Source organism: Oncorhynchus clarkii, chromosome 30 (assembly GCF_045791955.1).
Source record: "Oncorhynchus clarkii lewisi isolate Uvic-CL-2024 chromosome 30, UVic_Ocla_1.0, whole genome shotgun sequence".
Taxonomy (NCBI): Eukaryota; Metazoa; Chordata; class Actinopteri; order Salmoniformes; family Salmonidae; genus Oncorhynchus; species Oncorhynchus clarkii.
The window spans coordinates 34,965,919-35,110,097 of record NC_092176.1 but is presented as its reverse complement, the minus strand read 5'-3'; the positions used below and the strand labels follow the sequence as shown (position 1 = coordinate 35,110,097).

The window sequence follows — 144,179 nt, the reverse complement described above, 5'->3', positions numbered from 1 at the left end:
ATTATATATGTGTTATAAATGACCAAGGTGTGTGACCTTATAAGTAAATCCTCAGCAGTTTGCGTACAATACCATATAATGACAAAGTGAAAACAGGTTTTTGGAAATGTTAGTACATTTATTTAAATATATATATATATATTTTTTAAGTATTCAGACCCTTTGCCAGCATACCGGAGTCGCCTCTTCACTGTTGATGTTGAGACTGGTGTTTTGCAGGTACTATTTAATGAAGCTTCCAGTTGAGGACTTGTGAGGTGCCTATTTCTCAAACTAGACACTCTAATGTACTTGTCCTCTTGCTCAGTTGTCCACCGGGGCCTCCCACTCCTCTTTCTATTCTGGTTAGTGACAGTTTGCACTGTTCTGTGAAGGGAGTAGTACACAGCGTTATACGAGATCTCCATGTCTCCATGTCTGGTTCATTCTTGGGAGCAATTTCTTAACGCCTGAAGGTACCACGTTCATCTGCACAAAAAATAGTACGCAAGTATAAACACCAGGGGACCGCGCAGCCGTCATACCACTCAGGAAGGAGACGCTTTTGAGAGTCTCTTAGAGATGAACGTACTTTGGTGCGAAAAGCGCAAATCGTTCCCAGAACAGCAGCAAAGGACCTTGTGAAGATGCTAGAGGAAACAGGTACAAAGGTATCTATATCCACAGTAAAACGAGTCCTATATCGACATAACCTGAAAGGACACTCGGCAAGAAAGAAGCCACTGCTCCAAAACCGCCATAAAAGACAGACTACGGTTTGCAACTGCACATGGGGACAAAGATCGTCCTTTTTGGAGAAATATCCTCTGGTCTGATGGAACAAAAATAGAACTGTTTGGCCATAATGACCATCATTATGTTTTGGAGGAAAAAGGGGGAGGTTTGCAAGCCCAAGAACACCATCCAAACTGTGAAGCACGGGGGTGGCAGCATCATGTTGTGATGTGCTTTGCTGCAGGAGGGATTGGTGCACTTCACAAAATAGATGGCATCTATTCTTGACGCATCAGATGGCGTCAAGAATTGTGAAAAGCTATTTGGCTAAGGTGTATGTAAACTTTCGACTTCAACTGTATATATAGCGCAACATGTCATCCTTTATGAAGCATACGTTTATATCATGTTTGTCATAGTGGGTTATGTCACATTTGACATTGGTGGTTATGTCACACAGTTGTGCCACATTTATGGACCCTTTATAAAGCATGACATATGGTTATAGATGCTTTGTAACACATTTCTGTATCTCTCATGAATGCATCATGAAGGCATTATGAAGCTATTGTAAGCTGAGCGTAAAGCGGGACCCCAATGAGTCGCAAACAGGGTGCATGTTTCGGAATATTTTTTTTATTCTTTACAGGCTTACTGCTTTTCACTCAGTCACTTAGGTTAGCATTGTGAAGTAACCACTATGTTTTTGATCCATGCTCAGTTTTCTCCTATCCTCACCATTGAACTCTGTAACTGTTTTTTTATTTCACCTTTATTTAACCAGGTAGGCCAGTTGAACACAAGTTCTCATTTACAACTGCGACCTGGCCAAGACAAAGCAAATCAGTGCGACAAAAACAACACAGAGTTAAACATGGGATAAACAATTGTAGAGTCAATAACACAGTAGAAAAATCTGTATACAGTGTGTGCAAATGAAGTAAGGCGGTAAGGCAATAAATAGGCCAATAGTGGCGAGTAATTACAATTTAGCCATTTACACTGGAGTGATATATGTCCAGATGAGGATGTACATGTAGAAATACTGGTGTGCAAAAGAGCAGAAAGACAAAAACAAATATGGGGATGAGGTAAGTATTTGGTTGGTTGGATGGGCTATTTACAGATGGGCTGTGTACAGCTGCAGTGATCAGTAAGCTGCTCTGACAGCTGACGCTTAAAGTTAGTGAGGGAGATATAAGTCTCCAACTTCAGTGATTTTTGCAATTTGTTCCAGTCATTGACAGCAGAGAACTGGAAGGAAAGGCGGCCAAAAGAGGTTTTGGCTTTGGGGATGACCAGTGAAATATACCTGCTGGAGCGCGTGCTATGGGTGGGTGTTGCTATGGTGACCAGTGAGCTGAGATAAGGCGGAGCTTTACCTAGCAAAGACTTATGGATGACCTGGAGCCAGTTGGTTTGGCGACAGATATGTAGCGAGGACCAGCCAACGAGAGCATACAGGTCGCAGTGGTGGGTGGGGCTTTGGTGACAAAACGGAAGTTACCATTTTAAAGTCACCATTGGCGTCATGATGATTTCCCAGAGCAGTTTCCCTTCTTCTACGGAAACTGAGTTAGGAAGGATGCCTGTATCTTTGTAGTGACTGGGTGTGTCCCATTCAAAGTGTAATTAATAACTTCATCATGCTCAAAGGGATATTCAATGTAAGATTCAGATTTTTTTTTTACACATCTACTAAAAGTTGACCTTCTTTGTGAAGTATTGGAAGACCTCTGTGTTTGAAATTCACTGCTCAATTGAGGGACCTTACAGATAATTAATTGTATGTTTGTGGTACAGAGATGAGGTAGTTATTAAAAACATGTTAAACAATGACTGAATCCAAGCAACTTATATTGTGATTTGTTAAGCAAATGTTTACTCCTGAACTTAATTAGGCTTGCCATAACAAAGGGGTAGAAATACTTATTCACTCAAGACATTTCAGCTTTTCCTTTTTATTTCAGTTGTAAAAATGTCAAAAAACACAATTCCACTTTGACATTATGGGGTATTGTGTGCAGGCCGTGACACAAAATCTAAATTGAATCCATGTTGAATTCAGACTGAAACTCAACAAAAAGGTGTGAGAATACATAATAAGTTATATGAACTCACTCTGTGTGAAATAATAGGGTTTACATACATACAACATATGTAATGTCCCTCAGTCAAGTGTTGCATTTCAGGCACCGATTCAACTACAAAGACCGGGGAACTTTTTGAAAGCCTCATAAAGAAGGGCAGTGATTGACATTGAATATACACTTTAGGAACACCTGCTCTTTCAATGACATCGACTGATCAGGTGGATCCAGGTGAAAGATATGATCCTTTATTGATGTCATAAATCCACTTCAAATCACTGTAAATGAAGTGGAGAAAGGTTAAAGAAGTATTTTAATGCTTTTAAGCAATTGAGACATGAATTGTGTTTGTGTGCCATTCAGAGGGTGAAAAGGCACACTGCCTTTGGGCAGGTATGGTAGTACGTATCAGGTACACCGGTTTGTGTCAAGAACTGCAATGCTGCTCTGTTTTTCACGCTCAACAGTTTCCCGTGTGTATCAAGAATGGTCCACCACCCAAAGGACATCCAGCCAACTTGACACAAATGTGGGTAGCATTCTAGTCAACACGGCCCAGCATTGCTATGCAGCGCATTCGACACCTTGTAGAGTCCGTGCCCCGACGACTTGAGGCTGTTCTGACGGCAAAAGGGGATGCAACTCATTATTAGGAAGGTGTTCCTAATGTTCTGTCCACTCAGTGTATCTTTAAGCATGGTCAAGTTAATGCATTAAACCAGAGAGAAAAATGAGAAAAAAAATATTTGCAGGAGTAACAAGATACAAACAGGCCAATAATTATGTTTTAACAAGATTGAGAGTGATCATGGCCTTTTATAAATGTGTGGAAGCAATGCAGTCAATGATGGTAATTTAGCACACTGTGCGCTGTGTATTCTGCCAGTCACCCAGGCCCCTATGTAGTGCAGTCAGACCCTTATTTAGCAGACCAACGCCTTGCGCAAGACAGCGCCCTTGCCTGAGGGCCAGGCGAACAGGGAGAGAGGGAGGGAGGGAAAGAGAGAGCGATAGAGAGCATCTAGAGAGAAAGCTGGAAAGGTAGAAAGGACAAGGAAGAGGTGGAAGAATATGGGGAAAGGGAGAGGTGGTAATTCAGAGAGAAGCGAGAGAAGGTTCTCTCTCTCTGCTGTCAGTTAAATGCTTTTTTTTACAGATGAGTTTGTGGACGCTGGAATTTTGAATACCACAGCGTCCTTCCTCCTCCACGTCCTCCTCTTCCTCCCCCTCCCCCAACCTCTCTCCTCTCCTGTTCCTGGTGGCAATATACTTCCTTTATGATCTTTGATATTTGCAGGGCCACCTTCAACTAATGATCCTCTTCCTCTAGTAATTATCTCTCGGACCCTTACTACTGCCAATCAAACTAATTGGATCCATAGGGAGAGCTTTTATTGGGAGGAAAAACCATATACTGGTCCCATGAAATGTACAGGTATAGGATCTTAATATGACCAATATTGTTACAGGAAAATAATCCTGCAGCAACCGGATTTGAACGTTTAGACCAAAATGTTGCTTGATTAGTTAGGCTGTTAGCTGGCCAAAAGAAGGCTCCATGGAAAGATAAATATTGTTAATTTAACCGTGCATTAATGTGAGTTTTTAGGGAATGTAAGTAAATCACGAAGCTAGTCTGCATTTCTTGTGGTGCAGAAATGTCTTGTCAACAAAAGAGTGATCAAATTAATATTCTACATCTGCAAGCTAACTTGACACCATATCTATTACCGGTAAACAATAACCCTTGCTCTGATCACCCTCACATAGTTTACATTCCAAGAGCTGTTAGCAACACACCTCTGGATCATGGTGATATATAATAAATAACTGAAGTGGTACAGTATCTGTGTATATGTGACACATGCAGGGAGCATCACGCTACTAAATCATTTCCCAACATGCAAGGGATTGTTCTGAGAGTTTTTTTTAGAGGAAATGTGAGCATTCCCCAGCCCCAACCCCCTGGAGCTCTCTGCTCAGCTAAAATTACCCAGCTTGCTCTTAATTCCACAATATCCTCTCCTGTTATTGTATCCTGTGTGTCTCTGAATCTAGGTCATGTGGAAGCTGTTGATGTGGTATCTAGTGAAAGTTAGGTTTCCATTGCCACAGCCACCTAGCCCTGCTGTGAAAAACCCTGACACATACAATTGTTTGCCTTGTCTTTACTGTCCTACATGGATATGGCAGTTTAATAAAGGGGTTTTAACTTCAACTTTCTGGGAAGAGTGGCATTGGTATTGTGAAAAGCCTGGAAAACCAAAGAGCACCCATATTCTTCTGCTTTTACACAAACTGGTTCAGTGGTTCACACACAACCAACCAGAGAGGGGATTTGAAATCACACCTTCCTCCCTGTATTAGAGCCCTACTTGTTTGGGCTGTTAGCTAGCAGTTAACAGTAATACACCCACCACATCCACACTCTTAGCCAAAGCTAAAGGACACAGTGCTAAGGGGACCCAGATCCAGTTGTTGATACAACACTGGTGGTGTCAAAGGGTGACATGAAACCAACATCTTAGGTACCACTGACGGTACATCCCCCAAAACAACGTCACGGTCTTATAGTGACAAAGTGACACTTGACAGACAAGGGCCTAATGTGCACTGCTACTGGATTCTCTCTCTGTATAGTACTGGGAATTTCCAATGTATGACAACAAAGAATTTGCCAATTTTCATTCCAAGGAGATAATTAAATAGTGTACTTAAGATGTTAACAGTGTTGGAATCTCACCCTTTGTCAACTTCAATTGGAGCATTGGATGTCATGGCCAGGTTGTTCTACAGTACAGTAAATGGATATCAGCCGAAAGATGAGAGGAGAGGATAGGATTCGGCAAAGTAATTTATTAAGGAAGTAGAACAAAATGTTCCCCACCTTGCTATTTCTCTGTACACGGTTTCACTTTGAGAACAGTGTGGACTGTAGTGACTCTACATGAAGAACCTCATTAGAGTCATCAGGATGTCCACTCTCCTCGATCTCCAGTTGACAAAATATCAAAACCTGCCCGTTTGACTTACTTCCATGTATTAGACCTGACTCACACAATACGGAGGGAGGATGAATGTACCGAGATTAACTTTCCCAGAGATCCTCATCAGCATGTACATTTTGTGTGTGTGTGTGCATGTAAATAGTTCACCATGGGGGCGGAAGGTAGCCTAGTGGTTAGAGCATTGGGCCAGTAACCAAAAGGTTGCTGGATCGTATCGCTGAGCTGACAAGTTAAACATCTGTGTTTATTCCCCTGAACAAGGCAGTTATTCCACTGTTCCCCAGAAGCCTGTCGTTGTAAATAAGAATTTGTTCTGACTTGCCTAGTTAAATAAATAATAAATAAATAAATAAATAATTGTAAGCTGTGTTAGGGAAGATCTGCTAACCCACAGAGAAACATGGAAAATAAAAATGTCATTGAAATGATTGATCCAGCTGTGTACTGATCCATCAGTTCTGGGGATCCCATGTCATCCCATACAAGCCCCCTACAATGTGTCATTAATAATGGGTTTCTTTGCAATAGTTGCCCTTGCAGCTAATTGGCTATTTAGACCCATTAAAGTCACAGTGCCTCGAGGCCAATCACCCATGTCTACCAGTGAAACCTGATCTGTGGTGTGTGTGTGTTCATGATCGGATTACAGGAGAGGATGGTGGATTGAGAGGTTAAATGGGTACGCTGCCTGAGCCTGTCTGAGCTACATGGGTGCTTTTAATGACAAAGATAAGAGCTGTCATTGGAGGTCAAGCCCAGTGTTCCAGGTGAAATGTAATGGTGGGTAAAGTGTTAGTGTGTCTTGCAGAGGTCTAAGTAGGTCATGATGAGACGGCCCTCTAGTCTTGATTTGAAGGAGGAAAATAAATCATATACCTATGGGTAAATAATCCAACGTAAAGTCAAATAACGTACGGGTAAATTACATTCGAGAAAATATCATTGAATCATTAACCAAACGCTAATTGCCCTTTGGCCTAATGGGTTTTAGCTCCACTTAAATCATATTATTTGGCCACAAATGATTTTCTCTGTGCATACAGTATGTGTTAAAATATCCAGAAAGTTAGAAAATATGTTATACAATAAATGCACTATGAAGCTACTACAGCATGTGCTGTGGTAATGATGGTCCACTGATAACTGCTGATTCAGCCCATCTGCTGTTGGACTGTGTTGGAAATATACAGTACATTTGGCATATACAATTTTAGTGAGAATAAATTGTTTTTCTCTTTTTTCTCTCTCAACAACAATCAGTAATATGGAACTGCTGTACTTCGGATGCTACACAGACAGTTCTATGCCCATCTTTTCCCTCCCACTCTCTGGATTAAGAAGCACAGTTCTCTCCCAGACATCCAGCCCACCAACTCGGCCTGGACAGACCCGGCAGTCAGAAGAAAGGAGATTGTGACTTCACAAGGATACAAAGCCTAATGAACCTTGTAAAATGGTTGTTATGAAGAGTTGTAATGATTTATCTACAGAGTGAATGATGACCCTTACCTTCACCAGGTCTCCCTAGATGACGGATTACACATCCACTTTAATCTGACTGTTAAATAACTAGCTCCGTGAAGTGTGTGTGTGTATGTGTTTGTGTGTGTGTGCATGCGTTTGTGTATGTGTTTGTGTGTGGATGTGTGTTTGTGCTCTTATATGTGTGTACGTTCGTGCACGCGTATTTGTTATTAGTGCTTTTTGAGATTGCTTCGGTTTTGGTTCGATTATTAAAATATTATCATGGTTTTCGATTTTGGTTTCAATAATTTAAAAAATCCATTAAATGCGCTATGCATTATGTGGGTTGAATGCTGTAAAAAAACAATATAACAATTAATACAAGTCCCATGATGGTAGTGACTGCCCATTACTGCTTATGACTTATTAACCATCATTAATTCATATTACTTTAATGAAATATTTTGGTTGTTGTGAATATTATAATATTTGTTTTATTTGATTACTTTATTATTTCACTCCAAGTCATATCATCTCTATAGAGCTGCTGCCTATAACTGTCTGACAAAAATCACTATTTTGTAGTTCTTCAAAGTAAATAAGGCACCTCGTGAAGCAACTGCTCTCCTCTCCATTGTGCAAAAACAGACTGGACAAGTTTGCACACAATGGATTATGGTCATTAGCTAGGTTTCCATCCAATTGGAGACAATTATGTGCATTTCCCACCAGAGATGAGCTTCCACTAGATTGACATGTTTCGGATAAAAGGCTTTGCACCATGACATAGACTCACACCATAATCTGTTTCACCTGTCCTTGTGATTGTCTCCACCTCCCTCCAGGTGTCACCCATCTTCCCCATTATCCCTTGTGTATTAATACAAACTGGCCATGACTGACCCAGCAGACCTGGGCCAGCTGCGAAATGCCATCTCCACCCAGGGAGCGACCATCGGTAGGCACAAGCAATTGCTTCATGGACTTGTGGAAGGGGTCCAAACTTTGGCTGAATGCAATGACCGGGCATTGGACAGTTTGCCTGTATCAATTCCACGGGTTATCTGGGAGGCCGCCTACCACGGTGGTTACCCTACAGCTCCTCAGCGACTCAGCTGCTAGCCGCGCCGTCTCATCGGTCACTCCATCGGTCACTTCTCGGGAGCCCCACTTACCTCCTCCAGAACGCTTCAATGGAGAGCCGAGCAGGTGTCGGGAGTTCCCAGCTCACTATGCCCCCGTCTTTGAGCTTCAGCCCTCCTCCTTCCCCTTGGATCGCTCCAAGATAGCCTAACTCATCACGCTCATGTCCGGGAGGGCTCTCACCTGGGCTACTGCCATGTGGGAACAACAGCTGGCCATATGCACTAGTCTGGAGGGGTTCGTGGGAGAACTGAGGAAGGTTGTTGATTCCCCATTCTATGGGCGAGAGGCTGCCCGGAAGCTAATCCAGCTTCAGCAGGAATCACGCAGTGTAGCTGATTAAATCAAATCAAATCAAATCAAATCAAATTTTATTTGTCACATACACATGGTTAGCAGATGTTAATGCGAGTGTAGCGAAATGCTTGTGCTTCTAGTTCCGACAATGCAGTAATAACAAGTAATCTAACTAACAATTCCAAAACTACTGTCTTGTACACAGTGTAAGGGGATAAAGAATATGTACATAAGGATATATGAATGAGTGATGGTACAGAGCAGCATAGGCAAGATACAGTAGATGGTATCGAGTACAGTATGTACAAATGAGATGAGTATGTAAACAAGTGGCATAGTTTAAAGTGGCTAGTGATACATGTATTACATAAGGATACAGTCGATGATATAGAGTACAGTATATACGTATGCATATGAGATGAATAATGTAGGGTAAGTAACATTATATAAGGTAGCATTGTTTAAAGTGGCTAGTGATATATTTACATCATTTCCCATCAATTCCCATTATTAAAGTGGCTGGAGTTGAGTCAGTGTCAGTGTGTTGGCAGCAGCCACTCAGTGTTAGTGGTGGCTGTTTAACAGTCTGATGGCCTTGAGATAGAAGCTGTTTTTCAGTCTCTCTGTCCCAGCTTTGATGCACCTGTACTGACCTCGCCTTCTGGATGATAGCGGGGTGAACAGGCAGTGGCTCGGGTGGTTGATGTCCTTGATGATCTTTATGGCCTTCCTGTGACATCGGGTGGTGTAGGTGTCCTGGAGGGCAGGTAGTTTGCCCCCGGTGATGCGTTGTGCAGACCTCACTACCCTCTGGAGAGCCTTACGGTTGAGGGCGGTGCAGTTGCCATACCAGGCGGTGATACAGCCCGCCAGGATGTTCTCGATTGTGCATCTGTAGAAGTTTGTGAGTGCTTTTGGTGACAAGCCAAATTTCTTCAGCCTCCTGCAGTGAATTTCCGCATGTTGGCAGTGGAGAGTGCTTGGAATCAAGAGGCACTGTACGATATGTTTCTGCACAGAGTCTCGGAGGAGGTCAAGGATAAGCTTGCAGCCCGGGAGTTACCTACGGAGTTCGATTCCCTCATCACGTTGACCATCCGTATCGATGGCCGATTACTGAAACGGCAGAGGAAATTGGATTTCGCTCGCACGCCCAGGGATCTCACCTTACCTCCGAGTCATCCCGAAAGCTCCCAACGGTCTCGTTACCGAGAGAACCCAAGGCTTCCCAACCTCCCGAAGACGGCCGAAGACGGCCGAAGACGGCCGAGTCACCACTTCCTGAGCTTATGCCACTAGGCAGAGCTGGGCTGTCGCCAGTGGAATGGCAATACAGGATCGACATGAAGAGTTGTCTGTATTGCGGGACTCTTGGTCATTTCGTGTCCTCTTGTCCTTTAAAAAAAACAGGCTCACCGGTTGGAGCGAGTACTCTGGTGGGCCATATGGAGAACGTTCCTGCTTCCCTTGCTCACACCCCTTTTCATGCCATTCTGCTGTGGGGAGTCCAGTCCAAATCTCTCCGGGTTCTCATTGACTCTGGGGCCGACGAGAGCCTTTTGGACGCTGCCCTGGCATCTGAGCTGAACATTCCCACTCAGCCCCTCTCCATTCCCATGGACGTTAGAGCGCTGGACGTGCGCTCTATAGGCCGAGTCACCCACAACACCACTCCCATCAACCTACGTGTGTCTAGGAACCTCAGTGAGGTTATCCATTTCCTGCTCATCAAGTCCCCTCTGATTCTCATGGTATTCTTCTGGCTCCAGCGTCACAATCCCCTCATTAACTGGTCTACTGGTGCCATCATGGGCTGAAGCCAGTTCTGCCATGCCTGTTGCCTGAAGTCAGCACAACCTGCCCCGGGACGTCTTGCTGGGGGCTTGGAAGGTGCCCCGGGCCTCTCCACCATTCCTGCGAAGTACCAGGACCTCCGGGAGGTGTTCAGCAATGCCCGGGCCACTTCGCTGCCCCCGCACCGACCTTATGACTGTCGGATTGACCTTTTCTTTATCCCGACTCTGCCACAGGGACGACTGTGCTCTCTGTCGGGACGAGAGACCAAGGCAATGGAGACCTACAATCGGGACTCCCATGCTGCAGGATTCATCCGTCTTTCTTCTTTGTGGAGAAGAAGGACAAGACCCTATGCCCGTGCATCAACTACCTGGATCTCAATGACATAACGGTGAAGAACCACTACCCGCTACCACTCATCTGCTCGGCCTTTGAGACGCTCCAGGGGGCCACCGGAAGACCACCTTCAACATGGCCAGCGTTCACTACGAGTATCTGGTCTTGCCATTTGGCCTTACCAATGCTCCTGCTGTGTTCCAATCTCTGGTCAATGATGTTCTCCATGACATTTTGAACCATTTCGTCTTTGTCTACCTAGATGACATCCTCATCTTCTCATCTGCAACGCTTCCTGGTGTTCACCAACTTCTGTCGTCGCTTTATCCGGGGTTACAGCACTCTTGCTCTCCCCCCTGTCTGCAATCACCTCACCCAAGTTTCTGTTCACGTGTTCTCCAGCTGCTGACCGGGCGTTCCAGGACCTCAAACATTGCTTCACCACAGCTCCCATCTTGGTTCCCATCAGTTCATGGTGGAGGCCAATGCTTCTGATGTCGGAGTGGGGGCGGTCCTGTCCCAGCATTCTGCCCTGGACCTCAAGCTACATCCCTGTGCCACCTTCTCCCACCACCTCAATGCCACGTAAAATAAATACGATGTGGGGAATCATGAGCTTCTCGCGGTGAAGATGTCGTTGAAGGAAAGGAGGCACTAGCTGGAGGGGGTGGAACACCCATTCATCGTGTGGACCGACCACAAGAACCTGGAGTATCTCCACACCGCCAATTCTTCCAGGCTTGCCTGCCACCCGGGCTCCCGTTGGACCCTGGCATTTGTGCGGCAATACTTATGGTGGCCTATGATGGTTCCGGATGTCACCGCATTTGTGCTCAGAATAAGACTCTTCGGCAAGCTTCTGCAACCACTGCCTGTCCTTCACCGTCTCTGGTCCCACATATCCCTGGATTTCGTCACGGGTCTCCCACCGTTTGAGGCAAGTCGGCTCTCCTCAAGACCACCTCCAGGTATCGACGACAAGCGGATCGCCATCGGACCCCAGCTCCCCGGAATAGTCTCTGGCAGAAGGTATGGCTATCCACCTGGGATCTGCCACTCGGCATGGAATCCCGCAAACTCGCCCCCTGGTTTATCATCCCATTTCCTATCTCCAAGATTATTAGCCCCTGCTGTTTATCTTCTGTTGCCCCGTACCTTTCGTATACATCCCACCTTTCATGTGTCCAGAGTCAAACCCATGTCTCACAGTCCTTTGTCTCCTGTTTTACAGCTCGCAGTAGATAGCTTACAGTGCAGGTACAGTGAGGGGAAAAAAGTATTTGATCCCCTGCTGATTTTGTACTGACAAAGCAATGATCAATCTATAATTTTAATGGTAGGTTTATTTGAACAGTGAGAGACAGAATAACAACAAAAAAATAATGAAAAACGCATGTCAAAAATGTTGATTTGCATTGATTTGCATTTTAATGAGGGACATAAGTATTTGACCCCTCTGCAAAACATTTGCAAATAATTGCACCAACTGTTGTCACCTTCTCACCAAGCTGCTTGGCGATGGTCTTGCAGCCCATTCCAGCCTTGTGTAGGTCTACAATCTTGTCCCTGACATCCTTGGAGAGCTCTTTGGTCTTGGCCATGGTGTAGAGTTTGGAATCTGATTGATTGCTTCTGTGGACAGGTGTCTTTTATACAGGTAACAAACTGAGATTAGGAGCACTCCCTTTAAGAGTGTACTCCTAATCTCAGCTCGTTATCTTTATAAATGACACCTGGGTCCAGAAATCTTTCTGATTGAGAGGGGGTCAAATACTTATTTCCCTCGTTAAAATGCAAATCAATTTATAACATTTTTGACATGCGTTTTTCAGCATTTTGTTGTTGTTATTCTGTCTCTCACTGTTCAAATAAACCTACCATTAAAATTATAGACGGATCATTTCTTTGTCAGTGGGCAAACATACAAAATCAGCAGGGGATCAAATACTTTTTCCCTCACTGTAGATCTATAGCCTATATGATGAGATTATTATGGACAAAAGAGATTATTTATATTTTTCAAACGGCAGCCAAGCATTGATCGTCATGTCATCAGAATAAGACCCTCAATAGACCACCATTTCATCTGTAGTCTAATAAACTGCATGCTTTCCCAAGTCGTAGTTGGAGAATCACACGTCATCGCATGACTCCAAGTTTACTTTGATATGATGGTTATTATATCAATATTTGCACATGAAAGCGTTTCCACCGTCATTTTTCACGTAAAATCACATATTTTCTATTTGGTTTTGTTGACATTTGGAATGTGCATTGAGCTCACAGAAATAAAACAGAACAAAATGGAATACAAATAATTGAACCATCATTGGTCAATTAGTTGACATTTCGGTTAATCGCTCAGAACTGGTATTTGTCTAAGACGGGCCGCATTGAGTTCTCTACAATAATGCTTTAACCTAAACCCCAGATTACAGTATTTGCAGTCTGAGCAGAGATGACAAATCTCTGGAGTACACATTCTGTACATGGAAAACCTTGAAATTGCAACACCAGAAATCCATATAACACAATAGAACTGTTGGTTATAAGGGTGTGGATTTATATAGCCCTTTTCACTCAGTCTCAGATCACTTTCCAACTGTATCGGGACACACGTACCATACATTGTATTGTATAGCATTTTGCACATGGAATATATAATCACCTTAACACTAGTTTAATACAGAATTACCATCAATAAGAAGATATTACGATACAAAGCTGAACCAACGTCAGTTCAGAATCTAATAAGTTGGTGATAAAGATTTACACAAGATCGGGTGACTGGACAAGTTGAAAGTTCACTCTTATTACATGCCGTCTTTGCAATCTTCCGTATCCATATAGACCTTCAGCTCTCTGTGTTATTCCATATCCTGTGTGTCTGTTAACGGACAGAAAGGTCTGTAACTCTAACATACGGATGGGTCTCAGGCTGATACTGTGGCCATGACAGGGAGATGGGGGGCTTCATCAGCACTTATCCTTGTCTAAGCAGAACCTGAGCCCCTGGAACCCTGTGAACCCTGCATAGCCCTGCTCAGAGGAAAGTGACAACAGATCGATAACTGTGATTAATTAGCTTCCAATGAGTTCATCTGAACATCCAGTGGCTCAGAAAACTGGACACATCCCATGTTCTCACTCTGACCTTCCCGGCCCACACCCACACTCCCCCGTACTTACCACCACAACTCCCTGACTCCCATTGTCAGATATACAGTCCCTTCGGAAAGTATTCAGACCCCTTGACATTTTCCACATTTTGTTACGTTATAGCCTTATTCTAAAATGGATTTAAAAAAAAATCCTCAGCAATCTACACACAATACCTCATAATGACAAAGCGAATATAGGTTTAGAGACATTTTTGCACATAAAATAGGGAAACACCTGATTTACATAAGTATTCAGACCCTTGCTATGAGACTCGAAATTGAACATAGGTGCATCCTGTTTCCATTGATCATCCTTGAGATGTTTCTACAACTTGACTGGAGTCCACCTATGGTAAATTCAGTTAATTGGACATGATTTTTAAATGCACACACCTGGCTATATAAAGTACCACAGTTGACAGTGCATGTCAGAGCAAAAACCACGTCATGAGGTTGAAGGAATTGTCCGTAGTGCTCAGAGACAGGATTGTGTCGAGGCACAGATCTGGGGAAGGGTACCAAACAATGTCTGCAGCATTGAAGGTCCCCAAGAACACATCATTCTTAATTGGAAGAAGTTAGTTTCTATGATTTCTCTTTCTCTCTGCTCTGATAGACATGAGCCTGCAACTCTCATCTCTCCAGCATTGCACTTCATTTATTTTCTTATGGAATCATAGCCGAGCAAAGGGTTCTGAAGGAAGCAGCACCCCTGATCAATTGAAAGATATTTAACAAAGTTATAGAATTACTGCTGTCTGTTCAGAAATGAATTAAATCATTCAGAATAGCCTACTACACCATCAGAAGGACTATAATTTAGCCACAGAGGATCAATAGATATATATTTTTAAATAGCCTAGCTGTGGATTGTAGCCCAATAACAAGGAATAGCCTACAGTCAGGAACGTGTGGCAAATTTGTCAGTGAAAAAACAGCATGCAGACAACACAGGCCTTTTACAATATTTCAAATTCAATGGAAGGAAAACATAGGTTTGAACGCAAATGGCTGCTGATGAAAAGAGAAGACTATTATGTCTGCTGTAGGCTACCAAAAATATTTGATCAACTTCTAAATATTGTTTTACAAAGTAAAACAAGACAGATAGGCTTTCGGCACAAGCGCATCAGCCATTGCCAGCGAATGAGCTGTGCATCACTGGGTGAGTCGGTGAAACTGGAAAGCATTTTTAGGACTGTACTGTAATTTCCTCCTAATATTGTAGCTAACAATATGTGTCTCCACACACCTGGCCTAGGCTATTGATGGATTCAAGACAAGGTAGTGTTTATTGATCTCAGATTCTCAGTTTGTCAGTGTCAAAGTAGCCTGTCATTTAGATAATTTGTGCAGCATTAAAAAAAATTCTGCCAATGTCTCCAGTCACGTAAAATGAGGTAGAATTGCATGAAATGAGTTCATAAAAAGGCCACATTTTCCCAGACCTTACGTTATGAAAAACGTTTCCCATGTGAGCAACTACTGTAAGTGCTTCCACTCTACCGCTATATGTCACAATGCAAATGTGATTATATGCATGCAATGCTCATCCATTCCATTACCTTTTTCTTCCAGCACCTCCCGATTTACAAATGAAGTACTGCCCACTACATCAAGTTAACCTGACAACCATAACCCACTGCATCAAGTTAACCTGACAACCATAACCCACTGCATCAAGTTAACCTGACAATCATAACGCACTGCATCAAGTTAACCTGACACCATAACCCACTGCATCAAGTTAACCTGACACCATAACCCACTGCATCAAGTTAACCTGACAACCATAACCCACTGCATCAAGTTAACCTGACAACCATAACCTGACAACCATAACCCACTGCATCAAGTTAACCTGACAACCATAACCCACTGCATCAAGTTAACCTGACACCATAACCCACTGCATCAAGTTAACCTGACACCATAACCCACTGCATCAAGTTAACCTGACACCATAACCCACTGCATCAAGTTAACCTGACAACCATAACCCACTGCATCAAGTTAACCTGACAACCATAACCCACTGCATCAAGTTAACCTGACAACCATAACCCACTGCAAGTTAAGCTGACAAGTGAAGTACCTTTTACAAACATGTTCATCTATTGTTTTCTTCCTTTTTTGATACATTATTAAAGGACAACTCTGCGGTCCGTGTGAGCAGACATTTGTTATTCTTTTTTGGTAATATAATTTAGTTCAAAAGAGAATGGGTGCAGTGGGGATCAATAGCAGGTCAGTCTGTGATGGATGGTGGAGAGATTTCACCCCAAGACAAATTACTGTCTCTGCACCACACCACGCAGGCCCTTAAAAAGCCTGAAGAATACGGAGAGAAACAATTAAAAATGGCAGCCCAAGTTCCAATCGTGTTCCCCTATTCACACATCATTCATCTCCATTGCTTCTGCACTCCTATCGTTCACTCTCACTCTGTGAGGAAGAGTAATGAAGGCTGGGGTAGTCAGTAATCACTTGAGAGGAGGATACTCCTATTTCAAACACAGTGCACCATTTCAACAACTGCAGTAGGCTTGCTTACCTCCTACGGTCTGTCAGTGTAAAGATCAGATCAGTACTTTTAGTAATGTTAGGCTGGATTACGCTTCCGTTACACAGTCAGTAACAAAGAGAGAAGCCACACAGCTCTTCACAGACTTTATTGGTATAGATTATGCTCAGTGACCATGGAGCAATACCTCAACATACAGCATAGGTCCCATGTGGTTCAGTTGGTAGAGCATTCAGGTTGTTCTGGAGGCAAAGGTGGGTCTGACCTGGTACTAGATGGGTGTACCCAATAAACTGGCCACTGAGTGTACCTGTATATACGGTATTTTGGCCTCCCTTACCTACTGTACTGCTACACTATTTAGTCACCACATAATGAAGTCAGCACAATGAATTACTGCTTTAGGTAACTGTTCATTTCTGGCTACCTGGATAATGCACTAAATAAACTTCAGTTAGTGCTAAACACGGCTGCTAGAATTTTGACTAGAACCAAAAAAATGTATCATATTACTCCAGTGCTAGCCTCTCTACACTGGCTTCCTGTTAAGGCAAGGGCTGATTTCAAGGTTTTACTGCTAACCTACAAAGCATTACATGGGCTTGCTCCTACCCATTTTTTCAGATTTGGTCCAACTCTCTAGAGACAGCAGGACTGGTAGAGATAGTCTGAATGATCGGCTATGAAAAGCCAACTGACATTTAGTCCGGAGGTGCTGACCTGTTGCACCCTCGACAATCACTGTGATTATTATTATTTGAACCTGCTGGGCATCTATGAACATTTTAACATCTTGGCCATGTTCTGATATACTCTCTACCCGGCACAGCCAGAAGAGGACTGGCCACCCCTCATAGTTGGTTCCTCTCTAGGTTTCTTCCTTGGTTCTGGCCTTTCTAAGGAGTTTTTCCTAGCCATTGTGCTTCTACGCCTGCATTGTTGCTGTTTGGGGTTTTAGGCTGGGTTTCTGTACAGCATTTTGTGACATCAGCTGATGTAAGAAGGGCTTTATAAATACATTTGATTGTTTGATTGATTAATTAAAGCAGTAAATGTACAAGGTATATACAGTAGCAGGGCAAGGTATCAAACAAGTATATCATGACTAAAACAGAAATCTGTTAGTGAGTGAATTCAGCGGGAAGAATGTAGGAGGCAATAACATTTATATGATCAGATTAGAGATAATGATTCCTATCCACGATACACATTACTTCAAAATACAAATTACATTGGGAAGGGAGGGAGGGAAAATGGCACTAAGGGGAATGATGCACAATCCCTTAAAGGCTGACAATGACCGTAGCATTAACCCATCTCTCACCAACTGAGTTGGAGAAGGAGGAAGGGAGGGAGGATTAAATTAATATCAGTTACACTGATTATAATACGGATGCAGTAGCCCTGATATAAGGACAGTAGAACACTGGGTACCCATTATTGACAGATTACTTAGCGTGCATGTGTAAAACACAGTGGTTGAAAACATTGTAATACTTGAGTAAAAGTAAAGTTACCAATGACGGAAGTGAAAGTGAAAGTCACCCTGTAAAATAGTTTTTGAGTAAAAGTAAAGTTACCAATGACTGAAGTGAAAGTGAAAGTCACCCTGTAAAATAGTTATTGAGTGAAAGTGAAAGTCACCCTGTAAAATAGTTATTGAGTGAAAGTGAAAGTCACCCTGTAAAATAGTTATTGAGTGAAAGTGAAAGTCACCCTGTAAAATAGTTATTGAGTAAAAGTAAAGTTACCAATGACTGAAGTGAAAGTGAAAGTCACCCTGTAAAATAGTTATTGAGTGAAAGTGAAAGTCACCCTGTAAAATAGTTATTGAGTGAAAGTGAAAGTCACCCTGTAAAATTGTTATTGAGTAAATGTTCTAAACGTATTTGGTTTTAAAAACACTTAAGCATCAAAAGTAAAAGTAAACGCTATTAATCATTTCAAATTCCTTATATTACGCTAACAAGATAGCCATGGGCACACTCGAACACTCAATTTAATAATTTACTAACAAACTATTGTGTTTAGTGAGTCCGCCAGATCAGAGGCAGTAGGGGTGACCAGGGATGTTCTCTTGATATATGAATTGGAAAATGTCCCTGTCCTGCTAAGCATTTGAAAGGTAATGAGCGCCTCTGGGTGTCAGGGAAAATGTGTGGAAGTAAAAAGTATGCTGTATATTTTCTTCAGGAATGTAGTGGGTAGAAGTTGTCAAAAATATAAATTGTAAAGCACAGATACCCCCCAAAATGACTTCATTAATACTTCAACGTATTTTACTAAGTTATTTTGCACCATTGGTAAAACGTAATGGTAGGACTAAGGCTAAATGCCTATATAACCTATATAACCTCATGACACGGAACGGGTGCTTTAAAGAATGTTTTAACTGGTGTATTAACTCATGTATTAAAGAGTGTATTAACTGGTGTAATAAAGACTGTTAACTGGTGTATTAAAGAGTGTATTAACTCATGTATTAACTGGTGCATTAGCTGGTGTATTAAAGACTGTTAACTGGTGTATTAAAGACTGTTAACTGGTGTATTAACTGGTGTATTAAAGACTGTTAACTGGTGTATTAAAGACTGTTAACTGGTGTATTAACTGGTGTATTAAAGACTGTATTAACGGTTATATTAAGGACTGTATTAACTGGTGTATTAAAGACTGTATTAACTGGTAATTTCACTGGCACATTAACTGGTGATATAACTGGTGCATTAACAACTGTATTAGCTGGTACATTAACTGGCACATTATCTGGTGATATAACTGGTGCATTAAAGACTGTATTAACTGGTACATTAACTGGTGCATTAAAGACTGTATTAACTGGTACATTAACTGGGACATTAAAGACTGTATTAACTGGTACATTAACTGGGGCATTAAAGAGTGTATTAACTCATGTATTAACTGGTGCATTAGCTGGTGTATTAAACACTGTTAACTGGTGTATTAACTGGTGTATTAAAGACTGTTAACTGGTGTAATAAAGACTGTTAACTGGTGTATTAAAGACTGTTAACTGGTGTAATAAAGACTGTTAACTGGTGTATTAAAGACTGTTAACTGGTGTATTAACTGGTGTATTAAAGACTGTTAACTGGTGTATTAACTGGTGTATTAAAGACGGTTAACTGGTGTATTAACTGGTGTATTAAAGACTGTTAACTGGTGTAATAAAGACTGTTAACTGGTGTATTAAAGACTGTTAACTGGTGTAATAAAGACTGTTAACTGGTGTATTAAAGACTGTTAACTGGTGTATTAAAGACTGTTAACTGGTGTATTAACTGGTGTATTAAAGACTGTTAACTGGTGTATTAACTGGTGTATTAAAGACTGTATTAACGGTTGTATTAAAGACCATATTAACTGGTGTATTAAAGACTGTGTTAACTGGTACTTTCACTGGCACATTAACTGGTGATTTAACTGGTGCATTGAAGAGTGTATTAACTGGTACATTAACTGGGGCATTAAAAAGCGTATTAACTGGTACATTAACTTATGCATTAACTGGTGATATAACTGGTGCATTAAAAACTGTATTAACTGGTACATTAACTGGTGTGCTAACTAATGCATTATCCGGTGCATTAACTGGTGCATTAACTGGTCTATTAACTGATGTGTCAACTGGTGTGTCAACTGGTGTGTCAACTGGTGCGTCAACTGGTGCGTCAACTGGTGCGTTAACTGGTGTATTAATTGATGATTAACTGTTTTATTAACTGGTGTGTTAACTGGTTAATGACTTGGTGTATTAACTGGTATATTATCTGGTGATTAACTGATTTATTCATTGATGATTAACTGGTACATTAACTGGTGTGCTAACTAATGCATTGTCTGGTGCATTAACTGATGCGTTAACTGGTGCATTAATTGGTGTGATAACTGGTGTATTAACTGGTTAATTAATTGGTGTACTAACTGGTGAACTGACTGGGGCATTGACTGGGGCATTGACTGGGGCATTGACTGGTGTTTTAATTGGTGATTAACTGGCTAATTAACTGGTGTATTAAAACCTCTCTAGGTTAGATGGGACGCTACTGTCCCACCTGACCAACATCCAGTGAATGTGCAGGGCGCCAAATTCAAACTACAGAATTGTAAATATTTAACATAAAGACTGTTGCGTTAGCTGGTGCGTTAGCTGGTGATTAACGATTGTATTAACTGGTGAGTAGCTGGTGAGTAACTGGTGCGTTAACTGGTACGTTAACTGGTGTGTTAACTGGTGCGTTAACTGTGTGTTAACTGGTGCGTTAACTGGTGCGTTAACCGTGTGTTTACTGGTGTGTTAACTGGTGCGTTAACTGGTGCGTTAACCGTGTGTTTACTGGTGAGTTAACTGGTGCGTTAACCGTATGTTTACTGGTGTGTTAACTGGTGCGTTAACTGGTGCGTTAACCGTGTGTTTACTGGTGAGTTAACTGGTGCGTTAACCGTATGTTTACTGGTGAGTTAACTGGTGTGTTAACCGTATGTTTACTGGTGAGTTAACTGGTGCGTTAAACGTGTGTTTACTGGTGAGTTAACTGGTGCGTTAACCGTATGTTTACTGGTGAGTTAACTGGTGCGTAAAATGGTGCGTTAACCGTGTGTTTACTGGTGAGTTAACTGGTGTGTTAACCGTGTGTTTACTGGTGAGTTAACTGGTGCGTTAACCGTGTGTTTACTGGTGAGTTAACTGGTGCGTTAACTGGTGCGTTAACTGTTTTGTTAATAACTGGTGCATTATCTGGTGATTAACTGGTGTGTTAGCTGTGCGCTAGCTGTGCGCTAGCTGTTTGCGGGGGATATTACACTATAGGGAGAATGGTGTAGCATGTGCGCTAGCAAAGGAGGTGGGAAGGGGCTACATACATTAAGGCTACTGGGGTTGCATTAACTGTGTGTGTATGTGTGTGTGTGTGTGTGTGTGTGTGTGTGTGTGTGTGTGTGTGTGTGTGTGTGTGTGTGTGTGTGTGTGTGTGTGTGTGTGTGTGTGTGTGTGTGTGTGTTAGCCTCACTATTACACTGAGGCTGGTGCATCAGGACTTTCAGCTCAAATCCTCTCAGTGACCCACATTAGCAGATTTACACCAAGACAAAGCACAGTGAAACACAAATCTCATCTGACCACTCACATCTTACTATTTACTAACCTACCAATCCCTTGACACCAGAAGTGGGACCCTCTAGCCTAATTGCATACGTGACCAAAAGTTTTGAGAATGACACAAATATGAATTTCCACAAAGTTTGCTGCTTCAGTGTCTTTAGCTATTTTTGTCAGATGTTGCTATGGAATACTGAAGTATAATTAGAAGCATTTCATAAGTGTCAAAGGCTTTTATTGACAATTACATGAAGTTGATGCAAAGAGTCAATATTTGCAGTGTTGAACCTTCTTTTTCAAGACCTCTGCAATCCGCCCTGGCATGCTGTCAATTAACTTCTGGGCCACATCCTGACTGATGGCAGCCCATTCTTGCATACTCAATACTTGGAGTTTGTCAGAATTTGTGAGTTTTTTGTTTGTCCACCTGCCTCTTGAGGATTGACCACAAGTTCTCAATGGGATTAAGGTCTGGGGAGTTTCCTGGCCATGGACCCAAAATATCGATGTTTTGTTCCCCATGCCACTTAGTTATCACTTTTCCCTTATGCCAAGGTGCTCCATCATGCTGGAAAAGGCATTGGTCGTCACCGAATTGTTCCTGGATTGTTGGGAGAAGTTGCTCTCGGAGGATGTGTTGGACCACTACATTTGACCAGGGTTCATAGGCCTCTGGTCAAACATAGTGCACTATAAAGGAAACAGGGTGCCATTTGGTACACACATGTAATGTTGGTTTCACTCCGGACGTACCGTTCCCATCAACAGTCCTGGGTCCCTCTCAGATTGCTGTTCATTCAAATTTCAATGTGAGAAATGTGACATCACTTCAAAGCATTGTGGTTTACCCATAACAAAATGCTGTAACAGTCACTGCTGAAACATTACACAGGCGACAAACCATCAAACAGGCAAAGCATCAATAATGGGCTAAGATTGAATCATACTACACCGGCTCCGACGCTCGTCTTATGTGGCAGGGCTTGCAAACTATTACAGACTACAAAGGGAAGCACAGTGACACGAGCCTACCAGACGAGCTAAATCACTTCTATGCCCGCTTCGAGGCAAGCAACAATGAGGCATGCATGAGAGCATCAGCTGTTCCGGACGACCGTGTGATCACGCTCTACGTAGCCAAAGTGACTAAGGCCTTTCAACAGGTCAACATGCACAAGGCTGCGGGGCCAGACGGATTACCAGGACATGTGCTCCGGGCATGTGCTGACCAACTGGCAGGTGTCTTCACTGACATTTTCAACATGTCCCTGATTGAGTCTGTAATACCAACATGTTTCAAGCAGACCACCATAGTCCCTGTGCCCAAGAACGCAAAGGCAACCTGCCTAAACGACTACAGACCCGTAGCACTCACGTCTATAGCCATGAAGTGCTTTGAAAGGTTGGTAATTGCTCACATCAACACCATTATCAACAGAAACCCGCCCAAACAGATCCACAGATGATGCAATCTCACGCTGCCCTTTCCCACCTGGACAAAAGGAACACTTATGTGAAAATGCTATTCATTGACTACAGCTCAGCGTTCAACACCATAGTACCCTCAAAGCTCATCACTAAGCTAAGGATCCTGGGACTAAACAACTCCCTTTGCAACTGGATCCTGGACTTCCTGACGGGCCGTCCCCAGGTGGTGAGGGTAGGTAGCATCACATCTGCCACGCTGATCCTCAACACTGGAGCTTCACAGAGGTACGTGCTCAGTCCCCTCCTGTACTCCCTGTTCACCCACAACTGCATAGCCAGGCACGACTCCAACACCATCATTAAGTTTGCTGATGACACAACAGTGGTAGGTCTGATCACAGAGAACGACGAGACAGCCTATATGGAAGAGGTCAGAGACCTGGCCGTGTGGTGCCAGAATAACAACCTATCCCTCAACATAGCCAAGACTAAGGATGTGATTGTGGACTACAGGAAAAGGAGGGCCGAGCACGCCCTCAATCTCATCGATGGGGCTGTTGTGGAGCAGGTTGAGAGCTTCAAGTTCCTCGGTGTCCACATCAACAACAAACTAGAATGGTCCAAACACACCAAGACAGTCGTGTAGATGGCACGACAAAGCCTATTCCCCCTCAGGAAACTATAAAGATTTGGCGTGGGTTCTGAGATCCTCAAAAGGTTTTCAGCTGCAACATCGAGAGTATGGTTGATTCACTGCCTGGTACGGCAATTGCTCGGCCTCTGACCTGCAAGGCACTACAGAGGGTAGTGCGTACGGCCCAGTACATCACTGAGGCTAAGCTGCCTGCCATCCAGGACCTCTACACCAGGCAGTGTCAGAGGAAGGCCCTAGAAATTGTCAAAGATCCCAGTCATAAACTGTACTCTCTACTATCGCATGGCAAGTGGTACCGGAGTGCCAAGTCTAGTGCAAAAAGGCAGTTTTTACCCCCAAGCCATAAAACTCCTGAACAGGTAATCAAATGGCTACCCGGACTATTTGCATTGTGTGCTCCCCCCCAAAGCCCCCCCCCCCCAAACCCTCTTTTATGTTGCTGCTACTCTCTGTTTATCATATATGCATAGTCACTTTAACTGTAGATTCATGTACATACTTCCTCAATTGGGCCGACCAACCAGTGCTTCCGCACATTGGCTAACCGGCTATCTGCATTGTGTCCCACCACCCGCCAACCCCTCTTTTACACTACTGCTACTCTCTGTTCATCATATATGCATAGTCACTTTTACCATATCTACATGTACATCCTACCTCAATCAGCCTGACTAACCGGTATCTGTATGTAGCCTCGCTACTTTTATAGCCTCGCTACTGTATATAGCCTGTCTTTTTACTGTTTTTTTATTTCTTTACTTTTCTATTGTTCACCTAACACCTTTTTTGAGCTATTGGTTAGAGCCTGTAGTAAAGATTTCACTGTAAGGTCTACTGCACCTGTTGTATTCAGCATTTCACTGTAAGGTCTACTACACCTGTTGTATTCAGAATTTCACTGTAAGGTCTACTACACCTGTTGTATTCAGCATTTCACTGTAAGGTCTACTACACCTGTTGTATTCAGCATTTCACTGTAAGGTCTACTACACCTGTTGTATTCAGCATTTCACTGTAAGGTCTACTACACCTGTTGTATTCGGCGCACGTGACAAATAAACTTTGATTTGATTTGATTTGAACTGGGACGGCACGGGTTCAGGGACTTTCACCAGTAGTAGGCATAATGTAGTAACAAGCTATAGTGCTGCATAAACATAACCCATGTTTCTATTGTCTTGTAAGTACTACTAACAATGCAATTTCCCCCTGAGTACTTTTTCACTGCTCAATTATTTTATTTTTATTTAACCTGTATTTAATTAGGCAAGTCAGTTAAGAACAAATTCTTATTTTACAATGACGGCCTACACCGGCCAAACACGGAAAACGCTGGGCCAATTGTGCACTGCCCTATGGGACTCCCAATCACAGCCGGTTGTGATACAGCCTGGAATCAAACCAGGTTCTGTAGTGACGCCTCTAGCGCTGAGATGCAGTGCCTTAGACCGCTGCGCCACTCGGGAGCCCATTTGATGCCATAGAATTACTCTATATCTGCCGTAACCCAACACCCCCAGAGCACTTTGAATCTCAATTTTTGGGGTTTAAAAACTTGTCTTTGCTCATCCGACTAGCCAGACAACATCTTTCTATCCTCTATCCCGCTATGCAGCAGCTAAGGAGGAATTATAAATGGTGTAAAACCTTCATTAGCAGTACCCGGTTGATTTATAGAGGCCAGTAAGCCTGCTGCTGAGGTCTTATGTAAAAACTGGACAGTCAAGGCCGTATTTAGCCTCCCGGTAATCAATCACTACAACACTATGAAGGATGGAGGGGGGAGAGAGGGGGAGGGAGAGAGAGAGAGGGGGGGCGAGAGAGAGTGGAGAGAAAGAAAGTGGGAGAGAGAGGGGAAGAGAGGGAGGGAGAGAGAGGGAGAGAGAGGGGGAAAGAGAGGGAAAGAGAGGGAGTTGGAGAGCGAGGGAAAGAGAGGGGGAAGGAAATAAAGAAGAAGAGTAAAAGTGAGAGAAAGAGAGAGACAGGGGTCTGCATGACGGGAATCTGCTGGAATGAAGATATTCAACTGCAAGAGCAGAGAGGGGAGAGCAGGCATACTTTTGACTTTGTAAAGGACATACAATGGATAAGCGTATCATGGTAACATGTCACGGTACATGTAAGTAGGTACTGTCTGTGTCTTTCACAATGGTGGACTTATCTTTTTTCTTCCTCATTTCAGATAATAATTTGATATTATGCAGCAGAAGTTGTTGTCTCGTAATATATAAATCAACTGTCAACTAAGCATTTCCCGTTCCAATTTAAATGCACAAATTTCCATAATGGGGCAAATCCGTGCTTTTCTGAAGGTGATATTGCCCTCATCAAAAACACCCCAAACTTGAGATGGACTGTTTTGATCATTAATTCTGTAAGTAGTGCAGCATTTGAGCATCAACTGCCCATAAAGCAGTCTGACAGGGAAATGAGGATATATTTATAATGTCTCCCCACTGTGTCCCCGGTGAACGTCTAGCAATCTGAGGCCATCATCAATAACACCAAGGCTACACTCCAATTGGCACCCTATTCACTATATAGTGCACTACTTTTGCACTTTATAGGGAATACTAGTGCACTTTATAGGGAATACTCATGCACTTTATAGGGAATACTAGTGGACTTTATAGGGATTAGGGTGCCAATTGGGATAGAGACCGAAAGAGAGAGGCCTGTTAGGTGACTACTGCTACATACAGACAACTCTCTGAGCTTCATCCACTTCCACGTGGACCACAGAGAAATCACCTCTGGAAACTGGCCCACACATTGCACCCAGAAGACACAGCGCAGCAGCAGCCAGTAAATAGCAGCAGTGCTATGTAATGGTCCATCCAGACTTGCCTTCCATTTGGGCATGTGTCAGAAGAACAACAGTAACTAAAAACAAAACAAACCTCAATCTTTCACATAAATCAACATGAATGTCAATCTGCTGCCAGATGCATATCTCCCAATATCCACCCCATCAAGGTGTCCTTTTAACTCAAGAAAATTGACTAAGCAACAGAGAGGCAGCAAGTGAAGGCTCAAGTCATTAATTTCTCTGGAGTAGGCCTGCACCGCACCATGCTTTGAGGACTGGGATGACCTTTTCCTGGCTTAGAGAGAGCAGAGACGAATGGTACCAAACAAATGAGACATTAGAATAGAGAGGCAGGGGAGACAGGGGGAGAGGGAGAGGGTGGGGTGGGGGAGATAGAACATAGAAGGGGGAGAAGAGAAGTAGAGAGAGGAAGGAGGGAGATAGAGAGAGTGAGTGAGTGAGGGGGAGAGAGAGAGAGAGGGGGAGAGAAAGAGAGAAAAAATAATTCCGTATACAAACAGGAGAGACATATTTTATGGATCTGAGGCATGTCATTGTCACACCAGGAAACCCTCTTTCTTACCTCCTCTTAGAACAGAAGACATGAGAAAGAGATAACTAATAGACAGATTGGCCATGTCCTGAAACATCCTTTCAGAAGGGTATGGCTACCGAGCATGTTCCCATTGACCCATAACTTTCACCCAGTGGTGACTAATCAGGGTTTAGTTGAAGGACCGAATGGCTACCCAATTTTAGAGGTGTGTGAAATATCTTAATATGGGGTAAGGAAATGGAATCTCCAGAATGAATAGTATACATTTCACAAGAGGAAATTGAGGAAATGGTTGGACATAACTGCCCTCTTCTGTGAAAACTCAGATATCATTAAATCATGCTGACCTACGTTAGACATGAAATTTAACCACTATCTTCACCGCCTGGGCAGATTACTGTCCTATTAACTCTCTGGGCTTGGTGTCCCGCTAGCGGGATAATTCCGACAACATCCGGTGAAATAGGAGAGCGCCAAATTCAAATTACAAAGTCGTGATATTAAACATTCATGAACATACAAGTGCCTTACATAATTTAAAAGCTTAACTTCTTGTTAATCCAACTGCGTTGCCAGATTTCAAAAAGGCTTCATGGCGAAAGCGCCCCACATCGAAATACTTTTTCAACCAGCACCGGCTTCACAAAAATCATAAATAGCGATAAAATAAATCACTTACCTTTAAAGATCTTCCTCTGTTTGCAATCCCAAGGGTCCCAGCTACACAATGAATGTTTGTTTTGTTCGATAATGTCCTTCTTTATGTCCAAAAAGTCAGTTTAGTTGGCGCCATTGATTTCAGTAATCCACTCCTTCAACATGCATACAAAGGAATCCAAAAAGCTACCAGTAAACTTCGTTCAAAAAAGTGAAACAATGTTTCTAATCAATCCTCAGGTACCCTAATATGTAAATAACTGATAATATTTCAGACGGAAAGAACGGTGTTCAATAGGAAAATAACGAAGAGCGCGCCCTCATTCACGCACGCCAAAAGCCTACTTTTCCTGATGAGATCACCTTGGATAAACTACAACTACTTGTTCGTAATCAATATACAAGCCTGAAACCCTGTATAAAGACTGTTGACATCTCGCGGAAGCCATAGGAACTGCAATCTGGGAGCTATTTTTATATATAGACCCATAGACCTCCGTTGGAAAGGCCTGTAACCCCCCCAAAAAAATCTGATTGGATTTTCCTCAGGTTTTCGCCTGCCATATCAGTTATGTTGTACTCACAGACATTATTTTAACAGTTTTAGAAACTTCAAGGTGTTTTCTATCTGATTTTACCAATTATATGCATATCCTAGCTTCTGGGTCTGAGTAACAGGCAGTTTACTATGGGCATGTCAGTCAGGCAGAAATTCAGTGTACTGCCTCCTAGCTCTAAGAAGAGAACATTCATGGTTTAATCTCATATCCTGACATACAGTATATCCCCCTGCCTTGAATGGCCTGTCCTGCCATGGCATTCAATGCTGTCTAGATTGGACAGAGACCAAGCTATAGCATAGGGACACTGCTATACACGTGTTTTAGGTTAACCGTGTGTATCCTCTATGCTTGGCCTGGCATGCTATACCAGGTAAAGTGGACAGAGCTATGCCGTGCACCCACTGCTATACACTTATGTTAGGTTAACTGTATCAAATAACTCCTGAAAGGTACTGCAATTGCAACCATTGACCATGCCGCTGGAGAAGGCTTTAATTGGGTGTGGGTGTATTGAGCGCTCCTCTCCCTCACATCTACGGTCGATGCGCCTAGCAGGACGAACCGGTCAAAGGCAGAGCTATGTCCCAAATGGCACCCTATTCCCTTTCATAGTGCATTACTTTCGACCAGGGCCTATAGGGTTCTGGTCAACTATAGTGCACTATGTAGAGAATAGGATTGGTATTTGGCACCCAGGCAGAGCCTCCTATCCTCCTTCACCTCCTCCACTCCTCTCCTCCCTCTCAGATCCATGTTTCAGCCCCGGAGTCATGGGTGAGTCACGCTTTCATGTTAGCGTGATCCTCAGCTGGGTGGAGATCATGAGATAACAGATTACAGCCCTCCTCCCTCTCCTAAGAACTACCAGTAGATCTCCTGACCTGTCCTGTCCTCGCATTGGCCTAGTGATTAGTAGTAAAGAGATGTAGTCTTCACCTGATCTGTCCTCTCATTGGCCTAGTGATTAGTAGTAAAGAGATGTAGTCTTCACCTGACCTGTCCTCTCATTGGCCTAGTGTTTAGTAGTAAAGAGATGTAGTCTTCACCTGATCTGTCCTGTCCTCTCATTGGCCTAGTGTATAGGAGTAAAGACATGTAGTTTTCACCTGACCTGTCCTGTCCTCTCATTGGCCTAGTGATTAGTAGTAAAGAGATGTAGTCTTCACCTGATCTGTCCTCTCATTGGCCTAGTGTTTAGTAGTAAAGAGATGTAGTTTTCACCTGATCTGTCCTCTCATTGGCCTAGTGATTAGTAGTAAAGAGATGTAGTTTTCACCTGATCTGTCCTCTCATTGGCCTAGTGATTAGTAGTAAAGAGATGTAGTATTCACCTGATCTGTCCTCTCATTGGCCTAGTGTATAGGAGTAAAGAGATGTAGTCTTCACCTGATCTGTCCTCTCATTGGCCTAGTGATTAGTAGTAAAGAGATGTAGTCTTCACCTGATCTGTCCTCTCATTGGCCTAGTGATTAGTAGTAAAGAGATGTAGTCTTCACCTGATCTGTCCTCTCATTGGCCTAGTGATTAGTAGTAAAGAGATGTAGTCTTCACCTGATCTGTCCTCTCATTGGCCTAGTGTTTAGTAGTAAAGAGATGTAGTCTTCACCTGATCTGTCCTCTCATTGGCCTAGTGATTAGTAGTAAAGACATGTAGTCTTCACCTGATCTGTCCTCTCATTGGCCTAGTGATTAGTAGTAAAGAGATGTAGTCTTCACCTGATCTGTCCTCTCATTGGCCTAGTGATTAGTAGTAAAGACATGTAATCTTCACCTGATCTGTCCTGTCCTCTCATTGGCCTAGTGATTAGTAGTAAAGAGATGTAGTCTTCACCTGATCTGTCCTGTCCTCTCATTGGCCTAGTGATTAGTAGTAAAGAGATGTAGTCTTCACCTGATCTGTCCTCTCATTGGCCTAGTGTATAGGAGTAAAGACATGTAGTCTTCACCTGATCTGTCCTGTCCTCTCATTGGCCTAGTGATTAGTAGTAAAGAGATGTAGTTTTCACCTGATCTGTCCTCTCATTGGCCTAGTGATTAGTAGTAAAGACATGTAGTCTTCACCTGATCTGTCCTCTGATTGGACTAGTGTTTAGTAGTAAAGAGAGGTAGTTTTCACCTGATCTGTCCTCTCATTGGCCTAGTGATTAGTAGTAAAGAGATGTAGTCTTCACCTGATCTGTCCTCTCATTGGCCTAGTGATTAGTAGTAAAGAGATGTAGTTTTCACCTGATCTGTCCTGTCCTCTCATTGGCCTAGTGATTAGTAGTAAAGAGATGTAGTCTTCACCTGATCTGTCCTCTCATTGGCCTAGTGATTAGTAGTAAAGAGATGTAGTCTTCACCTGATCTGTCCTCTCATTGGCCTAGTGATTAGTAGTAAAGAGATGTAGTTTTCACCTGATCTGTCCTGTCCTCTCATTGGCCTAGTGATTAGTAGTAAAGATATGTAGTCTTCACCTGATCTGTCCTCTCATTGGCCTAGTGATTAGTAGTAAAGACATGTAGTCTTCACATGATCTGTCCTGTCCTCTCATTGGCCTAGTGATTAGTAGTAAAGAGATGTAGTCTTCACCTGATCTGTCCTGTCCTCTCATTGGCCTAGTGATTAGTAGTAAAGAGATGTAGTCTTCACCTGATCTGTCCTCTCATTGGCCTAGTGTATAGGAGTAAAGACATGTAGTCTTCACCTGATCTGTCCTCTCATTGGCCTAGTGATTAGTAGTAAAGAGATGTAGTCTTCACCTGATCTGTCCTCTCATTGGCCTAGTGTATAGGAGTAAAGACATGTAGTCTTCACCTGATCTGTCCTGTCCTCTCATTGGCCTAGTGATTAGTAGTAAAGAGATGTAGTTTTCACCTGATCTGTCCTCTCATTGGCCTAGTGATTAGTAGTAAAGACATGTAGTCTTCACCTGATCTGTCCTCTGATTGGACTAGTGTTTAGTAGTAAAGAGAGGTAGTTTTCACCTGATCTGTCCTCTCATTGGCCTAGTGATTAGTAGTAAAGAGATGTAGTCTTCACCTGATCTGTCCTCTCATTGGCCTAGTGATTAGTAGTAAAGAGATGTAGTTTTCACCTGATCTGTCCTGTCCTCTCATTGGCCTAGTGATTAGTAGTAAAGAGATGTAGTCTTCACCTGATCTGTCCTCTCATTGGCCTAGTGATTAGTAGTAAAGAGATGTAGTCTTCACCTGATCTGTCCTCTCATTGGCCTAGTGATTAGTAGTAAAGAGATGTAGTTTTCACCTGATCTGTCCTGTCCTCTCATTGGCCTAGTGATTAGTAGTAAAGATATGTAGTCTTCACCTGATCTGTCCTCTCATTGGCCTAGTGATTAGTAGTAAAGACATGTAGTCTTCACATGATCTGTCCTGTCCTCTCATTGGCCTAGTGATTAGTAGTAAAGAGATGTAGTCTTCACCTGATCTGTCCTGTCCTCTCATTGGCCTAGTGATTAGTAGTAAAGAGATGTAGTCTTCACCTGATCTGTCCTCTCATTGGCCTAGTGTATAGGAGTAAAGACATGTAGTCTTCACCTGATCTGTCCTCTCATTGGCCTAGTGATTAGTAGTAAAGAGATGTAGTCTTCACCTGATCTGTCCTCTCATTGGCCTAGTGATTAGTAGTAAAGAGATGTAGTCTTTACCTGATCTGTCCTCTCATTGGCCTAGTGATTAGTAGTAAAGACATGTAGTCTTCACCTGATCTGTCCTCTCATTGGCCTAGTGTTTAGTAGTAAAGAGATGTAGTCTTCACCTGATCTGTCCTCTCATTGGCCTAGTGATTAGTAGTAAAGACATGTAGTCTTCACCTGATCTGTCCTGTCCTCTCATTGGCCTAGTGATTAGTAGTAAAGAGATGTAGTCTTCACCTGATCTGTCCTCTCATTGGCCTAGTGTTTAGTAGTAAAGAGATGCAGTCTTCACCTGATCTGTCCTCTCATTGGCCTAGTGTATAGGAGTAAAGACATGTAGTCTTCACCTGATCTGTCCTCTCATTGGCCTAGTGATTAGTAGTAAAGAGATGTAGTCTTCACCTGATCTGTCCTGTCCTCGCATTGGCCTAGTGATTAGTAGTAAAGAGATGTAGTCTTCACCTGATCTGTCCTGTCCTCTCATTGGCCTGGTGATTAGTAGTAAAGACATGTAGTCTTCACCTGATCTGTCCTCTGATTGGACTAGTGTTTAGTAGTAAAGAGAGGTAGTTTTCACCTGATCTGTCCTCTCATTGGCCTAGTGATTAGTAGTAAAGAGATGTAGTCTTCACCTGATCTGTCCTCTCATTGGCCTAGTGATTAGTAGTAAAGAGATGTAGTTTTCACCTGATCTGTCCTGTCCTCTCATTGGCCTAGTGATTAGTAGTAAAGAGATGTAGTCTTCACCTGATCTGTCCTCTCATTGGCCTAGTGATTAGTAGTAAAGAGATGTAGTCTTCACCTGATCTGTCCTCTCATTGGCCTAGTGATTAGTAGTAAAGAGATGTAGTTTTCACCTGATCTGTCCTGTCCTCTCATTGGCCTAGTGATTAGTAGTAAAGATATGTAGTCTTCACCTGATCTGTCCTCTCATTGGCCTAGTGATTAGTAGTAAAGACATGTAGTCTTCACCTGATCTGTCCTGTCCTCTCATTGGCCTAGTGATTAGTAGTAAAGAGATGTAGTCTTCACCTGATCTGTCCTGTCCTCTCATTGGCCTAGTGATTAGTAGTAAAGAGATGTAGTCTTCACCTGATCTGTCCTCTCATTGGCCTAGTGTATAGGAGTAAAGACATGTAGTCTTCACCTGATCTGTCCTCTCATTGGCCTAGTGATTAGTAGTAAAGAGATGTAGTCTTCACCTGATCTGTCCTCTCATTGGCCTAGTGATTAGTAGTAAAGAGATGTAGTCTTTACCTGATCTGTCCTCTCATTGGCCTAGTGATTAGTAGTAAAGACATGTAGTCTTCACCTGATCTGTCCTCTCATTGGCCTAGTGTTTAGTAGTAAAGAGATGTAGTCTTCACCTGATCTGTCCTCTCATTGGCCTAGTGATTAGTAGTAAAGACATGTAGTCTTCACCTGATCTGTCCTGTCCTCTCATTGGCCTAGTGATTAGTAGTAAAGAGATGTAGTCTTCACCTGATCTGTCCTCTCATTGGCCTAGTGTTTAGTAGTAAAGAGATGCAGTCTTCACCTGATCTGTCCTCTCATTGGCCTAGTGTATAGGAGTAAAGACATGTAGTCTTCACCTGATCTGTCCTCTCATTGGCCTAGTGATTAGTAGTAAAGAGATGTAGTCTTCACCTGATCTGTCCTGTCCTCGCATTGGCCTAGTGATTAGTAGTAAAGAGATGTAGTCTTCACCTGATCTGTCCTGTCCTCTCATTGGCCTGGTGATTAGTAGTAAAGAGATGTAGTCTTCACCTGATCTGTCCTCTCATTGGCCTAGTGTTTAGTAGTAAAGAGATGTAGTCTTCACCTGATCTGTCCTGTCCTCTCATTAGCCTAGTGATTAGTAGTAAAGAGATGTAGTCTTCACCTGATCTGTCCTGTCCTCTCATTGGCCTAGTGATTAGTAGTAAAGAGATGTAGTCTTCACCTGATCTGTCCTGTCCTCTCATTGGCATAGTGATTAGTAGTAAAGACATGTAGTCTTCACCTGATCTGTCCTCTCATTGGCCTAGTGATTAGTAGTAAAGAGATGTAGTCTTCACCTGATCTGTCCTCTCATTGGCCTAGTGATTAGTAGTAAAGACATGTAGTCTTCACCTGATCTGTCCTCTCATTGGCCTAGTGATTAGTAGTAAAGACATGTAGTCTTCACCTGATCTGTCCTGTCCTCTCATTGGCCTAGTGATTAGTAGTAAAGAGATGTAGTCTTCACCTGATCTGTCCTCTCATTGGCCTAGTGATTAGTAGTAAAGAGATGTAGTCTTCACCTGATCTGTCCTCTCATTGGCCTAGTGATTAGTACTAAAGACATGTAGTCTTCACCTGATCTGTCCTCTCATTGGCCTAGTGATTAGTAGTAAAGAGATGTAGTCTTCACCTGATCTGTCCTCTCATTGGCCTAGTGATTAGTAGTAAAGAGATGTATTCTTCACCTGATCTGTCCTGTCCTCTCATTGGCCTAGTGTATAGGAGTAAAGACATGTAGTTTTCACCTGACCCGTCCTCTCATTGGCCTAGTGATTAGTAGTAAAGACATGTAGTTTTCACCTGATCTGTCCTCTCATTGGCCTAGTGTATAGGAGTAAAGAGATGTAGTCTTCACCTGATCTGTCCTCTCATTGGCCTAGTGATTAGTAGTAAAGAGATGTAGTCTTCACCTGATCTGTCCTCTCATTGGCCTAGTGTATAGGAGTAAAGACATGTAGTTTTCACCTGACCTGATTCCCAGAGCCACGACGGGTTCTCGCATTCACACAAGGCTACATAACAAGGTAAAATTAAAATGACTGCTGGCCAGCCATGTATGAATACACAAGTCATCTTCCAAACATGATGAATTGTGTAATTATGAGAATCACGGTAAAATGATTGATGTCTACCACGCCTTATCCACACTTTATCTTGAACATTAGGGATTTACTCTAGCATATATCTCAGAGAAAAGCTGCTTACATGCAACTATGGTAGGCTATACGGCCAGTATCCAACATCAGATTACAGGGAAGAAACATCACGACCACAGAGTGTGCTGTCATTAAGTATCAACGTGTAGTAAATGTGTTGGTGTAAATCCGAGTTGAAATCTAATTTCAGGCAACAACAGCCTGATGTGTGTCGTTTTTCCATTATTCATAGAAATGACCAAAACATCATGAGTGCAAAGTGCACTGTCATAAAATCAGGCACATTTAATGCTTCAAATCATGCTTGAAATAGATGCAGCTTCATTAACACAAGGCCTGCTCTTAGTGCAGGCAGAAACATCCTGGCGTGTTGTGTTCTTCCATTGTTGAAGGAAATTAAGTTTCTATTACTTTCTACAGAACATCACATTAAAATCCCCTAGAGTCGTAGTCCTTGCCTCGTAGGAAATCAAATTAGCATAATAAAGAAATCCTCATAAAAAGCAGTCAGTGAAAGCTAGAGATATCTGTCTCAATCGACCACATATGCTGATGTCGCACTTCCGCATCTGCGTTGAAAGGTGACAGAGCAAGAGCGATTTTTGTCAGACCATGATGTACAATTAAAATGACTACCGGCCAACTGAAAATCTGTCTTCTCACAAAATTGTCTGTAGAGTTCGAATGATTTGGCCACAAATGTCTTGGGAGTCGTCTGAATTTGTTACAGCCGATCTGCCAACTTCTGTCTATAGCGTCTGAGCAGTTTGGGCTACACACCACTCTGTGGAAAGGTGAGACTCTCATGTACACATACTGTACATGTCAGTTGTTTTTCTCTAGGACGCCCACAAGCCTCACAAGACTCGTCTGGAGGTTCCCCGACACCAGTTGAAAAAATGAATGGAAGTACTGTATACTGTATATGGAAACTGTTTTGTGGCAAAGATAAGGGGTTAAATACATGATATTTCTTATATCTCTCAGATATAGGACTGACACTTCAGAACAAACTTCCTTCAGATTTTTGGGGGAGGACTATCTGTTGTTCTATGTGGTGAATCTGTTAAGCAATGCATTTGTATGGGCTAGTAGCAGTAATGCACAAAATAATGTGTTCTCAAATACATTTGACAAATATTTTTTTATACTTCAAGAGGTCTTCAAATTCTAAATCAAATACACTATACTGTAAGCATAAAAGTATGTGTACTCCCTTTCAAATTAGTGGATACGGCTATTTCAGCCACACCCGTTGCTGACAGCTGTATTAAATCAAACACACAGCCATGCAATCTCCATTGACAAACATTGGCAGTAGAATGGGTTTACTGAAGAGCTCAGTGACTTTCAATGTGTCACAGTCATCGGATGCCACCTATCCAACAAGTCAGTATGTCACATTTCTGCCCTGCTAGAGCTGCTCCGGTCAACTTAAAGTGCTTTTGCGAATAATGGCGCCAGAGGGGTTGGCTAGCCTTTTACAGGCTTCTAACCAACTGTCCTTCTATGCATAGTCACTTTACAAATTACCTTGACTAACCTGTACACCCACACATTGACTCGGTACCGGTACCCCCTGTATATAGCCTCGGTATTGTTATGTAATTTTCTCGTGATACTTTTTCATTTTATTTCTTTTTTTTTTACTATCGTTTATTTAGTAAATATTTGTTTTGATCGATCTCTTGAACTGCATTGTTTATTAAATGACTTGTAAGTAAGCATTTCATGGTAAGGTTATCAGCTCATGTGACAAATAACATTTGATTTGATGTGGAAACATCTAGGAGCAACGCGTAAAAACAATCTGTCCTCGGTTGCAACACTCACTACCAAACTGAGTTCCAAACTTCCTCTGGAAGCAACATCAGCACAATAACTGTTTGTTGGGACTCTGCAGCAGTGGAAACGTGTTCTCTGGAGTGATGAATCACACTTCACCATCTGGCAGTTCAACAGACGAAAATGGGTTTGGGGGATGACAGGAAAATGCTACTTGCCCCAATGCATAGTGTCAACTGTAATGTTTGGTGGAGGAGGAATAATGGTTTGGGGCTGTTTTTCATGGTTTTGGGCTAGGCCCCTTAGTTCCAGTACAGGGAAATCTTAATGCTACAGCATACAATGACATTCTAGACGATTCTGTGCTTCCAATGGTGTGAGCCCTGACCTCAACCCCATCAAACACCTTTGGGATGAATTTACATGCCTAATGCTATTGTGGCTTAACGGAAGTAAGTCCCCGCACAAATGTTCCAACATCAAGTGTAAATGGAGGCCGTTATAGCAGAAAAGGTGGGACCAACTCCATATTAATGCCAATGATTTTGGACTGAGATGTTCGATGAGCAGTTGTCCACATTCTTTTAGTCATGTAGTGTAGCTAAATGATCCTTGGTACGACCTTATTAAAACAATTCCATATAGTTTAGTAGAAACCCCTAGCTTAGACAGGGCCTAGACAGTTATGGGTTAAGATATCTTGAAGCAATCAAAGCACATTTGACAATCCACTAATGTGTAGCTAATCAACACTATAAATGAGTTGTGGAGGGGTTACACTGTTGTTTTAAGTAAATGTGAATTTAGCTAAGTATGTATCATTACAAGTTGGTTTGTTGACAGATTATAGGGCTGACGTTAGACCTTTGTGGCTTTTAGACATTTACAGAATTAAATCTCTACTGCATGAGAAGTTGTTTGCACAACCAAATCAGTCATTGGCAATTAAAGCAATTTCGTCAACATTTTTCTCAATTATACATGGCAAACAAACAATGTGATCCAAGTTGACTTAAAGCTACGGTCTTCAAGAATCTTGGTAAATATTGAGAATTAAAATGACCATAGAACAGACTCTAAGATCCCAGATTAAACCAGTAAAATTGCTTTCCCTGATCTAAAAAGCTGTTAAACCAGTTGGATCACTGCTGGTAGTGAAACGTGTTAGAAACAGAGTGGTATCATCAGCATCTAGGCCTATTTTTTCCACACGAGCAAAAGCCAGGGATTTATCCTGCAAATATGGCCTACCGTGTCCACAGTAATTAAACCTCACACTTTCATCGATCCGCCGCTCCTTCTCTCCTCCCTCCCTCCCTCCCTCCCTCCCTCCCTCCCTCCCTCCCTCCCTCCCTCCCTCCCTCCCTCCCTCCCTCCCATTCCTCAATCACTCCCTCCCGCTCTCCCTCTGTCCCATTGTCCCTCTATCTGTCCATCCACCCCTCTCTCCCTCCAATCCCTCCCTCCCTCCATCCACCCATCCCTCCCTCCTTCTGTCCACCCATCTCTCCTTCTCTCTCTCTCACTCCCCTCCCTCACCTTCTCTCACACCTCCCTCCATCCACCATTCTCTCATCCCTCCCTCCCTCCCTCCCTCCCTCCCTCCCTCCCTCCCTCCCTCCCTCCCTCCCTCCCTCCCTCCCTCCCTCCCTCCCTCCCTCCCTCCCTCCCTCTGTCCATCCATCTCTTCCTCCCTCTCTGTCTACCCATCCCTTCCTCCCTCTGTCCGTCCACCCATTCCTTCCTCCCTCTGTCCGTCCATCTCTTCCTCCCTCTCTGTCCACCCATCCCTTCCTCCCTCTCTGTCCACCCATCCCTTCCTCCCTCTGTCCGTCCATCTCTTCCCCCCTCTCTCTGTCCACCCATCCCTCCTTCCCTCTGTCCATCCATTTCTTCCTCCCTCCCCTGATATTAGACTCTTTAGCTAGAACCTTTCCTCTCATGTCAATTCAATAGATATTCATTTTTTATTAGAAACATTTAATTTTTTTATATGAAAATCATTAACCATTAAACATGCAATAACATACTGCACAACTCGATTAAATACAATTGTACCATTATTTGCACTTCCCTAAAGACTCAAGTAATTTAATCTATGTCTGTGTCATATTTTTATTAATTCCTGTTAAGTGCTATGCTCACAAGCTTCAGTTTGTCACGTTCTGAACTTAGTTCCTTTGTTTTGTCTTTGTTTTAGTATGGTCAGGGCGTGAGTTGGGGTGGGCAGTCTATGTTTGTTTTTCTATGTTGGTTTCTGTGTTCGGCCTAGTATGGTTCTCAATCAGAGGCAGGTGTCGTTAGTTGTCTCTGATTGAGAATCATACTTAGGTAGCCTTTTTCCACCTGTGTTTCGTGGGTGTTTATTTTCTGTCTTTGTGTATGTCGCCAGACAGGACTGTTTCGGTTTTCGTTCGTTCACTTTATTGTTTTTTTTTATTTCAGTGTTCAGTTTGATTCATTAAATATTACATCATGAACACTTACAACGCTGCAAATTGGTCCTCCGATCCTTCTCGCTACTCCTCCTCAGAAGAGGAGGACGAGATACGTTACACAGTTCCAAAGTTCATGTTCGTATGATGTAATACCATGTGCTGTTGCATGGAGCTACATGAAAGAGAGGTATATTTAGGAATCTGGGGGTGGGGGATGATGAAATTGCGATGATAATATATTATTTACTGATTAAAGGCCAAAATTGCTGTCTCATTAAAGTAATTTGTAGATACAAAAATGCCTCAACACAATAATATTATAATATATATAATACATCTCATAACAAGAATGCATTGCTGTGAATCACAAAGTATATTAACCTGATGTAATCCCTATGCAGAATGTACTGAATTGTAGTTAGTGTCAAGATCTCCAATTCCCTGGGTCCTTGACTCAGATGTCGAAAAAGCTAAAATCCTCAGGCTTCCCCAGTTCCTCCATTCTCTTCTGACCTCACATCAACATCTTATGCAAAGCTGGTGAAGCGAATAGAGAGAGAGAGAGAGAGAGAGACTTATTAAGAGAGCAGATGAGGTCCTTGACTGATCCCTGGCCCTGCTTCTCTTGCTTCTCTTTCATATCCAGCATAGATTTGCTGCCTGCTCATTGACATGTAAGAGCTGCCTGACCAGGGCTCGTTGACATTGGCATGTTCCTGGAATTGAAAGGGGAGATTGCCTCATCAGCCTGAGGAGATGAGAGAAGACAGAGAGGGAAGAAGGGGGAAGGAGAGGAGAAGAATGAGAGGGAGGGGGAGGAGAGGGAAGAAGACTGAAGAAAACAGAGAGAGAAGAAGAGAGAAGGAGTGGGACATAGAGGGAATGAGAGAAAAGGAGAGGAGAGGAGAGGAGAGAGAAGGAGAGTAAAGAAGAGAGAAGGCGAGAGAAGGACAGGAGTTGAGAGAGAAGGAGAGGAGAGAGGAGAGGAGAAAGAAGGAGAGAAGAGAGAGAAAGAGGAGAAGAGAGAAAAGGAGAGGAGAGAGAAGGAGAGGAGAGAAAAGGAGAGGAGAGAAGGAGAAAGGTTGAGAGAGAAGGAGGGGGGAGAATCCTGGTCCTGTCCTGAAACGGCCCTTAGCTCTCTGGACTTGAAAAAATCTGAGAGGATTTGATAGATTTAAGCAGTGTGTCAAAAGCTGCATGTTGCCTATTGCCTATTGTGTTCACCTGTCCAATCCTCTCAGACACTCTGCACGTGTTTAGTGGGCAGGAGGCTAGTGTTTCTGGACAGGGACCTAAAACATCTCAGGAACTCTGGAAGATGCATCAGATTTATTCATTGGGATCGCCCACTGCAGCTAAGAGGCTCTTGGCTCTATTCACTGCAAGGTAGATAGAGTCTCAAAAAAATGAAATGAATAGTTATGCAAGTAAATGTAAGAGATTAGATCTCTAGTACTTATCCATGTTGTATATCTCTGCTGTATATCTCTGCTGTACAGTATATCTCTGCTGTACAGTATATCTCTGCTGTATATCTCTGTTGTATATCTCTGCTGTATATCTCTGCTGTACAGTATTTCTCTGCTGTATATCTGTGCTGTATATCTCTGCTGTACAGTATATCGCTGCTGTATATCTCTGCTGTACAGTATATCTCTGCTGTATATCTCTGTTGTATATCTCTGCTGTACAGTATATCTCTGTTGTATATCTCTGCTGTATTTCTCTGCTGTATATCTCTGCTGTACAGTATATCTCTGCTGTACAGTATATCTCTGCTGTATATCTCTGTTTTATATCTCTGCTGTATATCTCTGCTGTACAGTATATGTCTGCTGTATATCTCTGTTGTATATCTCTGTTTTATTTATCTGCTGTATATCTGTGCTGAATATCTCTGCTGTATATCTGTGCTGAATATCTCTGCTGTATATCTCTGCTGTATATCTGTGCTGTATATCTCTGCTGTATTTCTCTGCTGTATATCTGTGCTGAATATCTCTGCTGTATATCTGTGCTGAATATCTCTGCTGTATATCTCTGCTGTATATCTGTGCTGTATATCTCTCATGTATATCTCTCATGTATATCTCTAATGTATATCTCTAATGTATATCTCTAATGTATTTCTCTGCTGTATATCCTGCGGTATATCTCTGCGGTATTTCTCTGCTGTATATCTGTGCTGTATATCTCTGCTGTATATCTGTGTATTTAAACAACCCAGTGTGTTGGGTTGTGACATAAACCCACCACACTCCCAAGATGGCATAGCAGTCAGACGTCCTTTGTCCTTGTCGTGTCCCGTATATATTTATATATTTACACCTTACTTCGCATATCTTTTATATATTTTCTTTTCCAAAAACTCAACTTCAAAACACTCTCCTGCAACCCGCCTCAACAATTTAAAAAAAAGTATTATTTACCTCAAATCTGAAATCCACAATAGAAACTAGCCAGAAGCTAACCAGAAACTAGCCAGAAGCTAGCCAGAAGCTAGCCAGAAGCTAACCAGAAGCTAGTCAGAAGCTAGCCAGAAGCTAGCCAGTTAGTATTCAGCTAACCACGGTTTCTGGTCATCAGCTATCCTTTGGCTCAAAAATCTATCGCCAGTTTTGTACAACGCGTCTCAGACCAGAACATACCAGACCTATTTTTCTCTCCATATCCCCGGATTTTAATCGCAAGCTCTGGAAATTTACACCTGGATCTCGCAGCTAGCTAGCTGCTATCCGTGTGACTCAATTATTCCGGAGCTAGCCAGCTGAAAAGTTCCATCAGCCACTCTTGAGCTACAATCACCTATCCGGACCTGTTTAACTGCCAATGCGGAGCCCCACCGGGCCTTCACAACTGGACTACCAACGTTATCTATCCGAGGGAGTTATCCAACTGGCCCCTCCGTCGCGCCGTTACCTGAACGTCCATCTGTGGCACGCTAATCGTTAGCGGTCTTATCGGCTGCTATCTGAATAAGTCTATCAGACAAATTTTCTTGGGTCACTATAACTATATCTATTTTGTCAATTGCATTGATCCCCTCTACCACATGGAACCCCACTAATCTACCGACGGAAACGCAAGAGGTTGCTAAAAACAGACCTCCATCCTATGCTATCTTGCTACCGATGGCTAGGCTAGCTGTCTGAATCGCCGTGACCAACCAACCTCACTACTCACTGGACCCTTATGATCACTCGACTAAGGATGCCTCTCCTTAATGTCAATATGCCTTGTCCATTGCTGTTCTGGTTAGTGTTAATTGGCTTATTTCACTGTAGAGCCTCTAGCCCTGCTCACTATACCTTTTCCAACCTATCAGTTCAACCACCCACACATGCGATGACATCACCTGGTTTCAATGATGTTTCTAGAGACAATATCTCTCTCATCATCACTCAATACCTAGGTTTACCTCCACTGTATTCACATCCTACCATACCTTTGTCTGTACATTATACTTTGAAGCTATTTTATCGCCCCCAGAAACCTCCTTTTACTCTCTGTTCAAGACGTTCTAGATCACCAATTCTCATAGCTTTTAGCCATACCCTTATCCTACTCCTCCTCTGTTCCTCTGGTGATGTAGAGGTGAATCCAGGCCCTGCAGTGCCTAGCTCCACTCCTATTCCCCAGGCGCTCTCTTTTAATGACTTCTGTAACCGTAATAGCCTTGGATTCATGCATGTTAACATTAGAAGCCACCTCCCTAAGTTTGTTTTATTCACTGCTTTAGCACACTCTGCCAACCCGGATGTTCTAGCCGTGTCTGAATCCTGGCTTAGGAAGACCACCACAAATTCTGAAATGTTCATCCCTAACTACAACATTTTCAGACAAGATAGAACGGCCAAAGGGGGTGGTGTTGCAATCTACTGCAAAGATAGCCTGCAGAGTTCTGTCCTACTATCCATGTCTGTACCCAAACAATTTGAACTTCTACTTTTAAAAATCCACCTCTCTAAAAACAAGTCTCTCACCGTTGCCGCCTAGTATAGACCACTCTCTGACCCCAGCTGTGCTCTGGACACCATATCTGAACTGATTGCCCCCCCATCTATCTTCAGAGCTCGTGCTGCTAGGCGACCTAAACTGGATTTTGCTTACCACCCCAGCCATCCTACAATCTAAGCTTGATGCCCTAAATGATCAATGAACCTACCAGGTACCACCCCAAAGCCATAAACACGGGCACCCTCATAGATTTCGCCCTACCAACTTGCCGTCTAAATAAATACATCTTTTCAACCAAGATCTCAGCGATCACTGCCTCATTGCCTGCATCCGTAATGGGTCAGCGGTCAAATGACCTCCACTCATCACTGTCAAACGCTCCCTGAAACACTTCAGCGAGCAGGCCTTTCTAATCGACCTGGCCGGGGTATCCTGTAATGATATTGATCTCATCCCGTCAGTAGAGGATGCCTGGTTATTTTTTTTAAATGCCTTCCTCACCGTCATAAATAAGCATGCCCCATTCAAGAAATTTAGAACCAGGAACAGATATAGCCCTTGGTTCTCCCCAGACCTGACTGCCCTTAACCAACACAAAAACATCCTATGGCGTTCTGCATTAGCATCGAACAGTCCGCGTGATATACAACTTTTGGAAGCTAGAAACCAATATACACAGACAGCTAGCTTTTTCAAGCAGAAATTTGCTTCCTGCAACACAAACTCAAAAAAGTTCTGGGACACTTTAAAGTCGATGGAGAATAAGAACACCTCCTCCCAGCTGCCCACTGCACTGAAGATAGGAAACACTGTCACCACCGATAAATCCACTATAATTGATAGCATTTTTCTACGGCTGGCCATGCTTTCTACCTGGCTACCCCTACCCCGGTCAACAGCACTGCACCCCCCACAACAAATTGCCCAAGCCTTCCCCATTTCTCCTTCTCCCAAATCCAGTCAGCTGATGTTCTGAAAGAGCTGCAAAATCTGGACCCCTACAAATCAGCCGGGCTAGACAATCTGGACAGTTTCTTTCTAAAAATGATCCGCCAAAATTGTTTCCACCCCTGTACTAGCCTGTTCAACCTCTCTTTTGTGTCGTCTGAGATTCCCAAAGATTGGAAAGCAGCTGTGGTCATGCCCCTCTTCAAAGGGGGGGGGGGGGGGACACTCTTGACCAAAACTGCTACAGACCTATATCTATCCTACCCAGCTTTTCTAAGGTCTTCGAAAGCCAAGTCAACAAACAGATTACCGACCATTTCGAATCCCACCATACCTTCTCCGCTATGCAATCTGGTTTCAGAGCTGGTCATGGGTGCACCTCAGTCATGCTCAAGGTCCTAAACGATATCTTAACCGCCATCGATAAGAAACAATACTGTGCAGCCGTATTCATTGACCTGGACAAGGCTTTTGACTCTGTCAATCACCACATCCTCATCGGCAGACTCGACAGCCTTGGTTTCTCAAACGATTGCCTCGCATGGTTCACCAACTACTTCTCTAATAGAGTTCAGTGGAGGGTCTGTTGTCCGGGCCTCTGGCAGTCTCTATGGGGGTGCCACAGTGTTCAATTCTTGGACCGACTCTCTTCTCTGTATACATCAATGATGTCGCTCTTGCTGCTGGTGAGTCTCTGGTCCACCTCTACGCAGACGACACCGTTCTGTATACTTCTGGCCCTTCTTTGGACACTGTATTAACAACCCTCCAGACGAGCTTCAATGCCAAACAACTTTACTTCCATGGCCTCCAATTGCTCTTAAATACAAGTAAAACTAAATGCATGTTCTTCAACCGATCGCTGCCTGCACCTGCCCGCCTGTCCAACATCACCACTCTGGACAGCTCTGACTTAGAATATGTGGACAACTACAAATACCTAGGTGTCTGGTTAGACTGTAAACTCTCCTTCCAGACTCACATCAAACATCTCCTATCCAAAGTAAAATCTAAAATTGGCTTCTTATAACACAACAAAGCATCCTTCACTCATGCTGCCAAACATACCCTTGTAAAACTGACCATCCTACCAATCCTCGACTTCGACGATGTAATTTACAAAATATCCTCCAATACCCTACTCAATAAACTGGATGCAGTCTATCACAGTGCCATCCGTTTTGTCACCAAAGCCCCATATACTACCCACCACTGCGACCTGTACGCTCTCGCTGGCTGGCCCTCGCTTCATACTCGTCGCCAAACCCACTGGCTCCAGGTCATCTACAAGACCCTGCTAGGTAAAGTCCCCCCTTATCTCAGCTCACTGGTCACCATAGCAGCACCCACCTGTTGCACGCGCTCCATCAGGTATATCTCTCTGGTCACCCCCAAAACCAATTCTTCCTTTGGCGGCCTCTCCTTCCAGTTCTCTGCTGCCAATGACTGGAACGAACTACAAAACCTCTGAAACTAGAAACACTTATCTCCCTCACTAGCTTTATGCACCAGCTGTCAGAGCAGCTCACAGATTACTGCACCTGTACATAGTCCATCTATAATTTAGCCCAAACAACTACCTCTTTCCTTACTGTATTTATTTATTTATTTTGCTCCTTTGCACCCCATTATTTCTATCTCTACTTTGCACATTCTTCCACTGCAAATCTACCATTCCAGTGTTTTACTTGCTATATATTATTTACTTCACCACCATGGCCTTTTTTTAGCCTTTACCTCCCTTATCTCACCTCACTTGCTCACATTGTTTATAGACTTATTTTTCTACTGTATTATTGACTGTATGTTTGTTTTACTCCAAGTGTGACAATACTTCTGAGGTAAGAAACATTGCATTAACATTAGAGCATTGTGCATTTATTCAGCATCTGTAGGGAGTCGTAATACCTGAGATCTTGTATAATTATGTCTAGAGACAGGACAATGTGACAGAAACATCCAGATAGAAAACGATAAAAAGGAATAATCTGATAATCCTACTTAAATGTAAACTATGACGAGATTAACACCGGCATACACACGTTATCTTGGATTAGTGAGCGCTTGTAACGCTTGTCTTCGTCCTCCTCAGACAAGTAGTAAGAAATGTCAGACCAATGCGCAGCGTGGTAGGTGTCCATCTTGTATTTAATACGAATACTGAACACTTGAACAAAAACAATAAAACGACAAAAACTAACAGTCCTGAACGGTGAAGCAAAACACAGAACAGAAAATAATCACCCACAACTCAAAGGTGAAACAAGGCTAACCTACATATGGTTCTCAATCATGGACAACGATTGACAGCTGCCTCTGATTGAGAACCATACCAGGCCAAACACAGAAATCCCAAATTATAGAAAAAAGAACATAGACCGCCCACCCCAACTCACGCCCTGACCATACTAAAACAAAGACAAAACAAAGGAACTAAGGTCAGCATGTGACAGCACTGTGGACTTCCTGAAACTCACTCTATTTCTTTTCCTTCTGTTCCCATCAATTTAGGATTTTACATGATGTATTGTTGCTTTTCACCTTCTGTTTTTAATGATTATATATGCCCTTGAAAATACTATTTGAATAAAGCCAGGTTACCAAACACACTACTAAAGTTTATGTTGGGTGAAACGTAAACATCTATCTGCCAATAGACGTGCTCCAGTACTGTGAACCCTAATTCACAGTAGTAATAGTAATAATTAACAACTCATAATAATTACATTATTGTCTTCTGTAAGAAATACCTACATGTCATAATATAATTACAATCATAACTTGTTTTAAACCATTTGTGAGAGCTAATGGTGAAGGGAAACATTACGTTTGCTAGTGCCATGGAGACTGAGGGGAGGATTGAAGAGATAACAGTGAATGAAGTGAAACAAATTACCTCATTCCAATTGGAGACGACATTTTATTGTCTTTATCTACCGAGGAGGTGGTATTAGACTCCAAACAATCGAGAGAGAGAGAGAGAGAGAGAGAGAGAGAGAGAGGATATTGTTGTTGTAACCAACAGATGATGCAGGCCAATAACAAGATGCCATTAGGATGATAAACTGGGTTTGGGGTTGTTATTAAGGTGGTAGAATGGACAGTTCTTAATTTTGGCACATCTAACAGACCTGGTTAACAAACACTATTTGAAATAATTTAAAATATGTTATCGCTGCTTGATTGAGCTTGCCTGGCCGAACAGAAACAATAAAATTCACACAACTGCAAACCCTGCCCATCTGTCACTTCAGGTAGGCTAAATCAAAAGCCTAAAGTATTTGAAATATGTAAAATACTAATTGAACCCAGATCTGATTGTCTTTAACTAACATGATGGTAGCTAAAGTACAGTACAGTAAGTGAGAGAGAGAGAGAGAGAGAGAGAGTACCAGTAGAGAATTGTTTTAAGAGAAAGTACAAATTAAACTCCATATGCGAGAGAGAGAGAGAGAGAGAGAGAGAGAGAGAGAGAGAGAGAGAGAGAGAGAGAGAGGGAGAGAGAGAGAGAGAGAGAGAGAGAGAGAGAGAGAGAGAGAGAGAGAGAGAGAGAGAGAGAGAGAGGGAGAGAGAGACAAAGATGTAGGACTGATTCTCTTTGTACCTTCACTTTCTCCTTGTCCTGTCCTACTTTGACCTAAAGTTACAGAAAAAGTGTTGTACTGTAGGCTTTGTTATATAAGGTTCTTATACTGTTTTGTACTGTAGTGGAGTTGATTGTTCAATGTAATCTTGTTGACTCTGGTTGTGCTCAATCTGCTACACTGACACTAAGATCAAATAGGTTTTATATTCCATATTCCATCTCACCCAGGGTCACAAATAGTCTTAATAAACAATGTATAGAATCAATTCATGCTTATACCCAATAAATGCTGATTGTTTACAACTTCATACACACACACACACACACACACACACACACACACACACACACACACACACACACACACACACACACACACAGTAGGCCTATACAGTGGACTAGATGTCCATACACAGACAGTAGGCCTATACAGTGGACCAGAAGTCCATACACACACACACACACACACACACACACACACACACACACACACACACACACACACACACACACACACACACACACACACACACACACACACACACACAGTAGGCCTATACAGTGGACCAGATGTCCATACACAGACAGTAGGCCTATACAGTGGACCAGAAGTCCATACACAGACAGTAGGCCTATACAGTGGACCAGAAGTCCATACACAGACAGTAGGCCTATACAGTGGACCAGAAGTCCATACACAGACAGTAGGCCTATACAGTGGACCAGAAATCCATACACAGACAGTAGGCCTATACAGTGGACCATAAGTCCATACACAGACAGTAGGCCTATACAGTGGACCAGAAGTCCATACACAGACAGTAGAGCTATACAGTGGACCAGAAGTCCATACACAGACAGTAGGCCTATACAGTGGACCATAAGTCCATACACAGACAGTAGGCCTATACAGTGGACCAGAAGTCCATACACAGACAGTAGAGCTATACAGTGGACCAGAAGTCCATAAGTACCAACTTATAGACAGCTGACGAAAAGTGCAACTGATTTTGCTTTTGGGAAAAACACGCCCATTGATGTCTGTCATTGCGTCCCTTCTTCACCCAGAAGACAGCATCAAACCATGCTGCTTGCCCAAGAATCCTCTACTGTCTAGGAAACCCAGGGTCAACAGATAGACAGAGCACACTAAGATGCAGAGCGAGACAAATAGAGAGTGAGAGAGAGAGAGAGAGAGAGAGAGATCCCAGGACAGCAACACAATTAGACCCAACCAAATCATGAGAAAACAAAAAGAGAATTACTTGATACATTGGAAAGAATTAACAAAAAAACAGAGCAAACTAGAATGCTATTTGGCCCTAAACAGAGAGTACACAGTGGCAGAATACCTGACCACTGTGACTGACCCAAACGTAAGGAAAGCTTTGACTATGTACAGACTCAGTGAGCATTGCCTTGCTATTGAGAAAGGCCGCCGTAGGCAGACATGGCTCTCAAGAGAAGACAGGCTATTTGCACACTGCCCACAAAATGAGGTGGAAACTGAGCTGCACTTCCTAACCTCCTGCCCAATGTATGACCATATTAGAGACACGTATTTCCCTCAGATTACACAGATCAACAAAGAATTCGAAAACAAACCCAATTTTGATCATCTCCCATATCTACTGGGTGAAATTCCACAGTGTGCCATCACAGCAGCAAGATTTGTGACCTGTTGCCACGAGAAAAGGGCAACCAGTGAAGAACACACACCATTGTAAATGCAACCCATATTTATGCTTATTTATTTTCCCTTGTGTACTTTAACCATTTGTACATTGTTACAGCTCTGTATATATACATAATATGTTATTTGTAATGTCTTTATTATTTTTAAACTTCTGTGTGTAATATTTATTGTTAATTTTTATAGTTTATTTAACTTTTGTATATTATCTACCTCACTTGCATTGGCAATGTTAACACATGCTTCCCATGTCAATAAAGCCCCTTGAATTGAGAGAGAGAGAGAGAGAGAGAGAGAGAGAGAGAGAGAGAGAGAGAGAGAGAGAGAGAGACTAAAAACTGGTTTATTAACAAAGGTACAATCTATTGTGACAATGATGTATACATATGTGCAGCTTATGCTCCTCCTTCAGATTCATCATATTATGATGATCAGTTTTTTGACAATCTCCAGACAGAAATCATTACATTTCAGGCGCAGGGTAAAGTGCTTTTTTGTGGAGATTTCAATGCAAGAACAGGTTCTGAGCCTGACTACACTGATGCGGGAGGTAACCACAAGAAAGAGAAAGAAAAAGAGAGAAAGAGAGAGAAAGAAAGAGAGAGAGAGAGAGAAAGAGAGAGAGAGAGACAGAAGAGAGAGAGAGAGAGAGAGGACAGAGAGAGAGAGACAGATAGAGGACAGAGAGAGAGAGAGAGAGAAGACAGAGAGAGAGAGAGAGAGGACAGAGAGAGAGAGACAGATAGAGGACAGAGAGAGAGAGACAGATAGAGGACAGAGAGAGAGAGAGAGAGAGAGAGAGAGAGAGAGAGAGAGAGAGAGAGACAGAGAGACAGAGAGAAAGAGAGAAAGAGAGAGAGAGAAGACAGATAGAGGACAGAGAGAGAGAGACAGATAGAAGACAGAGTGAGAGAGAGAGGACAGAGAGAGAGAGAGAGAGAGAGAGAGAGAGAGAGAGAGAGACAGAGAGAGAGAGAGACAGAGAGACAGAGAGACAGAGAGACAGAGAGAAAGAGAGAGAGAGAGAGAGACAGATAGAGGACAGAGAGAGAGAAGACAGACAGATAGAGGACAGAGAGAGCAAGAGCAAAGACAGAGAGAGGAGAGAGAGAGAGAGAGAGAGAGAGAGAGAGAGAGAGAGAGAGAGCGAGAGAAAGAGAGTGCGCGAGAGAGAGAAAATAAATATTCTTGTCCTTTAAAACCAAGTGACAGTCTCAAGGAATGTAGCCTTGTGAGCCGATAACGTATGACTTCAGCACCAGTGAGGATGACATGACATGTTTGCATATCCCCTACTTCAAAACGTTGTGGCCGTCAGGCGTCATCTAATTTCTTGTCTACCTCCCAAATTGCACCCTATTCCCTACCTATTGCACTACCTTTGACCAGACCGCTACTGCATAGGAAAAGGGTGCCATTTGGGACCCTTTTCCTGCCCGTCGTCAGCCACACTCAAGTACATACAGCGGACAACTGCATCTTAATTTATGAGTCTTAAATGTCAATCCAATCCACACTGTCGCCATGTTTTAGAGGGGAAATCTAATTAAAACAGCAAATGGAAAGGGGGGGGGGGGGGGGGGGTCAGTGTACGCACAGCTTAATGTGAATGAGTCCACGTTGCCTTTATTCCAATGAGTTGGAGGTTCTGGACAGAGTGCAAAAACAATTCCATCACTGCTTTTGTCTTCTACAGACCAGTGAGAGAAAATGAGCTGTCAGGAGCATCTTAATGACAACAGGGGTTCGTCTGCTGGGGCACTGGTAATATATGACGAGCTGTGCACCCTGAATGTATGTGTAACGGCTGTTGGAAGGAGAGGACCAAGGTGCGGCGTGGTACGTGTTCGTACTTTTATTAATGGAACTAAACACTGATTAACAAAAATAACAAAGAGAACGAATGAAACCGAAACAGTTCTGTCTGGTGCAGACACAAAACAGAAAACAACGACCCACAAAACACAGGTGGTAAAAGGCCTAAGTATACCTAAGTATGGTCCTCAATCAGAGACAACGATAGACAGCTGCCTCTGATTGAGAACCACACCCGGCCAAACACACAGAATTAGAAAACATAGAACACAAAACATAGAATGCCCACCCCAACTCACGCCCTGACCAAACCAAAATAGATTCATAAAAAGGATCTCTAAGGTCAGGGCATGCCAGTATGTACTTTTGACCCGGGGATTGGTCAAATGTAGCGCACTACATAGGGAACAGGGCGCCATTTGTGATGCAGTCATAGTCTCATTTTAATGAAGACACAACGGTGAGTGTCCTACAAGTGTGTTTTTAAGTTGACAGAAAATATTTGATGTCTCACATTGATATTGTGATCCTAACAGCTGCTGTTGAGAGAGAAGGATTGGAAGGAGGACATCTTGATGGGTTTGCATGGCTTCAATGTAGAGTGTTTTGTTATGGAGCCTGGTATGTAATCAATTCAGGGTACCTTGTAAAAGATTGATATCAACAGAATGAACAGCCAAAATTAAGATGATTCCAGTGATTTTGGTGGGGAATAACACTCTCCAAATACAACTAATCTCTGCTGCATACTAGCTAGCACCACTGCACAAGACACTAATTATTACAATTTGGACAGAAATAATGCTAGTACTGCCCATGTCATTTATTTAATGATATCCCTCCAGTGGCAATATCAAAGGAAGTATTTTATCTGATCCAGCTCTTATGCTTGATCCTTCTGGTTGCTGATGAGAGCATAGTATAGAACCAGAGCTATCTGCTTTGAAACTCCAACAGCTTGACTCCACTCGTTCCATTACGTTCATGAATTAAATATTTTTAGATTCTGTCCCTAAAGTTCATTCGTATAGTGATGATGCTCACCTGCAGTAATGTACAGTCTCTTATTCTACGAAGGAGTCTAGACTCCAACCTCTCCCACAAAATACCTGTGTCCCTCTCAGTCCTGCTGTACCATTGTTTGAGTCTCAGATGGCACACTACGGGCCCTGGTCAAAAGTAGGGAACTATATAGGAAATAGGGTGCAACTTGGAATAGATATTTATGAAAAATCCACTACAGTGGTAATGTGGGGATCTTGGAGAGTAGAGACTGTAGACAACAACACATCTGCCCCACTGACCCTCAAAACGGGGGCCCCTCCGGGGTGTGTGCTTAGTCCCCTCCTGCACTCCCCTCCTGTTCACCCACAACTGTGTGGCCACGCATGACTCCAACACCATTATTAAGTTTGCTGACGACACTACGGTGGTAGCCTGAACACCGACGATGATGAAACAGCCTATAATGAGGAGGTCAGAGACCTGTCAATGGGGTGCCAGGACAACAACCTCTCCCTCAACGTGATCAAGACAAAGGAGCCGAGCACATTCCCATCCACATCAATGGGGCTGTAGTGAAGTGGGTCTAGAGCTTCAGGTTCCTCTGTGTCCACATCACTGAGGATCTATCACGGTCCACACATACCAACACAGTCGTGAAGAGGGCACGACATCGCCTCTTCCCCCTCAGGAAGCTGAACAGACTTGGCATGGGCCCTCAGATCCACAAAAAGTTCTACAGCTGCACCATTGAGAGCATCTTACCTAATGCATCACCACTTGGTTTGGCAACTGATTTGCATCTGACGTCAAGGCACTACAGAGGGTTGTGTGTACGGCCCAGTACATCACTGAGACCGAACTACCATCCATCCAGGACCTTTATATTAGGCGGTGTCAGAGGAAAGCCCTAAAAATTGTCAAAGACTCCAGCCACCCAAGTCATAGACTGTTCTCTCTGCTACTGTAAGGCAAGCGGTACCGATCCATCAAGTCTGAAACCAGCAGGACCCAGAACAGGTTCTACCCCAGAGTCATAAGACTGTTAAATAGTTAACCAAATAGCTATCCTTTTTGCACTAACTTTTTGGACTCATCACATACGCTGCTGCCACTGTTTATTATCTATCCTGTTGCATAGTCACTTTAAACCAAGTTATATGTACATATCGACAGGCCTCCCAAGTGGCACAGTGATCTGCTAGCTGTGCCACTAGAGATTCTGTGTTCGAGGTCAGGCTCTGTCTCAGCCGGCCGCGACCGGGAGTCCCATGGGGAAGCGCACAATTGGCCCAGCGTCGTCTGGGTTAGGGGAGGGTATGGCCAGCAGGGGTGTCCTTGTCACATCGTGCACTAGCGACTCCTGTGGCGGGCTGGGCGCAGTGCACGCTGACACGGTTGCCAGGTGTGCGGTGTTTCCTCTGACACATTGGTGCAGCTGGCTTCTGGGTTAAGTGGGCATTGTGTCAAGAAGCAGTGCAGCTTGGTTCGGTTGTGTTTCGGAGGACGCACGGCTCTCGACCTTCGCCTCTCCCGAGTCCGTATGGGAGTTGAGGATGTGACAAGACTTTAACTACGAATTGGATATCACGAAACTGGGGCGAAAAAGAGGTACAATTTTTTAAATAGATATGTACGTATCTACCTCAATTACCTTATACCCTTGCCCATCGACTCAGTTCTGGTACCCCTTGTATATAGCCAAGTTATTGTTACTTGTGTATTCATTATTACCTTTCTTATTATGTCTTATCTATTTTCTATTATTCCTTTATTTTCTATCTCTGCATTGTTGGGAAGGGCCCATAAGTAAACATTTCTCTTTCTCTGCATTGTTGGGAAGGGCCCATAAGTAAACATTTATCTCTCTCTGCATTGTTGGGAAGGGCCCATAAGTAAACATTTCTCTCTCTCTGCATTGTTGGGAAGGGCCCATAAGTAAACATTTCACTGTTAGTCCACACCTGTTGTTTACCAAGCATGTGACAAATACAATTTGATTAGATTTGATAATAAGGTGAGTGGAAGTAGTGTGATCAGTAATAGTATATCGCCACCCACTAACAAGCGTATTGAAAAAATAGGAAAGAGTAACCTAGGCCACAGGCATGTTTACGCAGTGTATTTATTTACAAACTACTGCACATATAAACACTAATTATTCAGAAAATAGAAATGATCTACACGTGAAGGGAGTCTGCCATGTAGGGTAGAAGTAGGTTTTCATAGCAGCTACCCAGAACCCGTCTGGGATTTTAATTTACGATGGGAAAAACAGCTGTTGTAAAACAAACAATGCCTATTTTATTGAATTGAGACACAGGTGTAAGTGGAAACAGAGGTTAAAGTCTCTCCTTGCTTTTGTACAACATATGACCTTTGACCTTCCTGGTTATGAAGGTTGTGTATGTTACAATGTCAACTGCTGAGTGTTTAGAAACATATTATATTCTTATATACAATAAAAGTGACTCCAAAATGACACAATATATTATTTACTATTAATTTCAATTGGTCACAGCATCCAACAAATGTGTAGTCACAAGCTTGCTGTGGTCATAACATGCTAGAACTATGGGACCAAATTATTCACTTTTTACTACACTTTTTACTACACATACAGTATAAGTGAATTTGTCCCAATACTTTTGCTCCCCTAAAATAGGGGACATGTACAAAAACTGCTGTAATTTCTAAATGGTTCACCAGATATGAATGAAAACACCCTCAATTTAAAGCTGACAGTCTCAAATCCAAACTTTTCAAATCCAAACTTTTGGAGCATAGAGCCAAAATAATAAAAAATGCTTCACTGTCTTAATAATTACGGCGGGAACTGTAAGTTAATTAATATGTCAGAAGTGTAAACTAAAATCACTTTTTGCAGAGTGCTAGCCCACAGGCTTCAGGAGATGATTGCTCAATTGCATTCATATTTCATCATGTCCTTTGCATCTTCTACTGCATTTGGTTTCCATTAACAAATGGATAGTAGAAAGGGTACTAAAAAACGGCATGCATGTTACTACTGAAGCTTCAATTGCACTGGATCCACTTTGTTGCCCTAAGAGTAGACTAGGCTGCTACATGGTGAGAGCATTTTCACCACTGAAGCTGCGCTGTTGCTGTGCATGGGCTGAAAGGACATCCTTACCATGTTGACCTACCGCTAGGAGGCGCATGGTACTTAGAAATAACGGCGCGGGCGGTACTGATCTAATTCCCTTGGGTTTCAGTACATCTAGCCTGCAGAGTGCACAGCGAAGGGAATTTGTTTTCTCGGTCCAATCAGTCTCCGCAGCATGCATGCATCAATGGAGCTTAATATTCAATCACTTTTTAACTACGGTCTTTATTACATCAAATAGGTGTAATGGGCGCATCCACTCAAACGTTTCGCATGATCCCCTCAAGCTTTTTGTGCATTCCTGTGTACCCTACTACCGTCGTGTAATTGTAACCCAATGACGGTGCGCAAATTGATAAAACAATAAGCTACGGTCTCAATTTTACCTTGATGGTTAATTTGGCGAATGCTAAACGGTGATGAAGATTTGGGAGATTTCTATCAGACTAGAATTGTGTACTACATTTGAATGTAATAACAAAAGCTTGTATATTTAAAGGAAGGAAATTAAAACCATGTTCAGGCAAATGCTGCTTCTCAAATTTCCCTTTTCCGCTTATAATGCTTTTCGGTCAGAACTGCGTTGCCCCTTCCCAACCATTATGCCTTGTCCCAAAAGTAGGCTAGCCGTTCACCTGCAAGGTGTATTTTGTTGTGTATTTTCGTATGCATGTGCGTGCTTGAGCATGTTTGATCCAAAACAGATTCCCCGCACGTCAAACCACCCGTATCTTCTAAAACATTCATTAGCGCGCAGTCCCTGATCCAGACCCTATAAAACATTAATCTTTGAATCCCCCCCCCTCTCTCTCTCTCTCTCTCTCACGGCACCGCCCTCTCTTTTATGCGACCCCCATGCAAACCCATGTTGTACTGCGCTGGGCAGTGCGGCCAATATCCAAACACATATAGATGTACTTCCGAATACAGTCAGTTAGAAATCAGACAGGATGTGTACATCAGTAGCCTGTCCATGGATTCCTTTCTGATTTGTTCTGTCTCTTTTAGACTTTACCAATTTTGGAACTTAGTGCTGCTCATTGTGTGTTTTTTTGTTGATTGTTCGCGCGTCCTTTTGGGGTGTTGTTCTACGCTCTGCGCTCCCGTAGCCTACGTTGTGTGTTGGTTGAGTTTGGATACTATACACTTCTTGTCTCGCTCCCACTGGCCCAGATGACTGTGCGCCGTTCCAGCCGGAGACGTTGTTCTCCAGTCGGCTTCAGCAGGAAAACCTCCGGCTAAAGTTTGAATGTAACGGTGACTGGGAGGTCCGTGACAACACCGTGCCCTGGATTTGCAATTATCTATCGATTGCAACTAAAGAGCGGATATACAGTCTCCGCAAACAGGCTTCATCTGTTGGATTTATTCAACTACTGGATGTATTCAAAAATCATGAAGACCAGTCTTATTGAATGTAAGTACACAGGCAACATCCCATAAAGTTGATTATAGGTTGCATTGAATAGAATGATACAGGTACGTGATTGTAAATTAGGACACCAATAAAATCGAAATCGAGCACCGTCATTGCCCTCCGCATAAGAAGGTAACTTGGAGGAGAGCGCGCGGAACCCCTAGACATCAACGGAAGGTTGTTTGGATGATTTGGACTAAGAGAAAACATTTCTCAATGGATTTCGACTTGGTGAACATAATGCAACTTGAATAAGTGCTTTGTGAAAGAAAAGTTATCATTATATTTGCGCTACTCTTACCTTCATAAAACAATATATTTATAAAATAGAATAATATATGTCAATCTAGCTCTGACAGTATTGGATCAATAACGTTGAATATGAACATCGAGGGGGGTAATTAGTAGGTCTATATCTCATGTTGGCTAGTCATCATTAATTGATTACCGTAAAACACATCCTCACACCATGAATGACTTTGATGTTATCAATAATGATTATATAGATATGACATTCTACCACTAGACTATGGCCAAGGGACAGTTGCGTCAGTATATTTACACACAGTTTGGAATAACAACATGCCCGAGCGGATTTAGCAACCTCGCGCCTCGCCCGTATCTTCTATTTTTGCGGTTTGTGCCATGGCCATTAGGAGCTGCTCTTTGATGAAGTCTGCAGATGGTGTGCTTCAATGCTCATACCGGTCGGATTATATCGCTCTTTTCCAACTGCTTTACCCATAATTAATGGTTTAGTGGTGGCCTGGGCTATGTCTGTAACCAGTGCGACAACAGGGGGCACTAGGGTTTAGAGGGAAGGTGATTCTTAATGAATGTGGGTCGGGAGAGATCCAGATTTGTGTTGGTAATCATGTAGCAGTAAAATGAATCATGTAATGACTGGATGGTGTGTGTGTCGAAAGAGGGGGCATATCATAACTTCACGCACACGGGCACACACACACACACACACACACACACACACACACACACACACACACACACACACACACACACACACAGACAGACATTCAAGCCCACTCTGCTTACGCAATATGTCGTGTACACTCCTATGGCCTCATGTTGTTCATTACTAAAAACAGAGGATTATAGGAGGAAAGCAGCAGATTACAGTAGAGGACAACAGTGTGTTTGTATTCCACAACTACAAATCAAACAGGCATTTGTTTGTTTATTCTGTTTGATATTCCCACAGCTAATGCTAATTCATTTGTATCCCATCTCATTGGCATGGAACTTGGAATGCTCCCCAGTGTTCTATGAGCTAAGGTTCATTCATCATTAACTTTCTGTTGTGATCTAGTAGTAAGTTTAAAGAAATGCCAGACAATGTCTGCTGATATTTCAGTGGGGTTGTGCTGTTGTAATTTGTATACCTCAAAGGCCATTAGGCCTTCTTTGAATAGATTCATTAATAAGGCTGTCAGGTCGTGTGTTTATTGAACTGTCACAGCTAAAGCAGGTTTAATGTATGCAATTTCTCATTCAGACAGCATATGATCAAATATCAACCACCTCTCCTGGAATAACACCATTATGTGTATATACAGTACATTTCAATTCTGATCTCTGACATTGCTCTTTCTGATTTTTCTTAATTTTCTTAATTTTGTACTTTTTCTGGATTATCTGTGTATTTTTTTAGTCGTCCTTTCTAGGTATTATTGCAATGTTGGAGATAACAAAACAAGAATTTCACTGCACCTTGATAACATTTGAACATCTGTGTACGCGACTAAGAAACATTGATTTGAATTCATTTGAGCTGTTGCTCTGGGGATTCTTTCTTTAATTCCTGTCAAGCAAAGCCAATAGAAGACAAACAAATGGATAAAACCATTATATGGAGCTGAATGCTTTAGTTTCATGAGCTTTGAAACCAAACAATGAGGGCTTTTTTCAATTAGTTATTTTTTTGGCAACACTGGGTTTTGGCAACACTGTGCAAGGAAAATATACATTTTGCTGACTTTTTGCACTATCTTTGTAAATAGGTTGCTTGAAGTGACCAGTTATGAGGAAGCAGGATTAATTGTTTGGAATATTAGAGCTGAAAAAAAGATTGCACAGAAACATGAATAACAAAGTTTGATTAGCATATAAGCTGCATTAGGTTTGATCAAACATCACATAGGTATACATTCACAATGAGACATGGCAGCTGCTGTACTCTAAATGGTTTGTGTTTTGTATGCCCGCGTTTGAGAGAGAGAGAGGTTACAGCGATAGAGAGCCTGGACGGAAAGAAGGAGAGACAAGGGAAGCCGTGAGAGCGGTGTGTATGAGAGGTGTGTATGAGAGGTGTGTATGAGAGGTGTGTATGAGAGGTGTGTATGAGAGGTGTGTATGAGAGGTGTTTATGAGAGGTGTGTATGAGAGGTGTGTATGACGGGTGTGTATGAGAGGTGTGTATGAGAGGTGTGTATGAGAGGTGTTTATGAGAGGTGTGTATGAGAGGTGTGTATGAGAGGTGTTTATGAGAGGTGTGTATGAGAGGTGTGTATGAGAGGTGTGTATGAGAGGTGTTCGTGAGAGAGATTATTATTACCTAGCTCAAATTCTATGTGAGTGAATTCTCCTCAATGTTTTCCTATTAGAAGACAATACATTCTGCCAATGTGTTAGTCAAGCATCTTGAAGCTTTGGAGAGGGCATATTATGAACAATGTGGTTGAGAGACAGAGAGAGAGAGACATAGAGACAGAGAGAGAGAGAGAGAGACATATAGACAGAGAGAGAGAGAGACATAGAGCGAGAGAGAGAGAACAAGAGGGAGAGAGAAAGAAAGAGACAGAGAACGAGAGAGAGAACAAGAGCGAGAGAGAGAACAAGAGAGAGTAGAGAGAGAGAGAGAGAGAGAGCACAAGAGAGAGAGAGAGATAGACACAGAGAGACAGAGAGAGAGAGAGAGTACAATAGAGAGAGAGAGCAAGAGAGAGAGAGCGTAAGAGAGAGATAGAAAGAGAGAGACAGAGAGAAAGAGAGAGAGACAGAGACAGAGAGATAGCGAGAGAGAGAACAAACAGGTTGCCTCCACCATTTCCCCACCATGCAATGCAGTCCCATGTGGATCAATATAGTGCTGAGAAAAGGTGTTGCATGCGTGTGCTCCTACCCAGGATGCTCTAATTGAGGTTCTTCAGATAAGGCAGCAAGGCTAAACTGGATTGGCCGTGACTGGCATACGGCCAATGAAACAGAGGCAGAACTCTTCCCGTGAGGTTTGAGATAAACCTCCCAGGGGTCAATTGCAGTCAACAGGATTGTCTTCAACACAACATATGTTTTGGCATTAAGCTGATACGCAAACCGAGACCCAATTACAGTTGGAGGAAGGAAACACAACACTTTATCCCGGAAAAGTGACTGTATGCTATATGAAAAAGACCAGACTGGCTGCAGCTGGAAACGATTGGTTGAGTTACTTCTCACGCTATTTCACCAGTTTTTTTTTTTACGTAATCACATTCTATCACGTTGCATCAAATTACGTTTTTTCAATTTAATTTGCTAGACGTTATCAATGCTCATAGCTTGTCTCAATTTAAACCAGGTTTCAAGATTTGGTTGATTTCAAATTGAATTCATGTTTGAATGAATTGAAGGTTGATCTGGTGATGTCTTTGCCCAGTGGGAAGTGAGTCTTCTTCAATAGCTATAGGAATATACAGATGTAGGATCTTAATTTGAGCCGGTTTGCTACTGCAGGAAAATAATCCTGCAGCAACGGGTAATGTGAATTGTTATGTGGATTATAATGAATGGATTTTTTGTAGGGGTTGATGCATTTGTCATTAGGGCAAATCAAGTCTATAATTTTAAAGTGGAAATTACAAACTTTAGAAGCCTTTTTTAACCTGGTATTTTCCTCTATTCAGCTTGCCCTTGTGTTTGTGCACCTTGGCTGTAAAGCAAGGTAACAACAACTATTCAACTTTTATTTTTTCAAGTACGGTATACAACAGGTTTTATAGCTCTTAAATTGATACCATCAGAGTCAATCCTTCTCCATGGAAACCATGTGTTTGATAACATTCCACTGAATCTGCTCCAGCCATTACCACTAGCCCATCCTCCCCATGCAGGTGCCACCAATCTCCTGTGCTATAATAGACAAAACACACAGTGACAATGAACGCTTAAAGGCAGTGGGTGGCAATTTCCCAACGATTGTACATTGATGTAGCTCGTTCTTCATTGGGGTGTGTCTTAAAGTCAAGTGTCTTGAAATGTGACCTAAATCCTGGGTAACAGAATCACATTCGACACCAGACACCTCCTTCTTCCCATGTGCCTAAATGGCCAGCAAGATGATGCCCTCCCATAGGGAATACCCTTGGTCCTAGACGTGTGCAGGAGGTCGTAGTTAGTGCCTAGTTTTCGATTGCATTGGCAGAAAGTCTCCATAGATTGGTAATCTGAAGGATACTGGCTGCATCCCAAATGGTACTCTATTCCCTATATACTGCGCTATAGGTCCCGGTCAAAAGTAGTGCACTATATAGGGAATAGGGTTCTATTTGCGACACAGTCAATGTTCAGTGAATCCTAATGAGCCCCAGTTCTTCAGGGGAACCCTTTTAATTGGCTCAGCAGGCTAGCCCTCATGAATCGCAGTGTTGTTTACAGAGAGAGAGAGAGAGAGAGAGAGAGAGAGAGAGAGAGAGAGAGAGAGAGAGAGAGAGAGAGAGAGAGAGAGAGAGAGAGAGAGAGAGAGAGAGAGAGAGAGAGAGAGAGAGAGAGAGAGAGAGAGAGAGAGAGAGAGAGAGAGAGAGAGAGAGAGAGAGAGAGAGAGAGAGAGAGAGAGAGGCCCCATAACCATCCTGAAGGTTAGCCCATGTCTTCCAAACCCGTCATTACTAATCAGTAGACAGAGACTAAGAGGATGAACAAAGAAAATTATATTTGTTTATGTGGAAGAAAAACCAAAGGTTGTACTGAGTAAATAGAATCTGAAACTCATGCAGATTATAGGGTTCTAATCCCCTCTTTGATTTATAGGGTTCTAATCCCCTCTCTGGGTTATAGGGTTTTAATCCCCTTTTTGGGTTATAGGGTTCTAATCCCCTCTTTGATTTATAGGGTTCTAATCCCCTCTCTGGGTTATAGGGTTTTAATCCCCTCTTTGATTTATAGGGTTCTAATCCCCTCTCTGGGTTATAGGGTTTTAATCCCCTTTTTGGGTTATAGGGTTCTAATCCCCTCTCTGGTTTATAGGGTTCTAATCCCCTCTCTGGGTTATAGGGTTCTAATCCCCTCTCTGGGTTATAGGGTTATTCTAATCCCCTCTCTGGGGGTTATAGGGTTCTAATCCCCTCTCTGGGTTATGGGTTATCTGGGTAATAGGGTTCTAATCCCCTCTCTGGGTTATCAGGTTCTAATCCCCTCTCTGGGTTATCGGGTTCTAATCCCCTCTCTGGGTTATAGGGTTCTAATCCCCTCTCTGGGTAATAGGGTTCTAATCCCCTCTCTGGGTTATAGGGTTCTAATCCCCTCTTTGATTTATAGGGTTCTAATCCCCTCTCTGGGTTATAGGGTTTTAATCCCCTTTTTGGGTTATAGGGTTCTAATCCCCTCTCTGGTTTATAGGGTTCTAATCCCCTCTCTGGGTTATAGGGTTCTAATCCCCTCTCTGGGTTATAGGGTTCTAATCCCCTCTCTGGGTTATCAGGTTCTAATCCCCTCTCTGGGTTATCAGGTTCTAATCCCCTCTCTGGGTTATCGGGTTCTAATCCCCTCTCTGGGTTATAGGGTTCTAATCCCCTCTCTAGGTTATAGGGTTCTAATCCCCTCTCTGGGTTATAGGGTTCTAATCCCCTCTCTGGGTTATAGGGTTCTAATCCCCTGTCTAGATTATAGGGTTCTAATCCCCTCTCTAGGTTAGAGGGTTCTAATCCCCTCTCTGGGTTAGAGGGTTCTAATCCCCTCTCTGGGTTATAGGATTCTAATCCCCTCTCTGGGTTATAGGGTTCTAATCCCCTGTCTAGGTTATAGGGTTCTAATCCCCTCTATAGGTTATAGGGTTCTAATCCCCTTTCTGGGTTATATGGTTTTAATCCCCTTTCTGGGTTATTGCCTGACTGTTGGAATTTTGAATTTGTAAGGGATAACTAGAATTAGAATTTCCAGGATGCTACAGCCTATGATAAATAATGTGCCTCCTTCGACTGACCGACGTAGGTCATACAATATGAGCCTTGGATGTTTCTTCTGGGTAGGGCCAATATCCTTTCCAACTGAAAATTCAGTTACACAACATTGGTGGCACATTTATTAGTGTGTTTAAAAACTCCACTCTGACAGAAGCGGTATCGTAATAGTTTAAAGAAGCCTACGCGTGGCATCCAAGATCAAAACCTCACCAACAGTTACATTGTGCAATTATTTTCTTTTATTTTACTAGGCAAGTCAGTTAAGAACAATTTCTTATTTTCAATGATGGCCTAGGAACAGTGGGTTAACTGCCTGTTCAGGGGCAGAACGACAGATTTGTACCTTGTCAGGTTGGGGATTTGAACTTGCAACCTTTCGGTTACTAGTCCAACATTCTAACCACTAGGCTACCCAATTTGGACTCATATCACATGCAAGGGACGTTCTGTATTTGGAGCCGTATGCAGAACAGATGCTCAGTTTAGATATGATACACCATACAGCCAACAAACAGACTAACCACACGAACGCCCCTGGGGCAATCCACTATGTCACTATCTCCAGCAGGGGTGCAACTTTGGTTTTACAAGTGGGGGTGTCATCTTTTTATTACATTTTTAATCCAGTTGGATAAACCCTCCAAACAGCCTACCCGACCGCTAGGAGCCGTCCGCATGGTCCTAAAGCACACACTTTGCGTCTTTTTGTATCACATTCCAATGATAACACTAGGGGGACATGCCACATTCTAAAATTGCATTTTCGTCCCCACCAGTGTTATCACAGGGGGGTCCCCAAGTGAAAGTTGCGACCCTGATCTCCAGTATCCATCACATCTTTTGTATCTGATGCTCCTCTCGCTGTATTGTTCTATCAGATATAACCATTTAACTCTTTAGCATGTGTTTATACATAGGTGGATGGCTCTGTGAGCTAGCTAATTGATCGGCCTGACCATCTCGTTTTCCTCACACACAAAGCCACTCTCAGGGGCTTCAGCAGAGCACAGGCCTATCTGACATCTGACACACGTAGTTAATACGATGTTATCGGTACTGGCATGAGCTAGTTACAGTGGAGTACCATGTCAACTAAATCAACGCTATATGCCACATTGGGTTAATAGTGTGTTCTCTACTGGCATGAGGCACGCACAATGTAAAGTCAAGGATAACCAGCCCTATCAGGACCGACCAGTGCATGTCTGTCTGACACAGAGAGGTAATGCTGAGTCATGTGTACTGGCACAAGGCACACACAGTATAGTACCATGTCAACCCTATCTGACAGGTTCCATGTCATGTCAATTCACCCTGTATATACGGTACTGTTTTACAGCTGCTGTATCCTGTGTATGTGACATATAAGAGTTGAAACTTTATACTTGAAGTCAAACAGGCCCATTTGGAATGACCGTTCCATGTCCCGGTGTATACCATGTAACTTGTGTGGTTTAATCTATCTGGGTCCAACCTAACACAGCTAGTTAATGCGATCTAGTACCGTACCATGTCCAGGAAGTTAACCCTATCTGACACAGCTAGTTAATGCTATCTAGTACCGTACCATGTCCAGGAAGTTAACCCTATCTGACACAGCTAGTTAATACTATCTAGTACCGTACCATGTCCAGGAAGTTAACCCTATCTGACACATCTAGTTAATCAAATCAAATCAAAATCAAATTTATGTATATAGCCCTTCGTACATCAGCTGATATCTCAAAGTGCTGTACAGAAACCCAGCCTAAAACCCCAAACAGCAAGCAATGCAGGTGTAGAAGCACGGTGGCTAGGGAAAACTCCCTAGAAAGGCCAAAACCTAGGAAGAAACCTAGAGAGGAACCAGGCTACGTGGGGTGGCCAGTCCTCTTCTGGCTGTGCCGGGTGGAGATTATAACAGAACATGGCCAAGATGTTCAAATGTTCATAAATTACCAGCATGGTCGAATAATAATAGGGCAGAACAGTTGAAACTGGAGCAGCAGCACGGTCAGGTGGACTGGGGACAGCAAGGAGTCATCATGTCAGGTAGTCCTGAGGCATGGTCCTAGGGCTCAGGTCAGTTGAAACTGGAGCAGCAGCACGGCCAGGTGGACTGGGGACAGCAAGGAGTCATCATGTCAGGTAGTCCTGGGGCATGGTCCTAGGGCTCAGGTCCTCCGAGAGAGAGAAAGAAAGAGAGAAGGAGAGAATTAGAGAACGCACACTTAGATTCACACAGGACACCGAATAGGACAGGAGTAGTACTCCAGATAACAAACTGACTCCAGCCCCCCGACACATAAATTAAGTTAATGCTGTGTAGTACTGTACCATGTCTATGAAGTTAACCCTATCTGACACAGCTAGTTAATGCTATCTAGTACCGTACCATGTCTATGAAGTTAATCCTATCTGACACTGAGGGTTAATGCTGTGTAGTACTGTACCATGTCTATGAAGTTAACCCTATCTGACACAGAGTTAGTTAACCAAGCCTATTGGGACCAGTTCATTTGACACAGAGGGTTAATGTTATGGCACGAGCACATCCAACACAATGACAAGTCAACCTTATGGTGGCTGAATGCTGCATGTCCTGGTGTATGTACTTCTCATGAAAGGGTGTATTTCAGAGTGCCGGTGCGATCGGGTCGGTTTGTGACGCTGATTATGCCACAATGGAGGGGCTGACTGATGGCCTAGTAAATTGTTAATTAGGCAGAGAAGAAGCAGTTCTTAAATTAGATGGTTGAACAGAGCCTTTGTCAGGCTGATAACTCAGTCAGCACGTAGCCTAGCGCTGATCCTTCTTTAGTCAGTCTGTGTATACTCTCCTGCCTTTAGTGTAGCCATACTGGCCTGGTACTTTAGATCACAATGGTGAAGGTTAAGACAGAGGTTAGGTAGAACCGATCCTAGATTATTTGTAAAGAGGAGAAAGTAACTATGGTGTAATCAGAACCCACAAACTACAGCAGAGTGCTCAAATCCAGGCTGTTACACTGCTAGGTTTAATCTTTGCCAGTGGTGTACGTCCTAGTGAGTGAACTCTAGTTCAATAAATATAATTACAATCAATCAACTACCAGGGACGGAATAGAAGCAGCAGTACTGTAGACCTAAAGGCCTGTGTTTGAACACCCCTGTTCTACAGTGATGTTTGATCCAGACAGAGCCCCCATACATAGTATATGGTGCCCTTCATATCTGATCAATCATGTTTATTGATCAGTCATAACTGAGATATGTTCCTAATACCGATGATGGTTTATATGTGTCAATCTCAGTTTGTTATGATGATAATAATATGTTAATGACTGAGTATTAGTGGTCAGCTGGAAAGAATGTCCATTTCTAATATCAGAGTTGACCTGCTTCGACTGGCTTTGCAGCTCAGGCAGCTCTGAGTCTTTGGATGTTGGATGTGTTTTATTAGCTGAGATGTTTCCAGCAACAAGAAGGCTGTGAAGTGATGATTAGCCCAGATCTGATAGGGAATGGATTAAGGGAAAGAACTCAAACAGTTTTTTTTTCTCTCCAGAAAGATAGATATTCATAGATATATTTCTGGCAGTGTTCATCTCATTAGTATTGAGCGAAAACGTTGGTCTCTCTCTGAATTCCTCTGATCTACCTCCTCTATTTTGCATGAGTTGCTACTGGAAAATAAAGAGACCGATGGTGAATCTTTTCTTTTACAACCCTGTGAACTTTGTTCGAAGAACTCTGCATTTTTTTTGTGGTTCTATTCTATTCACTCTTAGAACATTCCTGTTCTGCGTTCTATTCATCTTCATTAAAAATTAAATTCAAAAGATCACTTTAAAGGGGCTTCTTGACTTGCATGTATCACTGCATATATAGTATATCTTTTTTTCTTGTGAAGAACAAATACATTTCTGTATGCTGATTTCTTCCGTCACACTTTCAAAATGGTAGCTTTCAAGTCTCTAGTCCTAAACTCTGACAGATGAGTGGAAAGAGAGATTCAGAGAGACACTGTAAATAGAGTGATAGAACAATGGATTGATGCTCAGCTTGGATGAATAGAATCACATCGCAGTGCAGTGGAGGAGATTGGCGATGTGTTTTCTGCTCCCTGAGCGTTGTTGGTAGTGCACAGTTGAAATATGTATGGTAAGCCCTTCAAAGGAAATAGCATTTCAGGCCGTCACTCTGCTGCTCTGGGGAAATGTATCTGTTGTAGGACTGAAAGCCCATTCTGCGGGAGGGAGCAACAGCAAAACATAGATGCCAGTATCTTTCAAACAAGAATTCACATTTCCACCAACTGATAAATAACTTTCTTTAGCTGGGCTGAATGTCTTCAATAAAACTCTTTCCAAGGGAATCAAGGAATAGTTTAGATGGAGAATGGTGAAGATGGAGTTTACTAAATGCACAAACTAAATGGAATGCTAGAAGTTCTGTGACACTTCTTCTCAACAATGCCAATACGGATAAAGTGGTAAATGAAATGCACCTTGTATAGTTAAAATAGCCTATATATCCAATACGTTTCTGCAAGAGAGCAGCCTGCAAGAGAAGGAATCCTGGTGCAGTTGATAGGAACTTTTCCCTCACATTAACAAACAAGATAGTTTCAATTCTACTGACCTCAGTAGGGATGACTCAATACTGATTGTGTATTGATCAAATCATAGTATTGAAGTATAATGAATAAAGTCAGATTATGTCATCAGTAATACAGTACATTCAGCCCAGTCATCACATAGGAAATCATATGTTCGTGCAATATTGATACCCATAGAATGACATATTTATAGGATCTCGGTGTTGGATATTCGAAAAATATGCACTATATAAGGAAACAAACACCAGCCCCCCTTTAAAAGAACAATCCATAACTAGTTTTTCAGCCAAACGACAGCCCTTCCACTTGGTTTATTATGAAGCTACATGAATGAGATCAGTCCATGAGAACAACATTGTTTTAACCATTATTGTTCTAAGGCAGTTGTATTAAGCTCGAGAGGCACATATTATTTTCCTCAAGAATATAATAGGTATTGTTAATCGAATTGACCATTGAAGAGGTGAAAATTTTGCAGATTGCACCTTTAAATGTTTCATCAGTGTTGAGAGATGTCCAAGTGAATCAGTTTCGACTGTGCGTCTTCTGAGAAGCCTAAAGTAGGTTACTCTCATTAGAATGTAAATCTGACAAGCGCAGCCAGACTCCCTTCGCCCCTTTGGTGTGTATGCTGAATAACACTCTCTTTCTTCTCTCTCTCCCTCATGCTATACCTTTCTCTCTTTCTCTCCTTCACTGTCTCTCTCACTCAACGCGCTCTCTCCATCGTTCTCTGTCTCTCTACCTCTCTAGGTCTTTTGGATACACTCTCCCTCCCTCCCTGGTGTAAAGGCTGATTATCTAGTGTAGATATCAGGACATGCCAAATTAAATGTGACCGCAGCCACTCTGCCAGACCGTCCATTATAATGATATCAGTAATCTGGTGTGCTCAGTGGGAGGGGCGGGGACTAAGGGGGGGATCATAGAGGATTGAACATGGATCCTTTTCAGTAGGAGGCATGCCTTGATGGCCTGGCTTGGCTGGCAGGAGAGCATGCAACCAGAGCTATGGCTTTTACCTCATCAGATAAGATGGTGTGTGTGTGTGTGTGTGTGTGTGTGTGTGTGTGTGTGTGTGTGTGTGTGTGTGTGTGTGTGTGTGTGTGTGTGTGTGTGTGTGTGTGTGTGTGTGTGTGTGTGTGTGTGTGTGTGTGTGTGTGTGTGTGTGCGTGCGTGCTGTTTTCACATTGACCTCACCTCACCCATTGATCCCATCCATGGCCTGGCCAGAGTCAGATCACATTCAACATCACTTCCAACAGGGCAGGGCAAAGCAGCTGGTTGTATTAACATCATTTCAGCTTTGCCCTCTGCATGGGAACCAATGGCCAGGACTTCCTGACCTGAAGCCTGGGTCATGATGAACCCTGGTCCAGTTCAACAGCTTTGTCAGAACACGATTAAGCCATTTCCATGTGTGTGTGTCCGTGTGTGTGTGTGTGTGTGTGTGTGTGTGTGTGTGTGTGTGTGTGTGTGTGTGTGTGTGTGTGTGTGTGTGTGTGTGTGTGTGTGTGTGTGTGTGTGTGTGTGGGCTTCATGACATGCTGTGTGGGATTATTTAGTTGTTTCTGATTTTGCGGTCTGTGTGTGATGGTGACGCTGGAAGAATCGATCTAATGAGAGCAGAGATTCAGAGGAGATGTCTGGGTGGCTCAGTTATTCATACTGCTAATCAAAATCGGAACTTGTTTTTTCCTGTTCACTTGTCTGTTCATGTTTTGAGTTAATCCAATCATCGCAGCAATTAACTTGACTGAGAAAGACAAGCGCTCCCAGTAAACAATGCTCCAAATGTCAGGGGAAAAAAATTGTTGGAAATGACTTCTTATGATACATCATGCATGCTGTTGGATGGTAGGGATCCCTAAACATTCTGGATTCCCAGAAACCAATGAAATCATTGCAGATATTACTTCAGATTTGGCTTATTCAAAGAAAATGCTTTAACATCTGACTACCTTTTTTCATAATTCAAGTAATCAACTTAATTCTACTATATATAATTCACCCAGACTATTATTACGTGAGATCCGATGTTAATGCTGTTGACTTAACATGGTAATTATTCAGCTAGCCTTACACTACTGATGATCTTTCTTTTCTGTTCTGAGAGATGCTTAGTCTTGTGGAACATTCCGGCGATTTCCAATGAATCTTTCAGCGGTTGTGCCGTAGATAATTGACATGTTATGTTTTCTCTCTCTCCATATTGAGTTCCGTGCCTGACTGTGAAGCGATTCCCACCATGCGGCACACCGTTCTACAACACAGAGCGATGTGAGCCAGGATAGACAGCATGCATGGACCTCCTCTTGTCCCTCCCTCTCACAGTGTTTTTCTCCCTTTGTTTACTCCCACAGGCATGCATGTATGCCTGCACACTGACTCACACATGGGTTAGGCGGTAGAGTAGAGAGAGCATATTGCCAGAAGGAGATTCACAGTAAATATCATAGGCATCATGTTGGCATCTCCCACTGCTCCTGTGTCAGGAAAAACATCATGATAGAAAGAGGTGTTTTCGTGACTCCTCAGGAGAAACACAATGAAAGCGACACCCTCCTCTGTGTGATAAAGGTGCTATGACTCACTGTTCGGTTTATTATTAGGTTTAGACTTTTACACTTATAGTAATTTAGCAGATGGTCTAATCCAGAGCGATTTACAGGAGCAATTAGGGCTATGAGCCTTGCTCAAGGGCACATCGACAGATGTTTTGCCTAGCTTAGGGATTCGAACAGGCGGAAGGGCGGAAGCAGAGATTGAGAAGTGCTGCTTTAATTTCCCATAAGTCAACGCTTGTTGCTTTTCCCTGAAACAGTTTCAGAGGCCCAACCCAGTTATAATATCAGTGGTGCTGGCCTGTATTGAGTGGAATATCACTCTACATTAAAAACCATCAGTACCCATTAGCTCCATCATCCAGTGTGAATAGAGTTCACAACTGACTGGGCCGGCCATCATCCAGCAAATGGATAAATTATAGACTAGAAACTACATTACTTATGATGGCTAGAGCAGTGAAGGTTCTGCTATCAACACCATCATGCTCTGAAATAGTTTTTTGCTGAAGCAAGAGCCAAAAGTTCTGGGCACTTATTCACAAAGTGTCTAAGCGTAAGAGTGCTGATCTAGGATCAGGTCCCCACTGTTTTATTCATTATGATCTGAAAAGGAAAACAGATACTAGGTCAGCGTAATCATTTGATATGGCCTGTCTGAGTTGCTGCCTCGCTGCCTGTTACAGGATAGGATATTAATTTGTTAAAATTGGATAGATTCATCTGGCATATTATCACCGCCATCTCCATACAAAACACAATCCCAATGCATCTCTTTAGACAAACATTGAGGGCCATAGCTATACATATTAGAAACATGTTACCATATTGACTCAACAGTCACTTAGCGGCAAACCGTCTGCCGTTAACACCTAATTAAAGCTATTAAAGAGAGCGTAAGCTAATGCGTTTTCTACGCTAGATCATGGAAACACAGGGTCTCCTTTTAGTCCCAGGTCAAGATGAGAGTAATTAACGGAGTATTAACGTCTCAGCGAGATGTGATGCCACGTTGGTTGGTTCAACAGCTCTCTCTCAGAGTGGAGGAGATGGATGACGGACTGTGCTTCTGAGCGCTGATAGAGAAACAGGATGCGTACCAAATGGCACCCTATTCCCTATAAAGATAGGGTTCTGGTCAAAAGTAGTACACACTGTAAGGAATAGGGTGCCATTTGGGGCAACATCGAGGAGAGGAGGAGAAAGCTTCTGGAGTGGTTCCCACACTTTAATTTTAAGCTCTACTTGAGGATTCCTGAAAAATCAGGCACGCATGTCTCTCTCTCTCTCCCTGTCTCTCTGTTGCCCAACTCTGTAATGACACAAAGTTGAGGCGTCCGTAAAGCATTTAGCTAATGACTAAGAGAGAGATAGAGAGAGAGAGCTTATTCGAGGAACATGGTTCACACGAAGCAGAGATTTGCCCGTTTTCAATTTGTTCACTTTAAACTGGTAGTGGAACGTCACACCACATGGGAGGATGTGTATTTAGAACATCTGTTGAACCATCCATGAACTCCAGATGTCTGATTGTTTTCTGAGACGACTTATCTGGGTTTTAGAGATTAAGACAGAAAGAACAATGAGGTGACAAGACAAAACAACATTCTGAAAAATAAATACAACATGTGGAAGAGCGAGAGCAGACATGTACATTTCCTAAGTGAAACAATGTACTGATTAAATGTCAAATTGGCTTTTTACCAAATTACCGTACGACAGACCATGTATTCACCCTGCACACCCTCTTTGACAAACAAACAAACAAACAAACTAAAACAAAGGCAATGTCTTGTCATGCTTTGTGGATTTCAAAAAAGCTTTTGACTCAATTTGCCATGAGGGTCTGCTATACAAATGAATGGAAGCAGTGTTAGGGGAAAAACATACGACATAATAAAATCCATGTACACAAACAAAAAGTGTGCATTTAAAATTGGCAAAAAACACACATATTTATTTAGATGGCATGGCTATCGATTAAGGCAGCCCCCTGCACCTCTTTGATTCAGAGGGGTTGGGTTAAATGTGGAAGACACATTTCAGTTGAATGCATTCAGTTGTACAACTGACTAGGTATCCCCCTTTCCCCTTTCCCACAGGGCTGTGAGGTGAGACAGGGATGCAGCTTGAGCCCCACCCTCTTCAACATATATATCAACGAATTGGCAAGGGCACTAGAACAGTCGTCAGCATCTTGCCTCACCCTAATTTAATCTGAAGTCAAATGTCTACTGATGATCTGGTGCTTCTGTCTGCAACCAAAGAGGGCCTACAGCAGCACCTAGATCTTATGCACAGATTCACAGACCTGGGGCCTGACAGTAAATCTCAGTGAGACGAAAATAATGGTGATCTAAAAAGGTCCAGTTGCCAGAACCACAAATACAAATTATATCTAGATACCGTTGCCCTAGAGCACACAAAAAAACTATAGTACATGCCTCGGCCTAAACATCAGCGCAACCGATAACATCAGCACCACAAAGCTCGCAAGAAGGGCCTAATATGCCATAAAAAGGAAAATAAAATATGACATCCCAATTAGGATCTGACTAAAAATACATGAATCAGTCATAGAACCCATTGCCCTTTAAGTTTGTAAGGTCTGGGGTCTGCTCACCAACCAATAATTCACAAAATGGGACAAACACCAAATTGAGACTCAATTCTGGAAAAACATCCTCTGTGTGTAAGAGAGAGAGGATTGGTCTACAATATACAATTGAAGTCGGAAGTTTACATACACCTTAGCAAAATATATTTAAACTCAGTTTTTCACAATTTCAGATATTTAACCCTAGCAAAAATTCCCTGTCTTAGGTCAGTTAGGATCACCACTTGATTTTAAGAATGTGAAATGTCAGAAAAATAGTAGAGAGAATGATTTATTTCAGCGTTTATTTCTTTCATCACAGTCCCAGTGGGTCAGAACGTTTGGGGTAGCCTTCCACAAGCTTCCCACAATAAGTTGGGTGAATTTTGGCCCATTCCTCCTGACAGAGCTGTTGTAACTAAACAGGTTTGTAGGCCTGCTTGCTCACACACACAATTTCAGTTCTGCCCACAAACTTTCTATGGGATTGAGGTCAGAGCTTTGTGATGGCCACACCGATACCTTGACTTTGTTGTCCTTAAGCCATTTTGCCACAACTTTGGAAGAATGCTTGAGGTCATTGTCCATTTGGAAGACCCATTTGCGACCCAACTTCCTGACTGATTTCTTGAGATGTTGCTTCAATATATCCACATAATTTTCTTTCCTACCTCATGATGCCATCTATTTTGTGAACTGGAGCAGTCCCTCCTGCAGCAAAGCATTCTCACAACATGATGCTGCCACCCCCGTGCTTCGCGGTTGGGATGGTGTTCTTCGGCTTGCAAGCCTCCCCCTTTTTCTTCCAAACATAACAATGGTCCTTATGGCCAAACAGTTCTATTTTGGTTTCAAAGACCAGAGGACGTTTCTCCAAAAAGTACCATCTTTGTCCCCATGTGCAGTTGCAAACCGTAGTCTGTCTTTTATATGGCGGTTTTGGAGCAGTGGCTTCTTCCTTGCTGGGCGGATATTCAGGTTACGTCGATATAGGATTCGTTTTACTGTGGCTATAGAAACTTTTGTAACTGTTTCCTCCAGCATCTTCAGAAGGTCCTTTGTTGTCGTTCTGGGATGGATTTGCACTTTTCGCATCAAAGTACGTTCATCTCTAGGAGACAGAACGCGTCTCCTTCCTGAGCCGTATGATGGCTGCGTGGTCCCATGGTGTTTATACTTGCGTGCTATTGTTTGTACAGATGAACATGGTACCTTCAGGCATTTGGAAATTGCTCTCAAGGATGAACCAGACTTGTGGAGGTCTACAATTCTTTTCTGAGATCTTGGCTGATTTCTTTTGATTTTCCCATGATGTCATGCAAAGAGGCACTGAGTTTGAAGGTAGGCCTTGAAATACATCCACAGGTACACCTCCAATTGACTTAAATTATGTTAATTAGCCTATCAGAAGCTTCTAAAGCCATGAGATCATTTTCTGGAATTTTCCAAGCTGTTTAAATGCACAGTCAACTTAGTGTATGTACACTTCTGACTCACTGGAATTGTGATACAGTGAATTATAAGTGAAATAATCTGTCTGTAAACAATTGTTGGAAAAATGACTTGTATCCGTAATGCATGATGATGCATGATGATGTATGTGGGTTAGATACTCTAGCTAGCTACATTTTCAGACATGACATGTTTCTAATGTTGACAGAAAGTGGTTAATTTCAAGATAAAGTGTACTGTTAGCTAGCTAGCTAACGTTAGCTGGCTGGCTCCCTAGCTAATGTTATTTTTATGAAGTTATTATTTGTATCCCAGAACTGTTTGCTTTGCTAGTTAGAGCCTAATGTTAGTTAGCTAACATTGAACTTTCTTGGTTAGTTCCCAGCAGATTCATGCAGGGTAGTAACGACATGATTTGGCACTATGTTAATTTTGTTTACTTAGCTAACGTTAGCTTGCTGGCTCGTTAGCTAACGTTATGTAACGTGTGTGATCTTACACTGACAGTTGTGTTAACCTGACAGTTGTTGCTGCTTTGCGTGATGTATTATTGTCTCTACCTTCTTACCCTTTGTGCTGTTGTCTGTGCTCAACAATGTTTGTACCCTGTTTTGAGCTGCTACCATGTTGTGCTGCTGCAATGTTGTGTTGCTACCATTTTGTTGTCATGTTGTGTTTCTACCATGCTATGTTGTCTTATCCTAAGGGGGCAGAGTTGCAATCTACTGCAGAGATAGCCTGCAGAGTTCTGTCATACTATCCAGGTCCTTGCCCAAACATTTCGAGCTTCTACTTTTAAAAACCCACCTTTCCAGAAACAAGTCTCTCACCGTTTCCACTTGTTATAGATACCCTTCAGCCCCCAGCTGTGCCCTGGACCCCATATCTATCTTAAAACTGGGACATGCTTAACACCCCGGCCGTCCTACAATCTAAGCTAGATGCCCTCAATCTCACACAAATTTTCAAGGAACCTACCAGGTACAACCCTTAATCCATAACAATGGGCACCCTCTTCGATATCATCCTGACCAACTTGCCCTCTAAATACACCTCTGCTGTCTTCAACCAGGATCTCAGTGATCACTGCCTCATTGTCTGCGTACGTAATGTGTCCGCAGTCAAACTACCAACCCTCATTACTGTCAAACGACCACCCCTCATAACTGTCAAATGCTCCCTAAAACACTTCAGCGAGCAGGCCTTTCTAATCGACCTGGGCCAGATAACCTGGAAGGATATTGACCTCATCCCGTCAGTAGAGAATGCCAGGTTGCTCTTCAAAAGTGCTTTCCTCTCCATCTTAAATACGCATGCCCCATTCAAAAAAGCTATAACTAAAAACAGATATAGCCCTTGGTTCCCCCCAGATTGACTGCCCTATACCAGCACAAAAACATCCTGTGGCGTTCTGTATTAGCATCGAATAGCCCCTGCGATATGCAACTTTTCAGTGAAGTCAGGAACCAATATACTAAGCTAAGGCTAGCTTTTTCAATCAGAAATTTGCTTCCTGTAGCACCAATTCCAAAAAGATTTGGGACACTGTAAAGTACATGGAGAATAAGAGCACCTACTCCCAGCTGACCACTGCACTGAGGATAGGAAACAGTGTCAACACCGATAAATCAATGATAATCAATCATTTCAATAAGCATTTTTCCACGGATGGCCATGCTTACCACCTGGCTACCCCTACCTCGGCCAGCATCTCAGCAACACCTGCAGAAACTTACCCAACCCCTCCTGCTTCTCCTTCACCCAAATCCAAACAGCTGATGTTCTGAAAGAGCTGCAAAATCTGGATCCCTACAAATCAGCTGGGCTAGACAATCTGGACCATCTCTTTCTATTCAACCTCTCTTTCATATCGTCTGAGATCCCCAAAGATTGGAAAGCTGCTGTGGTCATCCTCCTCTTCAAAGGGGGAGACACTTTAGACACAAACTGTAATAGACCTATATCCATTCTGCCCTGCCTTTATAAAATCTTCGAAAGCCAAGTTAATAAACAGATCACCAACCATTTCAAATCCCACCGTACCTTCTCCACTATGCAATCTGGTTTCCGAGCTGGTAATGGGTGCACCTCAGCCACGCTCAAGGTCCTAAACGATATCATAACCGCCATCAAAAAAAGACAGTACTGTGCAGCCGTCTTCATCGACCTGGCCAAGGCATTTGACTCTGTCAATCATCGCATTCTTATCAGCAGACTCAATAGCCTTGGCTTCTCAAATGACTGCCTCGCCTGGTTCACCGACTACTTCTCAGATAGAGTTCAGTGGGTCAAATCGGACGGCCTGTTGTCCGGACCTCTGGCAGTCTCTATGGGGGTGCCACAGGGTTAAATTCTCAGGCCAATTCTTTTCTCTCTATATATATATATATATCAATGATGTCACTCTTGCTGCTGGTGATTCTCGGATCCACCTCTACACAGACGACACCATTCAGTATGCATCTGGCCCTTCTTTGGACACTGTGCTAACAAACCTCCAAATGAGTTTGAATGCCATACAACACTCCCTCTGTGGCCTCCAACTGCTTTTAAATGCTAGTAAAACTAAGTCTATGTTCTTCAACTGATTGCTGCCCGTACCCTCCCGCCCAACTACCATCACTACTCTGGACGATTCTGACCTAGAATATGTGGACAACTATAAATACCTAGGTGTCTGATTAGACTGTAAACTCTCCTTCCAGACTCACATTAAGCATCTCCAATACAAAATACAATTTAGAATCGGCTTCCTATTTCGCAACAAAGCCTTCTTCACTCATGCCGCCAAACATACCCTCGTAAAACTTACTATCCTACCGATCCTTGACTTTGGTGATGTAATTTACAAAATAGCCCCCAACACTCTACTCAGCAAACTGGATGTAGTCTTTCACACTGTCATCTGTTTTATAACCAATGCCCCATATACTACCCACCACTGCGACCTGTAAGCTCTCGTTGGCTAGCCTTCACTACATATCCGTTGCCAACCCCACTGGTCTAGGTCATCTATAAGTCTTTGCTAGGTAAAGCCCCACCTTATCTCAGCTCACTGGTCACCATAGCAACACCCACCCATAGCACGCGCTCTAGCAGGTATATTGCACTGGTCATCCCCAAAGCCAACACTTACTTTGGCCGCCTTTCTTTCCAGTTCTCTGCTGCCAATGACGAATGAACTGCAAAAATCTCTGAAGCTGGAGTTTTATATCTCCCTCTCATAGTAGCTTACCGATCACTGTACCTGTACACAGACAATCTGTAAATAGCACACCCAACTACCTCATCCCAATATTATAATTTACCCTCTTGCTCTTTTGCATCCCGGTAGCTCTACTTGCACATCATCATCTGCACATCTATCACTCCAGTATTAATCCTAAATTGCAATTATTTTCACCTCTATGGCCAACCTTTATTGCCAACCTCCCTACTCTTCTACATTTGCACACACTGTACAGAGATTTTCTATTTTTGTTTTCTTTTGTGTTATTGACTGTACGTTTGTTTATGTGTAACTCTGTGTTGTTGTTTTTGTCACACTGCTTTGCTTTATCTTGGCCAGGTCGCAGTTGTAAATTAAAACTTGTTCTCCTTTGGCCTACCTGGTTAAATAAAGGTGAAATAAAAAATAAATAAATAAATGTTTAATCCCAGCCCCCATCCCCCTAGGAGGCCTTTTGTCTTTTGCCTTTTGGTAGGCCGTCATTGTAAATAAGAATTTGATCTTAACTGACTTGCCTAGTTAAATAAAAGTTAAATAAAAACAATAAAAATAATAACAATTTTTACCTAGCTAGCTAGCTACTTCTATTAAGCTAAAGTGTACTGTTAGCTAGCTAGCTAACGTTAGCTGGCTGGCTCCCTAGCTAACGTTACGTTTATGAGCATTATTATTCATATCCCAGAGCTTTTTGCTTTGCTAGTTAGAGCCTCATTTTAGCTAGCTAACATTGAACTTGGTTGGTAAGCTCCCAGCAGATTCATGGGTAGTAACGACATGATTTGGAACTATGTTCATTGTTGTTTAAATAGCAAATGTTAGCTGGCTGTAATGAAATTGTTGCCAGCATAGCTGGTTAGGCTGTTTTCATGTTATAGATAAATAAATCATCGGTCAGAGAGTCAAGTGTGCGCTCTGAACGCTCCGAGAGCAAAACGAGATGGGTGGGGCTAAAGCTTAAGAGGGTGTGAACGATGCTGAATGGGTGTAGACAAAGAAGAGCTCTTTACTAGATACCAAAACAGTCAAAGGCCATTTTCTCAAAAGTGAGTTTACAAGTTTATCAACTTTCAAAGCAGAATTACTTTTCCATTGTTCCTCAAAAATACAGTGTATGATACACCAGTTTGTAGCTCTACTTTTATCCAATGTATAAAACACCACTTCAAATTTTGCTACATCAAATCCAGGTGGTAAGTCACATATTTCCCTCAGATTACACAGACCCCAAAAGAACTCCAAAACAAATCGAATTTGGATAAACTCCCATATCTATCGGGTGAAATACCAGTGTGCAATCACAGCAGCAAGATTTGTGACCTGTTGCCACGAGAAAATGGCAACCAGTGAAAAACATACACCATTGTAAATACAACCTATTTTTATGTTTATTTATTTTCACTTTTGTTTTAACTATTTGCACGTCATTAAAACACTGTATATATACATCATATGACGTTTCAAACGTTATTTATTATTTTGGAAGTTTTGTAAGTGTAATGTTTACTGTACATTTTGTATTGTTAATTTCTATTTCACTTGCTTTGGCAATGTAAACATAGGTTTCCCATGCCAATATAGCCCTTAAATTGAAATGTAATTGAGAGAGAGAGAGAGAGACAGAGAGGGAGAGAGAGAGCGAGAGGGAGAGGGAGAGAGAGAGAGAGAGAGCCATGGTGAGCTGTGTTGCCACGCTGAGTCTGCAGTATTTTTCCTCCTCTCTACTCAACGTATTGAATACAGGAGGAGACCAAAAGGGCCAGGGATTCTACTGCCAATTTGACTGCATCTTCAAAGAGATATTAACAAAGCGCCGGAGCCCTTTTATCTTCTGTTATTTTCAATAATGCCAGCCCAAATAAAAATTCTGTGAGAATAAAACGGCCCAAAAATATCAGACACATAAAGAATGAAAAAAGAGAGGGAGGGGGAAAAAAATAAAAATGTAAATGAAAATAAACTGTATCCTCTATTTCAGACAGACAGAGAGAGACAGACAGACGCTCTCACAACCAACTGTCACTATGTGTGAACTATGTTGTCATAGTTGTAGCATACAGTTTGTGATACAGGTGTAAAACACAGGTGTAACTATAGGGAAAGAACATGAATGAATATAGGCAGCATGGTTTGTGATTTGCATGTAATTCCAAGGTGGGCCTGTTAGTACGTCATTGTACCACTATCGTGATAATAACACACATATTCACTGTAAGCAGCAACAGTCAGGCTGAAAAAGGTGGCCTGTCTGTCTGCCTCAGTTCAGTTCAGTGGGTTGAGCTGACATGGGAGGGCTGTTAGGGTAGGAACTCAAAGTGGCATGAATCTAAGAGGGGAGGAGCGTGAAAAGCAAAACTCAAAATGTGTGAAAACACAAACAGCGGTACGTTGTTTTCGTGCCTCCCTCCCACAGCATCAGGGAGATGGGAATATCATCTATTTTGGTGGATCCAACTTCCGCCCCTTACACAGCAACACACACCTCATCCTCTTCACCTAACAGACAAACGCCTCTCTCATTCCCTGCGCAGTAGCAGAACCCCATGTATATTTCATCACTGTAGCCGTTCTTTGAAAGATTTCCAGCCAACTGTTTTTGTTTTCTTTCTTTCAATATTGAGTACATTTCAACCATGTCCCTAGCTACAATAGGCGAGGCACAATACTACCATATGGGACTCAGCCGAACACAGTCAGTCAGAGTAAGTTTTCCAGGTTTTCAAAGTGAACTTCAACCATTCAATCCTCCCTGCCTCCCTCTCTTTCCCACCAAACTTTTCTGTCACCTCATATTCCATGTTTAAGATGCAGCAAACAGTGAAGTCAACAACAACAAAAAATAATCCTGAAGGTGCATTATGATGTGAAGTGGTCCTATGTACTATGTGGGAGAAAATAAAGGGAAAGAGAGAGAGAGAGAGGAGGAGGTAGAGAGAGAGAGAGAGACTGAAGACAGAAAGAAGATAGATACGCTTCTGAAAAGGAATGGGGGATGAGAGAGAGAGGGAGAGAGAGAGAGAGAGAGAGAGAGAGAGAGAGAGATGGAGGAGTGTGTGAATACTGATACACTCCACAGCATTCTCCACCTGCTTTCATTTCTTCTCTTCAATCCCAATCTTTCAACAGATCTATACCTCCTACATGCCCTTTTAAATACACTACATACTTCTTGGTACACTCTCTCAGTTTTTAAGAAGCCTCCCATCCAGAGCTATATATGGACAGTACATTTTTACATATATCTGTGGCTCTGCTCCAATCGGTTCCCTTCATTCATGTCATATACCTGCCCGCCATTGCCTGTTATCTTGATAGACATTACAGCGTCCCATGAGGATATTAGCCTATGATTTACTAAGGGTGATAGCTAACCCAACTTATTGGCTCGGCTAATTGCCTTTGGGGTAATTAGAATGTTATGATGAATGAAAAGTTGCACTCAAATTGGCTTTCGCTACTGTGAGGTGAAATCAAAACAAAACTGATGACGCCAAGGAGCGTGTTAGTGCCCTGCTTAGTTGTTCTGCTTTAAAGTTTTGACTACGTAAAACTCTCACATTTTTGAGATGCATTTGGGCCTCTGCTCCACTAGGAGCTGAAAGGAAGGAGCCAAGTGAGCCAAACACCAATAAACATACTGAAGCCAATTCACATAAGACTTTCAGGTGCACCGCACTGTTCTGAAATAACTCTCGGACATGTTGGGTTCAACGGTTACCAAATCACAAAACACTTGCTGCCGTGAATTACTACCTTTCTGATGTTGCCCGAGTCACTGGAGCTTCCGTTGGTTTGGATCTCTACTGCTGCACTTTGTTGCCCTCCATTTTGTAATCCCTCAAAAGTATGTTGCCATGGTAATGGCTTCTGATAATACAGAGGGTGCAGTAAAGTTAGAAGTCAGCGAAAGGAGAATTAGGTTCTCAGTGAACCTCACAACCGAAAATGATTCATTGTTTCAAAATATGTTTGGATATTGTGTCTATTGCTTGAGAAATCAACACAGCTGCAAAGGAAATGCTGAAGAATACACAAATAGATAAGTTTCACATTTTACCATAGTATTATCACTCACTATCTCTCTTCGGGCAGCTTAAGAATTGAATGGCCAAGGTGCTTGTAGTGTATATGAGGACCATTTCAACCTCTCCCCAAACATGAGCGACAGCTAATTAATCCAGTTACCTTCTTAGCTGCCTACTCAAGGGGCTGCCAGTCACCACTCCAGCGGCACGGCTCCATCCAGGTTGTTATCTGAGCTGCTGACCAGACTGACCGTTGAGGTCTGGCGGAGTGATGTCACCTTATCTTTTCAAGCAGCTCAGATACCTTTCTTCTGAAGAGAAAAGCAGATATCTTATCTTCTCAGGTTTGGGGGTCTGGGCCTTCTACGGGACTGAACTGAAGTAGCAGGCCTGGCTGACTCCCGTTGGGAATGTGGAACTGACACAAAAAATAAGCCTACGCCTTCATCTTCAAAGTGTTGATTTGTTACACCTTTAAGCATAAGTTGACTTTAAGTCCTCTGTCCTCCTGATAAGATCTGGGTCTTACAGAGAGTGGAGAGAGACTGTCTGAGATTCATCACATCATTCTGCATGGTGGTGTTCAATTCCAACTGACATTTACACAGGCTTAAAGGCAAATACTCCAGTGTGAATAAGATAATTTTGTTAAAGGTCCAATGCAGCTGTTTTGATTTCAATATCAAATAATTTCTGGGTAATAATTAAGCACCTTAATGTGATTGTTTTCAATTAAAATGGTCTAATGGAAAGAAAAATAGCTTCTTAGCAAAGAGCATTTTCCCAAGCAATAATGTAGCTACAGTAGGACTGTCTGGGAGTGGTCTGAGTGGGGAGGGAACAATTGAAAACTACTTGTTATTGGCAGAGAGGTTTAGAACTCTCTTTCTTGTTGGCCTAGTAACTCATTTACTGCCTGGTGCTGTCACCAGGCAGGCCAAAACTCCATCCCACCAAAACAGGCTGAAATTTCAGGCAGCCTTTTCAAACAGCTCTTACACTAAAAGGGCATTATCATCATTTTCACAATTTCACAGTATTATTCCAACCTCATAGTGTAGAACTATATATAAAACACATGTTTTTGACTGCGGTGGGCATTTAAGAGTACCTATTTCTATTCAGTTTCTCTCTATATTACTCTATTGCTAGTCTCGCTGTATCCCTGTGCATGCTTAATTAATTCCTCGCTCAATCCCTTCTCTATCTTTCTCTCTCTCTCCCTTCTCTCTCTCTCTCTGCCTTCAATCTCTCTCGCTCTACTTTTTTTTTTTTTCTCTCTCTCTCTCTCTCTCCCTTTTCTCTCTATCTCCATTCTCTTTCTCCTTCTCTCCCAATATGGTCCACCTGGTCATCTCATATTGGAAACAAGCCTTCAAAGGACTAAATCCCTTGTCAGGCACACTCACATACATACACAACAGTCACCAAACAAAACAAAGAAATCTGTTTTAAACACAAGCAGACACGATGATATAAAATATTCAAAAAGGACAAGAGGATTTCATTGCTTTTGTTTATTTATCCCAGCCTGTTCCCACATTCTGATATTCAATTAAAAAAATAAAAACTTTAATCCCTAAAGTCCCTTTTTTCCTCCCAATAATGCGATAGCTAGCTTTGCTTTCCTCCCCACTAAGCCCTGTTTGCTCAATGGTAGAGCAGCATCAGCCTGCCGCATAAGGTCGATAGTAACCTTGTGTAATGGGGCACTTTAACTGTAAAGGGCAGTTGCTCATCCTATTTGTTTCCATATGATTTGATCCCTGTCTGTCTGTCTCTCTCTGTCGTTTGGTCTGTTTGTCTAGCTCTCTGTCGTTCAGTCTGTCTGTCTGTCTGTCTGTTGTTCAGTCTGTCTGTCTGTCTGTCTGTCTGTCTGTCTGTCTGTCTGTCTGGCTGGCTGTCTGGCGCTCTGTCGTTCATTCTGTCTGTCTGCCTGGCTGTCTGTCTATCTCTATCGGGGCGGCAGGCAGTTGTTAGAGCATTGGGCCAGTAACTGAAAGGTTGCTAGATCGAATCGCCGAACTGACAATGTAAAAATCTGTCGTTCTGCCCTTGAACAAGGCACTTAAACCACTGTTCTTAGGCCGTTATTGTAAATAATAATTTGTTATTAACTCACTTGCCTAGTTAAATAAAGATTAAATAAAACATCTCTGTTGTTCAGTCTCTCTCTGTTGTTTGGTTGTTCTGTCTGCTTGTCTGTGTGTTACGTAGTTGTTGTGATACGTACTCATCTGATGGATGTAGTCTAATGTTGTCTTGGGATGAAATCCATGAAAATGAATAGGTCAAATGGATTCTCTTTTCACAAATATATGTTTATCCCCTCCTTCTTTTTATCCTAATGTATCCTACATTCTGTAGGGGTGTCGTGGTTAGGACAACCAATTTGTTAAGCTATGGGAAGTAGAAATGTTAAGATAATGGGTTGGTGTATCAGGATTGTCAGTCAGAGTTGTTTACCATGTCTTATTAAATCATGATGGAGGCAAGATAGTCTTAAAGTCTTAAAGTTATCTAGAATAAGTCTTAAAGTTATCTAGGAGGTCTTAAAGTTAGCTAGAAGAAGTCAAAGTTAGCTATAGAAGAAGTATTATAGTTAACTAGGAGAAGTCTTGAAGTTAGCTAGGAGATCTTAAAATTAGCTAGGTGAAGTCTTACTGTTAGCTAGAAGAAGTCTTAAAGTTAGTTAGGAGAAGTCTTAAAGTTTAGGTGTGGGACTCTGAGCTAGGTGCCAATCAGACTGCTGGGTTCTGATTCATATCCATTAATCACTACTCTTTCTCCACATTGTACTGTTGGATTCCATACTACGATTTATAGATGTATAACGAATGTATATGTTGGGGTCAATGGAAGGTGGATCAGAACTAGGTGTATGGAAAGTTACTGAGTGAGAAAGGGAGTGCAGAAAGTTTACAGAACATTCTGTCAGAACATGCTATTGTTAAATCTCATGTATCCTATTGAGAGAGGCAAAGGGCAACATCTGGTTTCAGTCACTGATAAGGTAGGACTCTTTGTTTAGAACCTAACAGTGCTTTAGAATTAAATTATGACAATTTGTTATTCCTCAAATAAGAAACTTTAAAAACCTGGAAAATGATTTAGCGCCAGCAGGTTTTCCTGACCAGAAACTCTTGTGAATGAGAGAATAATAATTCCGGATACAAGAAATAAGAATCTTGCAAAGATTTACATTTTTCTCTCGTCAAACCACATAAATCCAATCAACTGAATGAAGCAACAAACAACTAAGGCTTCTGTTGCAAAAACTGTAGCTATTCTCAGCCCCTGCCAAGACTTGGCCTCTGAGAGATAAACTTTGACTTTGAGCCAAGGTCTGACAGCCAGGTCTCCAAAGTGGTGGTGATATCCTGCTGTAAGGAATGTGCGCTGCACAGCTTGGGGACTGCGGTGGAACATGGCAGACTTGCACAGTAGTCCAACTTCAGGCTCAGATACCAAATATCAGACTTGTCATTCATTCACTGTCGGCTGAGTACCAACTTCAAGTCTCCAATTATGCCAAATAGTCCCCAATTCGTCAAGTCCCCAACTCTGCAAAATATCACCATTCTAGTGAATATTTTCTATTTACCCTCTTATATCTATGATTGATCAGATGAGGTGGATGCTACGCTACATTACTGTTTGGAAGCACAGACTGGAATATGTTCCGGGATTCATCCAATGGCACTAAGGAGTATACCACCTCAGTCACCGGCTTTATCAATAAGTGCATCGAGGACGTCGTCCCCACAGTGACTGTGTGTACATATCCTAACCAGAAGCCATGGATTTACAGGCAACATCTGCATCAAGCTAAAGGCTAGAACTGCCACTTTCAAGGAGCGGGACACTAATCCGGATGGTAATAAGAAATCCCGTTGTGCCCTTAGACGAACGATCAAACATGCAAAGCGTCAATACAGGACTAAGATTGAATCCTACCACACCGCCTGTGACGCTCGTCTGATGAACTTGTATTTGTACTTATTATGGATCCCCATTAGCTGCTGCCAAAGCAGGAGCTACGCTTCCTGGGGTCCAGCCAAATTAAGGCAGTTTATGCAATTTTAAAAACATTACAATACATTCAAAGATTTCACAACACACTGTGTGCCCTCAGGCCCCTATTCCACCACTACCACATATCTACAGTTCTAAATCCATGTGTATGTATAGTGTGTATGTGATCATGTGTGTGTGTGTGTGAGTGTGTGTGTGTGTGTGTGTGTGTGTATGTGTGTGTGTGTGTGTGTGTGTGTGTGTGTGTGTGTGTGCCAATGTTTGTGTTGGTTCACAGTCCCCGCTGTTCCATAAGGTGTGTTTTTATCTATTTTTTAAATCTAATTTTACTGCTTGTGTCAGTTACTTGATGAGGAATAGAGTTCCATGTAGTCATGGCTCTATGTAGTACTGTGTGCCTCCCATAGTCTGTTCTGGGACTGTGAAGAGACCTCTTGTGGCATGTCTTGTGGGGTATGCATGGGTGTCCGAGCTGTGTGCCAATAGTTTAGAGAGAGAGCTCGGTGCATTCAACATGTCAATACCTCTCAAAAATAAAAGTAGTGATAAAGTCAATCTCTCCTCCACTTTCAGCCAGGAGAGATTGATATGCATATTATTAATATTAGCTCTCTGTGTAGATCCAAGGGCCAGCCGTGCTGCCCTGTTCTGAGCCAGTTGCAAAAGTCCTTTTTTGTGACACCTAACCACAGGACTGAACAGTAGTGAAGGTGCGACAAAACTAGGACCTGTAGGACCTGCCATATTGATAGTGTTGTTAAGAAGGCAGAGCATCAGTTTAATATAGACAGACTTCTCTCCATCTTAGCTACTACTGCATCAAAATGTTTTGACCATGACAGTTTACAATCTAGTGTTACTCCAAGCAGTTTAGTCATCTCAACTTGCTCAATTTCCACATTATTTATTACAAGATTTAGTTGAGGTTTAGTTAGTGTTTTGTTCCAAATACAATGCTTTTAGTTTTAGAAATATTTAGTGCTAACTTATTCCTTGCCACTCACTCTGAAACTAACTGCAGCTCTTTGTTGAGTGTTGCAGTCATTTCAGTCGCTGTAGTAGCTGACGTGTATAGTGTTGAGTCATCCGCATACATAGACACTCTGGCTTGACTGAAAGTCTGTGGCATGTAGTTAGTAAAACATTTAAAAAGAAAGGGGCCTAAACAGCTACCCTGGGGAATTCCTGATTCTAACTGGATTATATTTGAGAGGCTTCCATTAAAAAACACACTCTGTGTTCCGTTAGACAAGTAACTCTTTATCCATATTATAGCAGAGGGTGTAAAGCCATAACCCATACGTTTTTCCAGCAGCAGACTATGATCGACAATGTCAAAAGCTGCATTGAAGTCTAACAAGACAGCCCCCACAATCATTGTATCCTGAATTTCTCTCAGCCAATCATCAGTCATTTGTCTGTGCTGTGAGTGCTGTGCTTGTTGAGTGTCATTCCCTATAAGCATGCTGAAATTATGTTTGTTTACTGTGAAATAGCATTGTATCTGGTCAAACACAATTTTTCCAGAAGTCTACTAAGGGGTGATAACAGGCTGATTGGTTATTTGAGCCAGTAAAGGGGGCTTTACTATTCTTGAGTAGCGGAATGACTTTAGCTTCCCTCCAGGCCTGAGGGCACACACTCTCTAGTAGGCTTAAATTGAAGATGTGGCAAATAGGAGTGGCAAGATCTTCTGCTATTATCCTCAGTAATTTTCCATCCAGATTGTCAGATCCCAGTGGCTTGTCATTGTTGATTGACAACAATAATTCTTTCACCTCTTCCACACTGACTTTACGGAATTCAAAAGTACAATTCTTGTCTTTCATGATTTGGTCCAATATACTTGGATGTGTAACTACAGCATGATTCAATGAATGAAGGATCCGAGTTGGCTTTTTTTTCCCAAAATGTAATTTAAAGCGCCCCAAAGCTTTTTACTCTCATTCTTTATATAGTTTATCTTTGTTTCATAGTGTATTTTATTTTTATTTAGTCACATGATTTCTTAATTTGCAGTACATTTGCCAATCAGTTGGGCTGCCAGACTTAACTACCTTTTGCCTCATCCCTCTCAACCACACATTTTTTCAATTCCTCATCAATCCAAGGGGATTTAACAGTTTTGTTTATAGTCATTTTCGTAACGGGTGCGTGCTTATTAGTAACTGGCGTAAGTAGTTTCATAAATGCGTCAAGTGAGGCGTCTGGTTACTCCTCATTACACACCACAGACCAGCAAATATTCTTTACATCATCAACATAGGAATCACTACATGTAACAGGGCTTGCAAACTATTATGGACTAAAAACCCAGCCGCAAGCTGCCCAATGACACGAGCCTACCAGACGTGCTAAATTCCTTTTATGCAAGCTTGGAGGAAAGCAACACTGAAACATGCATTAGTGCACCAGCTGTTCTTGACGACTGTGGGATAACGCTCTTTATAGCCGATGTGAGCAAGACCTTTAAACAGGTCAACATTCATAAGGCCAGACGGATTACCAGGAGTGTACTCAGAGCATGCGCGGCCCAACTGACAAGTGTCTTCACTGACATTTTCAACCACCCTCTGACCGAGTCTGTAATACCTACAGTTGAAGTCGGACGTTTACATACACTTAGGTTGGAGTCATTAAAACTCATTTTTCAACCACGGCACAAATGTCTTGTTAACAAACTATAGTTTTGGCAAGTCGGTTAGGACATGTACTTTGTGCATGACACAAGTCAAACCTCCAACAATTGTTTACAGACAGATTATTTAATTTATCACAATTCCAGTGGGTCAGAAGATGTTCATACACTATGTTGACTGTGCCTTTAAACAGCTTGGAAAATTCCAGAAAATGATGTCATGGCTTTAGAAGCATCTGATAGGCTAATTGACATTATTTGAGTTAATTGGAGGTGTATCTCTGGATGTATTTCAATGCCTCTTTGCTTGACATCATGGGAAAATCTAAATAAATCAGCCAAGACCTCAGAAATAACATTGTAGACCTCCACGAGTTTGGTTCATCCTTGGGAGCAATTTCTAAATGCCTGAATGTACCACTTTCATCTGTACAAACAATAGTACGCAAGTATAAACACCATGGGACCATGCAGCCGTCATCGTGCTCAGGAAGACGTGTTCTGTCTCCTAGAGATTAACTTACTTTGGTGCAAAAAGTGCAAATCCATCCCAGAACAACAGCAAAGGACCTTGTGAAGATGCTGGAGGAAACAGCTACAAAAGTATCTATATCCACAGTAAAACGAGTTGTATATCGACATAACCTGAATGGCCGCTCAGCAAGGAAGAATCCAAAGCTCCACAACCGCCATAAAAAAGCCAGACTACGGTTTGCAACTGCACATGGGGACAAAGATGATACATTTTGGAGAAATGTCCTCTGGTCTGATGAAACCAAAATAGAACTGTTTGGCCATAATGACCATCGTTATGTTAGGAGGAAAAAAGGGGAGGCTTGCAAGCCGAAGAACACCATCCAAACCATGAAGCACGGGGTGGCAGCATCATGTTGTGGGGGTGCTTTGCTGCAGGAGGGGCAGATGCCACTAGATGGCATTATGAGGTAGGAAAATTATGTGGATATATTGAAGCAACATCTCAAGACATCAGTCAGGAAGGTAAAGCTTGGTTGCAAATGGGTCTTCCAAATGGACAATGACCACAAGCATACTTCCAAAGTTGTGGCAAAATGGCTTAAGGACAACAAAGTCAAGGTATTGGAGTGGCCATAACAAAGCCCTGACCTCAATCCCATAGAAAATTTGTGGGCAGAACTGAAAAAGCGAGCAAGGAGGCCTACAAACCTCACTCAGTTACACCAGCTCTGTCAGGATGAATGGGCCACAATTCACCCAACTTATTGTGGGAATCTTGTGGAAGGCTACCCGAAGCGTTTGCCCCAATTTAAACAATTTAAAGGCAATGCGCATGTAAACTTCTGACCCACTGGGAATGTGATGAAAGAAATAAAAGCTGAAAATAATCATTCTCTCAACTATTATTCTGACATTTTACATTCTTAAAATAAAGTGGTGATCCTAACTGACCTAAGACAGGGAATTTTAACTCTGATTAAAAATCAGGAATTGTGAAAAACTGAGTTTAAATGTTTTTGGCTAAGGTGTATGTAAACTTCCGACTTCAACTGTAGATTTCAGGGATTTATTATATCTAATGACACCCTCTATTGACAATCATAAACATTCATTGGCAGCAGAGAAGACATTCCTTCCACATTTAACGGTCGGACGATGTGGTTCGATGCTGTTTTATATTCAGTCCATTGACTGCTGGGATTTGAGCTGTCAGCTATCTGCTAGCTTGGACCCTTAAATATAGAGACCATGGCCGTACGTACTGCTGATGGTTGAGACAAGCCGTGTTTACCTTATCCCCTCGGATTACCGTCTAGGACATGAGGGTCAGCAAGAATTCCTTATATTTATTCCACATATGGATGGGACGTGAGGGTGAGGTGGTCATTTATATTCCACAGATGGATGGGGTTTGAGGTTGAGGTGGTCCCCTGAATTTCACAAATGGATGGGTCGTGAGGGCAAGGTGGTCCCCTATATTCCACAGATGGATGGGGCATGAGGGCGAGGTGGTCCCCTATATTCCACAGATGGATGGGACGTGATGGCGAGATGGTCCCTTATATTCTACAGATGGATGGGGCATGAGGGTGAGGTGGTCTCCTATATTCCACAGATGGATGGGGCATGAGGGCGAGGTGGTCCCCTATGTTCCAAAGGTGGATGGGACGTGAGGGCGAGGTGGTCCCCTATATTTCACAGATGGATGGGGTGTGAGGGCGAGATGGTACCCTATATTCCACAGATGGATGGGACGTGATGGCGAGATGGTCCCTTATATTCTACAGATGGATGGGGCATGAGGGTGAGGTGGTCCCCTATACTTCACAGATGGATGGGACGTGATGGTGAGGTGGTCCCCTATATTCCACAGATGGATGGGACGTGATGGCGAGGTGGTCCCCTATATTCTACAGATGGATGGGACGTGATGACGAGGTGGTCCCCTATATTCCACAGATGAAGGGACGTGATGGAGAGGTGGTCCCCTATATTTCACAGATGGATGGGACGTGATGGCGAGGTGGTCCCCTATATTCCACAGATGGATGGGACGTGATGGCGAGGTGTTCCCCTATATTCTACAGATGGATGGGACGTGATGGAGAGGTGGTCCCCTATATTCTACAGGTGGATGGGACGTGATGGAGAGGTGGTCCCCTATATTTCACAGATGGATGGGACGTGATGGCGAGGTGATCCCCTATATTCCTCAAATGAATGGGACGTGAGGGCGAGGTGTTCTCCTATATTCCAAAGACGGATAGTATGTGAGGTAGAGATTCCCCATAGAGGGATGGGATGTAAGGGTGAGGTTCCTTAAACTCCCACATCACATTATAGTGACAGGTGATGCCAGAGCAAGGAATTGAAGGTTGCAGAAGATTTGAATGAATACCAGTGCCATCCGCCTCTTGTGTTGCTACTGTATATGTTCACAACACATAAAGCACTGTATCATGTGTGTGATGTAAAGCTCATCCTCTGGCATTGGTTTGTGTTCCGGTTTCAGTTGCCTTGTGACAAAGAACCATATAGCACTATTTTGATGTGTTGTTGAACTATGGAGGATTTTCAAAGTGTTCCTTCTTGATAGAGTAGATCACTTTTTTTGGGATCCTTTTAATTGTATTTGTCATAGGATTCATCTACTTCTTGACTTAATGCAAGCTGCTGGGCAATAAATTACCATATACTTTTATAAGCAACACCTCTCTTGACAGGTTGTTGTATCCTTCTACTGTTGTTAAATACTGCAGCCTAGCTCCCTCTGTCTTCCTAGTGTACCTTATGATGCCAGAACATTTGTGTCTGAGTGTGTGTGCACACATGCCTCTCTCTCTGTGTGTGTGTGTGTGTGTGTGTGTGTGTGTGTGTGTGTGCATGCGTGCGTGTGTGTGTGTGTGTGTGTGCGTGCGTGTGTGTGTGTTAGTGCTGTTGATTGCCCCATTTACTGCAGAAACGTATTCGTAGAAATATGTCAAGCAGAATCAAATCATGAATCAATGAATACCGTTTCTAATGGATTCATCGCAGACCATATAATGAGCTTTTTGACATCTCTGCCCCTCCTCGTTTAGACACAGGCCGCATGCACGCACACACTCCTTCCTTCTGACAGAAAGGCATGTTTCAGACGAGCTACAGAGACCAAGGCACAGAGAATGTGATCACATAGTCACAGTGGCTCTCAGACATCTTATACTACTGCCATGGAGGACTTATTAACTAAACTACAAACATGGAATGGAGTCTCATATGAAATCGTAATCAATGTTAACCTATATAGGAGTTTGGAGAGTGGGGATTTAGGTCTGTACAGGACAAAATGCTTGTTAAGGCTTTTGATCAGAGATGTGTTAGGGTATTTCATTATAAAGTAGTAACAGCAAGCCCACCCAATCAGAAGAAGGACATCCAAGACACCCTGTGGAGCAGAGACCATGTTAAGAGTTGGTCCGGTGGGACTGGGATGACCACTAGGGGGCAAGCTTGAGCTTTTCTCACAACTTTACTTCATGACACATTGAGACGCTTGGATCTCTTCCACCGTCTCATAATACTTGCCTGCTATCTATGTAGTGTGTGTCTAGGGTGGTGAGTGGGTGAGGGAGGGAGGGAGGGAGGGAGGGAGGGAGGGAGGGAGGGAGGGAGGGAGGGAGGGAGGGAGGGAGGGTGGGTGTTTGGGGTGGTGAGTGGGTGAGGGTGGGGGTGTGCGTGTGTGTTTGGGGTGGTGGGTGAGGGGGTGTGTGAGTATGCTTACATGCGTGCATATGTGTGTGCGTGAATGCATGCGCGGCTGTGTGAGTCAGTTGGCCCACATTAATCTTAATCTATTAAAAATATCAGCGGGCTACTTAGTATTCTGATTGAGGCGAGTCGTGTGGACATGATTCTGGTGTCTCTCCTCATGGTTACATTTTCTATCGAAGCTAATTCCTCTGCTCTCTCCCCCATTGCACAGTGGCTCATTTTCTGTGCCTGCCGCAATATGCATCAGTCATGGGTCTACAGTGTCAGCCCAGCCCCCCTGATCAAATCCTCTCACTCTGACGGCTCTTTTCATCCTGCATTTAGCTAGTTGCCTTGTACCTATTCCACTGCCTCTGCAATCTGTTCTGGAGTGGTGCTCCCTCTCTCTGCGTCTATCTGTCTTCCTCTCTCTCTCTCTGTCTAAGTCTTTGTCAGTCTCTCTCTCTTCTCTCTCAGTCTCTCTGTCTTTCCTTCTGTCTGTTGTTTCCACTGAGGCAGGTAGAGCAGATGGCAAGCCATGTTTTCCCACGAGGGCATGGTCCTCACTAGAGGGAACAGCACAAACTGTACTCAACTGTGCTGTATTGTTGGTGTTCTGTGATGTGATGTACTAGCTGTCCTTGTATAACTGGTGCAGACTACTGTAGCTATGGTTGTGTCCCATTTGGCACCCTATTCCCTATGGGCACTAATCAAAATGAGTGCATGATGTAGGCAAGAAGGGGCCATTTGGGACACTATATGAAGTATATGAAATATTCAGCCTATTCAGCCTTTCCCTGTTGTGCCTCATGAGGAGAAGATACAAGTCTTCTATCACTTAAAGCAGTGTGGAAAGACCCCAGGGAGAAGGAGTGTGGATTAAGCATGGCTGATTCCTCTCAGGAGGCCAGAAAGGCCCAGTCTCCATCAAATATTAACATCATGGAGGAACTAATTTAACTTAAAATAGTTTAATTTAATTTCTCTCAGTGATTGTTGTCACAGGCGGGCAGCCACCAAGGGCAAGAGAGGAGAGCACTGGTAGATGGGGAATATGGGTAAATCATGTCACACAGTCACCATCACATAAATGGCAACTACAAGGATTGTGCTACGAACAGTATGTTGTTATGTTGTTGAATAGTTGTTCATAAAAGCAGTTACCAGGCTATGTATTTAACAGATGTTGGACATGTTTTCCTTCTAACCCCATGCGGTTACCAATTGTAACAAAAGACATGGGATTAGCCTGTGGAGCTAATGACAAGCTTTTAGCCCTCCTAGCCCTAGCGGCTAATTGAGCTCTTATTCAGACCCAGAGGGTAATGCATCATTAATCATAATGTGCTTGTCAAGCTCCTTTATGTATCGAGGCTACACAGGTCCTCAAACTGATTAAAAAGTATAGGCTAAGGCATTTCTGAAGTGAAAAAGCAGTAGCATATTTTTAAAGTATAGACTTTGGCATTTGTTAAGTGACAAAGACCTACTTTAGCATATTTTCATCTCTGTTGTTTTGATATATGAAGACATCAACTCCAAACATTTAGCTGGCATGAAATTGTGTTTAACAGTTGTTGGTTTCATTGGCAACTGTGAGATATTAATGCTAGCAGCAGGCTAGTAAGATAAAAGAAGTTGAATGAGTAGGTATAAATTATATAAACATTTATGTTGTTTGTAGCGCTGGCTCGCTGTTTTGAAGCTATTTTGTGCCTATAAAAAATACATACTTTAAGTGTTTGTTTTTCGTTATTTGTCTGTACACTTATACACTGTAATTGATGATATACCATCTTTGCTTCTTTGTCGTACAACAGGCAGTTTGCATTGACAAACGTCCACTAAAGATAATGAATGTAGAAAGGGGATGGGAAAATGTATGTTCTATTGTTAGCCAAAGATACTGTACAGAGCTCTTTTCAGTCCTAGTTGAATGGGATACTGTAGGGATGTGTATCTTATCCAGCTGAATAGCGTATATCCCCAACAACTCCCTCCATATAGCTAATGGAACTATGGAAACCAACCACGATGCTGTACTGCAAGGTCGCTCTTTTCATACATAGACGTAGAAAGGCATTGTGATTGTTCTCTAATGCTTATCAAGTGACTGTTGTATATCGCCCTGCTATTGTCCCTGATTCTGTTAAAAAGCCATTTCCTGCAAAGAAAACTGTGCATAAATAAGAATACCCATATTGGTCATTAAGAAAGGCTTGCTAATGAGGATTTGATGAGGGGGTACACATGATCTATTTCAGCGAGTCCCAAATAAGTATTGTTTGCATTAGGGAACCTGTGAAAACTCTAAAACTGGAGCATTCACATCATCGCGACAGGGGCTTGTAGCACTGGCAGTGGGCACTGGTGTCTGTGTGTATGTGTGCGTGCACGCTCATGTGTTAGTTGTCAACTCAAGTGAATTCAGCGTGAAATCAACAACAAATGTCAAATGCTTAAGATAAAAGTAGGATGAAAAAAATACTAAATGCCCTTAAATTGATTACATACGTTTTCCACGTTGATTCAAAATCATCACAATGATTTTTGGGGTTGAAATGACGGAGAATTGTTTTTGATTCAACCAGTTTTACCCAGTGGGAACCGCTGTGTTTGAAGCTCAGCAGAATGATGGAAATCCCTGCTGTCAGGTGATGTCTGCCCAAGTGATGAGGCGGGAATGCAGACAGCCTCTGTAAGCAGAATCCTCAGCTGCAGAGCACAGCTTTGTTTATGAGTGGAGATCAAGTGGGCTTTGTTGCTCTGTGTGTCTGTCGCCTCTGCTGGCTGGCTGCTATTTCATATTCCATGCATGCACACAGGTACACAGGCATGCAAGCATCAGCTTACACAGATACTCAGTCAAACAATGTCAGATGCTGACGATTGCCAGAAAGAGCCGGGTGGGGTGCAATTAACTTGAAAGTATTGAATTCAGAGGTCAGATGACAGTTGTAATGACTTTGGAATTGGATTCATATGCCCCCCTGCCCATTGAACCATTGCTTAGGGAAAGTACTCGCTCACATACATGTTTACTGTACTAATATTGGAGCCTCCATTATCAGCACTCTAAATTCTCTGACGTTTTGTCCTAACAACTTACAGTACAGTGCTTTCGACACGTGTCACTTCTAGAACTCATACATGCAATCTCATGCCCATTGTGATGTGTTGAGAGTTGAGTTCTCACCAACAGGTCCATTGGTTGGACCAGGAGTGGGTCCACGTGTGCCCATTAGCGCCAACTGCTGAAAATTGCATTAATTTCACAGCCAACCAAGATCTAACAGGCAGGCAGCTAGGCACTGCTCATGGGAGCAAAGAACAGCTGAAGGATGCAGTTTAAAAATACACAATTGTTTTTCTCCAGGGGTAGAGTGACTCATTACCCAGACTCCATAGCAGCAGCAAGTGCTGTATATCATTTGGGGCGTCCTACAGTACCCTGGCACATGGTTACAGTACTGTATACTGTTTGTTTGGAACAGGGACAAACACCTGGGCCAGTATTCAGAAAGCATTTCATAGTTGGAGTTGAATAATTAATGAGATAGTATGCACAGGGGGTCCTGATCCTAGATCAGACCTGAGGGGGGCCATGGTGAAAGAAAATAAAAGCTTTGGAGAAGTCTCAGAAGGATGCCAGCTGAGTCGCTGACATGTTTATCCTTCCAGCTCATCTCGCCATGGCTTGTTCAGACTCCACTTGCGACAAGCCGAGTTGTGTCATGTCGGATTTGGGGAGATAGCTAGCTAGAAAACGAGGTCTCATCGCTCGGATTGGAGATGCCACGGTGCGACACAGACACTCCTTCCCTTCTCGCTGCCATTGGATCCTGCCCTTATCAGATAGCCACCCTCCTCGACAAAGCTTCTCCAAACTGCCTTTCCTTTCCGCACCCCTCTGAATGCAGCCCAGGGGGCACGGGCGGATAGAGGGGGGCGATGTGGCGTCACCCTGGGTCTGGGCTCATCCTTCACACTGGCGATAAAGAGAGGTGGCGGGATGATGGCTTCCCATCGTTGACGTGCAAATGGCCAGGACTCCACCTTTGGAATGAAATAGGTGACTGATCCATGGAGGGCTCAGATGTAAAGAACACATTTATCTGCCTTATCAGGAGACAGCAGATTAGGAGACAGAGGAGACAGCAGATTAGGAGACAGAGGAGACAGCAGATTAGGAGACAGAGGAGACAGCAGATCAGGAGACAGAGGAGACAGCAGATCAGGAGACAGAGGGGACAGCAGATCAGGAGACAGAGGGGACAGCAGATTAGGAGACAGAGGAGACATCAGATCAGGAGGCAGAGGAGACAGCAGCATAGGAGACAGAGGGGACAGCAGATTAGGAGACAGAGGAGACAGCAGATCAGGAGACAGAGGGGACAGCAGATTAGGAGACAGAGGAGACATCAGATCAGGAGGCAGAGGAGACAGCAGAATAGGAGACAGAGGGGACAGCAGATTAGGAGACAGAGGAGACAGCAGATTAGGAGACAGAGGAGACAGCAGATCAGGAGGCAGAGGAGTCAGCAGATCAGGAGGCAGAGGAGACAGCAGATCAGGAGGCAGAGGAGACAGCAGATTAGGAAACAGAGGGCACAGCAGATTAGGAGGCAGAGTAGACAGCAGATCAGGTCTCTTTCTCTCTCACCCTCATCATACAGTCTCCTCTGCAGAAAATCTATTTTCCTGCAGCAGGGCTCTTTGTCTGTACGGGGCGTGGCGATACAGAGACAGCTGGTAAATAATGCACGTCTTTCTCTCTTCATCCTTCTAAAGGAGACCGACCGCTCAGCTCTGTTCGCTACAACAGAACCTCTGAAGTGGGCTCATTAAACCAGCCCAGCTCTCTCTCTCTCTGTGTGTTTTGGGGCAGCGTTCCCAAAAAAATGCCTTGCTCAAAATTCACGCTGCATGGGGGCCAAAGGCGGTCATTATTAAAGCCCTCACAAAAAAATTGAGAATCAGAACCTGTGGTGCGGATTGCCGCCCATTCCGTCCCCTCTCTTCCCTCCTAAGTGCCCCCCTGTTTTCCTACTGTGAAGCACCAAGGAGATGTTAGGATTGCATCATTCGCTGAAGAGTCCCCAGCACTAGTCCCGGTACAAATGGGGTCTTGTTCCCAGCACCGTTTGCCAGCTAGGCCAGCTAGGCCAACTTGATGCTATGCCAGATAGGCCAGATAGGCCAGCTTGATGCTATGCCAGATAGGCCAGCTTGATGCTATGCCAGATAGGCCAGCTTGATGCTATGCCAGATAGGCCAGCTTGATGCTATGCCAGTTAGGCCAACTTGATGCTATGCCAGATAGGCCAACTTGATGCTATGCAGTGTGTCGACAGCAGCAAACATCAAAAAGAGGAGCAGATGGCGACTGTGACGTACAGTACGTCCACATTAAGGCATCCTGCTCTGGAAGGAATTCAGAGCAGAACAGAGCAGGACTGATCAAATTCAAGTCTGGGACTTACAACCTCTGTCTTCCCGCCTGTCATTCTGTTATATTTCAGCACGAAGAGGGAGATTTCTCCTCTTTTCTTCTCCTTTTCTCACTACATCCCTAGATGGTCCCTTTCTCATCACTTCCTCAAAATAGTTTTAGCCTGGTAAAGATGACCCCAGAATTTGAGGATAAAGAATCTCCATTTTCTTTTTGTTTTGGTTGTTTCAGATTATTTTGTGCCCAATAGAAATGAATGGTAAATAATGTATTGTGTCATTTTGGAGTCACTTTTATTGTATATAAGAATATAATATGTTTCTAAACACTTCTACATGAATGTGGATACTACCATGATTACAGATAATCCTGAATATATGCGCACGAATATCACAACTCCCCAAAAATCACATCCTCCCCTGTTATACACTAATGGTTAGAAGTTAGCATGTCTTGGGGGTATGATATTTTTACAATTCATTCAGGATTATCCGTAATCATGGCTACATCCACATTAATGTTGTAACGTAGACGCAGTGAGTCAGGAAGCAGGTGCGATTAGTGAGTTTAATGATAACGAACACAGATGATACAAAACAGGAGAAGCGTTGATATAGAAACACAAACAATGCTACCAGATGATTGACAAAACAGAGTGCTAGATAAATGCGTAATGATGGTTGCCAGGTGTACTTAATGATGGTTGCCAGGTGTGCGTAATGGTGGTTGCCAGGTATGCGTAAAGATGGGTTGCCAGGACAGGTGGATGGTAGACCGGAGACATAACAAATGTAAATGTGACTTGAAAAAGACACAATATATTATTTACCATTAATTTCTATTCCATAGTAATAATCTGAAACTCAAACAAATCAAACAGCAAATGCATCCAACAAGCTTCATGTAGTCATTGTGTGCTATGAACATTGTACCAAATACTCATCTTTTTAGTACTTTAATCCAAATAAGTGAATTTGTAGTACAATACTTTTGCTCCCCTGAAATGGGAGACTATGTACAAAAAAGTGCTGTAATTTCTAAACGGTTCACCCGATACCCTCAATTTAAAGCTGAAAGCTGACAGTTTGCACTTTAACCTCATTGCTTGATTCCAAATACAAGATGTTGGAGTTTAGAGCCAAAGAAGAGAAAATGCTTCACTGGCCAAATTATTCCAGAGGGCACTGTAAATGGCGATATGTTGAGATATGTGGAGGCAGAAGACTAGACATGAGAATGTATGCCCCCGTGATGTCAGCTATCCACCCACACACACACAGTTCAGTATGGAGCAAACACAAATGGGATTTACAGGCACTAAGCAGTAAATGTTCTGTTTGACATTGCTATTTTGAAAAGAGAAACCGTTGGAAAATACCACAGTAACGGAGAGAACAGTTCTCATATTTCTAGGCCTACAGTATATGTCCTGACATTAATATAGTAGAAATTTAAGTTTAATTTTCACAAATCATCTTGGGTGGAAACATCTTTGAGTTTGGAAATATTTTTCATAAAACTCCACAGTACAGCAGAGAGGAGAACAGTTCTGATATTATTGGACAGAATCACAGAACAGAACTAAGGCCTACTGTATGGTTGGTCCTAATGCGTTAGCTTGCAGAGATGAAAGTAGAGAGAGGGTCTGTCTTTTCCAGGTCAACGTGCCTCAAGGGTGCTGCCTGACGATCGGAAATAGATGGTCTTGAATAAGTAGAGATCTGTGATGGGAGCTTACTGTATCCGTTGGGGCTAAGCCTTGTGGGAATCACTCCTCCTGTATTCATTTCTACTAACCTGTTTTTACTTTGTCATTATGGGGTTTGTGTGTAGATTGATGAGAAAACATACTCATTTGAATCCGTTTTAGAATAAGGCTGTAATGTAACAAAATGTTGAAAAGGGTAAAAGGTCTGAATACTTTCCCAAATGCCCTGTATATCCATATTACGATTATTATGGGATGTTTGCTCTCCACTAATGTTGACCTCATCTCATGAAGCATTTACTGTATAGGTGTTATTCTTCGGTATATTTCAAATACCAAAAATGTATATGAAAATCACAGATTGCGCCTTTAAAGCTGCATAGATAGCCATCCACATTGGTGATGAGACATGATGGGACTCCAGTTGTGCTGTGCAACCATATTATATATCCACTGTGTTAGACAATGGATAGCTAAAGGATATCAATTGAGATGCCACATGAGTAAACACATTTGTTAGGTTTGGGCTCCTGAATGGCGCAGCGGTCTAAGGCACTGTACCTCAGTGCTAGGGGCGTCACTACAGACCCTGGTTCAATTCCAGGCTGTATCACAACTGGCTGTGGTTGGCGTTGGACAACTGGCACAGCGTCGTCCGGGTTAGAGTTTGTCCGAGGTAGGTCATCATTGTAAATAAGAATTTGTTCTTAAATGACTAAAAAATGTAAATAGAAATGTGAGTTGAGCCTTGTTGGTTCTAATGCTGTAGAAGAGATGAGGATCTCTACTGTAGGCTGAGGTGGCTGGATAGTGACTTGTAATACCATCGCTATAGCAGTACTTGAAGTACCATAACTATTGCAGAGTCGGTATGTCAACAACAACATTCTAATACAAAAATATATACACACACACACACACACACACACACACCTCAAGAGCTTGTAACCTTGTAAATCAATCCCTACACCTACACTATGCAATCCATCTGTCCCATTCATCCAGTTGTGTGCCTGTCCATTACACTCCTAACAAAGCAGAGTGGCACATAAAGTGTTGGATAAGAAATGGAATTGACCCATAAAATACCAGAGCACAGAGACAGGACAAAGGAATCTAAGATGTCACTTCAGTTCAGTTCCTTTTTCAAAAACAAGGCAGACCATCTGTCAGCTGCCTGCCATTGTGTGGTATGTAAAGCAAGCCTCTTAGCAATCGGCATGGTAGCATTGTGTTTTATTCTACTGTATGTACGATGCAAGACCAAGTGCTACTGCTACCTTGAGGGTGAAATATCACACACACTCACACACACAGACACGCACACATTTTATGTAAATCAAGCTTCAATCAGCTCCATGTAGATTGCTGGATCTAATAAAGCTAGGTTAATTTGTCTTTTTTACAGCATTGCAGGCTTTTAAGTCCATTTAATCTATCGCTGACTGGCTGGGGAATAGCAAAACTCTTTAAATTTAACAAACGTTTGTATCATTCATTCTCTGGCTTGCATGTGGAGGATGGGATGGCAGATGCTGGTGGAAGCTGCACATTTCTAAACCATACAGACCTCGGTGTGTGTGTTCATTTTATTTGTGCTTTCGAGTTATTCATGTGGCTTCTAAGTTGAACCCCAGTATGACACTATAGCCATCACAGAAGGATTAGCCGTTTGTTAGGCTTTGCTGACGTACTTCATCTGGGTTCATCAGTTGAATCGTACCTTTCGGCCTGTCCCAATCTGGCTAAGCCTGAGATGATTGTGGATGAGACGTTTGTCGCATCCCTGCTTAGTCAGCTAAAGTAGCGCAGCCCTCCACCAAAGTGCAGAGCTGGCAGAACCAGAGCAGACAGCGAGCGGTTACATGACACATTAAATAGATAAGAGAGGCGTCGATAGTGGTGTGTCTCTCAAACCATTCACAGTTCAGATTTCAGCCTGTCACGTTGAAAACCAGGATACAGAACAGTAATTGCCTGAAACTCTTTGTGCAGCTGTAACTTTTAAAATGGCTGGTACTGCACACTTTTAATGCTTCCATCCTGTAAGAGAAAATAAGGGGTTGAAAGATCACGTTGAGCTCCAGAGAAAGAGTTGAAGCAGCGTGCAACCGGGCAATTCTATCACCGTCTACCGCTCACAATGCTCTGTAAATTGAACACTTAAGAAGTGGATGAGATTTAGTGTGTAGGTCGAGAGTTAGTGCCTTGTTTGATTTATTGTCCTCCAATTTGTAACCCGACCGCAAACAGAGTTCATCTCAACTTCCCTCTCTGTTGTTGACAAGCAGACAAGAAGTGGCATTCTTAAACGACTAGGTGCCAAACGGCAAAAACCCTAGAATGTTGCGGTACTGATCCTATCAAAGTGTTCTGGACGAAGTCCACAATGTTAAAGGTCTGACTGTAATGCCTTTTTAAGCATGAACAACTGTTTTATTGGGCTTCTGGGGCTTAAACGGTTTCTAAATAGGCTAACTAACTGCATAACTATGCCCATGACAATGAAGAAAATAACAAGTGCCAGTCTAAAATGGGTCCAAAGACATAATTAACCTGTCATGTTGATGTAGAGATTGCAGACAGAGTAGATAATGTGGGCTGCTGGCTTGTTTATTCTGGGCAGAAAACATTTGTTAACAGTCTCTAAATGTTAAGCAGAAAACAAATACCAGTCTGAAACAGTCTGGTGCCAAAACACTAGAATGGTTCGGTAATGAACCTTTCAGACAGATGCAGAGATTGCAGGCAGAGTAGATAGTATTAGAGGTCTCAATGTGGTTCTTTTCAGTATGAAGTGCCACTTTATTGGGCCTCTTGGTTGTTTGAGTCTGGGACAGAAAGCATTTCTAAATAGTCTATGATTATTTCTCTATCTTGATGAAACACTTCACACAAGGAGGTGTAAGCGTTGCTATCAGCATAACAAACAACTTGATTTGAGCTGTTGGGTTGGTTTGTTCTGGGACAGAAAATATTTCTAAATAACCTCTAACTGACTGCGTAACTGTGCCAAACACTAGAACACTAGAATTTTACCACAATGTACCCATCAGAATAGAACAGAGTAGATCATGTTAGAGATCTCACTGTGATTCATATCAGCTTGATTAACTACTTTCATTGGGACTGCTTGGTTGTCTAGTCTGGGGGCAGAAAATACTTCTACATAGGATCTAGCTGGCTGCACTGCATAACTGTGACAGACAACAAAGCAGCAGCATAAACATTCCATATTCCAAGTATTTAAGTATTCTAAGTATTCTAAGTCATCCACGCAAACTGTGTGCACCGTGTGTGACAATTGTCAGTGAATCAGTGAACCTTATCATGGCTCTCTCACACGAGACACTTTGAATCAAGAGGTGTTAGCATTGCTATCCTATCACAGCCCTAATTGAACACTACCGGTGGTACGGCACTCTGATAATACAACGGTAAATCATTAGTCCACATTCTCGTTTATTTCAGGGTAATGTATTCTCTCAACCCTGCAGGTCTGGCAGCCTCACAGATTTCAAATTGAGGCTTGATTGCTAATAAAAGTCTGCAATGCGAGACAGTGATTTCATTTTTGGCTGGGGAGGAGGGGCATGTTTTTTTAAGGGTTAAGGTGTGATGGCTTCATCTAAATGATGATTAACGGTGGTCCCCAGATAGAAGAGGACTAACACCTGTGCCTAGTAGCCTCTTCTGAGCTGCTGGTGACACGTTCCACATCTGGCCAGCACTCTAAATGCATTAGATGATGTGTCATAATTGCACAAGTAATTGCCAAAATAAAGGAAACATCAACCTAAAGCGTCTTAATAGGGCGTTGGGCCACCACGAGCCAGAACAGCTTCAATGCACCTTGGCATAGATTCTACAAGTGTCTGGAACTATTGGAGGGATGCGACACCATTCTTCCATGAGACATTCCATAATTTGGTGTTTTGTTGATGGTGGTGGAAAACGCTGTCTCAGATGCTGCTCCAGAATCTCCCAAAAGTGTTAAATCAGGATGAGATCGGGTCACTGAGACAAGCATGGCACATTGTCGTCCAATGGGATGTTAATTGCTTAATTAACTCAGGAACCACACCTGTGTGGAAGCACCTGCTTTCAATGTACTTTGTGTTTCTTTATTTACTCAAGTGTTTCCATTATTTTGGCAGTTACATATATGTAGCTTCGGTGCTTCTGCCTGCGTGATATAGACCAGGCAGAACAAAGCTTTTACAGAGATGGACCAACACCTTTGCCCAGTATCCCCTAAAGAGTTACCTGGTGATACATTTCAACACTTACTTAATACAGTATCTTAATACACACTTAATACTTAATACAGTATATTAATACAGTATCTTAATACGCACTTAATACTTAATACAGTATCTTAATACAGCATCTTAATACACACTTAATACTTAATACAGTATCGTAATACAGTATCTTAATACACACGTAATACTTAATACAGTATCTCAATACAGTATCTTAATACACACTTAATACTTAATACAGTATCTTAATACACACGTAATACTTAATACAGTATCTTAATACACACTTAAAACTTAATACAGTATCTTCTGTACTGCTACCTGGTATATTTAAGTTGCTGTACGCTGAAGAAAATAATATTTATTATGTCAATACCAGAATTATGCTCTTACAGAGAAAGAAAAGCAATGCTTAGTATCTCCCTAAAACTCACATCTGGAAGATGGCAACTATACTAAATACAGTAGGATTTGTGCAACTTAATACTCTTGCTATATTTAGGTAATACATACATGCTTCTGCATGGCATATTACATTTACTGAAGAAATAGGCCCATGCAGAATGAGGCTTGCTGTTAAAGTAGAGAGATGTGCTAAGGGCTACAAACTCTATAGTCCAACCACATGATATAGGACGACTCTTCTATGCTGGCTCCTTTGGGGTTTGGAGAGTGCATTGAGAAGCCCCCCACCCCACACACACAAACACACACTTGACTGAGGCCTGCATTACTTTCATCTCACATTGCTTGACTGATACATTCTACACAATGTAATGTGCGAAGTGGCAATGCCGGTGGGATTGAGGGGGCAGAGAGAGAACTGCATGGAAGAGACTTCAAATCACATGTCAAAGTGATCATAATTTGCAGTGAGGGTTGGTTGAATGCCAAGTCTACAAATCAAATCAAATCAAAGTTTATTTGTCACGTGCGCCGAATACAACAGGTGTAAATGCTTACTTACAGGCTCTAACCAATGGTGTGAAAAAAAGGTATGTGTGTGTGTGTGTAGGTAAGTGAAGAAATAAAACAACAGTAAAAAGATATTTGAAAAAAGAGTAGCATGGCTATATACAGACACCTGTTAGTCAGGCTTAATGAGGTAGTATGTACATGTAGGTATCGTTAAAGTGACTACGCATATATGATGAACAGAGAGTAGCAGAAGCGTAAAAAGAGGGGTAGGCGGGTGGTGGGACACAATGCAGATAGCCCGGTTAGCCAATGTGCGGGAGCGCTGGTTGGTTGGGCCAATTTAGGTAGTATGTACATGAATGTATAGTTAAAGTGACTATGCATATAAGATAAACAGAGAGTAGCAGCAGAGTAAAAGAGGGGTTGGAGGGGCACACAATGCAAATAGTCCAGGTAACCATTTGGTTACCTGTTCAGGAGTCTTATGGCTTGGGGGTAAAAACTGTTGAGAAGCCTTTTTGTCCTAGACTTGGCACTCCGGTACCGCTTGCCATGTGGTAGTAGAGAGAACAGTCTATGACTGGGGTGGCTGGGATCTTTGACCATTTTTAGGGCCTTCCTCTGACACCGCCTGGTGTAGAGGTCCTGGATGGCAGGCAGCTTTGCCCCAGCAATGTACTGGGTCCGATGTTGCAGCTCTCGATGTTGCAGCTGTAGAACCTTTTGAGGATCTCAGGACCCATGCCAAAACTTTTTGGTTTCCTGAGGGGAAATAGGCTTTGTCGTGCCCTCTTCCCGACTGTCTTGGTGTGTTTGGACCATTCTAGTTTGTTGTGGATGTGGACACAACGGGGTGTGAAGTTTTTATTTCTTTTTCCAACTTCAGCCCTGACATTTTGTCCCTCGATAGTTAAATTGTGTCATGTTTCCTATTTTACGACTGACGAGCAATCCAAGTAGTTGACAATCTTGCATTTATTTCATGTTTTCTCTTCTCACCTCTCGCATATCATTTCCCTTGTTTTAACATCCTTGTGAGGACTTCTGGTCCCGACAAGGATAGTAAAACCACACACACACACACACACACACACACACACACACACACACACACACACACACACACACACACACACACACACACACACACACACACACACACACACACACACACACACACACAGTTGCTCCCTTCTTTCTCTCTTTTGTCTCTCTCTCCCGCCGACCTCCGGTTTCCTCAGTTATTCATGAGCCATCTGTCTGGATGAGATGAGTGTTGTGGCAGATGTGTGGCAGACAGGACCTGATCTGTCCCTCTGCCGCTCTGCTAATTGTGTCCTTGTCTGCATACTAGACCATGGGCTCTCCCAGAAACACACATGAGTGCAAACACAAACACAAACACTCACACATACATGCACGTGCAAACACAAATGCAGGCGTGCGCGCAAACACACACACACACACACAAACAAACAAATGCGCACAATCCAAAGCTAGTTATAAGCGATCTTACCCTTAACAGCCTGATCAGGATACACATGGCTTTATGTGCTGTTAGATGACCTGTTCTCAACCTGCATATATTCATGTCAGGGAAACATTTAGGAACTGTAGTTCTCTCCCTGCGTATGTGAACGACCGGCTCGATTCGGTCTTACGTAGCAAAATGTTTAATTGTGTTTTTTATATGAGATAAAATAATTGACTATGAGCTAGAACATGGTATATTATACACTACAGTTGAGGAACAATGGGAAAGTAATTCTGCTTTGAAAGTTGATAAACTTGTAACCCCACTTTTGAGAAAATGGCCCTTGAGTGTTTTGGTACACCTACTGCAGAGCTCTTCTTTGTCTACATCCTTTCAGCATTGTTCACATCCTCTTAAGCCTTAGTCCCACCCATCTCTTTAAGGATTCACATGTGAGGCCATGTGCTAAACAGAGTGAGTACTGTAGTGTACTAAACGACCGCAGAAACCAAGATTAACGGCTGGTTTATATTACGTCCATCAACATGTCTGTAGACAGTTGTCGCAGTGACATCATGAACATTCTATTGTCGTCCGACATCAAACTTGTTGTTGTCATTATGAAAAAGTATAAGCACAAAAACGACAAGCTACATGACATCAGCAGCCTGTTGGTCCAAAATAGTATAAGTGGTGTATTTAACACCAATCAAGCCATCCGTTCAAAAATGTATTTAGTATATGTCAATCTAGCAAAACAGGCAACTAAAAGCAATTTTCTAAACAATGTTTTGGTTCCTTTCTAGCTTGTTAGCTAGCAAGCTAACGTTAAAAATTACCATATCATATACCCGACAACGTCTTAACTTTAGCTCATTTGAATTCGTTATTATAGGAAAATAAACTCACAACAAGATCATTATTTACAAGTTAATGACGAGATAATTACAGAAAATAGCTTACAGTTGTGAGTGTGATGAAATAAAAGCAGGGCATTCTACTGGAGAGTTTTAGAACTTGGACACTGTCGTGTTTGCCTAGTGTTATGTCCTAATTTGACTTTGGTGAAGGTCATTTGGTTCTTCACATTACCGTCTCTGATAAACACACATTATATCAAATAAAAAAGTTTATTTGTCACAGGCACAGGATACAGAAGGTGTAAACAGTAAAATGAAATGGTTACTTGCATAGTGGAGTCTTTTAATTAGACATGTAGCTAGGTTGCTAAACAATGAACCATAATCCCAACTCTTAAGATTAATACTTTGCATGAATCTGCTGGTAGCTAAAGCTAACAAACTAGGTTCAATGTTAGCTAGCTAGCTAACATTACGCTATAACTAGCCATGCAAATGGCTCTGAGATACGATTAATATTACTAAAACAGATCATATACTTAAAGTTAGCTAGCAAGCCAACCAGCTAAAGGTAGCTAGCTAGCTAACATACTCTTTAACTTCTATTAAAAATACTTTCTGACTAAATTAGAAATGTATTATATCTGAAAATGTAGCTAGCTATACTCTTAACCGTACATACATGGATGAACGCTTCTCCCTCTCTTTCATGGATGCCATGGTTGCCCTTAGTTTGAAGATATCCTCCGGACACAGGAGTTTTATACAACAGCCTTCTTCTGTGTGTTTTATTTTAGACTCCCTCCGTATTATTTGCAATCAAACACCAGAATTTTCTCCATCTTCATAGCTATCATACTCTGCTTCCACCGGGCATTCCACTGATGTCAAAACGCGGCTCTTCATGATATCTTTCAAAATAGCTGTTTTAGGATGGACTACCTACACATACTGAGCAGACCATGTTAGGGCTGGGCGATGTGATGATATATATCGTGTGACGATAGAAACATTTATTTTGTTTCAAATTATGCTCTTTCACAAATCACTCTTTACGGCAATATTTTTTATCAATTGGACGCCGCTTTACGTTCTTGTGGAAGGAAATTTACAACACAAACAAACATGGAGGCAAGGAGACACGGAGCTCATACCTAAAATAGGGGCTACTTCGGTCGCATGGGCGTGGTTTGGGTATGAAAAGTCTGAAACGGACCAGAAAACCGTCCTCTGCAAAATATGCAGCAGGCCGGTCCAGACAACAGGCTCAAACACCACTAAACTCTTTTACCACCTACGCAGGAGTCATATGGAACAGGCCGGTCCTAACAGGCTCAAACACCACTAACCTCTTTTACCACCTACGCAGGAGTCATGTGGAACAGGCCGGTCCTGACAACAGGCTCAAACACCACTAACCTCTTTTACCACCTACGCAGGAGTCATGTGGAACAGGCCGGTCCAGACAACAGGCTCAAACACCACTAACCTCTTTTACCACCTACGCAGGAGTCATGTGGAACAGGCCGGCCCTGACAACAGGCTCAAACACCACTAACCTCTTTTACCACCTATGCAAGAATCATGTGGAACAGGCCGGTCCTGACAACAGGCTCAAACACCACTAACCTCTTTTACCACCTACGCAAGAATCATGTGAAACAGTACGGAGAGAGTCTACGGGTGAGACCCAGAAAAGTACAGTCAAGTGCTCAAAACAAACCCCAGACTCAGAGGTTGCAAGAGGCTTTTGTCCGTGGCACATCATATGGCAAAGAATCATGAAGATGGAAGGAGAAAACAGCTGCCATTACAAAGACATGGCCCCAATTTACATGGTCGAGAAACAGGGGTTTCGTGAGTTGGTGCTAATACTCGACCCAAGGTACAAAATTAAAATTGATATATTACACATATTAATGCCAAAATAACATATATATTTTATATTTTAGGCCTATATTTATTTTGTTTTCTATTTACCTTTTCAGATTTATACATCAATATTTTGCTACATGCTTAATTGAACAGTTGCGCAAAGGTTCCAAATGAAAGGAGAAATAATCAAACATGACTAAGTACCTTTTATTTGTTGACTATATTTCAAAATGTAATAAGAAATAGGCCTTTACATCTGGTAATTATTTTTTTTTTAATTCATTGAATTTACAGAAAATGCGCTATATGTATCTTCATCAGGATATGAAATGAGCTATATCAGGATATGAGATTTTGGCCATATCGCCCAGCCCTAGCTCATGTTATAGACAGATGCTTGCTGCATGGCAGAACAATCCCAACTCATCTCTCGGCATGTCCAGCCCATCCAATATCTCAGCCAATTATGGCTAGCGGGAAGGTTCCCCACTTTTTCCGTGGCTAAACCAACGTGGCTCGTAATTTCACAATTGTATTTGTATTTACAGAAGGCATACAGGTATGTTATTCATGCACGTAAAAGTTCACATGTTCCAGAATGCATTGCTGACAGAAAATGCATTTTGATAAAACACACCTGTTAACATTCAAATGCCAATCCCGTAAAGTAGTGGCATACGCTATTTTCCTGAAATGAGTCACATATGTTCATGCCAGGGAAACATTTAGGAACTGTAGTTCTGTCTCTGTGTATGTTCATGCCAGGGAAACATTTAGGAACTGTAGTTCTGTCTCTGTGTATGTTCATGTGGGAAGACATTAGGAACTATAGTTCCATCCGTGTTAAAGGGGGAAGCATTTAGGAGCGGTACCAACTCTTCAAATCCGGTTTCCCATTATGCCGTATACTGAGTGAATTCCCCTTGAAAGAGTAAATGCCACCAGTCAAAGATGTTGGTCCTAGTATGACAGCCGGCAATGGTTGTAATGCACGTTATCACCATACACAATCACTTGGGTTTAGAGCCACTTTGTGACAGCGCTTTGAGAACATTGCCTTTAGCTTATTGATTTATACATGATATTAGGCTGCATTTGTATGCATGAATGCATATACAACAATCAAACAGCCTAAAGTACACAGATCTCGACTATATTTGGAACATGTTAAATTCCACACAGCAACAAGAATCCCTAACGCTGTGTGAGTGGAAAGAGGCCATTGCATCCCCTAAGATCAATTGTGTGATACATCTCCTAGATAGACTTCTCTTCCCTTCTCCTCTCAGCTAAGAGATAACACTGTCATGTTACCCATCTGGGCCCGATCTATTTCTCTTCAAAGTAAAGCCTGCGTGATGAATTACAGACCCTGTGGATTCCCTGTCCCTACATGCCCTTTTGTGCTCTCAGGGCACTTGGCCGGGTCGCTGGGTCAGATTGGGATGCCTCCATCATGCTGAGACAAAGCACCGGATGGGCCTGGAGTAGTGAAGTAGTGAAGTAGCAAACACACACACACACGCACACACACACACACACACACACACACACACACACACACACACACACACACACACACACACACACAGCCAGGGACGTATGCAAATGATCCGGGAGGGTGTCAGGCTGGTCATGCACTGCTGCGTTAAGTAAACACCTCTCGCTGGCTGCTCCCACTTCTGTCCTCCTCGACCCTCCTCACACCTCGCTATTATCACAAGTGTTTTCTGTTCTCCCACATTGTTCTTTTTGTTTTGGCAAATAACACAATTAGACGAGTGAGGAGCAACCTTGATGTCTGCCATTCATCACTAGGTTGTTAACTGTCTGGACATATCTCTACCTCTGTCTTCCTGTCTGCCTCTATGTTTGTCTCTCTGTGTCCGTGTCTCTTTCTTTCCCTCTGTCTGTCTCTCTGTCTGCCTCTCTATCTGCCTCCTCTCTGTCTGCCTCCCTGTCTGCCTCTCTGTCTATCTCCCTGTATGCCTCTCTGTCTGTCTCTCTGTCTGTCGCCCTGTCTGCCACCCCGTCTGCCTCCCTAAATGTCTCTCTGTCTGTCTGTGTTTCTGTATGCCTCCCTGTCTGTCCCTCTGTCTGCCTCTCTGTCTGCCTCTTTGTCTGTCTCTCTGTCTGCCTTTCTGTTTGCCTCTCTGTCTGTCTCTCTTTTTATCTCTCTGTCAGTCTCCCTCTGTCTGTCTGCCTCTGTCTGCCACTCTGTCTGCCTCTCTGTCCCTCTGTCTGTCTCTCTGTCTGTCTGTCTATCTGTCTCTCTGTCTGCCTATCTGTCTGGATCTCTTTCAGTCTCCATGTCTGTCTCTCTCTCTGTCCCTCTGTCTGCCCCTCTGTCTGCCCCTCTGTATGTCTGCCTTTCTGTCTGCCTCTCTGTCTACCTCCCTGTCTGCCTCCCTGTCTGTCTCTCTGTCTGCCCCTCTGTCTGCCTCTCTGTCTACCTCTTTGTCTGTCTCCCTGTCTTTCTCCCTGTCTGGCTCTCTGTCTGGCTCTCTGTGTGTCTCCCTTTCTGCCTCCCTGTCTGTCTCTCTGTCTACCTCTCTGTCTACCTCTCTTTCTGTCTTCCTGTCTGTCTCTCTGTCTGCCTCTCTGTCTGTCTCCCTGTATGTCTGCCTTTCTGTCTGCCTTTCTGACTTCCTCCCTGTCTGCCTCCCTGTCTGTCTGTCTGTCTCAGTCTGTCTCTCTGTACGCCTCTTTGTCTGTCTCTCTGTTGGCCTATTTGTCTGTCTGTGTCTCTGTCTGCCTCTCTGTATGCCTCTCTTTCTGTCTCCCTGTCTGACTCCCTGTCTGTCTCTCTGTCTGCGTCATTGTCTGTCTCCCTGTCTGTCTCCCTGTCTGACTCTCTGTCTGTCTCCCTGTCTGTCTCTCTGTCTGGGTCATTGTCTGTCTCTCTGTCTGTTTGTGTGTCTGTCTGCCTCTCTGTCTGCCTCTCTGTCTGCCTCTCTGTCTGTCTCCCTGTCTCTCCCTGTCTGTCTCCCTGCCTGTCTCTCTGTCTGTCTCCCTTTCTGCCTCTCTGTCTGGCTCTCTTTCTGTCTTCCTATCTGTCTCTCTGCCTGCCTCTCTGCCCTTCTCCCTGTATGTCTGCCTTTCTGTCTGCCTTCCTTTCTGCCTCCCTGTCTATCTCTCCATCTGCATATTTGTCTGTCTCTCTGTCTGTCTGTGTCTCTGTCTGTCTCTCTGTCTGCCTCTCTGTCTGTGTCTCTGTCTGTGTCTCTGTCTGCCTCTCTGTCTGCCTCTGTCTGCCTCTCTTTCTGCCTCTCTTTCTATCTCTCTGTCTGCCTCTCTGTCTATCTACCTGTCTGCCTCTCTGTCTATCTCCCTGTCTGTCTCCCTGTCTGTCTCTCTCTCTGTCTGTCTCTCTGTCTGTCTGCCAGTCTTTGTCTCAAATGGCACCCTGTTCTATATATAGTTCACTATTTCTCACCAGGATCCATATGGCTCTAGTCAAAAGTAATTCACGACACAGGAAATAGACTGCCATATAGCACTCAGCCTTTGTGAGGAAAAGTGCTTCTCAAACATGCAGGAGAGCCTGAGTCAATGTGCGTTAGTTTATAAAGAGCTTGGAAGGAAGTTTGGCCTCCGCAAGACAAAGAGGTTGTTGTCTCATCTTAGACAGAGTTAAGATTGTTGTTAGACCATAATGGACTTTTCAAGAGGGACAGGGAGGCCAGTTTACTGGAACACCAGAGATTTGGATTTGTGACTGTTGGTGTGTCAGGACTGTAATTAGACACAACAGATAGGGGAGAGAACATGTTGAAACCAAAGTTGGCCAAATAAAATAAAGATACATAGCTTTTTTGTTATTTGTTAGCACCAGTACAATGTTATACAGTACCAGTCAAACGTTTGGACACACCTACTCATTCAAGGGTTTTACTTTATTTGTAATATTTTCTACAAAGACATCAAAACTATGAAGTAACACATATGGAATCAAGTAGTAACCAAAAAAGTGTTCAACAAATCAGAATTTGAGATTCTTCAAAGTAGCCATCCTTTGCCTTGATGACAGCTTTGCACACTCTTGGCATTCTCTCAACCAGCTTCATGAGGAATGCTTTTCCAACAGTTTTGAAGGAGCACTTGTTGGCTGCTTTTCCTTCACTCTGCAGTCCAACTCATCAATTGGGTCCCAAACCATTTCAATTGGGTTGAGGTTGGGTGATTGTGGAGGCCAAGTCATCTGATGCAGCACCATCACTCCGCTTCTTGGTCAAATAGCCCTTACACAGCCTGGAGGTGTGTTTTGGGTCATAGTACTGTTGAAAAACGCACCCCCACATCATCACACCACCTCCTCCATGCTTCACGGTGGGAACCACACACCTCTGCGGCTCACAAAGACACGACAATGTCTTTTGTTACTACATGATTCCATGTGTGTTATTTCATAGTTTTGATGTTTTCACTATTATTCTACAGTGTAGAAAACAGTAAACATAAAGAAAAACCCTTGCATGAGTGGGTGTGTCCAAACTTTTGACTGGTACATAAATATTTTACATTAGTATATCAGCACTGTAAAGTTGATTGGAATTGAGCAGAAAGGTTGAAAGATAGAGTTTGATATACCCAACAGCTCAATAGCGAGGGCAAACTATTAGCAATGATGTTGTGATACATAAGAGAAACTCCCAAAGGTAAAAGGGGAGGGAACAATCAGAGGTCGGTAGATAAGTCAGGACGTACAGTTTAGTAGACTTAGCAGGTCAACACTGCGTGGGAGTGCAAACTTTTACAGCGATTACTATGTTTTGAGACATGGTGTAATTCCCAAAAGAAGAAGGTGAGATAACTTCTGTGAACTATCAAATCACACAGAGGTCATGCTGAAAGACCAGAGGGAAAAGTACCACTTTAATCACAGAAGAGTAAGCACAGTAAAAACAAAGTCCAAGGAGGTCAACGTGATGAGTTCAAAATGGCTTTGGATAGTTCCTTTGTTTTGACAGGAACTAATGGCGAGGCAATTGATATAGTACTATATATAGGAAAATAATTGGTGAAGAAAAAAACTGAGGACATCTGACTTGCTTAGTGTCAGAAGATGCTAATGAAGATAAAATGAAGCAGGGAGGTCAGAAAACCGGATATCCGAAATAAAGCGAATTGGTGGACGTAGCCTGTTAATGAACATTAAAAAATAAGACAGTGAGTGGACATACAGTGAGGAGATACGAAGAGTGCTCTATCTGCAGCAGTAACATTTTATATATATATATATTTATATATATATATATATATATATATAAATTGCTATTGTTAGGAAAGTAGGAGCTGTGGCTGGGAGGGAAGAGAAAAAAAGTGATGCGATGCAGAACGAAAGAGTAGTGGAAGAAAACTCTTGACAGCTTTCCGGTGGCAGAGTATATCTGACTGAAGGTTGAGCAGGGAGGTTGGAGGGAAAGTGCAACAGAGGGCTGCTGTCAGGCCACACCACAGCCTTCGTTTAACAAGGGCCAGGGATGAGCTGCTACTTCTGCATGAACAGCAGGAAGGCAGGATGCAGGGATGGGAGAGGGAGGGAGAGGGTGTGGTAGAAAAAGTGAGAGGGAGCGAGGAGTTGAAAGGGAGAGGCAGAGAGAGGGACAGGGAATGGAGGGAGGCAGGGGAGGAAGAAGAGGAGGAAAGAGATGGAGGGATGGAGAGGACGGGAGGGGTAAAGCTCATGCATTTTCCAGTACTTCACTACCTGTCACAGCAGAGAGCCTGGGCTTCCCGTGATGGTTGTGGCAGCTGGGAATGGAAATCCTCACTTATGATAGGGGCTAGGGTCGGATTCACTGAGATTTGGGAAATATTTGGCACTGCACCTGCCACCTGACATGGCATATTGGATTCGGACTCTCCTGCTGTCACACTTTGACACCTTGATCCACCTTTGATGAATTAGTGAAATCTCTGTACTTGTATCTGTATTGTGTCTGCATGTTTTTTTTGTTTTTTTCCACCTTTATTTAACCAGGTCGGCCAGTTGAGAACAAGTTCTCATTTACAACTGCAACCTGGCCAAGACAAAGCAAAGCAGTGCGAAACAAACAACAACATGGAGTTACACATAAACAAACGTACAGTCAATAACACAATAGAAAATAAAATCTATATACAGTGTGTGCAAATGAGGTAAGATAAGGGAGGTAAGGCAATAAATAGGCCGTAGTGGCGAAGTAATTGCAATTTAGCAAATAAACACTGGAGTGATAGATGTGCAGAAGATTAATGTGCAAGTAGAGATACTGGGGTGCAAAGGAGCGAAAAATAATAATAAATAACAATATGGGGATGAGGTAGTTGGATGCGCTATTTACAGATGGGTTATGTACAGGTGCAGTGAGCTGCTCTGACAGCTGATGCTTAAAGTTACATTGTTAGGTTAGAGATAGAACATTGTTATATTGTTAGGTTAGAGCTAGAACATTGTTCCATTGTAGGTTATATATAGAACATTGTTCCATTGTAGGTTAGAGATTGAACATTGTTCTATTGTTAGGTTAGAGCTAGAACATTGTTCCATTGTTAGGTTAGAGCTTGAACATTGTTCCATTGTTAGGTTAGAGCTAGAACATTGTTCCATTGTTAGGTTAGAGATAGAACATTGTTCCATTGTTAGGTTAGAGATAGAACATTGTTCCATTGTAGGTTATATATAGAACATTGTTCTATTGTTAGGTTAGAGATAGAACATTGTTCCATTGTTAGGTTAGAGCTAGAACATTGTTCCATTGTAGGTTATATATAGAACATTGTTCTATTGTTAGGTTAGAGCTAGAACATTGTTCTATTGTTAGGTTAGAGCTAGAACATTGTTCCATTGTAGGTTATATATAGAACATTGTTCTATTGTTAGGTTAGAGCTAGAACATTGTTCCATTGTAGGTTATATATAGAACATTGTTCTATTGTTAGGTTAGAGATATAACATTGTTCTATTGTTAGGTTAGAGCTAGAACATTGTTCTATTGTTAGGTTAGAGATAGAACATTGTTCCATTGTTAGGTTAGAGCTAGAACATTGTTCCATTGTAGGTTATATATAGAACATTGTTCCATTGTTAGGTTAGAGCTTGAACATTGTTCCATTGTTAGGTTATATATAGAACATTGTTATATTGTTAGGTTAGAGACAGAATATTGTTCTATTGTTAGGTTAGAGATAGAACATTGTTCTATTGTTAGGATAGAGATAGAACATTGTTCTATTGTTAGGTTAGAGCTAGAACATTGTTCCATTGTAGGTTAGAGATAGAACATTGTTCTATTGTTAGGTTAGAGATATAACATTGTTCTATTGTTAGGTTAGAGCTAGAACATTGTTCTATTGTTAGGTTAGAGATAGAACATTGTTCCATGTTAGGTTAGAGCTAGAACATTGTTCCATTGTAGGTTATATATAGAACATTGTTCTAATGTTAGGTTAGATATATAACATTGTTCTATTGTTAGGTTAGAGCTAGAACATTGTTCTATTGTTAGGTTAGAGATAGAACATTGTTCTATTGTTATGTTACAGCTAGAACATTTTCATATTCTTACGTTAGAGCTAGAACATTGTTCTATTGTTAGGTTATATATAGAAAAAGGTTATAATGTTAGGTTAGAGCTAGAACATTGCTCTATTGTTAGGTTATATATAGAACATTATTCTGTTGTTAGGTTAGAGCTAGAACATTGTTCTATTGTTAGGTTAGAGCTAGAACATTGTTCCATTGTTAGGTTAGAGCTAGAACATTGTTCCATTGTAGGTTATATATAGAACATTGTTCTATTGTTAGGTTAGATATATAACATTGTTCTATTGTTAGGTTAGAGATAGAACATTGTTCTATTGTTAGGTTAGAGCTAGAACATTGTTCTATTGTTAGGTTAGAGCTAGAACATTATTATATTGTTAGGTTAGAGATAGAACATTGTTCCATTGTTAGGTTAGAGCTAGAACATTGTTCCATTGTAGGTTATATATAGAACATTGTTCCATTGTTAGGTTATAGCTTGAACATTGTTCCATTGATAGGTTATAAATAGAACATTAATTCTATTGTTAGGTTAGAGATAGAACATTGTTATATTGTTAGGTTAGAGCTAGAACATTGTTCTATTGCTAGGTTAGAGATAGAGCATTGTTCTATTGTTAGGTTAGAGCTAGAACATTGTTCCATTGTAGGTTAGAGATAGAACATTGTTCTATTGTTAGGTTAGAGATAGAACATTGTTCTATTGTTAGGTTAGAGATAGAACATTGTTCCATGTTAGGTTAGAGCTAGAACAGTGTTCCATTGTAGGTTATATATAGAACATTGTTCTATTGTTAGGTTAGAGATAGAACATTGTTCTATTGTTAGGTTAGAGCTAGAACATTGTTCTATTGTTAGGTTAGAGATAGAACATTGTTCTATTGTTATGTTAGAGCTAGAACATTGTTATATTCTTACGCTAGAGCTAGAACATTGTTCCATTGTTAGGTTATATGTAGAACATTGTTCTATTGTTAGGTTATATATAGAAAAAGGTTATATTGTTAGGTTAGAGCTAGAACATTGCTCTATTGTTAGGTTATATATAGAACATTGTTCTGTTGTTAGGTTAGAGCTAGAACATTGTTCTATTGGTAGGTTAGAGCTAGAACATTGTTCCATTGTTAGGTTAGAGCTAGAACATTGTTCCATTGTAGGTTATATATAGAGCATTGTTCTATTGTTAGGTTAGAGATAGAACATTGTTCTATTGTTAGGTTAGAGATAGAACATTGTTCCATTGTTAGGTTAGAGCTAGAACATTGTTCCATTGTAGGTTATATATAGAACATTGTTCTATTGTTAGGTTAGCGATAGAACATTGTTCTATTGTTAGGTTAGAGCTAGAACATTGCTCTATTGTTAGGTTATATATAGAACATTGTTCTATTGTTAGGTTAGAGCTAGAACACTGTTCCATTGTTAGGTTAGAGCTAGAACATTGTTCAATTGTTAGGTTAGAGCTAGAACATTGTTCCATTGTAGGTTATATATAGAACATTGTTCTATTGTTAGGTTAGATTTAGAACATTGTTCTATTGTTAGGTTAGAGCTAGAACACTGTTCTATTGTTGGGTTAGAGCTAGAACATTGTTCCATTGTTAGGTTAGAGCTAGAACATTGTTCCATTGTTAGGTTAGAGCTAAAACATTGTTCCATTGTAGGTTATATATAGAACATTGTTCTATTGTTAGGTTATATATAGAACATTGCTCCATTGTAGGTTATATATAGAACATTGTTCTATTGTTAGGTTAGAGATAGAACATTGTTCTATTGTTAGGTTAGAGCTAGAACATTGTTCCATTGTTAGGTTAGAGCTAGAACATTGTTCTATTGTTGTAGAGATAGAACATTGTTCTATTGTTAGGTTAGAGCTAGAACATTGTTCCATTGTTAGGTTAGAGCTAGAACATTGTTCTATTGTTAGGTTAGAGATAGAACATTGTTCTATTGTTAGGTTAGAGCTAGAACATTGTTCCATTGTTAGGTTAGAGCTAGAACATTGTTCTATTGTTAGGTTAGAGATAGAACATTGTTCTATTGTTAGGTTAGAGCTAGAACATTGTTCCATTGTTAGGTTAGAGCTAGAACATTGTTCTATTGTTAGGTTAGAGATAAAACATTGTTCTATTTTTAGGTTAGAGATTGAACAGTGCAAGGTGTTCTACATTGGACGGACAAAGAGACGCATTCAAGACCGCTTAGCGGAACACAAGTACGCCATACGGGTAGGCAACGAAGACTACCCCATGGCAAGGCACTACAAGTCCTTACACCATGGCAACCCTGCCTCCCTACAAGCTATGGGTATTGATCATATTCCGGCCTCTATTAGAAAAGGGGACCGTCTTAAACAGTTAAACCAAAGGGAAAGTTTTTGGATTTACAAACTACAGGCCACTAAATACCCTGGTTTAAATGAAGATATGGATTTCTCACCCTTCCTGTAGGGTTGTGATGGGTCCATTTGCTGTCATCTAGTGGACATTTTGCTCAATTGCCCTCAGCTATGGTTAGACTGTTGTTGTTCATGTTTTGCTGTGTTCTAGTGTACTATGGAATATATTGCTTTCTTATTCTTGACACTTCTACCAGTCATATTTAAGGATAGAACTACCTTTCTAAGTGTTCTGATACTTCTAGCTTGGAGTTATATTTTTATGATAACATAGCTACAGTATTTCACCTTTTAATGTGTATAGTGTCAATTGTGTAACCACTCCCTCTTCCAATTAGGGCTAATTGGAAAAGCTGTTCAAAAGAGGACATTGTATTCATTTTTTTTGTGCTCCCTGACGAAGGCCATGCAGCCGAAACGCGTCGGTTTTTAAAAACCTTTGTTTCTATTGAACATGCTATACTAATAAAGGCATTTTAATGAATTATATAAAGAGTGCCTTGGTCCTCCTTTCTTTTTGATAACCAATTTACCCCTTTTACCAAAGAGCACCTTCTATCTACTAAAATGTACTATTGTGTACCTTAGTAGCGCTTCCATTCCTCCTCTTTCTACTAGAGATAGAACACTGTTCTATTGTTAGGTTAGAGACATTCTTGGGGGGAGAGGGGATGAATAGTAGTGCACGCTCAAATTGACAGTTTTTTGTTTGTATCAGATTAAAAAATATTTCGCATCTTCAACGTGGTAGGCATGTTGTGTAAATCAAAAGATACAAACCCCCCGAAAATCTATTTTAATTCCAGGTTGTAAGGCAACAGAATAGGAAAAATGCCAAGTGGGGTGAATACTTTCACAAGCCACTGTATATTGCAACAGACAAGCACAGTAAAACACAAATAACATAATTTAAGTGATCTCCAATATTTAAACCTAGGTCAGCTCTCCACCCTGTCAACCAGCACCAAGCCCCACTACACGTATCTTTACACGACAAGATACATGTCAAAAGGTCAGAAATCTCTAGGATGCCATTAGTTACGTCCAACCTATTAGTGCTGGCTAATTCAGCATAAAATCGACCCACCCATATTTAATGAATCAGCTTCTCGGGACCCCTCTCCTCGATTGCCCGAGGCTTCATGCTTGCGTCGATAGCAGAGAGGAAATGGGTCCCCAGGGCCAAATAACCACCGACTGCTCTCTCTTTATAGACACACTGCATCACTAGTAAAAAGAGAGCTATTTCCCTTCAGAGCTATTTCCCTGTTATACTGGATTTGAAGGTGGATGTTGCTTAAACTGTATATATGCCATTTGTAAATGTGAAGGAAAGCACTGCATTGGTGATTTGAGGGAAGGGATATGTACTGATGTAAAAATGTGAATATCTTAGGGCAATGTCTGATTGCAGAAGATTACCATTGCTACCAGAGAGCAATATTGCTGATTTGCTTTACAGGAAATAACAATCAAAAACCAATCAAGAGATAGGCAGAGGTGTTAAAATGACAAAAATCACATTTAGAAACCTTCTAGGAGCAACGTTTACATGGAAATGAAGATGAAGATGAAGTATTTTTTACGTAGTTTCCAAAACTGACCCTCTTTCTCTCTTTCTCCCCCTCCACCTTTTTCCCCCTCTCTCTCGCTCTTTCCCTCCCTCCCTCCAGGGGGGCGACTCCTGTTCCTGGTTGTGTGGCTAAACCTGGTGTCTCGAGGAGTGGATGGCTGCCCAGCCAAATGTGTGTGTTACAGCGAACCACGGCCCACCGTGGCCTGCCAGCAGCAAGGACTGTTCTCCATCCCTACCGAGATCCCTGTGCGGAGCCAGCGTATATTTCTCCAGAGCAACAAGCTGACCGTGGTCCGCTCCACCAGCTTCAGCTCCGTGCACAACCTTACCGTCCTCTGGATGTACTCCAACAATATCAGCCACATTGAGGCCGGGGCCTTCTACGGTCTGGAGCGGCTAGAGGAGCTGGACATTGGGGACAACAGTAACCTGAGGATCATCAGCCCGACAGCCTTCAGGGGTCTGTCCAAGCTTCACACCCTCCACCTGCACAGGTGCGGCCTGTCGGAGTTACCTGTCGGAGCGTTCCAGGGACTGTTCTCCCTGCAGTACCTCTACCTGCAGGACAATAACCTGCTGGCCCTGCACAACGACACCTTCCTGGACCTGGCCAACCTCACCTATCTGTTCCTGCACAACAACAAGATCAAGACCGTGTCAGACCACATGCTGCGCGGCCTCATCAACCTTGACCGCCTGCTGCTGCACCAGAACCGGGTCATCTACGTCCAGCCGAGGGCATTCAGCGACCTGGGGAAGCTGACCACGCTGTTCCTGTTCTACAACAACCTTACCGTGCTGACCGGGGAGACCATGGACCCGCTGGTGTCCCTGCAATACCTGCGTCTCAATGGGAACCAGTGGGTGTGTGACTGTCGGGCCAGTACCCTATGGGACTGGTTCAAACGCTTCAAGGGCTCCAGCTCTGAGCTCGAATGTAACGTCCCCCTGGAATTGTTCGGGAAGGACCTGAAACGGCTGAAGAGTAACGACCTGGAAGGGTGTGTGGAGACACCCCAGATCCAGACACAGCTCTTCAGCTCCAAGCCGCGTTCCGGAAAATTCCCCTTCACTGAAAATCCTCTGGGAGATGGAATTCCCAGATGTTGTCTTCCAGACAACGATAAGTCCTCTATCATCTCCGGGAAAACGATCGCTGACCCCTCATCTTACAACAGCCGTCAAATCACCAACAACCCCCTCAAGGAGAAGGAGAACATATCCAAGACCAAATTCAGAGAGCATGAGCGAACGAAAAACGAGACCATCCGGAATAAGCAGAGTCTCAACGACGGGCCTCTGGGGACCCTGTCCAACAACCTTGACCAGTCATTGGTTCAAATTGAAGACCTGGAACCCTCTACAGCCCCAACCAGGAAGAAAAAGAAGTGCACTAAAAAGCCCAAATCTGACGCCCAGTGTCTCAAAGGCCATGGATCTACAATGCAGGTGGCGCTGAGTTCTCTCTTCATGTCCATAGTCTGGATCTGGTTCTCGTTGGCCATGTCTTAGGACCTTAGGGCCTGGCTGGGATTAGATCACATGCTAAATATACATTGCTGGGACTCACAGATTGTTATTAATGCTCATGACAATAATACAGAATCCTTCTGCAGTGACCTCTGACCTCCAATAATAGCCTAGAGACTGATAACCAGGAGGTCAGGTTTGGACAGATTACCAGGGTAACAAGGACTATGTCCTTGAAGTTAAACTACAAAAGAAGTTAAAATACAATTTAACAAAATGGATGCCTTTACAGAACACATCATATCTAATGTATATAATAAATCGGTGCCCAAATTGTTTGTTCTGTATGTACTTTATTGTACCGTGTCTAAGCTACACCACTTTGGAGACTCTCCTTATTCCTATTCCCCTCTCAAAAAGCTTTTACTGCAACAACAGTGACTGCTGAGACAGACCACTGAAAAAATAGGAAAAAACATCATTCCGAGGGCCGGCTTAACGCACACAAAGAACGTTTATTAAAAAATAGATTTTCATGCCCTCCCCCCCATTATTTATTAAAAAAAAAGTGATGCATTTGTTGGGTACTGTTATGTTTTTTATGTTTATACGTATTTCAGTAAAGACAAATGTTTATTGTTCCCCAGTTTGAGTTCTGTTTTCATCACAGTATGGATACAGGTAGCATTGGCTAATAGAAAGCTGGCTAAATGTTTTACAGAGATTGCAATGGAATCATAGATATGCATTTTATTTTACTTGTGTACAAGTATGAATATATTATGAATAAAAGGTCTCCTTTCATATAACTGGTTGGTTATTGATGTGTTCTTTTTAGGCATTAGAGGGATAGTCTTCAGTATAGCTCTTCAGTATAACCAGTAACACAATCACACAGAATTCAACAGCCTAAAACAGAATCACTCATAACTGCTCAATCGTATTTTGCTGCTTCAGACTATTGTTCATGAACACGATGTAATGTAATACATGTCCAAAAAGTATAGTAGGCCTTCGGCAGTGTCTGAATTTCTTCGCACATAGACATATGAAACCTTAACGTACATTGATGATCTATGATCTAAAGGACACAAGGACATATTGCATAACATAAATAATAGCAGAGGCAGGTTTCCTCTTGCACTGCTAACACAGGGATTACATCATCAACACTCATAAAAATGTACAACAACATTCTGTTATGCTATTTTAATGAGGTATGTGAAAAATACATGCCCCATAATGCTATAAAAAGATCCCTCAGATGTTGTAAAAAAAATGGCCCTGAGATCTACAGTGAACAGCAGCTAGTGTCACCTCACTCACATAACATATCACCTAAGCGTACAGTAAGTAGACCCTAACTTTTCCCCAAGTTCCTTATAAACAGATGGCAGGCCAGGCAAGGATGGACTGGGACCACAAATCGGCCCATTTCTAACATACTGGCCCATTTATTTCCTTCGAGGCCCTTACTCCAGCTAATTTGTTTCCAGGAGGCCCCAATTATTAGCCAAATAACAACTATTCTATGCAATTTTTTCTTACAATAAACAGTATTGACAGGCCCACTGGGCTAAAGATGGACCAGCCCATCTGGCATTTGCCTGAATTGCCCTGTGGACTGTTCATATCTGGGCCTGGCCTACAGCGGCAGGGCAGGCTCATATTTTGTGGTGCTTTGTCAACCCTGGCCTGATTTCGGTATCTCAGCCCCGGTAGTACTCTGCATTTAGTTCTTTCTCCTCTCGGTCCTCCACGGGATACTGGCACCCGACGCCCGGGTGAGTGACGCGCTTGCTCTGCTGTGTGTGTGTGTGTCACCAGCGTGAGCTCACTTGGCGGCAGGTTTCTAACATACTGTGGTTAGCGCGATGGGCCAGTAACCAATAGGATGTTGTGGATGCCGATCGCCATGAATGTTGATTGTGGCAGCCCCCCGCACCTCTCTAATTCAGGGTTAAAGGCGGAAGACATATTTCAGTTGAATGCATTCAGTTGTACAACTGACTAGCTATCCCCATATCCCGCTCATGAAACAGATTTCATTAATCTACTAAAGCAGGACTGGACTGCATCAATCTTCCTAGAGACCACATATCCTATCTGTCTTTCACTATATTTTGTCTTTTTCATTTCTGTACTTTGTGGGGGGTCTAAGGGTCTAAGGGCACCAGCTCTTATTCCGCCAATACTGACATGACTAAAAAGAGTACCCATACACATTTTGTCTACAGGATTGCCCTGAATGCTTTCCATATGACCCCTAAAAAGTTTTTATATTCTCTGCTTTTTACTTTTGTGGGGGGAGTTGATCTGGTCTAATGTCACCAACGCTGATATGTCTGTAAAGAGAAAGCCTGCCCTTACACATCTTTCATCAAAGTGCTTTTGGTGTTACCTCTAAAAGTGACTTGAAATGATTCACACAGACTTATTCGTACACCTCCTGTCCAAATATTATTTTAGTATGACCTCGGAAAGCTATTTGAAAAAGATCTATACGGACCAATATGTCCTAAAATATCATTTGGAATAGCCATACCACTGTTTCTTTGTTCATATGGTTTGCGTGCGGCAAGATCTTGCTTTATCAGTAACTTCAAACGCAGTATGACACTTGCATAAGATGCCTCAGGGCAAATGACAGGAACACAAAATAAGGTTTTTGTATATTGCGATCCATGATCTCTATATTGCTCATGATTTCACGAAAAGATTCAACACATATGACAACCTGGCTGTATATTCAAAGAAAAAAAAAAACACGTGGCAACTTTCATTGAAGAAGAGGAGAGGAAGAAGAGAGTAGAGGAAGAGGAGAGTAGGAAGAGAGGAGAGGAAGAAGAGAGGAAGATGAGAGCAAGAGGAGAGGAAGAGGAGAGGAAGAGGAGAGGACCCAAGCGAGCCATGGAGATATCAATCTGGAGAGGGAATCAACAGGAGAAATAGGCATGCTCTTCTTCTACCTCCCCTCTAATAGACTAACTCTCTTTTCCACTCATTGTTAAATTAACAAACCTGTGTTAAAATAATATCTGACGTCTTTGGCTGGCGCAATAGGAATAGGAATGGATTGGATAGTCATGGAAACTTAAATCCCTTCCATCTGGCAGTCCAGGGAGGCTAAATAAATGCTCACATTATTTTAAATAGTTCAAACAGTATTTGAACCCAGTTTTTGAGGCACTGTTGCTGGTGGAGGTGGAAAATAACTCAGGGCTAGGGAAGTTATCTGGTGTTGGAAGGAGGAAAATAGCTAAATGTAGCATTTAACTCGTTTTCAGTGCCCACCATGCAGCTGATGTGCAGCCATACTGTAATGGCTCTTGGTAGTTATGGTATAGCTTGGTAGTCATAGTAGCTCTTTTAGATTTGTTCAGATGACAGATGTAAACAGTTTAATTAAATTTGATGAGCAAAGGTAAAAAATATTGTTCAATGTTTATTAGTTTTATTGTTCGCTACTAACCACAAAGAAATATCTTAGTTTCCACTTAAATCTGTATTTATTGTAACTTCCACTAACATACTTGGGAGGAGAGCCATCATTTTACTTTAAGTTACTTTAAAGTTTCATTTTCTGGAAGGGCAATAAACGTTCTCACAGATCATTTTCAATATTGCAATAACTGCCCAGGTCAATGTCATTTGGAAATACATTTTTATTCACATTTTTGGGGGGAGTGCTCACAGTTATTTGTTGTTTATGTTTTCTAATTTGCTTATATTTAGCATTTTTAATTAATTTCAGCTTGCTTCAAAGACAAAGTAACAAGGACCTTTACAACAACAAACGGTTAATATCAGCAGTTCTTCAATATTCAATAAAAGTGATCTGCCTACAATTCTCCATGAATATTCTCTTTGACTCTCCACATCTCCTTCGCAGAACCCCTTTGATCATGAGTAATAAGACATTTTTCTAAGCTCCACTGAATGTGATTGAAATATTAGAGTTCATGGCCCGGGGCGTAAGCTTATATGAGAAAGTTTATGCTGCTCACCGCTAAAGGACCTCAGACACATAAGACACACACGCACGCACGCACACACACACACACACACACACACACACACACACACACACACACACACACACACACACACACACACACACACACACACAAAGGCCCTGATAGGTTCAGTGGTGGCATAAAGCAGTCCCAAAGAAAATGACAGCCTCCACAAAAACAAAATTGCTCACAAACTTCCTAAAATATTCTTTCAACTTTTCTTTCTGTAATCCAGAGAGATGGGGCACAGTACGCGATGGCTTCACAGTTGGTACATAATTATTACACCAAAGTCGCTGAGCTGGTATTTTCCAGAGTCAGAAAGCCCAGGGCTCTGTCCATCAGCATGGCTGCCTAGGGTGATACTCGGTGAACAGATGGTTCATCAATGTCACCCTTCTCCTCTCTGATGTCCGCACGGCACAGTGGAATAAGCCGCCTCATTTAAATCATTTGTGAGCATTTGACACGTTTGTGAATATTTGCTGGGATCAGTGTGTAACTTTAACCTTCACCAGTTCTCAGACTGCTGAGAGAAAGACAGGAAGGTGATATTAATGGGTTAAAGGGGCATGGGGTGAGGAATGGTATCATGGGGTAAATTCCTAACAGAATGTTTTAGACGTTGTGACATCAGACCGCTATCATCATTGTCTCCTTCACAATGTGGCGAACAGGTGAGAAGGTAACAACGTTGCTCAAAAACAACACCAACAATAACAGAAAACCCAACAACAACAGCACCACCACCAACAACAGCAAACCAAACAACACCAACAACAATAAAAACAGCACCACCACCAATAACAACACCAAGAACAACAACACCAATAACAACCCAACAATAGCAACAACACCAGCAACAAAAACAACAACAACACCAACAATAACAGCAACACCACCATAAACGCGGCTTCTGTTGCTGTAGGATTGTCCATGAGGCATCCACGTACAGTGGACACATTTGGTAAGTCCTTACTCTAAACTAGGGGTTTTCAAACCTTTCCTCAGGGACCCCCAGCCATTCCATGTATTTGAACTGCTCCAGAGCTAGAACAACTCATTCAACTTGTCAACTAATTATAAAGCCCATGATTTGGGGAATCAGGTCAGCTAGTTCAGGGTTACAACAAAACTGTGAAACGTCGTGGGGTCTCAGAAGAGAAATTTGAAAACCACTGCTTTAATCTAACCCTACGTACAGTGCCTTCGGAAATTATTCAGATCCCTTGACTTTTTCCAAATGTTGTTACGTTACAGCCTCGTTCTAAAATTGATTAAGTATTTTTTGTCCCTCATCAATCTACAAACAATACCCAAAAAGGTTTTTAGAAACGTTTGCTAATTTATACAAAATTCTAAACTGAAATATCACATTTACATAAGAATTCAGACCCTTTACGCAGTATTTTGTTGGAGTACCTTTGGCAGCGATTACATACTCAAGTCTTTTTGGGTATGACACTACAAGCTTGGCACAACTGTATTTGGAGAGTTTCTCCCATCCTTCTTTTCAGATCCTTTCAAGCTCTGTAAGGTTGGAGGTGGAGCATCACTGCACAGCTATTTTCAGGTCTCTCCAAAGATGTTCAATTGGGTTCAAGTCCGGGCTCTCGCTGGGCCACTCAAGGACATTCAGAGACTTGTTCCGAAGCCACTCCTGCGTTGTCTTGGCTGTGTGCTTAGGGTCGTTGTCCTGTTGGAAGGTGAACCTTCACCCCACTCTGAGGTCCTGAGCGGTCTGGAGCAAGTTTTCATCAAGGATTTCTCTGGACTTTGCTCCATTAATCTATCCCTCTATTTTTACTAGTGTCCTAGTCCCTGCCACTGAAAAACAACACCCCACCATGATGCTGCCACCACCATGTTTCACCATAGGGATGGTGCCAGGTTTCCTCCATACGTGAAGCTTGGCATTCAGGCCAAAGAGTTCAAGTTGTTTTCATCAGACAGTGGAGAGAACAAGTATTTGATACACTGCCGATTTTTCAGGTTTTCCTACTTACAAAGCATGTAGAGAGGTCTGTCATTTGTATCATAGGTACACTTCAACTGTGAGAGATGGAATCTAAAACAAAAATCTAGAAAATCACATTGTATGATTTTTAAGTAATTAATTTGCATTTTATTGCATGATATAATTATTTGATACATCAAAAAACAGAACTTAATATTTGGTACAGAAACCTTTGTTTGCAATTACAGAGATCATACGTTTCCTGTAGTTCTTGACCAGGTTTGCACACACTGCAGCAGGGATTTTGGCCCACTCCTCCCATACAGACCTTCTCCAGATCCTTCAGGTTTCGCGGCTGCCGCTGGGCAATACGGACTTTCAGCTCCCTCCAAAGATGTTCTATTGGGTTCAGGTCTGGAGACTGGCTAGGCCACTCCAGGACCTTGAGATGCTTCTTATGGAGCCTCTCCTTAGTTGCCCTGGCTGTGTGTTTTGGGTCGTTGTCATGCTGGAAGACCCAGCCACGACCCATCTTCAATGCTCTTACTGAGGGAAGGAAAAAATCTTGCGATACATGGCCCCATCCATCCTCCCCTCAATATGCTACAGTCGTCCTGTCCCCTTTGCAGAAAAGCATCTCCAAAGAATAATGTTTCCACCTCCATGCTTCACGGTTGGGATGGGGTTGTACTCATCCTTCTTCTTCCTCCAAACAAGGCGAGTGGACTGTGGTCCCAGCTCTCTTCAGGTCATTGACCAGGTCCTGCCATGTAGTTCTGGGCTGATCCCTCACCTTCCTCATGATCATTGATGCCCCACGAGGTGAGATCTTGCATGGAGCCCCAGACCGAGGGTGATTGACCGTCATCTTGAACTTCTTCCATTTTCTAATAATTGTGCCAACAGTTGTTGCCTTCTCACCAAGCTGCTTGCCTATTGTCCTGTAGCCTATCCCAGCCTTGTGCAGGTCTACAATTTATCCTTGATGTCCTTACACAGCTCTCTGGTCTTGGCCATTGTGGAGAGGTTGGAGTCTGTTTGATTGAGTGTGTGGACAGGTGTCTTTTATACAGGTAACGAGTTCAAACAGGTGCAGTTAATACAGGTAATGAGTGGAGAACAGGAGGGTTCTTAAAGAAAAACTAACAGGTCTGTGAGAACCAGAATTCTCACTGGTTGGTAGGTGATCAAATACTTATGTCATGCAATAAAATGCTAATTAATTACTTAAAAACCATACAATGTGATTTTCTGGATTTTTGAGATTTTAGATTCCATCTCTCACAGTTGAAGTGTACCTATGATAAGAATTACAGACCTCTACATGCTTTGTAAGTAGAAAAACCTGCAAAATCGGCAGTGTATCAAATACTTGTTCTCCCCACTGTACGTAAATAAGGTATTTTTGTTTTTGTATTTTAAAAGATTTGCTAGCATTTATAAAAATCTGTTTTTGCTTTGTTATTACGAGATATTGTGTGTAGATTGATGAGAATTTTGTTAAATTTAATCAATTTTAGAACAAGGCTTTAACGTAACAAAACGTGGAAAAGGTCAAGTAGTCTGAATACTTTCCAAAGGCACTGTATATTGGTGCCCTGTATGAGGAATCTTGAATGGAACTTTGAAGAGGACCAAATGTCCAACACATCTTTCAAAACAGTCTTTATGTTGCCATGTTATGACAGCCTTTACATGCGTACAATATCTATGTACAGTAAATTATGACAATTAAACATTTTTCGTCTCATTGCACAGGGGAGGTGTAGTATCCAACAGGGGTAATCCCATAAACCATTTATCAAGGGCTGAGCTGATCATCTTTTCTCAATCAGTTAGGATTTTGGAATGTAGAGTGGCAATTTGTTCTCTAGCTAAATTCCCTAGATTAATAGACTATTTCAGAGCCATTCCTACTAGTCTGGGACACAGCGTACCACTGACACGCTGTAGTACGAGGCTGAAGAGCTTTTGCAGTAGATTATGCTGATATCCAATAGGATTTGACAGTTTTCACCTCATGAAACGACCACAGTAGTACTGGTGCATCTAATGATCCATCTAAGCGTTATTAAAAATAATAAATCATACACACATGCGTGTACATGGATGGACACACACACACACACACACACACACACACACACACACACACACACTACTCTCCCATGACTGTGTACGTGCCAGAGAGCAGAGGGATCAGTACAGCTGGGCAGCTCTCATTCTCACAGCTGTAAATCCTGACGAGGCAGGAAGCACACAGTCAGTAATAAGACAGGCAGCACATGGTCAATAATTAGGCATCACATAGTCAGTAATCAGGCAGGCAGCACACAGTCAGTAATCATGCAGGCAGCACATGATCAATAATTAGGCACCACATAGTCAGTAATCAGGCAGGCAGCACACAGTCAGTAATCAGGCAGGCAGCACATGGTCAATAATTAGGCATCACATAGTCAGTAATCACGCAGGCAGCACACAGACAGTAATCAGGCAGGCAGCACACAGTCAGTAATCAGGCTGGCAGCACATAGTCAGTAATCAGGCAGGCAGCACACAGTAAGTAATCAGGCTGGCAGCACATAGTCAGTAATCAGGCAGGCAGCACATAGCCAGTAATCAGGCAGGCAGCACACAGTCAGTAATCAGGCAGGCAGCACACAGTCAGTAATCAGACTGGCAGCACACAGTCAGTAATCAGGCAGGCAGCACATAGTCAGTAATCAGGCAGGCAGCACACAGTCAGTAATCAGGCTGGCAGCACATAGTCAGTAATCAGGCAGGCAGCACACAGTCAGTAATCAGGCTGGCAGCACATAGTCAGTAATCAGGCAGGCAGCACATAGCCAGTAATCAGGCAGGCAGCACACAGTCAGTAATCAGGCAGGCAGCACACAGTCAGTAATCAGACTGGCAGCACACAGTCAGTAATCAGGCAGGCAGCACATAGTCAGTAATCAGGCAGGCAGCACACAGTCAGTAATCAGGCAGGCAGCATATAGTCAGTGATCAGGCAGGCAGCACATGGTCAAAAATCAGGCAGGCAATACACAGTCAGTAATCAGGTAGCAGCTCATAGTCAGTAATCAGGCAGGCAGCACACAGTCAGCAATCAGGCAGGCAGCACACAGTCAGTAATCAGACTGGCAGCACACAGTCAGTAATCAGGCAGGCAACACATGGTCAAAAATCAGGCAGTTAATACACAGTCAGTAATCAGGTAGCAGCTCGTAGTCAGTAATCAATCAGGTAGCACACAGTCAGTAATCAGGCTGACAGCACATAGTCAGTAATCAGGCAGGCAGCACATAGCCAGTAATCAGGCAGTCAGCACACAGTCAGTAATCAGGCAGGCAGCACATAGTCAGTAATCAGACTGGCAGCACACAGTCAGTGATCAGGCAGGCAGCACATAGTCAGTAATCAGGCAGGCAGCACACAGTCAGTAATCAGGCTGGCAGCACATAGTCAGTAATCAGGCAGGCAGCACATAGCCAGTAATCAGGCAGGCAGCACACAGTCAGTAATCAGGCAGGCAGCACACAGTCAGTAATCAGACTGGCAGCACACAGTCAGTAATCAGGCAGGCAGCACATAGTCAGTAATCAGGCAGGCAGCACACAGTCAGTAATCAGGCAGGCAGCACACAGTCATTAATCAGGCAAGCAGCACATAGTCAGTAATCAGGCTGTTAGCACATAGTCAGTAATCAGGCAGGCAGCACACAGTCATTAATCAGGCAGGCAGCACACAGTCATTAATCAGGCAGGCAGCACATAGTCAGTTATTAGGCAGGCAGCACACAGTCAGTAATCAGGCAGGAATCACACAATCAGCAATCAGGCAGGCAGAACACAGTCAGTAATGTCAAATCTGTTCTGAACCAGATGCCTCAGAGAACATCTGAGGGCAGGACTGAAACCATAACACTGTGGTTTTAAAAACATTTTCACCAACAAAAATGCTTATATATTGATATACTTTATTTGACTGGGAGAACTCACACTAATGAACTTTTCAGAAAATAATGAGATGTAACCATGACAGACTTGGCTCGAAAGCTATTTTCTACCACGGACCATATTCATGGATTTGCACCTCCGTCACTCAGTTGCTACAAGCCAAACGTTATGAAGGTTTTTAAAACATCTCCGCCATATTAGTGCCCTACAGGTATGAAAGTGACTGGTGCCCAGTCATTCTGCATGTTGGGCTAATTACTGATTTTGTCAAATTTGTACTCTAGTGGCCTGGAAAATTATGACATTGGTAAAGTAGACAAATAATTAGTAGGTAACAACTTGCCAACCTTATGGTGTTGTCAAATTTATTTCAGAGAGATGGCTATAGTTGCCATTGGCTAGCAAAGTTCGTCAAAAATAGCTAGCAATGCTAACGTTAACTAGCTACATTTCGGTGCTGTCCTTTCACGATTAGCTAGATAGCTTAAGTTATACTATATCTAAAGTCAATCTGGCGACATAACAATGATGACAAAAGGTTTTCCAATTAATTATTTGCCTCCTTTGAAATATAATTTTGTTTCCAAGCCACAGTAATGCACTTTAGACAGAATTTTAGTCCGTGCCCATTGAGAATGCATCGAGAAGAATGCTCAGTTGGGCATCAGGCTTAAAATGAACTTCCAAAACAATATTGTGACGGAATGTGTAATCCATGAATAATTTGGTTTAACATTCAAACTAACATAACAGTTTCCAACATAAAGGAGAAAAACTTTTCAAAATGTCTTCCTTTCCTCCTTCTCAATTAGCCCCCAATCCTTCTTAATTAGCCCCCTAGCGCCCAGGAGATATGGAGGGAAAATCCATCTCTAACACAGTAATGTGTTACATTAATGTATTATACTGTGGAGGCATCTTCGTGGGAATAACATGCTCTACCCCCAACCAGGAGGGATGGCAGGCCTAGGCTCTTGAGGTACTTCTGGGGTGCTAGAGGGGTTATGTGCAATTCTGTACACGTCCCTGCCTCCAATTTTCACTCTCTAATGGAGCTGAGCATGTTCCGGAGCTAAGGATTTCTAAAATAGAGTTCTTCCTGACAGCCAGGGTCTTACTATGTTAATGTTAAACCCATAGGATTAGAAATTAGAATACTATAACGGACATGAACCTTCTTATGATGGTCCAAAGGTCAGCCATGATGGTCAGGGAGTTGGTCAACTATGATTTGCCAGTGCTGTGTTAAGTTATTGTGTAAAACAATGAATGTGAAGAATTTATCTGTGCTATGTCTCTGTAACTAGCTAGCCAGACAGTTTTAGAGGAATTATTCTATTAATTGTTATAATTCACTGCCAATAAGCCAACATTCCATTCAAACAATGCAGTCAATACACTGGCGGAAATCAGTTGATGATAGGACTTAGACAAGTTGTAAATGCAACAAGTATAGATATTGTATCATATAATAGCGTGACAGCAATATATGTAAACAGACATGTATAGTCTGTTTACATATATTTTAGAGGCTATTTATACAGAAAATGTGTATAAAACCCATAATAACTGTATTTTTATTATATGACAATATTTTAGGTTGACTACAGAACACAATTTCTGATACATCACATGCCTTACTTTTTCCCCCTGCATATGTAAAAGCAGGAAATGCATGACCTATGCCTCTACTTCAATTCATTCCAATTACACTGGTTTTGGATTTTTCTCTGACCAAGATGACTTTCATTTCGATCCCTTTATAGAACTTTGATGGTTTATGACATAGCCCCTCTAGTAATTTAATAACATCTCTATGGTTAGTCTCTAAAAGTCTAAGCCTTTGAGGGACACACATTTTTGACAGAAAACTACCTCCATACAGTGCCTTGCAAAAGTATTCATCCCCCTTGGCATTTTTCCTATTTTGTTGCATTACAACCTGTAATTTAAATGTATTTTTATTTGGATTTCATATAATGGACATACACAAAATAGTCCAAATTAGTGAAGTGAAATGAAAAAAATGTATTAAACTGTAAAGTGGTGCCTGCATATGTATTCACCCCCTTTGCTATGAAGCCCCTAAATAAGATCTGGTGCAAACAATTATCTTCAGAAGTCACACAATTAATTAAATAATCTACCTGTGTGCAATCTAAGTTTCACATGATCTGTCACATGATCTCAGTATATATACACTTGTTCTGGAAGGCCCCAGAGTCTGCAACATCACTAAGCAAGGGGCACATGAAGATCAAGGTGTAATGTCCGTCGCTCGAATGAGACCAAGGTGCAGCGTGGTAGGCGTACATTTTCTTTATTAAAATGGAGCTCTCCAAACAGGACAGGGATAAAGATGTGGAGAAGTACAGATCAGGGATGGGTTATAAAAAATATGGTTTTATAAAAAAATTGATGTTCGCCAAAAGGCATGTTGGAGACTCCCCAAACATAAGGAAGATGGCACTATGGTCAGATGAGACTAAAACGTAGCTTTTTAGCTATCAAGGAAAACGCTATGTCTGGTGTAAACCCAACACCATCCCCACAGTGAAGCATGGTGGTGGCAGCATCATGCTGTGGTGATGTGTTTCATTGGCAGGGACTGGGAAACTGGTCAGAATTGAAGGAATGATGGACGGCGCTAAATACAGGAAAAGTCTTGAGGGAACCTGTTTCAGTCATCCAGAGATTTGAGACTGGGATGGAGGTTCACCTTCCCGCAGGACAATGACCCTAAGCATACTGTTAAAGCAACACTCGAGTGGTTTAATGGGTAACATTTAAATTTATTTGAATGGCATAGTCAAAGCCCAGACCTCAATCCAATTGAGAATCTGTGGTATGACTTAAAGATTGCTGTACACCAGCGGAACCCATCCAACTTGAAGGAGCTGGAGCAGTTTTGCCTTCAGGAATGGGACAAAATCCCAGTGGACAGATGTGCCAAGCATATAGAGACATAGCCCAAGAGACTTGCAGCTGTAATTGCTGCAAAAGGTGGCTCTACAAAGTAATGACTTTGGAGGGGGTGAATAGTTATGCACGCTCAATTTTTTGTCTTTTTGTCTCATTACTTGTTTGTCTCACAAGAAAAAAATATTTTGCATCTTCAAAGTGGTAGGCATGTTGTGTAATCCAAATGATACAACCTCAAGCAACAAAATGAAAAATGCCAAGGGGGGTGAATACTTTCGCAAGCCACTGTACTTCCATTCATAAAAAAAAAAATTGGTACCAGTTACCTTCAGACGATACCTGTGACACTTGTGGGGGTCGTAGAGCAAAACCTTTTTGTGAGAAGACCAATTTTCCGGATGGCTCATTGTCTGACAAACACTGTTCTAGCTCGTCCACGTTCCACCACAGATGCTGGCCGGCTTAGGGGGTTTAGGCAGATGCGGTGGATTGAGACACAGCACATGCTGCACACAGCATGTAAAAAACAAATACAGTGCCTTTGGAAAGTATTTAGACCCCTTGCTTTTTCCACATTTTGTTACTTTACAGCCTTATTCTAAAATTGATTAATTGTTTTTTCCCTCATCGATCTACACACGATAACAAACATATAACAAACACATAAATATCACATTTACATACTGTAGGTATTCAGACCCTGTACTTTGTTGAAGCACCTTTGGCAGCAATTACAGCATCAAGTCTTCTTGTGCTTGACGCTACAAGCTTGGCACACCTGTTTTTGGGGAATATCCCAATCTTCTCTGCAGATCCTCTCAAGCTCTGTTAGGTTGGATGGGGACCATTTCTGCACAGCTATTTGCAGGTCTCTCCAGAAATGTTAGATCGGGATCAAGTCCGGGCCCTGGCTGGGCCACTCAAGGACGTTCAGAGACTTGTCCCGAAGCAACTCCTTTGTTGTCTTGAATGTGTGCTTAGGGTCTGAGGTCCTGAGCGTTCTGGAGCAGGTTTTCATTAAGGATCTCTCTGTACTTTGTTCAGTTCATCTTTGCCTCCATCCTTACCAGTCTCCCAGTCCCTGCCACTGAAAAACATCCGCACAGCATGATGCTGCCACCACCATGCTTCACCGTAGGGATAGTGCCAGGTTTTCTCCTGACGTGACGCTTGGTATTCAGGCCAAAGAGTTCCATCTTGGTTTCATCAGACCAGAGAATCTTGTTTGTCATTGTCTGAGAGTCTTTAGGTGCCTTTTGGCAAACTACAAGTGGGCTGTCACGTGCCTTATACTGAGGAGTGGATTCCAAAATTTGGAAAAAGTCAAGGGGTCTGAATACTTTACAAAGGCACTGTATATCTAGCTTAAATTGGCAGATTTTGCTGGAGATTTTTTATTATGTTATTTAGATTGACGCATGTTGCGTCAATAGAATTATTTTTGCCACACTGTGGGATTTACAGAATTCTCTACTATTGAAATACTATATGTGCACTAAGCTACCTTTAAGTACCACTCAAGATTGCGTCACAAAAAGGCATTGGAAATGCATTGTCAGATAACTTTATTCTTACATAGTTGTATAGATAGATTAGATTGTACAGATACATAGTTGTAATTAAGGGATAAGCGGCTCCGTTCTGTACATTACCTTGCTAAATGACTACAATGTGTAAAATGTCAAGAAACAGAGAAATGGACGATGCAGCGGGAAGAGGGGGAGCTGAGTCCCTTTGCAGAGTTCATTTTTCCAAGGTAAACAATCTAATCTTTTTTTGATAGAGACGTGACCCAGTCGTTCTTGAGATTAGTTCAATATTTTTGGACAAAAAAACAGTTCTTTATGTTCCGTTGCCATGCTCAGTGGCAACATTCTTATCCCTTGCTTGTTGTTAGCTAGCCAACTAGCTATGGCTACACAGTCATGGCCTCTGCTACCAGAATAACAACAGTGTATTCAGTTGCGTTTGTTTAAGCTGTTTATCCTGCAGTTGCCCAAGAAAACAATACTATAAGCACACGAGTAGAAACAATATTTTTTGTAGATATTTTCATTTATATAAAGGAATTCATACTTTCTCATCATATTTATGGATGCTACCCAGTCGATTGTTCTTTATGTTCTGTTGCCATGGTCTCTGGCAACATTCTTATCCCTTACTTGCTAGCTAACCAGATAGCTAGGGATAAACACAGTCACGACCTCTGCAGCCAGAATAACAGCAAAGTAGCTGTTTTCTATTGACAGTCATTTGAGTACATCCATAACAATGAGCTGATAATGCCTGATTTTGCCTGGCGTAGATCGAACAGTTTACCTTCTCATCAGGACACCAGTTTGTTTCTAGCAAAACTGCGAATATGTCAAGTGAACAAAACAATATCAGTTGCCTAAAACAGCTGGTCAAACCAGAAACGTGGGAGTATTTGACAGTATGACTAGGGACCAGAGAAATTCATGTTCATCACTCCTCTCTTCCAACTGTCCCGATATCTTTTCCAACTGTCCTGTTATCTGGTTTTAATGTCCAGTATAGAATGTGATTCTAACCAATCAGAAACGAGTATTCAACAATGCTGTGGTATAAACAAACAAAATAATACAGACCCCATCAAAATAAAGTATTTATAGAACCTTCTGACTCACAATAACACAATAACAAAGCATATTTCAATCAGAGAGCAACAGGCTATCATTCTCTATTCTATCAGAGGAATATACCGTGGCAAGCCTACCATTGCTGTGCCAATGGCCTGCAGGTGCCTGGGCACGGGACAATCCATCCCACTGTTCACTCCAGTAACTATGACTGATTCTCCCCAATCCGCACACCCCATTGTGTGCACATTCTTGGCTCAGGTTCCCCAATCTCATCCCTGCTGGGTGTTTAGAGAGTAAGGACGGAGGGGGTAGGCAGACAGATAAAGTGAAAAGAGACTGAGAAAGAGAGACAGGGGCATTTAGAAAGAAAGGAGAGAAGAGGTGAAGGGCAAACCTCTCATCCAAGCACTAAAAATGACAAAATAAGACAATGGCTAATGATTCCCTTATCGGCTGTGTCATGATTAATGATTATAACTGTAACAGAGTCTTTCTCATTAGTTTTATCTTGATTAGAACTATCCTCCAATAGACACTTAATACTATTGCAACTTTTATAACCACAACATCAACATTTGGTTTACACTTCCATTTAAGTCAAATATAATTCATTGGGTCTTTACAGCTAGATTACACACAGTACGATAACTTGACATTGAGTGTTTGGAGATATACAGTTGAAGTCGGAAGTTTACATACACTTAGGTTGGAGTCATTAAAACTCGTTTTTCAACCATTCCACAAATTTCTTGTTAACAAACTATAGTTTTGGCAAGTCAGTTAGGGCATCTACTTTGTGCGTGACACAAGTAATTTTTCCAACAATTGTTTACAGACAGATTATTTCACTTATAATTGACTGTATCACAATTCCAGTGGGTCAGAAGTTTACGTACACTAAGTTGACTGTGCCTATAAACAGCTTGGAAAATTCCAGAAAATTATGTCATGGCTTTAGAAGCTTCTGATAGGCTAATTGTCATCATTCGAGTAAATTGGAGGTGTCAGTGCCTCTTTGCTTGACATCATGAGAAAATTAAAATAACTCAGCCAATACCTCAGAATAAAAATTGTAGACCTCCACAAGTCTAGTTCATCCTTGGGAGCAATTTCCAAACGCCTGAAGGTACCGCGTTCATCTGTAAAATAATAGTACGCAAGTATACACACCATGGGAGCACGCAGCCGTCATACCGCTCAGGAGGAGACACGTTCTGTCTCCTAGAGATGAACGTACTTTGGTGCGAAAAGTGCAAATCAATCCCAGAACAACAGCAAAGGACCTTCTGGAGATGCTGGATGAAACAGGTACAAAAGTATCTATATCCACAGTAAAGCAAGTCCTATATCGACATAACCTGAAAGGCTGCTCAGCAGTGAAGAAGCCACTGCTACAAAAACGCCATAAAAAAGCCAGACTACGGGTTGTAACTGCACATGGGGACAAAGATCGTACGTTTTGGAGAAATATCCTCTGGTCTGATGAAACAAATATAGAACTGTTTGGCCATAATGACCATCGTTATGTTTGGAGGAAAAAGGCGGAGGTCTGCAAGTCGAAGAACACCATCCCAAACGTGACGCACCTGGGTGGCAGCATCATTTTGTGGGGGTGCTTTGCCACAGGTGGGACTGGTGCACTTCCCAAAATAGATGGCATCATGAGTTAGGAAAATGATGTGGATGTATTGAAGCAACATCTCAAGACGTCAGTCAGGAAGTTAAAGCTTGGTCGCAAATGGGTCTTCCAAATGGACAATGACACCAAGCATACTTCCAAAGTTGTAGCAAAATGTCTTAAGGACAACAAAGTCAAGGTATTGGAGTGGCCATCTCAACGCCCTGACCTAAGTCCCATAGAACATTTGTGGGCAGAACTGAAAAACTGTGTGCGAGCAAGGAGGCCTACAAACCTGACTCAGTTACACCAGCTCTGTCAGGAGGAATGGGCCAAAATTCACCAAACTTATTGTGTGAAGCTTGTGGAAGGCAACACAAAACTTTTGACCCAAGTAAAACAATGTAAATGCAATGCTACCAAATACTAATTGAGTGTATGTAAACTTCTGACCCACTGGGAATGTGATGAAAGAAATAAAAGCTGAAATAAATCATTCTCTCTACTATTATTCTGACATTTCACATTCTTAAAGTAAAGTGGTGATCCTAACTGACCTAAAACAGGGAATTTTTACTACGATTAAATCTCAATTGTGAAAAACTGAGATTAAATGTATTTGGCTAAGGTGTAAATAAACTTCTGACTTCAACTGTAGCTAGTGACTCATACATCCTGCATGATATTAGGTTGACTTAAGCATCCACGTCCTGTGAGTAGTTTTTTTTAAATATATATTTTTTAACCTTCCGGTTACTAGTCCAACGCTCTAACCACTAGGCTACCCTGCCGTTACGGCCATGATGGAGCAACGGAAGTGCATAGTCGGATCTCGGATGGATAGTCAGTTTGACCAAGTGCTTTGCAATTCCATGATGCCTCCCAAATGGAACCCTGTTCCATATATAGTGCACTACCTCTGACCAGAGGCTTATGGGCCCTTATCAAAAGTAGCATGCCTTGTAGTAATAGTATGGTGGCAGGTTGTCTAGAGGTTAGACTTTTGGGCCATTACCAGAAAGGTCACTGGTTCGAATACCCAAGCATTTCGTACAAGCATTTCCTTACACCCGCAATAACATCTGCTAAATATGTGTACGTGACCAATAAATTTGATTCGATACCCGAGCTGACAAGGTGAAAAATCTGCCGATGTGCCTTTGAGCAAGCCACTTTACCGTAATTCTCTCCAGTGGCGCCATATTAATGTACCTATCCGGCGCATGTTTTTTTGTACGCTATATAGTGAATAGGGTGCCATTTGGGAGGCAGACCCATCCTTTTCCACACCATCACCATCCATCTATAAACCTCTCCTATACTGATTGCAGGCAGCACAGCCACCAGTTACACTGTACTGATGGATGTTGTGTGTATTAGGTATTTGCTATGAAATTGTTAGATATTACTTGTTACATATTGCTGCACTGTCGGAACTAGAAGCACAAGCATTTTGCTACACTCACAATAACATCTGCTGAACACGTGTATGTGATCTACCAAATTTGTTTTGATTTTATGAACATCGTCTGGCCAGTCATTTCCTCTCTGTTATGAGACAGTCAACAGCAGAGTATGTTCTGGATAGACAGCAAAATTAATAATAATGAAATAATCCATCCATCCACTTAGACTGGGACTTCTAATGCAATGCTTAGTCAATGCAAGGAGATCCTGGTCCATAATTTAATGCTTGTGTGGGAACGCATGGATATCTGATTAAAAAGCATAATCTGAGAGTGTTATTTTGGACAGTGTGTACACTGTTTTGATTCCAGCTGAAATCTAACAGTTCAACAGTTTCAGTCAGTCTACAATATGTGACTCATTTTGGGAAACTAAGCATGTTTTGCGTGTCACTACTTCACAGGAGAGACATTGGAACGTACTTTTATTTTTTAGCAAAATGCCTTCTGGAACATGTGAATTTTCATGTGCCTTAATAACAAACTTGTAAACCATCAATAAATACAAATACAATTGTTAAATTACGAGCCTAGTTGGTTTATCCACAGAAAATGTGAGCAACCTTCCCACTAGCCATTATTGGCTAATATAATGGGTGGGCTGGACATGCTGAGAGATGAGTTCAGATTGGTCTGCCATGAAGCACGCTTCTGTCTATAATGTGAGCTGGTCAGTATGTGCAGGTAATCCTTTCTAATGCAGTTAAAAATATATATATATCACATAGTAAAACTGCATAAGTGTTGCTCTCCACTTTCTGGAGGACCAAGTTTTGAAAATCTGTGGAATTAGAGTATGCTAGCTAAGGAGATTGAGAGTTGAAAAGGGAACACACAGAAGGCTGTTGTATAAGACACATATCTCCCCGGATTACATCTTCAAACTAAGGGCAACCATGCTATCCGTGACAGAGAGGGAGAAGCGTCCATCCATGTATATGGAACAGAGAGTCTAGCTAGCTACATTTTCAGATATTACACGTTTCTAATTTTGTCAGAAAGTCGTTTTCATTTCAAGTTAAAGTGTACCATTAGCTAGCTAACGTTAGCTGGCTGGTTAGCTAGCTAGCTAACATTACGTGTATGATCTGTGTAGTAATATTATTCGTATCTCAGTGCCATTTGCTTTGCTAGTTATAGCCTAATGTTAACTAGCTAACATTGAACCTGGTTGGTTAGCTACCTGCAGATTCTTGTAGGGTAGTAACGTTATGAGTTGGGATTATGGTTCATTTTTTAGCTAGCTACATGTCTAAACAAAAGACTCCACTAATCAAGTAACTATTTCAATAGAATATTGATGTCACTGCGACAACAGTAGATAGACGTAGCTGGTAAATTCACTATGGCTATCTACTCCAATTTCAAAGTACTTCTTTCCGAGTGTTTCAGAGTGCAGAATAACTGATGAATTTACAAATGCTCAAGACCCATTGAATAAGTCAGTAAAAAAGTTTAATTAAATTGTTGCCAGCAGCACAGTTGCAGTCACCAACACTCTGGATAACGTGAAAACAGCCTAACCAGCTCTGCTAGTGCAAGTAAAATGGTCAGAGTGAGCTGTTCTCTCATTTGTGTCTGGAAGTAGCTAGCCAATGTTAGCTTTGGTGCTTGACTGCTGTTGTTTGTTTGAAATCTGTGGTTTGTTTAGTACATAGCCTCACTTGAATCCTTAAAGAGATGGGTGGGGCTAAAGCTTAAAAGGGAGTGAACAATGCTGAATGGGTGTAGACAAAGAAGAGCTCTCCAGTAGGTACCAAAATATTCAAATGCCATTTTCAAAAAATGTAGGTTGCAAGTTTATCAACTTTCAAAGCAGAATTACTTCCCATTTTTCCTCAACTGTGGTCTATAGAATTTTCTAGCTCTTAATATCTACTTTTCTCCAATGTAAAAAACCTAATTTCAAATTTTGCTACATAAGACCAAATCAAGCCCATCGGTCACATACTATGTCTCATACTTTTACGTGGAGCGGAACAGGGAAACCCAAGAGTAGACTCAGACGAGGAGACTGGGATGAAGAAATCAACATATTTATTGAAACACAGGGGGAAGATGGAGTGCAGGCCAGGGGAAACTCAGGCGGGTTGCAGGAAACCAGGTGCGGAGGCTGAGGTTGGAGTGAGAGGGGCTGGGACAGGGTAAGCAGGTCCAGAGGGGAATCCAAGGGAGCAGTAGAGTGGGGAATCCAAGGCAGAGTAGCAGGATGAGGAGACGTGGGACTGGAGACAGGGACCAGAGATCAGAGCGGGCAGAACTGTAGCAGAGAGGAAAACCTTGTCTAGCAAGGAAAAGAGGCACAACAGGATAACAGAATCTAAATAGTAATAAACGGCTAGAAACGTAGACTGACGAAGCAAAGATTGCAATCTGGCAGTGTGGAAGTGGCAAGACTGAGTATTTGTAGAGGTCTTGATTATGGAACAGGTTGCAGCTGGTGGGGATCTGCTCTGACTCCAGCACACCTGTCTCCGCCCACAAACTCACACACACAGAGAGAGAGGGAGAGCGAGAGGGAGAGAGCACTGGGGGAGTGGGCTGCAGGTCAAAGAGACAGGACGAGCAGTAGAGGCCGTGGCAGGAGCAGATGCAACACATACAGGGCACCAAATATATAGTGTACAATCGTTAAATATGCACACAGGAAATGCAACTATATTTTACATATCTAAACTTGTTTTTTTTACTGCTATAATCTGCTGAACTGTTGGATAAGCCCAAGTTTGGGTGTCATAGTTAGCAGTTCTCTGATGTTGAGTTAATTAGCAGTTCCCTGATATTGGAAAAAAGGTTATTTGCTGTTGTCAGAGCATTTGGCACCCATCTGTTCAGTTGATACCTTATACACATATTATAGAATACTGGGTAATCAGGACAAAATGTATCTCACTGGAAATGAAGTAAAATGGGGGTCAAATCCTGCCTTTTGCTCAGAGTCTCTGGGTTTCCATAGTCCAGGTTGAAGGACCATCTTTGAGAACAAGGCAGCATCTTGTGATGGCAGAACAACTAAAGTGCACACATTACAAAGGATAGATCGGTATGTTTTAATATTTAAATTCATGTAGGATGTTAGCTAATAGTTTGAACTAAATCATAACAAGCACTAGGCCCACCACTTGAACCTGACTAGTATTACAATGAAAGCCTTGCTAACACCCACATGCTGTATGACCCTCCTCTGGACCTCTGGTTCTGGTGTTTGTGCAGCCTAAGCTTCGCCAGTGGAAACATCACTAATTACTCTCAACATCCTATTGGCATATTCCATTCCAAGTGTATCTAATATATGCAGATGAGAGGGGTGGTTTGAATCCAACCACACATTTTGTTGTAGCAGGAAAAATCCAAAGATATGCTGATGGATTTACATGACTAATTATTTATCATTTTAATTAGAGAAAATAACAAGCAAGCAGATGTCCCAAACAGTAACTGTAGCTTTGAGCTATTAATCACTTTTTAACAGCTCAATCTGACACTTTTACTTCCCACTTTTATCTGACTAAATTAGCCGGCAAAAGGACAGAGGAGCGGTAAAATCGAGATTTCACACACACGACAATGGTTTAATCAAGAAATGGAGCCTAACAAACACATCCTTGCTATTCATTCCAGATATGGAATTGTATGGAGTCTGGCTGTTACACTAAAAACTACTTCTCTCAAAGAACTTACTTTCACAAATGACACTTCGGTGAAAACAATTCAGTAAGATGAAGACAATGGTTGAAAGTTGACTCAAAGATAATCTTCTTGTATGCATTCTTAACTACCAGCTGGAGAATTAAGAAAGTGGTGCACAGGCCCTACATCAAAAAATGTATGTCAGTGTTCAACGCTCAGCGAGTGACCAGGGCACTGTACAGTGCCTTGCAAAAGTATTCATCCCCCTTGGTGTTTTTCCTATTTTGTTGCATTACAGCCTGTAATTTAAATGTATTTTTATTTGGATTTC

General features: G+C 42.3%; 1 protein-coding gene across 1 annotated transcript; it reads left to right on the top strand.

Moving 5' to 3' along the window:
* Positions 1–56,189: 56,189 nt before the first annotated feature.
* LOC139389693 (reticulon 4 receptor) lies at positions 56,190–122,147 on the top strand. The gene is made up of 2 exons (XM_071136585.1): positions 56,190–56,641; positions 120,299–122,147. The coding sequence occupies exons 1-2, from the start codon at positions 56,605–56,607 to the stop codon at positions 121,711–121,713; spliced, it is 1,452 nt and encodes a 483-aa protein (XP_070992686.1). The 5' UTR covers positions 56,190–56,604; the 3' UTR covers positions 121,714–122,147.
* Positions 122,148–144,179: the final 22,032 nt, after the last annotated feature.

Coding starts and splice junctions, on each gene's coding strand:
- LOC139389693 (XM_071136585.1), top strand. CDS start 56,605: ATGTATTCAAAAATCATGAAGACCAGTCTTATTGAAT. Junction 56,642..120,298: donor GAAGACCAGTCTTATTGAAT/GTAAGTACACAG, acceptor CCCTCCCTCCAG/GGGGGCGACTCCTGTTCCTG.